We start from the raw sequence: 144,179 nt of genomic DNA, 5'->3' as shown, positions 1-144,179 counted from the left end.
GCGAGACTGTCTCAACAAAACAAAACAAACAAAAAACAAACTACAAACTTTTGAGGTAGATGCTGATGCTTTCTCTGCAGATTTATGTCTTCTGATTTTCATGTGGTCAGTGACATCATTGTGCCCTGTGAGTGGTTGATAAATGTGCACAAATGATTTATGCATGTTATACATTTATCATCAACTTTCTTGAGAAAGAGATTCAGTATTTACTTTTTCATTAATTATGCACTTTAGTTTTCGAACTTATATGCTGGAAAAGTTGCTTGCAAAATTTAAAAAAGCATTACCAAACAATAAAATAGGCCAGGCACAGTGGCTCACACCTGTAATCCCAGCGATGGGAGGCCAATGCAGTAGGATCACTTGAGGCCAGGAGTTCGAGACCAGCCTGGGCAACAATGCGAGACTCTGTTTCTAGAAAAAATAATTATTATAAACATGAGTTGGGCCAGGCATGGTGGCTCACGCCTATAATCCCAGCACTTTGGGAGGCCAAGGTGGGCGGATCACCTGAGGTCAGGAGTTTGAGACCAGCCTGGCCAACATGGTGAAACCCCATCTCTACTAAAAATATGAAAATTAGCTCGGTGTGGTGGCGGACACCTGTAATCTCAGCTACTCGGGAGGCTGAGACAGGAGAATAACTTAACCCAGGAGGCAGAGGTTGCAGTTGAGTCGAGATGATACCACTGCACTCCAGCCTGGGTGGAGAGTGAAACCCCGTCTCAGAAAAAAAATAAAAACAAAAAAAATAAAAACATGAATTGTAGATACACACTGTATAATGAATAACCGTTATACCAAAAGTATTCAGACTACTCGATATATGTTCTATGGCAGGACTCCTCTGCCTTTATTTCCTGAATATATTTTACATACATGTAAATGTATAATTTCCTGCATCCACTGACCTACCAACTGGTGGCCTGGCAGCTTCCTGTATCTTGCAGGCTTTGGCATGGGGACAGCTGGCTGGGACACCACGTATTCAGCAAGGTGCACAATGGTGAATACTCCTCTCACTCCCACCTGGGAATAAAATGAGTTTGTTGTCCCTAACCCTTAGTGCCTGATTGCACTTGCTTTGTTATCAGTGAACGCCCTACATGCTATCCTTGAGCGGGAGGTGTTAGTTATATTGTATTTGGAAAAGATTAGAAAAAGGGAGAAGGGTTATCACTAGTTGCCTTTTAGGTTTACCATGTGTTAAAGTGAGAACTTGGTTCTCTGTATTTGCATCTCACAAACTAGTAGATGAGACCAAGGCAGAAGTTGGAATTAAAAAGTTGTGCTCCTAGGCTGGGCAAGGTGGCTCACCCCTGTAATCCCAACACTTTGGGAGGCCGAGGTGAGAGGATTGTTTGAGGCCAGGAATTCCAGACCAGAGTGGGCAACATGGCGAGACCTTGTCTCTACAAAAAATAAAAAAAAAAAAAGTCATGCATGGTGGTGCACGCCTGTAGTCTTAGCTGCTTGGGAGGTTGAGATGGGAGGATCGCTTGAGCCCAGGAATTCTAGGTTACAGTGATTGCACCACTGCACTCTAGCTTGGGCGATAGAGCGAGACGCTGTCTCTAAAAATAAAAATATGGTGGCCCAATAGACTCATCCTGGCTTATTTAAATGCAACTATTAATACTTAAACTTTGTTAGAAAATGAAGTTTGAGACAAATGCTAAATTAGACAAAACGTTAGAATAACATGTAAACTGGGACTGTCTCAGGGAAACTAGAATGTATGGCCTCCTACAGTGGTATAAGGTATGGGGACGCTTTCCAGTGCTACTCATGGCAGCGCTTAAACTGTAGTATCCTAATCTCTGACTGCGATTTGCTTCCTCTCCGATTCTCTCTAGCCACCCTAATTGTGCTTCAGATTCATGGAGATCTCCAATTCTACGGTCTCCCACCCTGTTCCTGCCTTCCTTTACTTACCAGTTCTGTTTGGATCCCACCTGAATCACTCTCCCTGACTCCTGGAAGCCCGTTGTAACCCTATGATTCAGCTCTGCCAAGATGGCTAAGCCACACCCTGGCTCAAAACACACCCCATTTTCTCTGTCCATATACTCGGCTGCTGAGTACTGCTGGAGAAAACCCCACAACCATGGAGACTGGTACAGATTCATGGGCTCAGATCTCAACTTGGCTCTAAACACCCCTCCACGGTCCTGTATAAATCCTCGGTTAGCTCCCTTTGTTATTCCCACCAGTAATGTTTTGAACAGTCTAAGGCCATACCTCCCTGAAGGAAAAAAAAAAAGGTTAAAAAAGGCAAAAATGTTTTGAGACAGGGTCTTGCTCTGTTACCCAGGCTGGAGTGCAGTGGGCGTAATGATAGCTCACTTCACTGCAGCCTCGACATCCTGGGCTCAAGTGATCCTGCTTAGCCTGGCTAATTTTTTTTTTTTTTAGAGACAGGGTCTTGCTATGTTGCCCAGGCTGGTCTTATACTCCTGGCCTCAAGGGATCCTCCCACCTTGGCCTCCCAATGTGTTGGGATTACCAGGTGTGAATCACCATGCCTGGACCAAACCATGACCTTCCTTCCCTCCCTCCCTCCCTTCTTGCCTTCCTTCCTCCCTCTTTCCTTTCTTCCCTCTCTCCCTCCCTTTTTCCTCTTCCTCCCTCCCTCCCCCTCTTCTCTCTCTCTCTCTCTCTGTCTCCCCTCTCTCTTTCTTTCAAGACGTGGTCTTGCTCTGTCGCCTAGGCTGGAGTACAGTGGCACAATCATAGCTCACTGCAGCCTCGACCTCCTGGGCTCAGGTGCCTCCCACCTCAGCCTCCTGAGTGGCTGAAACTATAGGCGTGTGCCACCATGCCTGGCTATTTTTAAAAAAAATTTTATAGAGGGCCAGGCGCAGTGGCTCATGCCTGTAATCCCAGCACTTTGGGAGGCCGAGCATGGAGAAACCGTGTCTCTACTAAAAATACAAAATTAGCTGGGCGTGATGGCACATGCCTGTAATCCTAGCTACTCGGGAGGCTGAGGCAGGAGAATCACTTGAACCGGGGAGGCAGAGGTTGCAGTGAGCCGAGATTGCACCATTGCACTCCAGCCTGGGCAACAAGAGGGAAACTCTGTCTCAAAAAAAAAAAAAAATTATAGAGTCGGGGTTCTCACTGTGTTGCCCAAGCTGGTCTTGAACTCCTGGACTCAAGTGATCCTCCTGCCTCAGCCTCCCAAAGTGCTGGCATTACAGGTGTGAAGACTTTTTAAAAAGTAATGTAAACATGCACCCCTATTCAACCTCCACCATCCTCACTGTAGAAAAATAGACTCAACCCATTAGTTTATGCAGAGATTGAAGGATTCAAGCGTGAACCACATCCATTTCTTTCCATCCACATCTACACTGCTTCTTCCCTGCTTTCCTCCAGGCCCAGGGGTGAGGTGTCCCTTCTCTGGCCAGCAGATCCATCTGTGCCCTGCATTCCATCACCTTTGGTACTTGCCTCTATCAAATGCTGCTTTTATTCTCCCATAGCTTTTGTTTATCCTTCCTTCTAGTTTTTCCCCTTAGGCTTGTAAACAGACTCAAGTTTTTCCTATCCTAAAAATAAGGTAAGTAAACAAATAATTGAATGAATGAACATGTTTAAAGCCCTCCCTTGACGATGTATCTTCCTCTGGTTACAGCTAGCTTTTTGAGTTGTCCATACTTCCTCTATCCAATTCCTCATTTTCCATTTTCTCCTCAAACTCTTTGTGATCTGTCTTCTGCACCCACCATTGTACAAAAACTGTTGGAAAGACATCATTGACTGCGTGACTGCTTTCTTGCCAAATCCAGTGGACACTTTTTTGGCCTTATATAACTGTCCTTTCTATTGCATTTGATAAAATTTACCACTTTGATCTTGAATCTGTTTCTTTGATTTCTGGAACGCCACCTTCCTGATCCTCCTTCTGTACTTCCCTATTTCTTCTTCATGAGTTCTCACACTCACTCGCTCTCAGACTTTTCAGTTTATCCTTCTTCAGTGTTGTTAACATCCAGTGTAAACGGGCCGGGTGCGGTGGCTCACGCCTGTAATCCCAGCACTTTGGGAGGCTGAGGCAGGAAGATCATCTGAGGTCAGGAGTTCGAGACCAGCCTGGCCAACATGGTAAAGCCCCATCTCTACTAAAAATACAAAAAATTAGCCAGGCATGGTGGCACATGTCTGTAATCCCAGCTACTCGGGAGGCTGGGGCAGGAGGATTGCTTGAACCCAGGAGACGGAGGTTGCAGTGAGCCAAGATTGTGCCACTGCACTCCAGCCTGGGCGACAGAGAGATACTCCGTCTAAAAAACAAAACAAAACAAAAAAAACAACAAAATTTCATGTGTTCCATTTTGGGCCAGAAATACAACAGTAGTAATAGTGTGCCTGTCCTTCACAGTGCTTCATATTAGGAGGCCCAAGATGTCAATTTGTTTCATTAATGATGATGTTAATCTGGATTACTTTGTCAAGACAGCCTCTGCCAGATCTCTTCACTATAAACATACTATATTTCCCTTCGTAATTAATATGAGGAATGATAGTTTGAGACTGTGTAAATATTCTGTTCCTCATCAAACTTTGACCCACTAATTTTAGCATCCAATGATGATTCTTTTTGTGTGTGTACTTTTCAATTTAAGAAGTGAATTATAGGCCGGGCACAGTGGCTCATTCCTGTAATCCTAGCACTTTGGGAAGCCAAGGCAGGCAGATCATCTGAGGTCAGGAGTTCGAGACCAGCCTGGCCAACACAGTAAGGCGCCGTCTCTACTAAAAATACAAAAAATTAGCCAGACATGGTGGCACATGTCTGTAATCCCAGCTACTCGGGAGGCTGAGGCAGGAGAATCGCTTGAACCCGGGAGGCAGAGGTTGCAATGAGCTGATCTGACGCCACTGCACCACTGCACTCCAGGCTGGGCGACACAGTGAGACTCTGTCTAAAAAAAAAAAAGAAGTGAATTATAAGAAAGTTGAATTCTGAAGCTGAGGTCATGCATTGGAGAAGAGAAATTGAGAAACAATGGAATGGACCTTTTTTGTTTTTGTTGTTTTGTTTTTTTTGGAATGCACCCTTAATCATTACATTTAGAATCCTTTGGGATTACACACCTGTAATCCCAATTACATGTAGAATCCTTTCTGCATTTAGAACTCTACTGTGTACCAGGTAGTTTACTAGAAAGTATTTTAAATATTTTATTTTTACTTTTATTTTTTATTTTCCCATAAGTCTTTTGCACTCGTATTTTTAATATTTGAAGCCAGAAGTTATCCCCTAATTTTTATATCTATGCTCACTGTTATTTTCCATGAAAATTCATTTTTTTCTATTTTATTTTGACAAATAATTATATATATATTTATGGGGTGCAATGTGATGTTTTGGTATATGTTGTGGAATGATTAAACCAGTCTAACAAATCCATCAACTCACATACTTATCATTTCCATTGATGATTCTTGCCTGAAATAACTATTACCGAAGTGTTTGTTGAATGTTGATTTTTCCATTATCATCATTCTTTCTTCATTTATTAGATGGAATGTTACTGCAATGAAGCGAATTCCCTTCTCCCCGTGTATTTATTTATTTATTCATTTTTGAGATGGAGTCTCGTTCTTGTTGTCCAGGCTCGAGTGCAGTGGTGCAATCTCAGCTCACTGCAACCTCTGCCTCCTGGGTTCAAACGATTCTCCTGCCTCAGCCTCCTGACTAGCTGCGATTACAGGCATGCACCACCATGCCTGGCTAATTTTTATATTTTTAGCAGAGATAGGGTCTCACCATGTTGGCCAGGCTGGTCTCGAACTCCTGACCTCATGATCTGCCCGCCTCAGCCTCCCAAAGTGCTGGGATTACAGGCCTAATTTTTTTTTTTTTTTGTAGTTTTAGTACAGACGGGGTTTCACCATGTTAGCCAGCATGGTCTCGATCTCCTGACCTCGTGATCCACCCGCCTCGGCCTCCCAAAGTGCTGGGATTACAGGCGTGAGCCACCGCACCCAGCCAACAGGCCTCATTTTTTTAAATGAAATTATTTAACATCATCATGAACTCAGGGATTCTGATTTTATCCTATAGGGAATGATCCATTAGTAGTACTTAGTACTTTGTTGCCCATGTTGTCCAAGATTTGGTTACTGGGAGTCCCTCCATGTTGGCTCCTGTGTCCTTTCAATATGTCCTCATCACTCTTTGAGTACTTACTTAATTTCTGGCACCACAAGATATTCCAGGCTCATCTTTTACTTTTCCTGCCTTAGCCTTGGAGTCAGCCGTTTTTACAAAGAGCTCTGTTTTTTTTTTCTCTGTTTTTTGTTGTTGTTGTTGTTGTTGTTTAAATTATAAACGCTGATGCTATTATAAAAAATGGTGGCACGGCACTTTTTATTTTCTTTAATCAGAAAAATAAGCCCTGTGCTTCTGGGATGGAGGCCCCAGGTGAGCACTGGAGGAAGGGGCCTGGGTGGGCGGGGAGCGAGGGGACCGGGGGCCAGAGCAGATGCTGCACCAGGAGTTCTGGTTTCTTATATTGGAAAATGGTATTATTAGAAACCAAGCTCTGGGCAGTAGTTATAACATTTAAATTATGATGTAAAAAAAAATTTTTTTTGAGACAGAGTCTTGCTCAGTCGCCCAGGCTGGAGTGCAGTGGCGCGATCTCGGCTCACTGCAAGCTCTGCCTCCCGGGTTCACGCCATTCTCCTACTTCAGCCTCCCGAGTAGCTGGGACTACAGGCGCCCGCCAACACGCCCAGCTAATTTTTTGTATTTTTAGTAGAGACAGGGTTTCACCGTGTTAGCCAGGATGGTCTCGATCTCCTGACCTCGTGATCCGCCCGCCTCGGCCTCCCAAACTGCTGGGATTACAGGCGGGAGCCACTGCGCCCGGCTATGATGTAAAAATTAACAGTGTCTTATAATAAGCTTTTTAAGAGTAACTGTATTTTAAAACTAAGGTTTAAAGCTTAAATAATGCACCCTATCATTATTTAGTATATTATGTTGAAATTCGTATATTTAAATATGTATATATTGAGGTATATTAAATAAATTCTTTTAGAAAAAGAGAAACATATGTACAATAAAGAAAACTAGTAGCTCATCAATAAAAATATTGAGACTGTATTGAATATACAGTTTTTTCTCAATGTAAGACAATAAAGAATTTACTTTCTAAGGTAGTGGATATACCAATTACACTGATTTGATCTTTACAAATTATATGAATGGGCTGGGCATGGTGGCTCATGCCTGTAATCCCAGCACTTTGGGAGGCTGAGGAGGGTGGATCACCTGAGGTCAGGAGTTCGAGACCAGCTTGGCCAACATGGTGAAACCCCGTCTCAAAATACAAAAAATTAGCTGGGCGTGGTGGCGGGCACCTGTAATCCCAGCTACTCGGGAAGCTGAGGCATGAGAATCGCTTGAACCTGGGAGGCAGAGGTTGCAGTGAGCCGAGATTGTGCCATTGCACTCCAGCCTGGGCAACAAGAGCGAAAACTCCATCAAAACAAAACAAAACAAAACAAAACAAAAAAACAAAAAAACAACTCCAAAGAAAACAAATTATATGAATGTATTAAATTATCACATGAAGGCCAGGCACAGTGGCTCACACCTGTAATCCCAGCACTTTGGAAGGCTGAGGTGGGAGGATTGCTTGAGCCCAGGAGTTTGAGACCAGCCTGGGAAACACAGCAAGACATCATCTCTGCAGAAAATAACAAATTAGCCAGGCGTGGTGGTGGGCACCTGTGGTCCCAGCTGCTTGGGTGGCTCAGGCAGAAGGATCACTTGAACTCAGGAGGCTGAGGCTGCAGTGAGCTATGATCCCGCAACTGTACTCCAGCCTGGGCAACAGAGTGAGACCCTATCTCAAAAAGAAAAACAAATTATGACATGTATCCTGAAAATATGTACCTCTATTATGTATCAATTTAAAAAATTCCTGGTCAGGTGCAGTGGCTCGCGCTTGTAATCCTAGTACTTTGGGAGGCTGAGGCCAGAAGATTGCTTGAGGCCAGGAGTTCCAGACCAGCCTGGGCAACATAGAGAGACCCTGTCTCTACAAAACAATTTTTTTTTTTAATTAGTGGAGCATGGTGGTGCATGCCTATAGTCCCAGTTACTTGGTAGGGTGAGTCAGGAAAATCGCTTGAGTCCAGGATGTCGAGGCTGCAGTGAGCTATGACTACGCCACTGCACTCCAGCCTCGGTGACAGAGTGAGACTCTGTCAATCAGTCAATCAATTACTGTCTTTTTTTTTTTTTACTTTGGAGGCAGGGCCTTGCTGTGTTGCCCATGCTGGTCTCAAACTCCTTGGCTCAAGCCATCCTCCCACCTCAGTCTTCTAAGTAGCTTGGACTACAGGGGCATACCACCCACCCCCAACAGAATTCACTTTCCACATAGAAAGCAGAGAGGTTTTACTTCCCCTAACTTAAATGTGTACTCTTTAAAAGGTCTGCATTCTGCTGAGAAGTCTAGGGAAAAAGAAAAATCTAAAACCTTAAAAGGTAAAAAAAATATATATATATATCTGCTAGTTTTCATGTTTACGTGCTGCATTTGAGTGCTTCTGCTATAGAAAACTATAGAAAAATCAGCAAACAAAACAATGGTAAGGGTTCCTAACTTCTAGAGGAGCTAAAATCCTTAAGGTTATGTTACCTTCTCTTGTGGTTTTCAGAAAGCATCGTCACTTTGGTTATTAATATAGATAAGGCTGTGGCTACTTGGAGTTCTCGGGTATCTGTATTCTGACCAGACATCTCTTTAGAATGTTGCTCTTTTTCAGGATCAAATTCAGAATAAAACTGACAAGGTATCTGTAGTATGATAAATATATTTGGTCTTTGTCCCTGGTTCCTGACAGAGTACCCAAAACCCTTAGGATTTCCTAGTGATAGGAATGACTTTTGTTGTTCATGAGCCCTGCCCCCTCTCCCCACCTCTTTTTCGAGACAGTCTCGCTCTGTCACCCAGGCTGGAGTGCAGTGGTGCGATCTTGGCTCACTGCAACCTCCGCTTCCTGGACTCATGCGATTCTCCTGCCTCAGCCTCCCAACTATGGGACTACAGGCGTGCGCCAGCATGCTGGGCTAATTTTTGTATTTCTAGTGGAGACAGGGTTTCATCATGTTGTCCAGGCTGGTCTTGAACTCCTGACCTCAGGTGATCTGCCAGCCTCGGCCTCCCAAAGTCCTGAGATTACAGGCTTGAGCCACTGTGCCCGGCCTCATGAGCCCCTTTTGATCATACCTGAGTTTAGGCTAAAAGATGACTTTGGATAGAGCTCCTAGATAATCTCGGGATGAGGCTCGTCACCTGAAAGACCAAGTGATTAGAGGGTTGGAATTTTCAGCCCCACCCCTGGCAGGTGCAGAGGGGTGGGCTAGAGATCAAGCTCTACAAAAACTGAAAGATTTGATAAGCTTCTGGGTTGCTGAACACGTGGAGGTACCGGAGGGTAGCACCGGTTGAAGGCATGGGGCTTCTATACCCTTCCCTGACACCTTGCCCTGACACTCTTCCATCTGGCTGTTCATTTGTACCCTAACACATGGACACAGGAAGGGGAACATCACACACTGGGGACTGTTGTGGGGTGGGGGGAGGGGGGAGGGATAGCATTAGGAGATATACCTAATGCTAAATGATGAGTTGATGGGTGCAGCACACCAACATGGCACATGTATACATATGTAACAAACCTGCACGTTGTGCACATGTACCCTAAAACTTAAAGTATAATAATAATAAAATTTAAAAAAAGAGAAATATCCTGGTAAATGTTAAGTAATGCTTCCCTGAGTTCTGTAAGCTGTCCTAGCAAATTAATTGAATGGGAACCCCCAGTTTACAGCTGGTTGGTCAGAAGTAAAGGTCACAACCTGGGACTTGCAATTGGCGTCTGAAGTGGGGTGGGGACAGTCTTGTGGGACTGAGCCCTCGCCTTGTGGCATCTGATGCTATCTCCAGGTAGTGTTAGAATTGAATTGAACTGAATTATAGGGCATCTAGCTGGTGTTTGCTGGAGAATAGCTTGGTGTGTGGGGAAAACCCCAACACATCTTGTCACAGATGTGTTCTGTGCTAAGAGTAGAGAGTAGGAAAACAGGTTGTTTTTTTTTTTTTTTTCCTATTACAGTATCTTACACCCAAAGCATCTTTTGCATTCTCCTAGACGGCTGCTTGCTTCCTCATCCTGTGACCCACAATGGCATCACAAGCAAAAATGGGGGTAGGACATGTATTAGAAATAATTAGGGGCCAGGCCAGTGGCTCATGCCTGTAATCCCAGCACTTTGGGAGGCCGAGGCGGGCGGATCACTTGAGGGCAGGAGTTTGAGACCAGCCTAGCCAACAGGTGAAACTAAAAATACAAAAATTAGATGGGTGTGGTGGCACGCGCCTGTAATCGCAGCTACTTGGTGGACTAAGGCAGAATAATTGCTTGAACCCAGGAGGTGGAGGTTGCAGTGAACCGAGATTGTGCCATTGCACTCCAGCCCGAGTGACAGAGACTCCATCTCAAAATAAATAAGTAAATAAATAGGTATGATAGGTACGCATATATATATAGATAGAGAGAGACAGAGTCTTGCTCTGTCATCCAGGCTGGGATGCAGTCGCGTGATCATGGCTCACTGCAGCCTCCACCTCCTGGGCTCAGGTGATCCTCCCACCTCAGCCTTCTGAGTAGCTAGGACTAAAGGCATGCCCCACCACACTCAGGTACTTTTTAAAAGATTTTTTTTTGTAGAGACAGGGTCTTGCTTTGTTGCCCAGGCTGGTCTCGAGCTCCTGGACTCAAGCAATCCTCCTGCCCTGGCCTCTCAAATTGTTAGGATTACAGGTGTGAGCCACCTTGCCTGGCCGCTTCATTTTCTTTATGAACTCTATAGTAAACTTTTATATTTCAGGCTCACGATATAGAGAAAGCCATCAAATTAAAAAAAAGGTTCAACTTTCTTTAGGTTAATTTTGTGTAGGTAAAATATTATAATGAAATTATATCTTTTCAAGCAGGGTAGGACAAACTGACGTTCACATGTCAGGGCTAACAAAGTAACTTAACAAATCAACTTGTAAAGATGTGATTGCTAAGTTTAAAATACTTATATTGTTTGCTACTGATTATAGTACACTCTGTACAGGACAGATTCTAACACTCTGAAGATTTCACTAGGCCTTCTCTGTTCCCGTGTTCTTGCCCCCATGGTTATCATAGACTAAATAGTTACAGGTAGGCCCATTCATTGCCTCCATTTGGATACTTTTGGTTACTATAAGCAAGGAGCCAGAACAATCTGGCCTTTCAGCAGGCGGTCTCTGCTTTCCCTTCACAATGGCCTAAATGTCCTTGCTAGAAAATTAGAGCTGTGCTGTCCAATATAGCAGCCACTAGCCACACACATGGCTATTTAAATCTAAATTTAAATTAATTAAAATTAAAATGTTACATTTGGTTCCTCAGTCCTACTGGCCACATTTCAAACGTTCAATAGCCACTTATAGCTAGTGGCTACTGCATCGGACAGTGCAGACATAGAGCATTTTCATCATTGTGGAAAATCCTGTGCAGCAGCCCTGGGCCAGAGAGTCAGTCTTCTGGAAAGAATGACAAAGAATAGTCTCAGAGCCTCAGGAGGAAGGACTATACTAGAAACAGGCTTCTCAGTGTAAGCTGATACTACTACCAGGTGCATAAAACTGACAGACCGCTCCAGTGCACCTAAGACTCAGGATTTCCAGAACTATTTTAGCCTAGAGGCAGATGGCTTCATGAAGGTAGACTGCTACTAAAATTGGAAGACGAAGTAGGGCTGAGTAAATCAGTAACAGAAATCTAGTTGTGGTTGCCTGGGAATTGGTTTTTATGTTCTATTTTCTGACAGGCATAGACAAAGCCCCTTTCTTTCTTGCCCCGCTTCTTTGTTGTTGTTGTTTTGAGAGGGTCTCATTCTGTCACCCAGGCTGGAGTGCAGCTGTATAATCATGGTTCACTGCAGTCTCTACCTCTTGGGCTCAAGCAATCCTCCCACCTCAGTCGCCCAAGTAGGTGGGACGACAGGTGTGCACCACTACGCCCAGCTAATTTTTCTAATTTTTGTAGAGACCAGGTTTCGCCACGTTACCCAGGCTGTTCTTTCTCAATTTCTAACGCTCAGTTTTATAGTCTGTATCGCCATTGGGACGAACACATTCTCTCAAAAGTTCATTACCAGTAGACCTCCAACCTAAACTTCTAAACTAAAAGCACAGTTCCTTCCTTGGTTGGTATGATATTTCGGTTATCTGATTTTTGGAAGGGGTGCACTTAAAGAAAACTTATGAGGGAGGATGCGAAGTGGGATAGGGAACGGTAGAGAACTGAGCAAGGACGTGGTCTTAGATACAGTTTAGCCTTGGCGTCCACAGCGGGAAACATTTGCAGTAGTCCTGCTTGAGGCAGGGGCCAGGGATTTTGTATCCTAGAATCATTCATTGGCTATAAGGGGAGTATAGCTTCCTAGGTTCCCATCAGGCAAGGGCAGATAATCAGAGGTCGCAGGGGTAAGCTGCACTTGAAACAGATGTGGGATGGGGTGCTAGCTGGTGAAGAGAGCCGGGCAGGGCACCAATAGCATCTACTACACCCAGGTCAACAGGCTACATCAAATGGATACTACTGAACATAAGTCACCATGGATATATTTGGAAATACCTTCATAATATAAGAAACCAGTTTAAAGGAATAATATCTACATGAATATAATGCTAATAAAGACCATGTGTACTGTATAATTAAGCTATGCCTATTTTCCACCATTTGTTAGAAATTTATTTATTTATTTATTTATTTTGAGACGGAGTTTCACTCTTGTCGCCCAGGCTGGAGTGCAGTGGTGCAAATTCAGCTTGCTGCAACCTATGTGTCCTGGGTTCAAGCGATTCTCCTGCCGCAGCCTCTCAAGTAGCTGGGATTACAGGTGTGCATCACCATGCCCAGCTAATTTTTGTATTTTTAGTACAGACAGGGTTTCGCCATGTTGGCCAGGCTGGTCTTGAACTCCTGACCTCAGTTGATCTGCCCACCTTGGCCTCCCAAAGTGCTGGGATTACAGGCGTGAGCCACCGCGCCTGGCCCATTGGTTAGAAATTTTAAAAGCCTTGGCTGGGCTCAGTGGCTCACGCCTGTAATCTCAGCACTTTGGAAGGCCGAGGCTGGTGGATCATTTGAGGTCAGGAGTTTGACACCAGCCTGGCCACCATGGTGAAACCCCGTCTCCACTGGAAATACAAAAATTTGCTGGGCATGGTAGTGGGCACCTGTTATCCCAGCTACTTGGGAGGCTGAGGCAGAAGAATCACTTGAATCTGGGAGGCAGAGGTTTCGATGAGCCAAGATCACGTCACTGCACTCTAGCCTGGGCAACAGAGCAAGACTCCATCTAAAAAAAAAAAGGGAATTTAAAAAGCCTTTTAAAATAGTTTATTTTAATAGGTGAATCTAGATAAAACTATAAAAACTACATGATATAGAAATGTTTCTACTTCCACTTTGTGGGTGGACTTTTAAAGACTTAATACCTGACATCTTTTTCTTTTTCTTTTTTGGAGATAGAGTCTCACTCTGTCGCCCAGGCTGGAGTGCAGTAGCACAACCTCAGCTCACTGCAACCTCCGCCTCCTGGGTTCAAGCGATTCTCCTGCCTCAGCCTCCTGAGTAGCTGGGACTACAGGCACGCGCCACCATGCCTGGCTAATTTTTGTATTTTTAGTAGAGATGGAGTCTCACTATGTTGGCCAGGCTGGTCACGAACTCCTGACCTCAAGTGATCCACCTGCCTTGGCCTCCCAAAGTGCTGGGATTACAGCCATGAGCCACTCCACCCGGTCTCCTGACACCTTTTTCTAATAATTATTTAGCAATTGTCTTTTATCTGTTATTTTGATTGCATCTCCTAATATTCCTACGTGTCTTTGGGAAGTTTAAATTAGTATAAAACTAGAATAATGAGCATTTGATTTGATACGGTCTACCAGAATTGCCTGTAGTATATGCCTATATTCATACATATCTTTACATATATAAATTATAATATATATGACAAATAATATGTAGATAGTAAATATAATGTGAATTTTCATCTCGATTTCAAACAAAACTCCAAGAACATGCATTTGCTCCTCCCACCATCTGCAGAGATTTCCATAACAATGGCAAACAATTAATAGCATTCACCATTGGAGAGATTTAAACACTGGATGTTTGAAGACAACCAGAGATGATTGTTAAAAATTGGTGGGGAAGGGGTGTTCAATAATAGTATTGTGATTGCATTTTTTAAAAGTATGCATCTTAGAGACATATAATGAGATATTTGAGGATGAAATGATGTCTTTGGAATTTGCTTCAAAATAAACCATGGTGTGTGGGGACAGGGAATTGGGAGGAATAGATATGAAACCAGATGGGAAGTTAGTTCATAATTGTTGAAGCTGGGTAATGTGTTCATGGTACAAACTTTCTGCAGGGCATTTAGTGATATGAATCAATGGACTTTAAAAAATATGTATAAAACTTTGGTGGCCAGCTGCGGTGGCTCAGGCCTGTAATCCCAGCACTTTGGGAGGCCGAGGCGGCTGGATCATTTGAAGTTAGGAGTTCGAGACCAGCCTGACCAACATGGTGAAACCCCGTCTCTACTAAAAATACAAAAATTAGCCGGGCGTGGTGGTGCATGCCTGTAGTCCCAACTACTCAGGAGGCTGAGGCAGGAGAATCGCTTGAACCCGGGAGGCGGAGGCTGCAGTGAGCCAAGATCCTGACACTGCACTCCAGCCTGGGTGACAGAGTGAGACTCCGTCTCAAAACAACAACAGCAACAACAACAAAAACTCTTTGACTTGGGAATTTCTGTTCTAGAAATTTATCTTAAGGGAAAAATCAGACAAGGGCAGAAAGCTCTATGTACAAGAATGTTCATCTCAGCATTGTTTATTTTTAGATGTTTATTACCCACGTGTCCTATAAGAAAAAAAGAAGTGTTACTTCAGTAAAATGAAAAAGGAGTCTAAGATAGATGAGGACAGGAGATACAAACAAAACAAAACAGTCACAAGTTAAGGGTGAAAACAGTGTAGAAGGTCAATTTCCTCTATTTTGAGTGCACTTCAGTGGAAAAAGTTGAGAATCATTCTGAGTACTGGGGAAGAAGAATGTTCTCTCTAGCTCATCTGAACAAAATAGTTTGTACTCTTTCCTTCAGATGGCTCTTTAGTTAAATATCCTGATGACCTCCCCAAGGCTTATTCCTGTTCCTTGAGTTTGCTGACCCTAGTTTTGAACCTTCTTCAGACTCCCTTGGAAAGAGCTGCTGTTTCTGCTGGTGTGTTTAACTTTTAAGCAAAATTGAAAAATTATAGAAAAGGTGCTGGGCGTGGTGCTTCATGCCGGTAATCTGAGCACTTCTGGAGGCTGAGGGAGGAGGATTGCTTGAGCTCAGGAGTTCGACACCAGCCTTGGCAACATGGTAAAACCCCATCTCTACAAATAATACAAAAATTAGCGGGGTGTGGTGGTGCGTGCCTGTGGTTCCAGCTACTCGGGAGGCTGAGGTGGGAGGATGGCTTGAGCCCAGGTAGTTGAGGCTGCAGTGAGCCACAATCATGCCACTGCACTCCAGGCTGGGTGACAGTGCAAGACACTGTCTCAATCAATCAATCAATACAATAAAATTTTAAAAAGAAAATTATAGAGAAGTTGCAAGAAAAGCACAAATAATTCCTGTATATCCTTCACGAAGGTTCACCAACTTGTGATATTTTGCCCCATTTGCTTTATCTTTTCATATATACACACACATTTTTTTCCTGAACCAGTTAAATTGTAGACATGACACTTCATTACTCCTAAATACTTCAGTATGCATTTTCTAAGAATAAGGATATTCTCTTATATAACTACAGTACAATGATTAGAATCAATAAACTAACATTGACACAATATTATGTAATATTCAATCTATGTTTACATTTAGCCAATAGTCCCCAAAATGTCCTTCAGAGCAAGGGTTCCCCCGACCGCGAATCGGCATCCAATTCAGGATGAAGCATTACTTTTAGTTGTCATGTGTCTTTAGTCACCTTCAGTCTGGAACAGTTCCTTAGCCTTTCTTTGTTTCTCAGGACATTTTTTTTTTTTTTTTTTTTTTTTGAGGAGTACAGGCCAGTCGTTCTGTAGAACATCTTTCAATCTGGGAGTCTCGGCTATTTCTTGGCGATTAGATCGGCACTATTTGCAACAACAAAATGGCAACCATAAAACCTGGAAACAACTGTCCAATGATAGGGAAATGGTTAAGCAAACTATGATACATCCACAAAATGGACTATTATGCAGCCAATAAGAATGACAGAGTATACTGACCTGGGAAGATATTTCCAATTTTTAAGTGAAAAAAGTAGATTATAACTTAATAGGTATGAACCTATTTTTTGTAGAAATGTCTGAAAGATTTTACAAAACATACAATTGTGGCCTGCGGGTACTAGAATTATGGAATATTTAAAATTTTTATTTTTACTTATCTGTATAATTTATGTGTAATAAACATCAATTCACCTGTTAATAGTAAAAAAAAAATACACTTAAAATGAGGCTAGCTTCTTGATTTTATATGTGAAGGATCACGGTGTGGAAAAGGGAACTGGGATGCAAGGCTGGTTCAACATACACAAATCAATAAATGTAATCCAGCATATAAACAGAACCAAAGACAAAAACCACATGATTATCTCAATAGATGCAGAGAAGGCCTTTGACAAAATTCAACAACCCTTCATGCTAAAAACTCTCAATAAATTAGGTATTGATGGGACGTATCTCAAAATAATAAGAGCTATCTATGACAAATCCACAGCCAATATCATACTGAATGGGCAAAAACTGGAAGCATTCCCTTTGAAAACTGGCACAAGACAGGGATGTCCTCTCTCACCACTCCTATTCAACATAGTTCTGGAAGTTCTGGCCAGGGCAATCAGGCAGGAGAAGGAAATAAAGGGTATTCAATTAGGAAAAGAGGAAGTCAAATTGTCCCTGTTTGCAGATGACATGATTGTATATCTAGAAAACCCCATCATCTCAGCCCAAAATCTCCTTAAGCTGATTAGCACCTTCAGCAAAGTCTCAGGATACAAAATCAATGTACAAAAGTCACAAGCATTCTTGTACACCAATCACAGACAAACAGAGAGCCAAATCATTAGTGAACTCCCATTCACAATTGCTTCAAAGAGAACAAAATACCTAGGAATCCAACTTACAAGGGATGTGAAGGACCTCTTCAAGGAGAACTACAAACCGCTGCTCAATGAAATAAAAGAGGATACAAACAAATGGAAGAACATTCCATGCTCATGGGTTGGAAGAATGAATATCGTGAAAATGGCCATACTGCCCAGGGTAATTTATAGATTCAATGCCATCCCCATCAGGCTACCAATGACTTTCTTCACAGAATTGGAAAAAACTACTTTAAAGTTCATATGGAACCAAAAGAGAGCCCACATTGCCAAGTCAATCCTAAGCCAAAAGAACAAAGCTGGAGGCATCACGCTACCTGACTTCAAACTATACTACAAGGCTACAGTAACCAAAACAGCATGGTACTGGTACCACAACAGAGACATAGATCAATGGAACAGAACAGAGCCCTCAGAAATAATGCCACATATCTACAACTATCTGATCTTTGACAAACCTGACAAAAACAAGCAATGGGGAAAGGATTCCCTATTTCATAAATGGTGCTGGGAAAACTGGCTAGCCATATGTAGAAAGCTGAAACTGGATCCCTTCCTTACACCTTATACAAAAATTAATTCAAGATGGATTAAAGACTTACATGTTAGACCTAAAACCATAAAAACCCTAGAAGAAAGCCTAGGCAATACCATTCAGGACATAGGCATGGGCAAGGACTTCATGTCTAAAACACCAAAAGCAATGGCAACAAAAGCCAAAATTGACAAATGGGATCTAATCAAACTAAAGAGCTTCTGCACAGCAAAAGAAATTACCATCAGAGTGAACAGGCAACCTACAGAATGGGAGAAAATTTTTGCAACCTACTCATCTGACAAAGGGCTAATATCCAGAATCTACAATGAACTCAAACAAATTTACAAGAAAAAAACAAACAACACCATCAAAAAGTGGGCAAAGGACATGAACAGACACTTCTCAAAAGAAGACATTTATGCAGCCAAAAAAACACATGAAAAAATGCTCATCATCACTGGCCATCAGAGAAATGCAAATCAAAACCACAATGAGATACCATCTCACACCAGTTAGAATGGCCATCATTAAAAAGTCAGGAAACAACAGGTGCTGGAGAGGATGTGGAGAAATAGGAACACTTTTACACTGTTGGTGGGACTGTAAACTAGTTCAACCATTGTGGAAGTCAGTGTGGTGATTCCTCAGGGATCTAGAACTAGAAATACCATTTGACCCAGCCATCCCATTACTGGGTATATACCCAAAGGACTATAAATCATGCTGCTATAAAGACACATGCACATGTATGTTTATTGTGGCACTATTCACAATAGCAAAGACTTGGAACCAACCCAAATGTCCAACAACGATAGACTGGATTAAGAAAATGTGGCACATATACACCATGGAATACTATGCAGCCATAAAAAATGATGAGTTCATGTCCTTTGTAGGGACATGGATGAAACTGGAAAACATCATTCTCAGTAAACTATCACAAGGACAAAAAACCAAACACCGCATGTTCTCACTCATAGGTGGGAATTGAACAATGAGAACTCATGGACACAGGAAGGGGAACATCACACTCCGGGGACTGTTGTGGGTTGGGGGGAGGGGGGAGGGACAGCATTAGGAGATATACCTAATGCTAAATGACGAGTTAATGGGTGCAGCACACCAACACGGCACATGGATACATATGTAACAAACCTGCACATTGTGCACATGTACCCTAAAACCTAAAGTATAAAAAAAAAAAAGAATAAAAAGGACTTACTATTACAAACCAGCTAATTTCACTTACATCACTTTATCTTCTATACTCCTTAAGACAATGCAGTGGTTTAAGGGATATCACCTCCATTTTGACAGACGGGGTGGTGGCTGAGGCTGAGAGAAGGGGAATGGTACCTTGCTCAGAGTTACCAGTTATGAGTGGCCAATCTAGTTTTCAAACCCAGGTCTTTCAGACCATAAAACCCTTATTTTTCTCCACCTCACATTGCTCCTGTGTAGCCCTCCTGAAAGGCAGGGCTAGGAGAATCAACAGGTGGAAGTTGCAAGAAGTTGATTTTTTTTTTTTTGAGACAGGGTCTTGCTCTGTTGCCCAGGCTGGAGTGCAGTGGCGTGATCATGGCTTACTACAGCCTTGACCTCCCGGGCTTAAGTGATTCTCCCGCCTCAGCCTCCCCAGTAGATGAGACTACAGGCACGTGCTGCCATTCTCGACTAAGTTTTTCTTTTTTTGAGATAGGGTCTCGCTTTGTTTTCCAGGCTGGAATGCAGTGGCATGGTCTCGGCTTACTGCAGCCTCACTCCTAGGCTTAAGCAATCCTCCCACCTCAGCCTCCCGAGTAGCTGGGGCTACAGGTGCATGCCACCACGCCTTGCTAATTTTTGTATTTCTTGTAGAGACATGGTTTTGCCATGTTGCCCAGACTAATTTTTTAATTTTTTGTAGAGATGAGGCCTCACTATGTTGCCCATGTTGGTCTCAAATTCCTGGGCTCGAATGATCCTCCTGCCTCAGCCTCCCAAAGTGCTGGGATTACAGGCATAAGAAGTGATTTTTTGAACAGCAGAATTGAAGAATTGTGAAATGGGCTGAACTCTCTGTACCTAGAAATGCTGCAGTAGAAGGCAGATGTCATTGAGGGATGTGGCAGAAAGAGCTCCTGGAGAAGAAGAGCAGCACCATTTGTCAGCTGTCTGCTGCCTGACTCCATCTGGATATGGGGCTTGGAATCTTGACTAGAATTCTCCATATTTTGGTCTCACAACCTTTCATCTGGTGATTTTCACAGTTTCATAAGAAGGTATGTGTTTCAACTGTTCTTTTCTTGACTAGACAAGAATTATATATGTCTACATATGTACACAAATGCATTTTGGTTTCCCAATGCGCTTCAAGCTTTGAGTTGTCTCTGCCATGTGGCATTTTTCATAAGCAAATTAGTTAATCACCTCCATTACCCCTGGATATTATTGGCCCCAACCTCCCACTTTTCTCAATTCTCTTCTACCCTTTCACCTCCCTGTATAGTTCACCCCACCCTTCATCTGGACATTTTACCTTTGCCAAGGAAATAGCAGAATTTATGTAGATTCCTATTAAATCTCTGCGAGCAGGGAAGGGGGTGGGTAGATAATTCATGGAGGGTCCCAGCCAGTGGACTTTGAAATGTTGGTTTTATTATTAAATGTGTTACTTCTATTCTTGGGTCACCTGCAAGTGCAGATTAGCAGAGGACCAAGCAACAGCACTTGGATTGTCAGCGACATCAAGTAGAGTCAAGATGTAAGATAACTGGCTGGGCGCAGTAGCTCATGCCTGTAAACCCAGCACTTTGGGAGGCTGAGGTGAGAGGATTGCTTGAACTCAAGAGTTTGAGACCAGTCTGGGCAACATAACAGAACCTCATCTCTACAAAAATTAAAAGAAAAAAAAAAAGCAGGCTGGGCGCGGTGGCTCACGCCTGTAATGCCAGCACTTTGGGAGGCTGAGGCAGGAGGATCACAAGGTCAGGGTTTAAGACTAGCCTGGCCAATATAGTGAAACCTCGCCTCTACTAAAAATACAAAAATTAGCCAGGTGTGGTGGCATGCGCCTGTAATCCTAGCTACTCAGGAGGCTGAGGCAGGAGAATCACTTGAACCCAGGACGTAGAGGTTGCAGTGAGCCAAGATCACACTATTAAACTCCAGCCTGGACGACAAGAGCGAGACTTCGTCTCAAAAAAAAAAAAAAATGGCTAGGCATGGTGGTACATGCCTATAGTCCTAGCTACTTGGGAGGCTGAATCAAGAGGATTGCTTGGGCCCAGGAAGTTGAGACTGCAGTGAGCTGTGATTGTACACTGCACTCCAGCCTGGGTGACAAGGTAAAACCCTGTCTCAAAAAAAAAAAAAAAAAAAAAAAAAAAGAACTGGAAAAACACCTATTGGTTTTCGCAACAGTCATTGGTAAACTTTGCTGGGGCAGTTTTTGTGTAGTTGAGAGAAGAAGTGAAGGTAGGGAGACAGAAGCGAGTGCAGTGGGTTGATGAACAAATAATAAAAATACAGAAATGGAAATATCAAGTGGTAACTTGACTTTCAAGAAAATTATATGAGAAGAGCAGAGAAATGGGAATTATATGAGAAGAGGAGAAAAGCTAGACTTGGGAACACAGGTACAAGGGCCAATGTATTGGGGGATGGGAGAGTCTTGGGTCTATGCTCACTCTGTTAATCCTCACAAGTCTATGAGTGAAGTATGATTTCTATCTGCATTTTATTTATTTATTTAGAGTTATTTATTTATTATTTGGAGCTCTGTCACCCAGGTTGGAGTGCAGTGGTGCAGCGTCCGCCTCCCTGGTTCAAGCAATTCTCCTGCCTCTGCCTCCCGAGTAGCTGGGATAACAGGCACTCACCACCACGCCTGGCTAATTTTTGTATTTTTAGTAGAGACAGGGTTTCACCACGTTGCCCCGGCTGGTCTCAAACTCCTGACCTCAAGTGATCCGCCCACCTCAGCCTCCCAAAGTGCTGGGATCACAGGCGTGAGCCACCGTGCCTGGCCCCCTCAATTATTTTCAAGGAAATCTCAGCTATCCCACCACTTTACAGTAAGTATTTCAGTATGTATATCTAAAAGATAGACTCTTATTTCTAGTGTTTTCCTCATGATCTTTAAAATCTCTACTACATCTATAGTAATGTTGTTTTATTTTTAATATTGTTTATGCCTTCTCTTATTTCCTTTTTAAACTTTAAATTTTGATGTCAGGTCAAACTTACAGAAATGTTGCAACAATAGTACAAAGAATTCCTGAATACCCTTTGCTCAGATTCACCAGTTTTAAAAAATCTTGTCCCACTTGCTTTATCATTTGCCTTCTCGCTCTGTCTCTCCATCTGTATGTGTCTGTATATATATTTTTTCAGAACCGTTTTTAAATTGGAGCTATTGTTCTCCTTGACCTGTATTTCAGTGTGTATTTTCTAACAAAGACAGTCTTTTACACACAACAGTACAATCAGAAAATTTAGCCTTGATGTTACTACTCTACTCCAATCTTGAAAACTGTTTCAATACCATCCTTTATAGTTACTTTTTTCACAGTCCAGGATCACACATTAAATTGTCTCCTGAATCAGGAAGAGTTCCCCAGACTTTGCCTTTCGTGACATTGGCATTTTTGACGCATATAGGCCAGTTGTTTTGTTGAATGTCCCTCAATTTGGGTTTGTCTGATGCTTCCCCATGAACAGACTCAGGTTATGCATTTTTGGAGGACTACCACAGAAATTATACTTGTTCTCAGAGCAGCATAGCAGGAGGTAAGTAGCATCATTTTTTTCCCATTATTGTTGATGCTCTTTCATTATCCATTTACAGTGGTGTCTTGCCATTGTAAAATTACTACTTTCCACTTTGTAATTAACAATTTGTGGCTTAGTTTGGGGGTATGTAAGTATCCTATTCCTCATCGAGCCTTCACCCACTACTTTTAGCACCCATTGATGACTCTTGCCCAAATCAGTTATTACTACGATTACATGTGTGAGCCACCGTGCCTTGTCTCTATCTGCATTTTAAAGATGAGATCATGGAAGTGGAGAGAGGCTTAATAAATTAAGCAAGCTTACATGGAATTTGAACCCAGGCCACCAAAATCTAGAGTCTGCAAGCTTATGTTTGTAATAGTTTCTAGGCAACATAATGGGAAAGACAAGTAGGTAAAAAAGACAGAAGACTGATGTGGAGAACCTGAGACCAAATGCCAAATATCTGCGGCAGCATCAGTCTGCATTGTTGTGGTTTTCTTTAGGGGGTCATCTTCCCCAGATATGAGTGGGGTGAATTCTAGGCATGGGGAGGTAAAATGAGAGAAGTGGGGAAGCTGAGGTCAGTGGTATCAAGAGGTAATGGACGGCCGGGCGCGGTGGCTCACGTCTGTAATCCCAGCACTTTGGGAGGCCGAGGTGGGTGGATCACCTGAGGTCAGGAGTTTGAGACCAGCCTGGCCAACACGGTGAAACCCTGCCTCGACTAAAAATACAAAATTAGCCGAGCGTGGTGGCACATGCCTGTAATCTCAGCTACTCGGGAGGCTGAGGGAGGAGAATGGCTTGAACCTGGGAGGTGGAGGTTGCAGTGAGCTGAGATGGCACCATTGCACTGCAGCCTCGGCACCAAGAGTGAGACGCCGTCTCAAAAAAAAAAAAAAAAAAGTAGAAATCACACTAGCTTATCAGCAATAAGAATGGAGAGGATGGATCCAAAAGGCAGAGTGGTAGATTTTGTGGAACTTAGCAAGTGGATGTGGAAATCCAAGTAGACCAATTGTAACCCTACTGACAACTTAGTTTGGGACTCACATTTGGGTAGCCACCAGATTGGGTAGACATGTCCAGAAGAAGTGTTGAGACTTAGCATGAAGCTGCAGTGAGTGGAGGATAATCATGTGGAACACACAGGTGGCACCTGTAAGCAGATCGTGGTGATAGGGAAGAATAATCCAAGATGGCAAAGACCAGAACCAGGTGACACTTACGTTAGGGGTAGGGAGAAGAGTCAGAAAAGGAGTGGTCTTGAAGGGATGGTACAGAAACAGGAACTAAGGAAAGAGGGTTTCCCGGAAGGCATCAAAGGAAAAAAAGAATAAAGTTGTGACTGTTTGAAGTTTTGCATCAATCTTTCTAGGAAGTGGCCTATAAACTGTAGGGTGCATTTCCAAGTTCCATGCAATGGTGTGTCCCCAGTTATTGAATGCTCCAAAGACCACAGTAAAGGCTGCCTGAAGTTTTTCTCTCCTACCCTGCCTCTTTGCTAAGCAACATATGTTTTCTTTAAAGCTTTTTTTCCCCCTGCATCCCCGGCACACTGGCTAGCTGCCCTAAGCTGTTTGGGCACATGGAATAGGTTGAAGCACTTAATAACAATTCTTCTGAGGGACGTCCAGAAAGAATGTTGTATTTAAGGATAATGCCAAAATTCCAGCTCTTTGATCTGGAACTTTCAGAAACTGCTTATCTTTTGTGCTTGCTCTCTAACCAGGAACATATGAGAACAGGGTCCAAAGAATTATTGCTTCCTGGTAATACTAAATCAATACTAAATATAGAACATAAGCCTATTGGGCTTAAGGATCAGGAACGTTTGAAAATAAGCCTTTGTGTTAAATTGTCTGGCTAGCCTCTGAAATAAAAATAACAGCAGTCTCCATGATTGCTACAGTTCTAAGTTACAAACCTTTTTCAATAAAATTGTTGTCTGGCTAATGTTATAAATACTAATTAGTGCCAAATGTGATTTTAAGAATTAGAAAAAACTAATTTTCATGTAGCATTAATTCATCCTTCACTACATTCAATTTATTCTTTATTTTAAAACTTCCATGCTGACTGACCAGCATAATTCAGTACCCATGTTATTTTTACCAATTTATTTTCAGACATGCAGGTAACTGTTGCTTGAAATTGCTAAATGACAAAAGTAATAGCTTATTTTTGGCAAATGAGCTGAAAGCATCTTGACAATTTTCCTGATTAGGCTTAGATTTTATTCACAAAAGGACAAAACAACTACTTGAAGTGAAAACTTCAGATGATTTCATCTTGTTTCATGTAACTGACCACTTGTTAGGCACAGTCATAATTTTGGGAATAAGAACCATCATATGACAGATAAAGGTCATAGGAGTTCTTCAACAAAACAGTACACAGCCCCTTCAGGTGTCCTGAACTGAGCTACATATGACTCTGGACACCGGGCAGGTCCATCAGGAAACAATAGACAGTGATGAGCAATCTGTTACTTTTCAGAAAGCAGGAAGGGAAGTGATTCACCAGCTACTGCTGTTAATACATACGAAATAAACCTTTCAATTTAGCCTTTTCACAAATGAAATGTAGTGCCCCATTTCCCAATGATGATTCATATGTCACTTTCAGATATAGTCTATATGGGGTTTACAATACAATCAAACCCCATACAATTTTCTGGAGTGTGTGTGTTTTTTCTTAAAGGCACCACACTTAAAAGCACTCTTCTGGAATGGAGAAGCGGACAAGCTTAATCCCTGGAATGGATGGGTAATTTTTTTTTTTTTTGAGGTAGAGTCTTGCTCTGTTGCCCAGGCTGGAATGCCGTGGAGCCAACACGGCTCACTGCAACTTTGACTTCCCAGGCTTAAGCGATCCTCCCACCTCAGCCTCCTGAACAGCTGGGACTATAAGCACATGCCGCCATGCATGGCTATTTTTTCTTTCTTTCTTTTTTTTTTTTTGTAGAGATGGGGTTCTCACTATGTTGCCCAGGCTGGTCTTGAACTCCTGGGCAATCCTCTCGCCTCAGCCTCCCAAAGTGCTGGGATTACAGATGTGAGTCAAAAATGGCTGGCTGGCAATTTTTATCAAAACTTTAAATGTATATACCCTTGACTTAGCAGTTCTACTTCTGGAAGTTTATCCTAAGAAATTACTTGCATAAAGGATATATGTAAGGCTGGAGAGAACAATTCCAGTTCATCCATACACTGAAATACCAAGGAGCTACTAAAAAAAAAAAAAAAAATTGAGAAATCTAAATGTACTGACACCTCGTAATGTTGTTCAAGTAAAAAAGACGAGGTGCAGAACTGTATGTATGATTCTATTTATGGTAAAAATGTTCTATTTTTTATGCATGATTCTATTTATGTTATGCATGATTCTGTTTATGTAGAAAAGTGTTTATGTTATATATGTACAGAAGCATTTAGAAGAATATGTATCAAATACTTCTAGGGAGTAGACTTGTACAGAGGGGGGGGTTTCACATTTTGCTTTATATACCTTTGTATTTTAATTTTGTAAAATGGCTACATAGCAATTTAAAAATTGAGATAAAATTCACATAAAATCCACTCTTGCCAGATGTGGTGGCTCACGACTGTAATCCCAGCACTTTGGGAGGCCGAGGCAGGTGGATCACCTGAGGTCGGGAGTTCGAGACCAGCCTGAGCAACATGGAGAAACCCCCGTCTCTACTAAAAAAAACAGAAAATTTGGCGGGCATGTAATCCCAGCTGCCTGTAATCCCAGCTACCTGGGAGGCTGAGGTAGGAGAATCGCTTGAACCTGGGAGGCGGAGGTTGTGGTGAGCGGAGATCGGGCCATTGCACTCCAGCCTGGGCAACAAGAGCGAAACTCCATCTCAAAAAAAAAAATAAATAAATAAATAAAAAATCCACTCTTTTAAAGGGTATAATTTATGGTTTTTAGTATATTCACAAAGTCATGCAACCATCAACCAGTACCTAATTCCAGACATTTCACCACCCCCAAAAAGAAACAGTATACCCAATAAAAGTCATTTCTCATTCCCCCATGTTTGCAGTCCCTGGGAACCACTAATCTGTATTCCATCTCTATAGATTTGCCTCTCTGAACAATTCATATAAATGGAATCATACAATATGTGACCTCTGTGCCTGGCTTCGTAGCATAATGTTTTCAAGGCTCATACACACTGGCATATGTATCAGTAATTCATTCCTTTTTATGACCATATATTACTTTAATACAAAATCTGTAAACAGGTCTGATTTTTAAAATACTCAGAAACAACTTACCCTTCTGTGCCAATTACTTTATAGAAACTCAACAACAACTCTAAATCCAGTCTCCATATAAAAGCGTAGTTTCTGTCTCCCAACTCCTAATACTGTCTTCAATATCTAGTCTCTCAGGTTCCATTTAAAAGGTTACCCCCTCAAACAGTACTCTTGTTTTCATTGGAATATTATCGTTTACACAGTAGAGCTAGCTAGCTCTTTGCCCAGCTACATTTTATTTTCCCTATCTCCCCACCACCAGCATAAAAACCCACTTATAGCCACTGAGAGGCATAGGCAAAGGTATAATTTGGATGTTTACGGATCTGCTGACTTTGACAAGGATGCAGGTCTGGTTGACTGACTTCAGTACACTGACCATATGTAGATCATGTCTGCTATCGTGTAACACTTTCTAAATGCCACCATTAACTTGTAGAGTAATTGGTTATTTTATAGTTTTCATCTTCTGAATAAAAATCACAAATGCATTTTTGCTTTACATCATATTTAATATTCAGTTACCTCATTATCTGAACAAGGCAGTATTATGTAACATTGGTTGATGTATAAAGCAGCATTTTGCCTACACAACTGAGGACTTAGTCTAATATATAAATATAAAAGGGATTGGGTTTTTCTCTTAAAAAGATAAACTAGCTATCTGCTGGCCATAGAATTTTCCTAAGAAATTCTTCTACCAGGTCCATCCTTTGGAGTAACCTTAGCAATTGCTGGTGACTGCAGCTGGAAAAAAAAAAAACACAAAAACCAGCTTAAATAGTTTCAATTAGCTAAAGAACAGCACACAACTCCCCATCTCCATATTTTTAGGGCAATTAAAATGAGACTTTAAAAATTGGTGGCAATTAAAATGAGACTTAATAATGGATTTTAAACACACACAGGCACATATGCGCCAGGCACTACTAGGTAACATTTGCAGTGAAGTACACCATCCTATGTTCCGGAGTTAATTAGAACATGCTATTTGATTTTTTCCCCCACTCTGCAGGTTAGGAATTGTGTGTATGGAATGAGCATATCCTACTAATTACAACTTTGATTTCTGCCCTGGATGTGACAAACCTCAATATATGAGCACTGTACTAGAAGCACACTGTCCATGGTAATGGGAGTACATTTAAAGATATAAGGTAAAATCCCTTTATAGGATATTAATCCTGCACCCATATTACCAATCTGATAAATTGTACTAGGAGTTTTGGTTTATTTTCAAAATAACCTTCTAACTAGGTTTCAGAGGTTCTGATTTAAACCATGGGTATCTGAACCATGTAATAAAAAAACCAAGATGTAATGCAGTTCGATTGTACTTACAAGATTGCAGTTTCTCTCCATGATAAAACTTTTATATTGTGAAACTTTGAACTGAATTCAAATTCACACTTTTTTTCCTCCCATACTTGTTTAATGAAAAGTTATTAAGGCATTTTACTCTGAAATAAAGCAAGACTAAAAGGAACACAATACTATTGCTATTATCAAATAAGCTTCAGTATACGCTTTCACAAAAAAGACAAACAAATATGAAAGTCATAAGTCATTTATTGAATGAATAGTATATGCAAGAATACCAATAAAAGGAAACTAATACTACAAACTACAATTTTGAAAATAAAGCCAATACAACAGGAACAAAATATACATAACATGAGAGGAATGTTTGATTTTTGACCCATAATGCATTCCTTATCTTTACAATTAACCTAAATGTCTGTTAGAACAAAACTGTATACCTTGGTCTAACTTCAGCGCTTTTTTAAAAAAGCAACAACACTCTAGAACACTTTTTCTTTTTCTTTGAGATATTTGAGATTCACACATTTGTTCAAGTACACAGATTCTGATTCAATAGCAGATCTACAGATCTTGTTATCTCTTAATATCTTGAGTAGCATGTACTTCTGAGCAAGTACTATCTGAAATTCTAAAACTGCTGATCCTTGAAATAAAATTTACTTCAGTTGTGGGTTTTTAATAACTTGAGATGAAAGTAAAATTCACCCCCTGCCCCCCTCCCCCCAGGAACAAAGAGCTCTTATTAAAAGTATAGAAACTCAAGTCTATCTTTCTACTCTAAAGAACATTTCCTACTAACATTTCTGGTAAGGCAATAAATGCTCCAGAATAATCTTCAATATACGCTTGCAAAGATTACACTGTTTAATATCAATAACAAAAAAAACAAAACAAAAAAAGAAAGAAAGAAAAAAGACGCTTCAAAATTTCAGGCTAAAATATGCATAAAAGACAGTAACGGCAGTATTTTTTGAAATGATGTAAATGTTATATACTTATCAAATAATGTCATGCTTATTAAAACTACAGTTAAGGACTTAAGAGATGTACAGTAAATACACTGCTGAGGTCCATTTTTCTAAATATTAATACCACAATGTAATTACTACCCAGAAGATGATGATGCTACTTGGGAACATAAGTACTGTACAATTTTTACATTGTAAGGCACTTTTACTCAGCATGTGACGAAAACATGATTAGAGAATCAAAACATTGGAGGTTTACAACCAAACATCATTTTTCATGTGAATTCAATTTACATTTGAATTTTTAATGCAAGATTGTTTAGCCAATCACACCACAGTGAGAAAAACAGGTAGTCAGCCACTTATCTAGCCAACCAAAAGGTAAAGTGCTATTCTGGTTGCTAGTGGCAGAAAAAGGGCTGAAGAAACCCACACAAAGTCATACATTTTACTACATAACAAATTCATCAACTGACAGCTATAGTATTTGAACTCCTTTATATAATTATTGACTGGCCATGATTACCCCTGGCACCTTCCATTTTACCCAAAAAAAAAAAAATGATTACAGTAGTTGTCCAAAAATGAAGGAGCTCTGTTATCCCATGGGTAAGTCTATGGCACACAATGTAAAAAATGATCTAGACACAGTGATTTAAGGATTTTAAAATAATGATTTTCAAGCTGTTGTAAGGAAAGAAAGTACAGATCCTTTGGGAGAAGTCACATAGCTTGGTAAACAAACATCTAGATCTGTCCTTGCACTTCAAGTCATGAATTGTGAAAATCACGTACACACAAAAACCCAATGGCATAGTAAGAGCAAAAAGAGAAAACATATAGGGCAACCCACTACTAAAGCTAGTTTCCTTCTAAAAATAGTAAAAGATGGTTAAAATAAAAGCAAGCATTGAGTCCCTTGATTTAAGTAAATGTGTGAATACACACTTGACAAACGTGACCTTAAGGGACTCGCAGTTTTAAAAAAAAATCAGTCATTAAGCACAGTGTAATTTTCCACCTGTTACATTTTAAAAATGCTGCTCTATCAGCTGCACAATATCTCAATGTACAGTCAAGTTAACATGATTATTTCTTATTTAAAAATCTGCTTTATTGTGGTGGCTTAATAATTCAACTAGTCAAAATCCCTCCCCTTGGTATTGAGGTGCTATGGTAGTATCAGGCAGACCACAACTAAAGTTATTTGGTTTTGCCATAAAGAAATGCATAAATGTGCTTCAGCAGGTAAGTGGAAGAAAATATCACTACCTAGAAATGCCAGTGTGAAAATCCTTTCTAAAAAGCTGGGTTCTTAGGCTTTCAAAAACAATTCTGACAATCGATAAAACACCACCAAGCCCTACAAGAAGAAAAGTAGGGCACAAAAGCCTATTTTATAGATAACCAAAGCAATGACTGAAAACATTAAAATATTAAATAAAGTTTCTAAAATAGTGGTCACAAAAGTAAAAATAAATACTGTTTTATGCAAAGACTTTTTTACTCCTACAGCACATGAGACCTCCTTACGTACTTTGCGCCAATATGTGAAGTGTTCCACACAACAGGGCACTTGAGAGGAACAGGTTTCGGACATGGTGTCTGAAGTCCTTAGCAAGCAGTAACCCTTTCTTTACATCTTAAAAACGTTTAATTTGCTGTTGCCAAATGTTAGTTTAAACTTGAAGGACTCAATCATTTTGCCAGAAGTCCTTTGCATAACATGGAAAGAGAGGAGGTGTGCTGTCAAGAGAATTTTGGCAAAAGCACTGGAGCTCATAGCTTATAATTACCAGTTGCCTGAGTCCATGCTGGTCAGTGAGAACAACTTTAACAGGAACCAAATGAAAAGCTTTAGCGTACTTCTTGGAAGAGATTTTTAGCATGTGCTGTCAAAGTCAAGAGAAAAAGAAGGTTCTCTTCATTTCTAGCCTCCATTGCTTGAGTATGAAAAAAAAATCCACAAATTACCATGTGCTGCCACCAGTGGCATGTTTGCATTGTAAAGGAAAATTTGCTTATGCTTTCCTTTGAGTATGGATCCACTAAACAAACTTAAATGCTCTAAACAGCAGAACTTTGTTCAGTCCAGAAATATAGCTTACTTCGTTTCGTCTGCTTTAACTGTTGACACTATACACAGGGTTAATAGTGTTTCAATTGCTTCCCGGAAACTGCAAACTATAGCTACGTAATATCAACATGTCAAACTCAGCCTTCTAGTGAAGGCTCATAAAACAAACAAGACATTTTTAGGCAGTTCAATGAAGGATCTAAGAGTTGGGCAGTAAAAAGTTACAAACCCTTTTTGATTTTAGAAAACAGTGAAAAAAGAATAGTAGTTATGGATGTCTTATTCATTCCCAGTTTTCTAACTCTGTCCCATGAACCTGTTTAAAAGATGATAAAAAAATGTAAAATACGATGCTTGAGGGGAACACAATCAATATAATGTTATTGAGGAGTGTGAATATCTTATTGATTTGACATTACAACTACACTTATTGATAAAGCAGATAGCTTGTTTTTATGGTTACAAAATCAGCTAGTTAAAAAAAAAACAACTACTATGCAAGCCTACAAAATCCTCAGCATTTTAGTAACATGCTCTTAACTAAACATAATAGGATTAAAAAAATCTTACTGCATACCATTACTTCAACATGTATATATCAGTGTGTATTGTATCCTGACAACAGATCCCATATAATTAACTTTCATACCTAGTTTCCATTAAGTTGCTGCTGAGTTAGTTGTTGCTGATCAATTTCTACTTTTCCTCGGCTTTTACTCTCTCGTTCCTCATCTTCTTCATCTCTCTCATCATTTCCGCTATGATTTTTACAGTATAGTCTACAATGATGAAAGACAAAAATCTCAAAATGCTTTGTCACTGTTGATGAACATTCCTGCCAACATTAGTGGATGAGGCTAGTGCCCATTTAAAACATGGGTTTCCTCATCCACACTTTAAAAAACACTCCCCAATTAGTTACAGACCCATTTTTATCTAACAGATAGGAAAACACACTATTATTGAGATAATAAAAGTTCATCTGAAACAAAATCTCTGGTTTAGGATGACAGTTATCATAAAGCAATTCCTCATTTTGCCCAATGAGATTAAAAGCAAAGTTTTGGCCAACTTAAAAGTACCAACCTTCAGGTATATTGATAAAATAATCAAATTCTATAAATTTGTTTCATATATTTAATTTAAAATCACATTTCAGGAAATATATATTCTATCTATACTGCTGCCTTCTGCTCACATTTGATGAAACAATTTTACTCAAACTCTTCAAATGGTTTTTCATTATTAGCATCCTAGCCTTCACTGGAATACCTACATGAGCCATCCAACGGTTTTCCGGCACTGCATTTGGCTATGTCTCTTTTAATCTAGACTGGTCCCTCCAACTTCTTGTTTTTACACAACACTGACTTTTTAGGATGAGATCAGACCAGACAGTCTGTCAACTGTAGCAAATTCTGGACTTGTCTAATTGTGTTACTGTTTTATTTGGTTCTCTCTCGCCCTGTATTTCCTATACACTGGGAATAAGGTCTAAGGGCTTGGTTAGCTTCAGGTTCAGCTTTTCTTTTTCAGTCCAGACACTCTGTAGGTAATCCTGCATATTTCAGGAGGCATCTAATTTCAAAATATCCTGCTACTGGGTGACACTATGTTTGATCATTTGGTTAAAGTAGTGGTGATGACCAGCTATCTCCATTGTAAAGGTAGGTTTTCCCCTTTAAATCTGGAAAGTTATCTCTGGAGTCCTAATTTGATATCATGCTTGGTTCTAACCTTTTATTTGGGTATACAGACTGTATGTTTAAAATTCATTAGGTTTTTAATAAAAATCGTAATATAGGTGATTTGGACAATCAAACAAGGGCAGGCTGATTTGAGCTCAGTTTTTTTTTTTTTTTATTATACTTTAATTTCTAGGGTACATGTGCACAACGTGCAGGTTTGTTACATATGTATACATGTGCCATGTTGGTGTGCTGCACCCGTTAACTCATCATTTACATTAGGTATATCTCCTAATGCTATCCCTCCCCCCTCCCCCCATCCCATGACAGGCCCCGGTGTGTGATGTTCCCCACCCTGTGTCCAAGTGTTCTCATTGTTCAATTCCCACCTATGAGCGGAAGGCGATTCCTCAGTTTTATGTCTATCATACATAAGATGACAATGGAAGAATGCTTAGAACATGTTCACTGGATGCCCTCTTGTGGTCAGCAATAGATAAAAGAAATCATCTAGGAATTCACAGGTTACAAATAGATTATCTAAACTAGGTCTAATATTCAAGTAGAATAAAAGGCAGGGGTGGGGTTCAGGACACAGTGGACAACAGTAACAACTGACTTTAATCTAGTTTTGTTCATTATTTCTCTTTTTAGTCTTAAAACATTTTCAATAACTTTCAAAAAGCTAGGGAGAATTTGTACACTTCAAATACCACACATTGGGAACTACCTCTTTTTAAATTTTTAAATCATGAGGTTAAACATCAAGAGTGAGATTCCTACACAATGGCACCTACGAAGAATCTTCCCATAAAATATAACCTGAATCTAATTAAACTTCTGAACCAACTTCTAGTTTACAAGAAATAGGAGAGAGGGATAGAGACACAAGTTAAATGGCATCATGAAATGGCAGAGACAAATCTAGAATGTGGGACTTAGGACAATTTATCGAAGCTCTTCAATAAGTAAAGGGACAAGTGTGTCCGTATTTAGACTTAAGAGACATATCAAATGCAATGGATGGACCTTGCGTGTATCCAGATTTGAACAAATTAAGTCTAAAATGAGATTTTTCTATACAACTGGGCAAATGTGAAAATAGATTGGGTATAAGATGATGCTAAGAAATAATTGTTAATTTTACAAAGTGTGATAATGGAATAATAATTATATAATGACAAGAGATCTGGGATTTTGCTTTATATATATACTTCAGGAAAACAAACAATATACTTCAGGAAAATAAACAATAGATAAAGCAACTGTGGCAACGACTTGCTAACTGCTGATATGAGGACTTGTTATACTATTCTGTTTTTGTTTACATTTGAAAATCATCTTTTTAATAGAAAGTTTCCTCTAACAGGACAAGTGCTTTGTTGTTGGAGCAACTTTTAATCATTTTACGGGATTATTTTTTACTTGCAGAATATTTCCCATAGGCCCTTATGTGGCCTTCACTAGTCTAGGTGCTAAGGTCACAGGTGTCAACTGGTCAAACAAGGTCTCTGCTGTTACAGAACTCCATTTTTTATGGTGGCAGGCTGACATTTTAAAAAAATCCATATTGAAATAGTTAAAAATACAATAAAGACAATAAGACAGGATAAACATAAATAAAAATTATTATCTATCCCTCCCTCGTCTTTTGAATAGGAATACAGTCAGGACCTAGAAAGGGCTGGTAAGGAAGAAAAGCCATAGTTAGGAGACAGGGAAGCCACTTCATTCAGAAATATTCCTCCCTGCATTTCCTCTTATTTATCCCTTCTTCTCTCCCCAAACTACCCACCTATGGGCTCTCATTTAAACTCAATGGTCTCTATCTGGAATCCACATTACAAATGGATTGCAGAAACACATCTCAATGGGAGAAAAGAAAAAGAGCAATTCAAATCATTATGGATCCAAGTACAAATATTTTTGTTTTGAGATGGTCACTGAAATATGGTTGTTTAATAGCTAAAAAGCAAAAACAACCTAGATGTCTGAAAAAGGAACCAACAGAATAAACTGATATACCTATATGATGGAATATTATGCAATCATTAAAACAGATGTAGGCTTGGCACAATGGCTCATGCTGTAATCCCAGCATTTTGGGAGGCCGGGGCGGGTGGATCGCTTGAGCCCAGGAGTTTGAGACCAGACTGGGCAACATGGTGAAATCTCGTCTGTACAAAAAAAATTAGCCGGGTATAATGGGGTGCCCCTGAGGTCCCAGCTACTTGGGAGGCTGAGGTGAGAGGATCACACGAGCCTGGGAGGTTGAGGCTGCAATGGGTTGTGATCGCACCATTGCACTCCAGCCTAGGCAACAGAGTGAGACTGTCTCAAAACAAACAAACAAGCAAACAAAAAACAAGATGTAAAATTGTTTAATGTCACACAAAAATGTCTCAGATCTAGTAAGTGGAAAAGAGATTATAAAATGGCCTAGATAAGAAAATCTTTTTTTTTTTTTTTAAAGAAAGCAAACAAATAAAAGAATGGCTACCCCACAGGCAGAGCAGCAGAAAATCTTGTTTTTATAAATACACACACATAATCACATAAATGTCTAAGAGAAAACATTCCAAAAGATTTAAAATTATTACCTCTGCGTGGTAGAATTAAAGTTGACATTAAGTATTTTTTCTCATCTATATTTCCATTTTTCTTCCAAAATGAAAATGGAAATATTTTCCATTTAGAACTATTATAATAAAATCATCTAAAAGTTACATTTTTAAATACAATAATTCTCCATACAATCTGATTTTGGATATTTAAAACCAGCCTGTTATTTTAAAATGTTAACGGCTACTTTAATAATAATATACTTCTCATGAAGATATTCAAACACCACAGAATCCTATCATGGAGAATATAAACTTGCCTCTTCTCCTCCATCCTTATGCAACTAATGAGAAGTAATATAACCATTAAGCTTGTTGAATATGTTTCTAGAGATTTTTCTACATATACAAAAACATACACACACATATGTGGAAGGAGACCTACACACACATATGTGGAAGGAGACCTTAAGGAGGGGTGAGCAGGATGGTGATGTGGGTCTTTGATGACACTGAAAAATTGCCTACCACATCTGTATTGCTTTTCTCTGCATGTCTTTTAGGTGAGAAAGCAACCCTCTATCCTGTTAAGCTCCTATTATTTTTTCTGTTATATAAGGTAAACACAACCATTAAAAGTGAAAATTATATCACATTTAGCCTTCTAAATAAAACTGCCAAAACATTTGGATTTGATCAAAATTATACTAAATTTATACGTTTGGTGAGAATAGGTGTCTTTTGATGCTGAGTTTTCTATCAAGGAACATAATATATTTCACCACTCATTTCAGTCCTTTGTAAAATATAATTTTTGGCCAGGCATGGTGGCTCACAGCTGTAATCCCAGCACTTTGGGAGGCTCAGTGGGTGGATCACTTGTGTCCAGGAGTTTGAGACCAGCCTGGACAACATGGCGAAATCTTGTCTCTACAAAAAATAGCAAAAATTAGCCAGGCATGGTCACGTGTGCCTGTAGTCCCAGCTACTTGGGAGGCTGAGGTGGGAAGATCACCTGAGCCCAGGAGGTCGAGGCTGCAGTGAGACGTGATCATGCCACTGCACTCCAGCCTGGGTGACAGAGTGAGACCCTGTCTCCCCACCCACACTCCAAAACAAAGCTTTGTGTGTGTGTGTTTTTTTTAAACGGAAAAAATTCATCTTTAGTGTATGTGTGTTTGGCGGCGTATGGCAGGCGGTTTTCCTTTATATTTTCTAACTAGTTATTACTGGAATTGTTTTTTAAAAGTCATCTCATATTCAGCAATCTTACTGAGCTCTTACTAATTTTAATAAATTCAAAGTTGATTCCTTTGAATTTTCTTGGTAGACAATGATATAAATAACAAATATTGATCATTTCATTATACACTTTTATTTCTTTTCTTTCTTTTTTTTTTTTGAGACGGAGTTTTGCTTTGTCGCCCAAGCTGGAGTGCAGTGGGGCGATCTCAAAGCTGGTCTCAAACTCCTGACCTCGTGATCTGCCAGCCTCGGCCTCCCAAAGTGTTGGGATTATAGGCGTGAGCCACTGCACCCGGCCTTCTTTTATTTTTTAAATTGAGACAAGTTCTCACTATGTTGCCCAGGCTGGTCTCCACCTCCAGGGCTCAGGCAATCCTCCAGTCTGGGCCTCCTGTATAGCTGGGGCTACAGGCGTGTGCCACTTTGCCTGGCTAATTTTTAAATGTTGTGTTGAGATGGGGTCTCATTATGTTGCCCAGGTTGGTCTTGAATTCCTGGCCTCAAGCAATCCTCTTGCTTTGGCCTGCCAAAGTGTGGGATTATAGACGTGAGCCACTGCACTGGGCCTCTTTCTTTTTGTCTTGCATCAGCTTAACCCTATAGAAGAATGTTAAAAGTCATGCTAGTAGTTGGCATCCTTGTCTTCTTCCTAATCTGAATTAAAGTATAGTCTAATGGTTCTCAATTAGAGATGAACATAAGAATCACCTGGGGAGTCATAAAAGTGCATGGTTTGGGCCCCAACCCAGACCTACTAATTTTAAATCTCTACAGGTAGGGCTCAGGCTTGACCATTTCAGAAGAGGGCCTTATCCACCCCACAGTGATTCTGAGGCTCACTCCTGGTTAAGAACCATTGCTCCTTTACTTTAACGATAAATAAGTTATTTGCTGTTGTTTTTCTCATAAACACCTATTAAGATTCCTAGCTTACCAAGAGCACTCGCTACTTTAAAATTCAGAAATTGATGTTGAATGTTATCAAATGTCTTTTCACCATCTACAAGGAAGGTGATAAGATTATTTACTCTACTAATTCTAATATATTAATATATTTCTTAATTTTTAACAGTCTTTTTTCTATTTTTAAAATTATATAGAGATGAGAGTCTCGCTTTGTTGCCCACACTGATCTGGAACTCCTGGCCTCAAGCAATCCTCCCACCTAAGCCTCCCAAAGTGTTGAGATTCTAAGTGTGAGCCACTGTGCCCAGCCTCAACAGTCTTTCAAGTCTTAGAATACAGAGCTGGATTTGATTTACTAACATTTTATTTAGAATTTTTGTATATTTATAAAAGGGAGATTGTGGCTGGGCATGGCTCATGCCTGTAATCCTAGCACTTTGGGAGACTGAGGCAGGGAGATCGCTTGAGCCCAGAGTTTGAGACCAGTCTGGGCAACATAACAAAACCCCTCCTCCTCAAAAAACAAAACAAAAAAAATTAGCTGGGCATGATGGCATGCACCTATAGTTCCAGCTACTCGGGAGGCTGAGGTGGGAGGATCACGTGAGGGCAGAAGGTCAAGGCTGCAGTGAGTCATGATCACACTACTGCACTCCAGCCTGGACAACAGAGTCAGATCCTGTCTCAAAGCAAAAAAAAGGGAGAATGGCCTACAGTTTTTTTGTTTTTCTTTTAACGTATCTTTGTTAGGTTTGGTACCACAGTTATGTAAGCTTTACAGAATGAACCAATAAGTTTTCCATCTCTTGCTATGTGCTGGATCTCTTAAATAACATTGGGATTATTTGTTCCTTAAAGGCTTTATAGAACTCACTTGAAAACATTTGTGCCTTTATTATTAAACAGAATTTGGCAAATTTTATTATACAGCATAGTGCCTTATGTAGGCACCCAAATGACTTGGTGACTGCTTGTGTACATTGTCTTTTACACAGAATACTAGACCCGGAAGTCATTGGTTTATTGCATTCTAGGCATGTGAGAGTAAGGAAGTGCTTTACAACTCTGCACGGCAAATAAAAACTTCGAGAGTCCCTACCAACTTATACTCCAGTCGATTAAACAAATGGAACCATTATAGATATACATTAACACCACCTAGCCCAAGGCAGCCCAGGTTAAGTGGAAGACCCATAAAAAAGAGGGTGACCCCCAATCCCAAATCTTCAAACTTTACTTTTTCACCATCTTCTCAAGACAATCTTTTGCCTTCTGTCTACCGTATCCTATTCTAAGCTACCAATAATTCTCACCTGGACCACCAGCACTAGCCTCCTAACACATCTCCCCATTTCCACCTCTGCTTCTGTCTCACCCGGGGCTCTTGCATATGCTGTTCTCTCTGCCCAGAATACCTCCCCCCACCAAGGCTCACCTTTGTCCTTAATATCTCAGCTTAAAGCTGAGCACTATTTCCTTCAGAACATTCTTAAATACTCCCCATTACAGACTAGGTTAGCTCTTCCTTCTTATATGCTCTCATAACACTTTGTAACTTCTTTAGAACACTTACGCTGCTATGTTGTAATTGCATATTTGGCCACTTAAATAATAGGTCTCTCCCAATAGACTGTAAGCTTCATGAGGACAGTATATGTAGTGTTTTTTTTTTTTTTTTTGAGACGGAATTTTACTCTTGTTGCTCAAGCTGGAGTGCAATGGCGCAATCTTGGCTCATTGCAACCTCTGCCTCCTGGGTTCAAGCGATTCTCCTGCCTCAGCCTCCCGAGTAGCCAGGATTACAGGTGCCTGCCACCACGCCTGGGTAATTTTTGTATTTTAGTAGAGATGGGGTTTCACCATGTTGGTCAGGCTGGTCTCGAACTTCTGACCTCAGGTGATTCACCCGCCTCGGCCTCCCAAAGTGCTGGCATTACAGATGTGAGCCACCGCACCCGGCCCCGTGTATGTAGTTTTGATCAGTGGCATGTGCCCAGCTTCAAGCACAATGGCTGGCACATAGGAAGCCTAACTAATACTGGATGGATGAATGCTAATCCAGGGATATGCAGTCAGAGGAAAATGCCAACTGTAGTACTCATTCCTTATATAATGTGCTCAGTATTCTATATTTAACTAAACACCACTTAAGAATAGAGATTGAGTAAACTAATGTCATCTATTTAAGGATGGTTACTAACATGTTTAGGGAAATAGACAATTGTTGTTTTCTTACTTGTAAATTCCTCGTGACATATTTTCAATGTATTTAGCTTTGTCTTGTACTCCACAGTGGTAATGGTAAGTCTTAACACAGGCTTTTATTTCACATCCAATAGTAGCACCAGGCTGACTGCAAAGTGTACATTTCTGTATAAGGAAAGAGAAATAATCGTAAGCAGTATTTCAAGAAAACAGTAGCTATTTTCTATTGAAAAAGAGTACACTGAAATTATCACATAGCATATAACTGAAATAATGCTGCAACTTAAACCATACTTTGGTAAGCCCTCTAATATTGTCATCCCCTGATGTTTCCCTTATTTAACATTTATAAACTGCTGGCTTATTAGAAAAACTACTGACCATCTCAGGTCTGACATCTAAATGTAGATAAGATTCTCCTCAATGCTGCCAAATACACAAAAAGAATGATGTTGTATATCTTAGTGGTTGGCTTCTTTTCCTCCCTAAGATCAGATCCTTTCCTATTATGATTAGGGGAAAGAATAAGAAACCAGAAAAGCAATCCCCCCACAGAGGAATCGCTACCAGTAGACAAAAGTACAGAGGGAGACTAAAGGGGCTGAAATCTTTTCAAGACTTCTCAGTGTGGCCTGAAGAGTGTTCAGAGATTAAAAGGTACCTGTTGAAAAAGGGGTTTCAAGTCAAGTAAGTTTGAGAAAGGATAGGTTAAGCAGATCACTTTATTGCAGGACTTCTCACAGCCTTTTCTCCAAGGGAGAGGGCACAGAGTAAACAGTTTTCAAGTTTATTGAAATCTAGATGCCCTTTTATCTCTGGAGGGGTTGGGGGAATATCTTGATGGACTAACTTCCTTTGGAGCACATTTGGGGGAAATGCTAGGTTAGTGTTTACCCCAATCCTCAACGGTACAGAGGTAAACAGTAAGTTGGCAAGATAATTGAATTGTTATCTTAGTCACCTGTTTGGACTTTAGCTGTATTATACAACACCGCTCTGAATAATATGATAAAGTGGTTTTTCCTTTTTTCAGTACTACAGGCTCTGTTACGAAAGTTTCATTTTTAGCCGGGTGCTCACGCCTGTAATCCCAGCACTTTGGGAAGCCGAGGCGGGTGGATCACATGAGGTCAGGAGTTCATCACAAGCCTGGCCAACATAATGAAACCCTGTCTCTACTAAAAATACAAAAATTACCCAGGCATGTTGGTGCATGTCTGTAATCCCAGCTACTTTGGAAACTGAGGCACAGGAATCACTTGAACCCAGGAGGCAGAGGTTACAGTGAGCTGAGATCGTGCCACTGCACCCCAGCCTGGGCGACAGAGTGAGACTCTGTCTCAAAAAAATAAAAAAATAAAAAATAAATAAAAAAATTGTAAGGTATAATGACATTGTGGTTAGGTAAGAAAATGTCCAATTATTAAGAGATACATACTCAACTACGTGGAGGTATAGTGATACGAAGTCTGAGGTCTGCTTTAAAATACTTCAAGCAACAAGAATAAAAGGCCTATATGAAACAAGTGCCACAAACTTAGGTAACTGATGAAGCAAGATGATGGATAGATACGTATTACTAGGCTTTCCAATTGTGGTATGTTTGAAAATTTTCCCAACAAAAAAATTTAAAAATTAACTTCTAGAGACAACCGACATAGCATTCATAAGTGTTAAAGGAGTAAACGATCAATAAAGATGCCAACATTTCTTAGAGCTACTTGTTGGTAATTCAGTATGTTTAACAACATGAGATTATGGCGTATTTTATATTATTTTATTTAAAAAAACTTAAAGCTATGATAAACATTTTAAGAGGCAGCCCTGTGTATGTGTACTTTAAACAGAAAGCCCTGAAAAAAATTTCCTTTAAGCAAGCTTACACAATGTAACATTTTAAACTTAATAAAGTTTGTCACATTCATATCTTCATTTACTTTATTAAACGGCTTGCAAATGCCTTGAAATATATATAAATCTTCTCAGTATAATTCTCTTAAGTAATGAAGTTACATAGAAAGAGAAATAAGTTTCAGTAACATCAGCATCCTTTATTATATTACAAATAAGTCAAATATATACTTTGCTTTAACACATGAACTACTTTAAATTTTCTGATGACTGGATAAATTTGGGATGTACTCTAAATTTAAAGCAGCAAGTCAAGTGTAATGTTGCACAACAAATATAAAAACTACAGACCATTCTTTTTCCTCGTTTAATCTCCTGAAGTACAGTTTTAATATCAAAGTCTCCAAATTCTGCTCTTGATGTTGTTGTGAGCTGGACTGTGCCAGAAGAAAACAACTAGAGAAGAAAAATGCAGGAACATTAACATTCAGAATCCTTATGAGAGAAACATTAAATGTGGTAACAAGTGTGTTATATTTAATTTCTGAAGAAAGATAATCTTTCCTTAATAATCAAGTATCTGCTCAAATATCTTTAATATATTTACATGTCTGATTAAAATATAACCAAAATTATGGACATTGAAATAAAATGAGGACTGCCAGTGTGGAGCCAAGATTAAATAGCCTGCTTTAAGCAATGAAAATTTCAACAATGTCACTCTATTCTCAACTATTTTACATTTCCACAAAGTTTTAAAAAATAGTTTAAATTGGCAAATTTCAACCATAGATGCAGATCACAATCACTCACGGATTTTTCTTTTCAAACTAGACATATATGAGATCTACTCCACAGGGTTCCTAGATGTACATATTTTGGAAAAAGCTCACCAGGTAAATCTGACATGCACTCTGGTTAAGAACCTCTGAAATAAATAATGTAATTTTAAAAATCTTATCAATGGGATGAGTCATTCAATACAATCTAAGTCAAAGATATTTATGTGTACTGTAAGTCAGGCATGGATCTAAGGATGTCAAGATAAAAACTTATTCTTATCTTCAAGGAATTTAAGAGTCTGTTAGGGAAGATAAGTTCATAAATGAATAATTGTAATATAGTGTGTTAAGTACAACAGAGATAATTATTAGGTTATAGTGAAAGTCTAAAATATATTTCATGACATGCTTATAAAGACAAAATTTTTATAGTTATGAAATAATTAATTACAGATTATCCCAACTACAGTAACTATAATTAGAATTACTTCAAATCCTACTAAAACATAAAGGCTACAATTTAACAAAATCTAAACTTTATTAAGATCTGGGATTACAAGATATACTATTTATAACTCTAAAATACTAATGCTGGTGGGGGGAAGTTTTTTGGTTACTAGCTAACTGATTTAAAAAAAAAATCATTTGGGCTTTTAGATCACAGGGGAAACAAAGAAAAACAAACAACAAAAAAACAAAATTGGGCTTAAAAGAACCATGCTTACCATGCACTTATAATGGGCAGCTGCCTTCTTGGCATTAAATATATGCAGTTTTCCTCGTGCTTCATTTTCTTCCTCCCCTACATGGCAAAATCCACATTTAGGCCTGGTGTCACTAGGGCTGCTTCTGTGTGGAGACCTATCTCTCTGCAAATGTAAAAGAAAAAAAGAACTTAAAAAAAATCATGAAAATATGCTATCGGTATTTCAAGCTTATTTAACATTTCAAATGATGAACTTTACCTATAGATAGTTTAAATGAAATATTCATGGTGCAACAAAAAGTAAGAATCCAACAGTTTTTTTTACTTACATAGGAACTACTTTCCATTTCATCTGTTCCATGGGAGGATGTGGACCTGGTATCTTCTGACAGCCCTTTAAAATTCGTTTTTCTTGGCCTTCCTTTGCGACTTTTCTTTTTACTTTTAGGTGATGAGGGCTCCAGTTCATGTTCATTAAAACTTTCTTCTAAATCAGCTGCTTAAAAATGAACAAAAACTTTTTATAGACCAATCTCAAAATAAGTATTAGTTCATGGGTCTTAGGACATGTTTCTCCTTAGAATGAAACTGCCTCCAGAAATGAGGAGAAATGGCCTGTGGTATGCTCAATATAGCCACCCAATGTTTCAGATAAATGCAATAAAAATCAAATACAAATAGTTTAGTAAATTAATTTTTAGAGTTTGCTTTTGCATTATTATTTTTTTTACCATAGGTTTCAAAGAGTTTGTAAAATTAGAACACTTACCTAGAAAATACACTTACTGTAACTTGGAAAACTAAATGAAAATAAAGTAGATATATCTGTGCTATTCAATGTAGTAGCCACTAGCAACATGTGGCTTTAAAAAATTTAAGTCAGTTATAATTAAATAAAATTGAAACTTCAGTTTCTTAGTCACACTGACCGCACTGCAAGAGCTTATTGGCTACATGTGGCTAGTTGCAACTGTATTAGACAGCACATATACAGGACTGTTGCCACTGTCACAGAAAAGTTCTATTGGATAACACTGGTCTAGATTGCTCTTCAAACTATCATGAAAACTAAATGAACAAATTCAACAAGGGAAGTCATTTACAGCTGAACTAATGGATCAAGTAATTAAACAAATATTAAGTACAAAAAGAATTTCTAATACAAGCAGTAAAAAAAGTATGTTGCAAGTTAGTTGCATATGCTTTAATGAATTAAGCAAAACTTATGCAGAAATTTGAGAACTGCATTTCTCAGTAATCTGAAAAGAATTTCTACCATAATGAAAGGTGTTTTGTCAGTAGTTTACTATAAATATTTTATTTATTGAGGTCCTCTGTATAAGATGATGTATTAATATTTAGTGTTTAAAAGGGTAATAAAAACCAAATGTTCACTTGCCATAGGGTCAAACTGTGGAAAGTTTTAGGCACAGCTCTAATATTTTCGCCATTTTTTCCTTTACCATGTTATTGATTATAATTCTAGAGACTAATTTCTCAATGAGAAAGCATATCAACTCCAATGCTCAGATGTTAATATCTTTCCTACTACTTTGAAGGTTGTTTATTAGAAATTAAAGCACATTTATAAGGGCAATTCAGTTGGTATACTTGAATATATATAAACTAAGGGAACTACAAGTATTAGGTTGTTTGCAAAACAGTTAATAACAATTTACATGAGTGCAACTTCACATAGCTCTGGTAGGACTTGAAGGAGTTAAGGGGAAAAGGTAGAAGTTATTGGATAGTGTTTTATAGGCAACAAAATAAATTCATGTGAATAACTTCCTGTGAAGACAGAGAAGTCAATTAAAGATGTTTTCTCTCCTTAACATGATAGCAAATTTCATGTCAGAATATACTACTTAATTTAAATATTCAAACTGACAATTTTTAAGACATGGAATTTCACTAAAAGCTGTTAGAATTACTTGCAGTTGGCTGGGCGCGGTGGCTCATGCCTGTAATCCCAGCACTTTGGGAGGCCGAGGTGGACAGATCACGAGGTCAGGAGTTCGAGACCAGCCTGGCCAATATGGTGAAACCCCATCTCTACTAAAAATACAAAAAATTAGCTGGGCATGGTGGCGCGCACCTGTAGTCCCAGCTAATCGGGAGGCTGAGGCAGAAGAATCGCTTGAACCCAGGAGGCGGAGGTTGCAGAGAGCCGAGATTGTGCCACTGCACTCCAGCATGGGCAACAGAGCAAGATTCCATCTCAAAAAAGAATTACTTGCACTTGCCAAATATTAAAAATTCTCAAAATGAAAAATCATAACTGTTTCAATCATTCTAAGACATCTATGTGTATGTATATATAAAACATTCAGTTTTATACATATGTATACACATATAATATATTCAGTTATCTATTATGAAAATAAGCATCACTAACACCATACGTAACACTATTAAATAACATTTAATAGTTGTTTAATAACAATAAACAAATAAGATGTTTAATAAATAACATTATTAAACATCTATAAAAATTACTTAAGAACTGATTCCATTATCAAGCCAACATGATTAGTTTCCCACATGGCATATTTGTTCTAAATATGAAATCATTCCACAAAAATTTTTAACAACTTTAACATCAATAGTAAAAGTCACGAAAGATTCATATATTTAACTATATTAGACTTTCAAACTTCTGAAAAGTAGAAATTAAAAAGTGGTAAATTTGGGCCGGGTGCGGTGGCTCATGCCTATAATCCCAGTACTTTGGGAGGCCAATGTGGGCGGATCACCTGAGGTCGGGAGTTTGAGACCAGCCTGACTAACATGGAAAAACCCCATCTCTACTAAAAATACAAAACTAGCTGGGCGTGGTGGTGCATGCCTGTAATCCCAGCTACTCAGGAGGCTGAGCAGGAGAATGGTGTGAACCCAGGAGGCGGAGCTTGCAGTAAGCCGAAATCACGCCACTGCACTCCAGCCTGGGCGACAGGGCAAGACTCCATCTCAAAAAAAAAAAAAAAAAAAAAAAAAGTGGTAAGTTCAAAGGCAAACAATAAACTGGAAAAAGGCTGGGCACGGTGGCTGAGGTGGTTGGATCACTTGAGGTCAGGAGTTCAAGACCAGCCTGGCCAACAAGGTGAAAACCTGTCTCTACTAAAACTCCAAAAAAAATTAGCTGGGTATGGTGTCGTGTGCCTGTTAACCCAGCTACTAGTGAGGCTGAGGCAGGAGAATCGCTTGAACTCGGGAGGCAGAGGTTGCAGTGAGCTGAGATCATGCCACTGTACTCCAGCCCGGGTGACACAGCAAGACTCTGTCTCAAAAATAAAATAAAATAAAATGAAATAAACTGGAAAAATATCTGCTTCTGCTGTACCTCTGACAAAGAATTAGTATCATTATGATATGATAAGCTCATATAAGATTAAGACCCAAATGGAAAAATAGATCAAGGATATAATCAGATAATTCTCAGAATATAAGTAGTTAATAAGTATAGTTTAAAAATATTTAACTTCTCCAGAATCAAAGTGCAAATTAAGTGATATATCATTTTCACCTATCAAAACAGCAGACTTTAAATAGTTATTAAAAGCTAAAATAAAAACCACAATGAGATTCCATCTCACATCAGTCAGAATGGCTATTATTAAAGAGTCAAAAAACAATAGATGCTAGTGAGGCTGTGGAGAAAAGGGAACATTTATACACTGTTGGTGGGAATGTAAATTAGCTCAGCCACTGTGGAAAGCAGTTTGGAAATTTCTCAAAGAACATAAAACGGAACTACTATTTGACCCATTACTGGGTATATATTCAAAAGGAAACAAATCGTTCCACCAAAAAGACACATGCACTGGTATGTTCACCGCAGCACTATTCATAATAGCAAAGACAAGGAATTAATCTAGGTGTGCATCAACGGTGGACTGGATAAAGAAAATGTGGTTTGGTGTGGAATACCCTGCTACATGGAATACCCTGTAGCCATAAAAAAGAATGAAATTGTGTCCTTTGTGGCAATAAGGATATGGCAGGAACAGAAAACCAAATACAACATGCTCTCACTTATAAGTGGGAGCTAAACACTGGGTTCTCATGAACATGGAGATGGCAGTAATAGAAACTGGGGACTATTAGAGGGAAGAGAGAGGGAGAAGGGCAAGGGTTGAAAAACTAACTATTGGGTACTATGCCCAGTACCTGGGTAATGGCATCATTCATACTCCAAACCTCAGTATCATATCATATACTCAGGTAACAAACCTGCACGTGCACCCCCCTGAATCTGAAATACAAGTTAAAAAAAAAGGTACAATAAACCCAACAAAATATGTGTTAGAAAGAAAATATAAACAAGTGCCCCTAAACGGAGAGATAGACTATGTTTCTGAATGAACATGATAGACAGAAAATCAGCTCTCACTAATCTGACTTAATGAAATGAAACTTAAAGTTGATTCTGTGGTTTTCTGGAAAACGGACAAGAACACACAAGATGAAAAAAAGAATATACAAGAGTATCCTTTTGAAAAGAAGATATCAAAATATACAAAGCAATAGCAGTTAAACCACTGGCACAAGAATAGACATATATCAGTGGAAGAGAATCTCCAGGTTTGAAAACAGACCCACGTGCACATGAAAATTGAAAATATGATAATGGTGGCATTTCAGATAAGTGGAAAAGACATAATGGCACAACTGGCTATCCATTTTTAAAAAATGGATACCTCATACTATATGAAAAAGTTAAGAGATGGATTAAAAATCTAATTGTAAACTATGAATATAATAGGAGAAAATAGAGGAGAATTTTAAAAAATAATCTTGGATCAGGACATATAAGAAGCCCTAAAGGAAAAGACTGGGAGATTTGACTAAAAATTAGTAAATTTTGTACAGCTAAAGGCACCATAAACTAAGTTAAAAGAAATAAATTGGGCCCGGTGCAGTGGCTCAGGCCTGTAATCCCAGCACTTTGGGAGGCCGAGGCGGGCAGATCACCTGAGGTCAGGAATTCGAGGCCAGCCTGGCCAACATGGCAAAATCCCGTCTCTACTAAAAATACAAAAATTAGCTGGGCATGGTGGCAGGGCGCCTGTAATCCCAGTTACTCAGGAGGCTGAGGCAGGAAAATCGCTTAACTTGGGAGGCGGAGGTTGCAATGAGCCAAGATCGCGCCTCTGCACTCCAACCTGGTGACAAGAGCGAAACTCTGTTTCAAAATAAATAAATAAATAAATTGGAAGATCATTTGCATATAGTGACAGAATATCTATATTATAGAGAACACCTACATATCAATTTCAAAAAGACAAACCCCAAGAGAAAAATGCACAAAGGATAGGAAAAGGCAATTCACAAAAGAAATATAAATGACAAAAAAACATGAACAGAGGCCCAACCTCACCAGTGATAATGGAAATTAAAATTAAATGAAATAACCAGACAAAAATTAAAGACATAATACCTAGCACAGGTATGGGAATTAGACACTGTTGGTGGGAACATAAACTGGGTAAACAGTTTCAGAAGCCACGTGACAGTACTCATTCCCCATGTTAAATGCACAGACCCTTTGACTTGGCAACCCCATTTCTAAGACTTTTATCTTACAGAGTCACTTGTGTAAGTACATAAGTATATTATGTATAAGGGAAATTGTTGCAGTATTATTTGTAACCATGAAAAATTTTATTAATAGATAAATCCTTAGGCCTGGACGCAGTGGCTCACGCCTATAATCCCAGCACTTTGGGAGGCCAAGGCGGGTGGATTGTTTGAAGTCAGGAGTTCAAGACTAGCCTGACCAACATGGTGAAACCCCATCTCTACTAAAAATACAAAAATTAGCCAGGCGTGGTGGTACATGCCTGTAATCCCAGCTACTCGGGAGGCTGAGGCAGGAGAATCACTTGAACCTGGGAGGCGGAGGTTACAGTGAGCCGAGATCATGCCACAGCACTCCAGCCTGGGAGACAGAGCGAGTCTCAAAATAAAAATGAAAAAAAAGGTGAAAATCTTCCTTTCACCTTCTACTTCCACCTGCTCTGTGCTCCTGGTTGGCTCCTCAGTCTCCCTAACCTACCTCCCTCCCTAACCTGCTGACCTCCCACCCAGGAAAGCACTGTTAACTGCTTCTTTTCTCAACCTCAGTATATAAGAGCCTCGGTTTGAATCTTGGATCTTCCACATACTGTGTATCTTTGGACCTGAAACCTACCTCAGGGGGTTCTTAAATGAATTACATGAATTAGTGCATGTAAAGTACTTAAAACAGTGCCTGGCACAGAAGACACTTTCAATAAATGCTATTATTTTCTCTGCATATGCACGTTTTTAAAAATGATATACACACAAATGGCATTCTAAGCTTTTAACAAAAGAATTCAGAAACAGATACAAGGGCACATCTTGCTTTTTCCGCTTCATATAGCTTGACAACTTTCCATGTCAGTATATAGGAATTTACCTCCTTCCATATAAGAGCTAATAGTAATCCATTGTATTTAACCAGCCCCCCCTATGGATATGACTTGAAAGTTTTCAGTGTTTTTGCTGCTACAAATGTGATGAACATCTTTCTCCATTTATCTTTGCTCACTTGTACTGTATCTTAACAGCTTTCATTTGTAAATATGTGTGTATAAGTTGGAAACAGAATAGTAAGAGCTAACATTTGAGCTTTTGAGTTTTCACTATACCAGATACGCTATGTGGTTTATATGCATTATCTCATTTGAGCCTCACAATCACTCCACAAAGTTGTAACGGTCATCTTCCCAACACCCCTTCCACCCACCACCGCCCTGTTTTACAGATAAGGAAGTTTAGAAAGGTTAAGTAATTTTGCCCAAGTTCACAAAGCTAGAGAATGGCAGAGCTGGGACAAATATATATGTCAGTGAATAACTACAAGTATGCTCTTAAAATAGTAATATTCATTGTCGTGGAAATACATATTTCCATATGCTCCTGGATGTTAGAAAAAGAACAGTTATGCTTATGTATGCACATAATTGGTCTGGAAGAATACACAAGAAACTCACAGATAGTAGTGTTTGCTTTTAACAAAAGAATTCAGAAACAGATACAAGGGCACAGATGTCAGGAAAGCCTGATTTTTGTACAATGTTCATGTATCTATTCAAAATAAATACGATAAAAAGTAAAACTTTACACTTACATTCACAGCTGCAATTTCTAAAAATCCAGGCTGATAAGGCAGGCGACAAAATAGGGTTGTCCTCCTTCCCGAGCCACCAAACATTCCCAGCCTCTTATCAGCACAGCTTGCAGATGTCTGTGTCACGTTAGAATGGCCAGGCCCCTCTCTATTACCCTTCTGTTCTCCTCTGGTATGGCCCCTATGGGGAGGGGAATGCCCAACGTACCAGGACACCAACTCTCTTCCTAGTATTGTAAAGCCCTGTCTCTCCCTTTCCTGATTGTCTTCTCTTAGTAACCAATGTTTTCCTCATCTTACAACTTCCTGGTTTACGCTCCACCTTCCTCCTCCTAAGTTCTCAAATCAGTTAACAGTGTGAAGTAGAAAGGATATCTGGACAGAACATCTGAAATTGCCACTTACTAGGTCTTAACTTGGTTAAGTTACTTACCATTCACAAGTGTCTTCATGTGTCAAATCCGACTAATGTTAACACCTTTCTTACAAGGCTGCTTGAAGAAATTACTTGTGAAAAATGCTTTGTAAACTACAAAATTCTATTTAATTGTTAGTTAATACTCTTGGCATATCTTGTGTAGACTGTAAGCTCTCTGTCCACATGGGGACTCTTTCTTAAATTCTCCAAGGTGCTCACACCTTGCTCAATAAATGTTTGTCAGAGTTAAAAAAAAAAAAAAAAAAAAAAAAGAAAGAAAGAAAGAAAAAGGACAGGCATTAAGATTGAGGCAAGCATCACCATCTCTGCTTTGAATCTTCATGGTTGCTGCAAAAGGAAAACTGGAGGACATTTGCCCTGCCTTTTCCAGTGTAAATGTGATGTGCATTTACTCTGTATGTGCGGAGTCATTTGTGAACTCAGCTTCCTGCTTTTTCAGGAAAGGTATCAAGTAAATGATTTTATATATATTATATGTATAATATATATAAAATCATTTACTTGATTTACTTGAGATACATATATATACATACACATACATATATGTATACAATATATATACATACACACGCACAAACACATGCATATATACATACACATGAATATACAAATTTGTAACATACACCCAAAATATATTATTACTAAAGTGTGCTAAAATGAAATCCGATGTCTGGGATTACTTCGAAATAATCCAAATGAAGAAAGTGAGTGGGGGGTAAAGATGAAACGTTATGCTGTTATTTCTACTGTTACCTAAGTTTGAAATTTCCTATAATGAAAGTTTGTACAGTGTGCTAAATCACAGATGAGCGTACACAATGCCTAACACAGTACTCCGCACATGGGTGAATCAGAAAGAATATGGAGTCGGCCGGGCGTGGTGGCTCACGCCTGTGATCCCAGTACTTTGGGAGGCTGAGGCGGGTAGATCACCTGAGGTCAGGAGTTCGAGACCAGCCTGGCCAACGTGGCAAAACCCTGTCTCTACTAAAAATACAAAACTTATCCAGGCATGGTGGCAGGTGCCTGTAATCCCAGCTACTTGGCTGAGGTGGGAGGATCGCTTGAACCCGGGAGGTGGAGGCTGCAGTGAGCTGAGATCGCACCACTGCACTCCAGTGTGGGTGACAGAATGAGACAAACAAACAAAAAAAGAATATGGAGTCAGTTTTACATGGTGTGAAGACCACAATATGAATACACTACTAAATTTTCCAAGTTAAAGTACAAAGAATTTAAATTCCATTGTCACCTAAGGAAGAGCACACGAAAAGACGGTGATAAAAGCAGGTGGAAGTTTAAAGGAATAATAATGATATAGAACACAGTATTTACAGACATCTTCAAGATATCGTGGGTTTGGTTCCAGACTACCACAGTAAAGCAAGTTATCACAATAAAGCAAATCACACAAATCTCTTCATTTCCCAGTGCATTTAAAAGTTATGTTTACACTATATTGTAGTCTACTAAGAGTATAATAGCATTATGTATAAATAAAGGGTTTGTACCTTCATTAAAAATACTTTATTGCTAAAAAATGCTAACAATCATCTGGGCTTTCCAGTAAGCTGTAATCTTTTCGCTGGTGAAGGGTCTTGCCTTGATGCTGTTGGCTGCTAACTGATCAAGGTGGTGGATGGCTGAAGGATGGGGTGGCTGTGACAATTTCTTAAATTAAGACAACACTGAAGTTTGCCGCATTGATGGACTCTTTCTTTTGTGAAAGATTTCTCTATAGAATGAGATGCTGTTTGATAGCATTTTACCCACAGGAAAACTTCTTTCAAAATTAGAGTCAATCCTCTCAAACCCTGCCACTGCTTTATTAACCATGTTTACGGAATATTCTGAATCTTTTGTTGTCTATTCAACAATGTTCACAGCATCTTCACCAGAAGTACACTCTATCTCAAGAAACTACTTTCTTTGTTCATCCATAAGAAGCAACTCCTCATCTGTTAAAGTTTGAACATGAGATTGCAGCAATCCAGTCCCATCTTCAGGCTCCACTTCTAATTCTAGTTCTCTTGCTATTTCTACGACATCTGCAGTGACTTCCTCCACTGAAGTCTTGAACCTCTCAAAGTCATCCGTGAGGGTTGGAATAAACTTCTTCCAAATTCCCATTAACGTCGATATGTTGACCTCTGCCCTTGAATCACAAATGTTCTCAATGGCATCCAGAATTATGAATCCTTTCCAGAAGGTTTTTAATTACCTTGCCCAGATTCATCACAGAAATCACTATGTATGGTAGCTGCAGCCTCATGAAATGTATTTCTTAAATAATAAGACTTGAAAGTCCAAAGTACTCCTTGATCCATGGGCTCTATGGACTGCAGAATGAATGCTGTACTAGCATGCATGAAGACAACATTCATCTCCTTGTAGATCTCCATCAGAGCTCTTGGGTGACCAGATGCATTGTCAATAAGCAGTAATATTTTGAAAGGAATCTTTTTCTCTGAGCAGTAGGTGTCAAGAGTGGGCTTAAAATATTCAGTAAACCATGCTATAAACAGATGTGCTATCATTCATTTATAGAGCATAAACAGAGTAGATTTATTGTAATTCTTAAGGGCCCTAGGATTTTTAAAATGCTAAATGAGGATTGGCTTTAAAGTCACCAGCTGCATTAGCCCCTAACAAGACTCAGTCTGTCTTTTGAAGCTTTGAGGCCAGGCATTGACATCTCTCTAGCTATGAACGTCCTAGATGGCATCTTCTTCCAATACAAGGCTGTTTCATTGATATTAAAAATCTGTTGTTTTGTGTAGGCAACTTCATCAATGATCTTAGCTAGATCCTCTGTGTAACTCACTATAGTTTCTACATCAGCACTTGCTGCTTTCACCTTGCACCTTTATTGTATGGAGACTTCTTTCCTTAAATCTAATGAACCAACCTCTGCTAGCTTCAAATTTTTCTTCTGTAGATTCCTCACCTCTCTCAGCCTTCATAGAATTGAAGAATTAGAGGCTTGCTCTGGATTAGGCTTTGGCTTAAGGGAATGTTGTGGCTGGTTTGATCTTCTATCCAGACCACTAAAACTTTCCCCATATCAGCAATAGGGCTGTTTCACTTTCTTGTCATTTGTGTGTTCCCTGGAATAGCACTTTTAACTTCCTCCAAGAACTTTTCTTTTGCATTCACAACTTGGCTGTTTGGTACAAGAGGCCTAGCTTTGGCCTGTCTCAGCTTTCAACATGCCTTCCTCACTAAGCTTAATAATTTCAGCTTTGGATTTAAAGTGAGAAAAGTACAACTCTTCCTTTTACTTAAACACTTAAGAGGCCATTAGAGGGTTATTAATTGGTCTAATTTCAATACTGTTATGTCTTAGAGAATAGGGAAACCCAAAAAGAGGGAGAGAGATGGAGAACGGCTGGTTGGGGAAGCAGCCAGAACACACACCACATTTATCAATTAAGTTCACTGTCTTACATGGGCACGGTTCATGATGTCCCTAAACAATTTGCAATAGTAATATCAAAGATCATTGATCACAGATCACCATAACGGATAAAAAAATGAAAAGGTTTGAAATATTGTGAGAATTGCCAAAACGTGACAGAAACAAAGTGAGCACATCCTGTCGGAAAAAATGATGCCAAAAGACTTGCTCAGTGCAAGGTTGCCACAAACCTTCAATTTGTAAAAAATGCAGTTATCTGTGAAGCACAATAAACTGAAGTGTAATAAAATAAGGTATGCCTGTACTGAGCCATTGTTTAGAGTTGTACACGCATTATTTTTCATTTAATCCTTAGAATAATCCTATGAGGTAGGTTTTTTAAAAAATCCCCCAAATTTTACAGATGCAATATCTAAGGCTCTCCTGTGAGAGCGATCAAATAATTTGCCCCAGATCATGTGCCTAGGATGTGGCAGAGCTAAGATTTAAATAGACCTTATTTCGAAGCCCATACTCTTAACCAGTGTATAATACTGCCTTCCCAGTACTTCATAAGTCTATTCAATGCTACTCAAAGGTTTTTAAAGAGCTTAATATCAACATCAAAATCTCCCTATATTTCCATTTAATAAAAGTAATGCAAACTGCGGCCAGGTGCGGTGGCTCACGCCTGTAATCCCAGCACTTTGGGAGGCCAAGATGGGCAGATCACGAGGTCAGGAGATCGAGACCATCCTGGCCAACATGGTGAAACACTGTCTCTACTAAAAACACAAAAATTAGCTGGGCGTGGTGGTGGCGCTTGCCTGTAATCCCAGCTACTCGGGAGGCTGAGGCAGGAGAATCACTTGAACCAGGGAGGCAGAGGTTGCAGTGAGCTGAGATCGTGCCACTGCATTCCAGCCCGGGCGACAGAATGAGACTCTGTCTCAACCAAACAAACAAACAAAAAACAACAACCAATAAGTGAATTATTAAAGCAGGTAAAGGCTTCAAATCTACATAAATTATAACATTTTTAAGATACTTTTAATATAACTACGGTGACCCTATTTCCTGAAACATAAACTGAGTTATATCATTTGACAAGCAATTTCTAATATAAAGTTTCAGAACTGTCCATTAGGGAATCCACCAGGTCCTTGAATAAAATACAGACTATAGCCTCCAAGGTTAGGCACAAAAGATTCCTTTACACCATCTCAGAAAGCATGGGATTTTGTGGTCACTGTAATTCTAACACTTATCACCACTTTATCTTTTTAAGTAATTTCAGACTTATAAAAAAAGTTGTCATAAAAATTCCTGCATACCCTTCACCCAGATTCTAAAAATAATATTTTACCACATTTGCTTTATCATTCATTCTCTCTCAATATCCATACACATTTTTTCCTAAAAGGTTTAAGAGTAAGATGAAGCCATGATGTCACCACTGTATTTTAATGTTTGTCACATATCTGTCACTTAATTATGTCCTCCCCCACTCCCCCCAAACTAAAATTACATATGTATTAGTCTCATTTGATACACGAGGACACTTTGCCTTGTGAATAAGTTAACCAAGTTAAGACCTAGTGGATGGCAGTTTCAGACTTTCTGTCCAGATACCCTTTCTACTTCACACTGTTAAATGATGTGAGAACTTAGGAGGAAGAAGATGGAGCATAAACTAGGAAGATGTAAGATGAGGAAAACAGTGGTTAAGAAGAGAAGACAATCAGAAACGGGACAGACAAGGCTTTAGAATACTAGGAGGAGCGTTGGTGTACTGGTAAGTTGGGCATTACTCTCCCCAATTTACCACACTCAAAAACCTTATAATCACATAAAATGGTTCTATTTCTGACATCCCTATGTCACACTCTGGGACCACAAATGCTTGTTTTCCTAAGTACTTTCATTCTCATTGTTCTTCAACCCTATTAGGACCTCTAGTCCATTGATGCCTTCTTGTTTCTTGTTCTGCTGTCACTTCCCTCCCTATCTAGCTCAAACTGCTCTCTTGCAAATATCCTAAACTCCCATATCCCTTTACTTCGTTAAACTCAATTGGCAAGATCCCAATTTTTATTTACCCAACCAGCCACTTTCTCTATGCACATACAGGATCCTGAATTACTGGTGGAAAAGTCACATCACTTAACTGTTGGGAACCACTACATAAACTCATGGGTACTAACCTCAACAGGGCCCTCAACCTATTCTGGAAACCTTACATTTCTCCAGGCAAACTTCCTCTCCCAGTCTTCAGAGCTATTCTTTCAAACGGTTCTCTTTCCTTCAGCTTCCAACCCTCACACCTTTTGCTACATTCTCCTTCACAGAGAAGACAGACCAGATGGGACCCACTTATCCTCTTCGTTCCCTCTTATTACAGTGGAAATGCCCTTCTATCACAGGCCAATTGTTTTGCTTGGGTGCTGAATCCTTTTTCCTTTACCTTCAATCTCTTCCTGCCCATAGCAACCCTTCTCATAAGGGTCTATGTATCAATTAATTCTCCTCCTAAAAAAAAAAAAAAAAAAAAAAAAAAAAAAAAAACCGAAGGCTGGGAGGGTGGCTCAATGCTTATAATTCCAGTACTTTAAAAGGCTAGGGTGGAGGACTACTTGAACCCAGGAGTTCGAGACCAGCCTGGGCAATGTGGCAAGACCCCGTTTCTACAAAAAAAAATGTAAAAAAAATTAGCCGGGTGTGGTGGCACATGCCTGTGGTTCTAGCTACTCAGGAGGCTGAGGTGGGAAGATCGCTTGAGCCTGGGAGGTTGAGGCTGCAGTGAGCCGTGATTGAGCCACTGGATTCCAGCCTGCGTGATAGAGTGAGACCCTGTCTTAAAATAATAAATAAAAATAAAAGGCAATTAAGTGAAAGAGGCCAATCTGAAAAAAGCTATACACTGTATGATTCCAACTACGACATTCTGGAAAAGGCAAAGCTATGGAGACAGTAAAAGTATCAGTGGTTGCCAGAGGTTGGGTAGGGGAAAGGGATGAACAGGTGGAGCACAGGGGATTTTCAGGGCAGTGAAATGAATCTGTATGATACTGTAATGGTAGGTACATGTCATTATACACGTCAAAACCCATAGCATGTACCACACCAAGAGTGCACTAATTTAAACTATGGACTTTGGGTGATAATGATGTGCCAATATTGCTTCATCCGTTGTAACAAGCGTACCACTCTGGTGTGGGATGTTAATAGTGGATAGGCTGTGTGTGTGTGTGTGTGTGTGTGTGTGTGTGTGTGTATGTATGTATGTTAGGGGTTGGGGAAGCGGAGATATACAGGAACTCTGTACTTTGTGCTCAATTTTGCTATGAACCTAAAACTGTTCTAAAAATAAAGTCTATTAATTAAGGGAAAAAAGCCACCCTTTAACTTCCTTCTAACTATTCCCTGCCCCTTTACAAGCAAACATATTAGGAGGCTTACCCGTGTTACTATTAACATCCTACACCAGAGTGGTACATTTGTTACAATGGATGAACCAATATAGGCATATCATTATCACCTGAAGTCCACAGTTTACATTAGGGTACTCTTAGTGTGGTACATTCTATGGATTTTGACATGTATGTAACATGCCATGTCACAAATCTTCAATTTCTCACTTCCCATTTGTCGAGGTGCATGTCAATATGGCTTTTGCCCCTATTACTCTACCCAAACTATTTTCTAAGGTCACCCATAGCTCTGTTGTCACTGAATCCAATGGATACTTTTTCAACAGCCCACCAAGTTGACCATTTGGTTCCTTCAGGAACTATTCTCTTCCTTCCTTTGGTTTCCAGGATGTAACACTAATCTGACTTTCCTCCTACCTCTCTAGCCATTCTTTTTCTCTCCCTTTGCAGGCCCATCCTTCTATAACCAGCCTTTAATTGTTAAAGTTCCTCAAGGCTCAGTCCTAGGCCCTTTCCTCTTCTGAACTCTCTCCTTAGGGGATTTTTCCTCCACTCACAAAGATGCAATTATCTATACTCATACTTGGCAAATTTCTATCTCTAGCCAAGATCTCTATTCTGAGAACAAGAACCATATAATCAATCCATCTGCTTCTCTGATATCCCCACTTAGCTAGCTCATAGGTACCTCAAACTTGATCTTTCAAACTTAACTCATCAACTTTCCCCATAAGCTTACTTCACCTCTCCTGTTATCTAAGCAAGTGGCACCCTCAGTCACCCATTTGCATATGCCAGAAACCTTGGAGTCATCTCCAATATCTCTTTTCCCTTATCCCTATATTGGATGCACCTAAGTCCTATCAATTCTATCTTCAAACACTCTCTCAAATTTGTCTACTTCTGCTCATCCCCGTAGTTACAACTCTAGTCCAAGCCTTCTATCATTACTAACCAGGATTCCTGCAACAAGCCACTCTCTTTGCTTAAAACCCTCAATTACCTCTTGCTGTTCTTAGGATAATATTCAAAATCCCTACCAATCTGGCCCGTGTATTCCTCTCCCAACCTCATGTGCCACTCTACCTATCAGTTTTGTTTGCCTGAATAAGAGACAGGGTCTCATTCTGTTGCCTAGGCTGGAGTGGAGTGGTGTGATCGTAGCTCCCTGCAGCCTTGAGATTCTGGAATCAAGTAATCCTCCTGCCTCAGCCTCCCGAGTAGCTGGGACTACTGGTGCACATCATGCTCAGCTAATTTTTAAATTTTTTGTAGAGAGAGGATCTCGCTATGTTGTCCAGGCTGGTCTTAAACTCCTGGCCTCAAGCCATCTCCTCACTGGAGCCTCCCAAAATGCTAGGATTACAGGCATGAACCACCATGTCTGCCTCTATCTATCTTTTACTTACATAGCTTTCTATCAATTCCTTGGAAGCATCAAGTTCCGCCCTGTCTAAGTCTTCAAAGATCCTGTTCCTTCTGCATAGAATGTGCCTCCAATCCTCTTTAGTCTTTTAAGACTTAATTTAAATGAAATTTCTTCATAGGTCCCCCCAAACATTTGCTCATGGCACTCTAATTTCTCATTCATGGCATTTATTATAATTGTAACCTATTAATTGTGCAACTATTTATTTAATGTACATCTCTCATATTAGACTTCAAGCTCTTTGGGGCAGAGACCCATCTAATTTATGCCTATATCCCCAATTACCTAACAGGCCTGGCAAATAGTAGCTGAACTATATTTACCAGCTTGTATATAATTCCAGAAGGACTCTGTCCTCAGTTAACTGTCACCATTGATAGGGGAGATATTTTTTAACAGAAATACTTTCTTTTTATTTTGGAGACCAAGTCTTGCTCTGTCACCCAGGCTGGAGTGCAAATGGCATAATCTCGGCTCACTGCAACCTCCGCCGCCTGGGTTCAAGCAATTCTCCCACTTCAGCCTCCTGAGTAGCTGGGATTACAGATGTGTGCCACCACACCGAGCTAATTTTTGTATTTTTAGTAGAGACGGGGTTTCACCATGTTGGCCAGGCTGGTCTCGAACTCCTGACCTCAGGTGATCCACCAGCCTTGGCCTCCCAAAGTGCTGGGATTACAGGAGTGAGCCACTGTGCCAGCCCAGAAATGCTTTCTTATATGTTTCGAATCATTTTATAGGCAACTTATCTAAGCCCATCACCACTAACAGGTAAATACATACAGTTCCTGGGACGGGCATTCTAATAACCTAGTGACATAATGATAGCTAAAAACTCCATATAGATTTTTTAAATTGCTTTTCAAATCCACAGTCCATTTTTTCCTGAAGCAAAACTGATGACATAGGTTTTAGGTATTTAATATTCAATAATATTTTATTTGTGATGGAAAAATTGAATTGCTATATTATGCAATTATTCTCAAATTTAATATTTCAAAACAGCTCATTTTATATAAAGCTAACATGGCAGATTGAATTATATATTAATAGCATTTATCATATTAAGTATTAGCAAAGTAAGTATTGAGCCACAGATGGCAAATGACCAAGACATTACCATAGATATTAATTCTTCTTTGTTCTGGAGACTAGTGCAGTACAATTCTTTTTTTTTTTTTAGTGCAATACAATTCTTAAAAGACAGTCCCTGAAATACAATCCTATAACCTCCCATCATAAACCACAATCATAAAGGAGAACATATGTTTCCCATTAGAACAATGGAATAATTGGAAGTTCTGTTTCTGACAAAGCACTCAAAATCAACTAAATTTGAGCTAGATCAATGTGATAAAAGCCAGAAATCAATAAATATAAAGCTTTAATACTTGAAATTATAAAATTATTCTTTCAAGGTCCACAATGTGAGTATAAACATACTATATATAAAAATGACACAAGCCCCCCACCCACTGTTCTGTAGACGTACACATCGAATCCCAAATTCAAATTAATTGTATCACAAATCTGAAGTTATAATAATGCTGCCAGTTACATTAAAAGAAAAGTCTTGAAAAGTATGAATTTAGATCTCTATTAAGTGTCACAGTGCTAAAACATGGCCAAAATTATTCTACTTTATATAGTTTGCAGTGACTTCTCCCTACCACTAGATGGTACTGTCAGCTTCAGAAATCCAGGGAATAAAATGGGAGCTATCTACATAATCAGTATATATTAATCATCCTTCTTAATTATCTCAAATATCCTGTCTCAGTGTGCTCATACTTGTATTCATCAGATCATGAGTCTCAGTCCTCAGCTTAACATACAGCATAACATAGTCTCAATCCTCAGCTTAACTTGAATTGTTTGAAATAGGGATGGATACCCCATTCTCCATGATGTGCTTATTTCACATTGTGGGCCTGTATCAAAATATCTCATGTACTCCATAAATACACACCTACTCTGTACTCACAAAAATTAAAACCATATAGGGCCACTACAATCTTAAAGAGAATGAAATAAATGCACTGTTAAAATCTGAAGTAATGAAAGGTGGAAAAGCATACTCAATCTTTCACAAAGGATTTTCCCATTCAATTCTAGAATTCAGTGAGCAGAAAACAGAAGAAAAGCACTACTAAGGTTTTTTCCGTCATATTTTATCACCTCAAAAAAACATCGTTATTATTTATCCAGCTTGTTTACCTTAAAGACTAGATTTTGCTAACGACTGTATTTTTAACCAACACTTTAAAGTATCTGGACTAATCTCGAGTCCAGAAGTGGAAACAATATTGTTTTGTATTATAAAAGCCAAGATCTAGAGATCAAAAAGGGCCACCAATTTTAACATGAGAATACCAATAATTAGGTAAATCTGCATAAAAGAAACAACTTCCTAAAACAACAGTGCTCAAACCATTATAATTCTAAGCAACATATTCTCAAAAGTGAACAAAAATTTTAAAGATCTCTAATCTAAATGAAGGGCTAGAACAATCGCAGATTACAACTAAGCCATTTTATATTGCTAGTAAAAGTATCAAAACCATCTGTTTGAAAAGGTTTGAAACAAGTCAGAACTCGATATCAGAGTTTTCCCATACTTTTTAAAGATCAAGTGCAACTTGGCTAACTATATATAAATATGACTAACCTGATTTTATATAAATTTAAGTAGAAACAAACTATAAAATAATTTTTTAAGTTTGTATTTTAAATTTGGTTACTTATTAACATATTGGCATTTTTTAAAGTACTACAGATGTGAATAAAAATATAACAGAAAGCCTGGTGATCACAAAATGTACTACTATTACCAAGCTCACATCATTTATAATATGACAGTATCAAGGATCCCAATTATCATCCTTAAAGAAACACGCAGCTGGCCGGGCACAGTGGCTCACACCTGTAATCCCAGCACTTTGGGAGGCCGAGGTGAGTGGATCACCTGAGGTGAGGAGTTCGAGACCAGCCTGGCCAACATGGCAAAATCCCGTCTCTACTAAAAATACAAAAATTAGCCAAGCGTAGTGGCGGGTATCTGTAATCCCAGCTACTCAGGAGGCTGAGGCAGGAGAATTACTTGAACCCAGGAGGCAGAGGTTGCAGTGAGCTGAGATTGCGCCACTGCACTCTGGGCAACAGAGCGAGATTCCGTCTCAAAAAAAAAAAGAAAAAAGATAAAAGAAACGAGGCTGGGCGCGGTGGCTCATGCCTGTAATCTCAGCACTTTGGGAGGCCAAGGCGGGCAGATCACGAGGTCAGGAGATCAAGACTATCCTGGCTAACATGGTGAAACCCCATCTCCACTAAAAATACAAAAAATTAGCCGGGCGTGGTGGCAGGCACCTGAAGTCCCAGCTACTCGGGAGGCTGAGGCAGAGAATGGTGTGAACCTGGGAGGCGGAGCTTGCAGTGAGCCGAGATTGTGCCACTGCACTCCAGCCTGGGCCACACAGCGAGACTCCATCTCAAAAAAAAAAAAAAGAAATGAAACACGCAGCCACCAGCATAATTTCTTACTAAAAATAGATTTTCAGCATATACTTTACAAGGACTTTGGGGTAAAAGTTTTCTTAAAAGTTCAGATCTTGGCCAGATGCAATGGCTCACGCCTGTAATCCCAGCACTTTGGGAGGCTGAGACAGGTGGATCACGATGTCAGGAGTTCAAGACCAGCCTGGCCAACACGGTGAAACCCCGTCTCTACTAAAAATACAAAAATTAGCTGGGCATTGTGGCGCACGTCTGTAATCCCAGCTACTCGGGAGGCTGAGGCAGGAGAATCGCTCGAACCTGGAAGGCAGAGGTTGCAGTAAGCTGTGATCACACCACTGCACTCCAGCCTGGGCGACAGAGCAAGACTTCGTTTCAGGAAAAAAAAAAAAAAAGTTCAGATCTTTTTCACTATGCACATTAGTTTATCCTAACACTTTTCTCAATTCTTCTAAATGTACTGAATGTTGAGATATGTCTTATGGGTAAAATTAATATCGTATAATTCACTAATCTATACTCAAATTTCTTCTTGAAACTGAAAAGTGGCTGAAACGTTGCTAAATGATGTACCTTCGGAGTTATGTGCAGTTTTCTTGTGTTTTCGGCAATAGACCCTATAAAAAATGAAGAAATCAAAAATTAGTAAGCAAACTAAATTAAACTCACTTTTCAAATTAAGAAAACGAGCAGTACACTTCACCCCATTCACTAGCTGGGTTCAAAAGATATTATTAAACTTCCTGTACTATTTCTCTAAGTATTAAATTTCTTATCAAAAACACCCTTTATGATGCTGATGAAATGCTTTGAAATGGGAAAAATTTTTACAAAAGCCCAAAGAAAGTATGATTGTTAAAAAAAAAAAACTTAAAGAGAAGTTAAATAATTACATGTAAATTCCTTGTGAAGGTTTCTCTCGTATTTGAGCTTTATCATGCAATGCACAGTGGTAGTGGTATGTCCTGTGACATGTTTTCACATCACAACCAATTGTTGCTCCAGGACAATGGCACAAAGAACACATCTACAGCAAAACGACAAAATAATATTATTAGTATGTGACTTTCTAAGGCTATATATCAGATTAGAGGCATATCAATTTCAGTCAAGGAAAACAAATTGGTTATTGAAAACTTTTGTAATTAATACTACCTTTCTTGTTTTCCTCCTTAGAATAACTGGAATAAAATTCTTCTGGGGTATTTTTTTCCCATGTTAAACACTGACAAAATTAACAGAATGTTATTAATGTCTATTGTTTCATTATGGTCAAGAGAAAATTTGAAATACTGTAATTCAGGAATGTGAGCTGTATATAACATTATAAAAGAGATCTTTTAATGCAATCCAGATCTTCCTGGGTACAAGTAACTGGAGAAAATGTCTCATACCAGAAAAAAATGTTTTCCTTAAAATTTCCACGTAATTGCTAGGCGCAGTGGCTCATGGCTGTAATCCCAGCACTTTGGGAGGCAGAGGCAGGCGGATCACAAGGTCAGGAGTTCGAGACCAGCCTGGCCAACATGGTGAAACCCCATCTCTACTAAAAATACAAAAAAATTAGCTGGGTGTGGTAGCACATGCCTGTAATCCCAGCTACTTGAGAGGCTGAAGCATAACTGCTTGAACCCGGGAGGTGGAGGTTGCAGTGAGCCAAGATCGCGCCACTGCACTCCAGCCTGGGCAACAGAGCGAGACTTCATCTAAAAAAAAAAAAAAATCCACTTAATTAATGAGACTCTGGGAAAAAAATCTCACATAACTTACTATTTGAGAACCTGGTAAAATCCATTTAAAGTGAGGGAAGGAGAGAGGATAGAAGAATTAGGTAGTTTTTTTAATATCTTGAGCTCTGAGACTATTTTGTGATGTCAAGTTGATTATATTGTGAAAATATGCACGGTACTTCAATTTAATCTATGTCACTTACCTCTTGCATTATGAATTCAGGCACAGATACAAGAACAGATTCTTTCAATGTATTTTATTATACCTTACCTTTTGAATTTAATGGATAATTCATATTGATTAACTAGCTCATGCTCTACATTTAGGAAAAAAGTTATCTTTAAAAAGTTACATAACGATGACTTTCAGTGGTTTTGATTAACATATCATAATGTACTGTACCAAGAGAACTTTTATAATGAGGCCATTTAACTATACATGACACGCCAAAATAGATTCACAACAAGCTAAATCTAAAAAACTGTTCATTTGTTTCTTGGTTGCTGAATACCTTGTTCTAAAGTGTTCTCATCCCTCTTTTTATTAATTTGAACATAAAGAACACTTAGCATTCCTAACTTTTGGATAACTCGGCCTCTAAGCAATATTGGTGTACCAAGAGACTAATATAAATTCCAATAAAATTTCTTACATTTCTCTAAGCAAGTCAAACACTCAAACTCTAATTCAAGCTAGCATTTAAAAAATATTCATATATGTCAGAAACAGAAACAGTCTCACTACAGCTGTTTCCCAGAAAACATGAGGGCCAGTGCCCATTATTGATACAAGAAATACCCCTTTCTTCCTTAAATAAATACAGAAACTTCAAAGTATTACTGTAAAAAGAAATACTATGCCAAATTATCAAGAAGGCAAAGCTTTTCGATGGCTTATAAATTCTTGAGGTACAGCATTTGAATTGCAGCTTAATTACAAAGTTCTATTACATTAAAGAAATTTTGGAAAACATAAAAAAGCACAAAGAAAATTTTTACATCACTCATACTCACCAAGCAGAGATGCCTTGCAGTGTTACAATGCTTATGTGAAACGTAATTCTACACGTACTATTTTGCAATCTATGTTTTTAACGCATCAAACACTATCCCACTTCACTAGGAACTTTAGGGAAAGTAGTTTATCTTGAAACTTACATCTAAAACAGGTTTAGATGGGTACATTTTGAAAAAAAATATATTAAATTCAATTAGCGAGCAAAACTGAAGAGAGGTGTCATTTAAAATACTATATTGAGCTCAACATTTGACAAGATACAGTTAAGATGGGCACTCTTGTATACAGCTGGAAATTGGTACATACTCTCTAGAATGCAATTTGCCTTATTCAACAAGGTTTTTTAAAAATTTGTATTCTCTAAGCCAGTAATTTTACTCTATAAACCTAGTCTAAAAAATAATCACACTCAAGCAATTAATGCACAAGCACATTCATTGTAGAATTATTTAGAACAGTCTAAAATGTAAAACCACCTACCAACAATTGAAAAATGTTTAGGGCTGGGTATGGCAGCTCACGCCTGTAATCCCAGCACTTTGGGAGGCTGAGGTGGGCGCATCACCTGAGGTCGGGAGTTCAAGACCAGCTTGACCAACATGGAGAAACCCCATCTCAACTAAAAATACAAAACTAGCCTGGTGTGGTGGCGCATGCCTGTAATCCCAGCTACTCGGGAGGCTGAGGCAGGAGAATCACTTGAACCTGGGAGGTGAAGGTTGCGGTGAGCCGAGATTGCACCATTGCACTCCAGCCTGGGCAAAAAGAGTGAAACTCCATCTCAAAAAAAAAAAAAAAAAAAAAAAAAAAAAAAAAAAAAGAAAAAAAGAGAAGAAAAAGAAAAAATGTTTAAATAAATTATAGTATATACATACGAGAGAATGTTCTACAGCCACTCTTTTCAAAGAAATTGGAATGGCTCAGGAAGATCTATGTGTAATGTTAAGTAAAAAAAAATGAGGCAGGATACAAAACTATGTGAATTATGAACCCAACTATGTTTATAACATAGATTCTTTAAAACAGGTAGAAGTAAAAACAGCAAAATGCTAAGTGGCTATCTCTGGGTGGCTGGTTTTCTTCATAATGCCCTGTATTTTTATTTTTCTACAATGGGCAAAAGTACTTTTATATGCAAAAATATTATTTAAAAAACAAATTAGAAAAACTCTAGTAAATGGTTTCAATACCCATCTCTCAGTCTGGTGAAAATAAGATGGGAACCAAAAACCCAAAATATACCAAAATAGTTTTTGGCTGGTTATAAATTTAAATCTGCCCAAAGTAACTGGTTTTAAGCTGCTATGGTGAAATATATGCATTTTGCAAATAACCAGTTAACTACAGCAACTCAGGACAGATAACTTTTTTAAAGCTTACTTTATTTTTATAGTCAGTTTCACTCAAGAAAGACAAGAAAGAGGAAGACATACCAATAAAAAATATTTTCAGAGTGGAAACTTCTTTACAAGGTTAGGAGTTGGAATTTTGCTAAATTAGAATTCCTAGGACCTATTTTACGCAGCATTCACATACAAGCAGTCAAATTTCTGGCAAGGTACTAACAAAATAGCAAAAATTATCCATAATAAAGCCAAAATACAATGTTTACATTTGCTTGCTTACCTATGAATACAAAAAGGGAAAATTATCTTAGTCTACCATGCTATATTCCAACCTCTAAAATGATCCTTTTTCTCTAAACTCCTATGGGACTTAAGATATATACTGTCCATTTTGGCTCTTATCATTTTACTCCATTATATGGCTGATTATCTTTATAAATACATAAATTTTATCAATCAATTCATTCTAGACATAATTTTTTTTGAAGACTAACACTGTGCCTTACAAAGTAGTGCTCAGTAAGTATGTCATTGCAAACATACTCTATTATTGAAGATCTTAATCTTATGGCATATTTTTTCTCATTCATGTTTCTAATACCTGCAGATTTAACATAATTATCTTCAGCTACTTCTAAAAATATTTAAACATTCTGATCTAGGACTGGGAATGGTGAAATTGGGGAGATCAATCCAGTTGGAGGAGCACAGAATGAACTGTGGCGAGAATGTTTCAGGGAAAAGATCGGCCCCGCTAGAAACAAGGTTGAGAACTAAGATGAGATAAAAAGAAAAATTATAGAAGCTGAGAAACCAGATAGGTGGCTAGTCCAGCTTAAAAAATGTTATAGGAAATAAAAATAAAACAAAGAGGCCTTCCCTAGAAAAAGGTGAAATAACTGGAAAATGGGGACCCCTCTACCACAAGGCACCTGGTTGGTTATACCCTAATAATGGCTCTAGTATCTCCCTTTACACAAAACATTTGCTCTCCAATTTACCACAGTCCCTACTGGGCCTTCAGAAGAATGACTGTCAGCTGCCATGTACCATCATGCTTGCACAGTATCCATGGCTCCCTCAAACGTGGGAAAATGAAAGTTAACCTGACAAAAACATGTTTTTCAACAACAATGGAAGACCTCTCCCCCACTCCCCCCCAAAAAAGGCCTGCCCTGTATATCAAATATTCTGTTGAGGGCTAATTTCCTGCCTCCAACATAGGCATACATGTTAATTCTCAGCTTATCCTGCTTGTATCCTGATTTTAAGTTCTTGATTTAGATAGAGGTGAAAACTTCTTCATTAATAATAATTTTTCTCTTACTCCCCTATTCAGTTTGCTACCTAGTCGACCTAGTAAACCTTAATCATTAATTACCAGCTTCAAATTAGGGATACTGGAAAAAGAGGTCCTGTCTTATCACAGATATTTGCATGGCGTCTCTATCATATTGTTAGAAGCTACACTAACTTAAGGTTCAATTGTGCAACATAAGCAGAGTCTCAAAGAGCTGATCCACTGATGAAAGAGGAACTAAGTCATGCATGAGAGGAGACACAAGGAACTAAATGGACTGAGACTTAGCTAATGTCGGGTAGGAGCCAGAAGCTGGGACATACCTGCTCCTCAGTCAACTTAACTAGGACAGGACTGAAATTCAGTTTGCAAAAAGAAGTCTTAAAGAGCAAAAGGAAAAATATTGCTTTCTCAGTAACTATAGGGGAGTAAAATGAAAATGAGATTGCCAACTTCTATGACAAGGCTCTTGGGGAAAAGCTGGAACCTAATGGTCAGATAGAGCCATAGGGAACTCACGGAGGAAAGGCTGTCTGCAACTCAGCTTTGTCCAGCTTCATCGTCCTATATCTAGTATGTCTGTCAGTAACTGACTACCAGTATATAGATACACATTCTCACAGCGAAGCAGTTAACTGTTCTCAAGAAACCTGCTCCCAGAAAACTGCTACAAATGCACAGACAAAGCAAAGGAGGGTACAAAAAAAGGTCACGTTCTTGAGCCTGTAGGCAAAGGAAAAAAATGCCAAAGGCTCTTGGAGTAGGGAACGCTGTACTGAGGATATTTGCACAGGAGATACGAGCCAAAAACAAAGTGAGAGCAGCTTACCTTACACAGGTGCTTGGCTTTTTGTTTTGTTTTTAGTAACACATAATACTACCTCCAATAAAAACTAGGAAGTGACAGTACAGTTGGGTGCAAGTTTTCAGAGATGCCCCAAAAATGCTCCTTAACTCCAGCTTCATTGCTTTATTTATAGTAATACCTCACATATCCAAATAACTAGACAACAGAGTGGCTCTGAATTATCTGGTTAACTGCTGTTTTAGTTTTTATTTGTTAAATTTACGTGTTAAAAATTCCTAAAAAAGTGCCACTTCATGGGATGGTGGAATATGAACTCATAACTGTTTCTGTTTGATCCTTTAGTTACTATTTTTTTTAAATACAGCATTTTGAAGGAGGTCTCATAAAAACACAAATTTAACACTACTTTTAAGGTTTAAATGGAAAGCCAGAAAACAACAGTGAAATCTGAAAGCTGTCAGTCACTGAAAAGTGGCAAGTTGCTTGAAAAACAGATTAGGACCTTAAATTCCAGGTGCTTCTAAAAAATAGGGCCACTGAAAAGTACTCATTAAATTTTTACTAGATTTAACAGACTAAATCTAAGTAGTTACTGAATAGATCATTTCAGATGTCTTAGAAATTGGAGGGAAATGAACTAAGCCTTAACCTCATCTCCTGACCTTGCTCAGAATATCACACACTCCAACTCTATCCAACTTTCTGCATCATGATTGATGAGGAATATAAATTATCTTATTGGAGTTTCCGAAGTTTCTTTTTGTGTATCTGAAAGATTCAGACAGACATTTTCTGAGCTCAGATTTTTATGTCCAACCTTTTCTCGGGTATGGGTTTTTCCAGCTGAGGGTACTCTAAACTGCTATGCCGCTTGCTATATTTAGTTTGTGAAGAACACCTCGTCCACACCTATGCTCAAATAAGTACCAAGACAGCCCCCAACACCAAGAATACATTTTGTTTATTTTATTGGTTTTGGATCTCCTCCATTAGCAAAAATAAATGAGGATTTTATAATGAAATTAATTGACAGTATTCCCAATTGCCAAAAAGTATTAAATGGAGGCAAATAAAAAAATTATGCATTAAAAAAATGTATTCAGTAATAGCCAAAGACCCAATTTTCTCCATCATTACACTTCCAAGTTTCTCTTTGACCTTACATTCATTCTCCTTTATCACCTCAAAAGTAAGTTCATTTTAATATAAATAACTGGTAAAATATCTGCATACATTAAAATTAATCTGCATGCCATAACTGGAGCTTTTAAAAAAATTCACATTTATATGAATACATTCACAATGCATGTACACTTAGCTACACAGATGACAATGAGGCCACTGAATAAATCTTCAGGAAGAAAATTTACCTCTTTTCCTCCCTACAGAAGGCATCCTGTGGGCCTAATCCACAGGATTTACAAACTTTGTTTTATTTACAAAAAAACTTTGTTTTTGTAAATAAAAAGTTTAATTAAAACACAGCCATGCTCATTTCTTTGTGTATTGTCTGTGATTTCAACTGAGACCACATAGCTTACAAAACCTTAAATATTGTCTGGTCCTTTACAGAAAGTTTGCCAACCCCGACCCAAGGCAATGGTCCATAATCAGGGTTGTTCATCAAAAATCACCTGGGAGGCCAGGCACGGTGGCTCACGCCTGTAATCCCAGCACTTTGGGAGGCTGAGGCAGGCAGATCATGAGGTCAGGAGATCGAGACCATCCTGGCCAACATGGTGAAACCCCCAACCCCATCTCTACTAAAAATACAAAAATTAGCTGGGCGTGGTGGCGTGTGCCTGTAATCCCAGCTACTCGGGAGACTGAGGCAGGAGAATCGCTTGAACCAGGGAGACGGAGGTTGCAGTGACCCAAGATCACACAACTGCACTCCAGCCTGGCAACAGAGTGAGACTCCGTCTAAAAAAAAAAAAAAAAAAATCATCTGGGAACCTTTTTCAAACGATTATGTCTGCAACACAACCCCCACCCCTGCCCCTTTTCTGATTTAGTAGAGTTGGTTAGGTACCACTGCTCTAACAATTTAGTAGCACCAATAGTCATCTAGAATCTTCAGCTTCTGTGATTGCAGAAAGCAAAGTGGCAGCATTCTATACAATGTGGGTATTCCATTTTGCCCCTACTGAATGCTAAGTAAGTCACACAATCTACTATAAATAGCACTGGCATTTAATACTTATTTAATATTTTTTGACCACTTCTTCCTCCTTGAAACTGTTTGTCTTTGACTTCCATAGCATCACTCTCCTGGTGGAACACATTTCAACTCTCGTTTTCTATGGAGCCTTCTGACTTCTCATAATTAACTGCGATCCTCTTTCCCAGCTCTCCTGTGCCATTCTTTACATACTTCTAAGGCTAAACCATATTTATTCATGTTTACGTTCAAAGTACCTAGCATTGTGCTGGTAGAAAGTGGGCACTCAAGTATTTGATAAACAGATAGGTGGATTCTAAACTCTATACTATATGGGGCCTTGACAAATATAATACCTAAGGAAACAACAAACACAAAACCATACTGAGGGAGTGAAGGCTGGAGAAACATGAAAACTCTCATGTTTGAGGCATACACAGCTCTCCATTCTCTGGAAAAAAATAACCAACCTCATTTTTCCCTCTAAATTACTCTCCTCCCTTTTCAAACTGCTCAAGTTGTGAACAACACTAAAATACTAATTAACCAAAAGAGAGGAATTTTGTGCTACGCCATGACTTCCCTGGTCAATTTATACCTAGCCTGTTATTAAGGCTTCACGCTATTACCCAGCTGAAGCCCTTTCCATCTTCAAAGTCCACCAACAATGAGCGCCCACTTATTTATTAGAACACTTGAGCACAAAGAAGACATCAAGCACCATATTAAGAGTTTTCTATGCATTATCCCCACGTCATGCTAGGCTGGGCAAAGAGAATACAGTCTTACTCTCCCAGAGTCAACAATACAGTGGAGAAGAAAGGCTTGCACATGTGTATCAAATACAGTACATATTGTGTTATGCTATATGACAGAAATGAAGTGTGAAGTTTGAGCTGGAGCTCAAAAACAGACAGAACTTTTGAGAGGCAGCTAGGAGGAAAAAAGAGCCGCAAGCAGAGGTGAACATCAGAACATGCACCGCAGTGGGGACGGAGACAGGATGCTTGGAAAACCTAGAGGAGAGAGAATGAGATAAGGATGGAAAAAGTGGGTTAAGACAAGACTTCTGAATGGCAGGCTGAGGCCTCTGGACATTATATTGTATGCAGTAAGAAATCATGAAAGATTTCCAGTTAGGGAGTAGCATTAGCTTTTAAAAGCAGAGATCAAGTTAACTACCAGTAGTATGTTGGAAGGGTGGGAGGAGCAAGACTGGACATAGGGTAGCATTAAGAAAGAAAAGGCAGGCTGGGCGCAGCGGCTCACGCCTGTAATCCCAGCACTTTGGGAGGCCGAGGTGGGCAAATCACGAGGTCAGGAGATCAAGACCATCCTGGCTAACACGGTGAAACCCTGTCTCTACTAAAAATACAAAAAATTAGCCGGGCGTGGTGGTAGGCGCCTGTAGTCCCAGCTACTCGGGAGGCTGAGGCAGGAGAATGGTATGAACCCAGGAGGCAGAGCTTGCAGTGAGCCGAGATCGCGCCACTGCACTCCAGCCTGGGCGACAGAGTGAGGCTCCATCTCAAAAAAAAAAAAAAAGAAAGAAAGGGAAGGAAAAAAAAGAAAGAAAGAAAGAAAAGGCAGAGACATCCCACAAATAGAACTGATGTGACTGATATGGAAGAAGGAAGTGTTGATGGTAAAGGATTCAGAAGGAGAATCAGGTTTCAGGGAGTGGGCATGGTGGGGGGTGGTGGTGACGGATACTGGTTCAGACACGTTGAGTTTAAGATGCCTGCAGGACATCTATGTAGAGTAGACAAATATGCTGCCATTATTATACTTCATTCTGCAGTGACTACTGTATATCACCTGTCTCCTGAAAAATCCTGCTTTTACCCTTCCCCATCCCTTCCTATCTGAGTTGAAATTCTTCTCTAATGTTGGAAGACCCTGCAATCATCCCACATTACTCAACTGGAATGGGTCTCAAAGACCCATTCTGGTATGGCTAACCTATTAATATTTCCTAGACTCATTCCATTTTTTTAACCTTACCAGCTCTAGGAAGCAGTCTGAACTATCTCAATAGGTAAGACTCCTCCCAGACAGAAGACACCCTGTTTCTTTAAAATGCTAAGTACTCCACTGGTACTGAGTAAATAACAAAGTGAAGACTATGTGGAAACGGTCTTTTTATTTTCAGAGGCCACAAAAATATCTGGCGGGTAATAATCACAATATTCTTACATAGGATGTATATAGGGTTTTTGTCCTAAAAATTAACAAGATATTACTATTTAACAGAACATATTACTAGGAGTCTGATTATGTCCTAAATTCAGTACTATTTCCATCTTTATTAGAAAACTGCTAAGCTGTAATCCTTATGTTTCTTTAAATGTGATTTTGGAGTGGGTAGCTTAAAAGATAGTCTAGCGTAACCTGGTGATTAGGAGTTCTGGCTTGGGAGTCAACTGACCCTGGATTCAACTCACCTGAGCCTCAATTTCCTCACATGTAAGATGAGAATACTTCCCTATATCACAACATGATTATCAGCATTAAAAAGGATCATGTAATTAAAAAACTTAGCATAGTCCCTAGCACATGTTAAGTGTCTAACAAATATTAGCTATTTCTACTACTAGAAAAAGCAGGAAAACTGTTCAGAGGATTTCATAAGACACGAGTAAAATTTAGTTGGAAAAAAGGGAACGTTTAGGAGTGACCTGAGGACAGTCATCAAGTATATGAAGAGTTTTTTTAATAAGAAAAAAAAAACTCAAATATTTATTTAATGGAAGGAGACAGATCTAAAATGGCTTTAAATTAAGAGAAATACTTAATTTATACAGAAGGATGAATTTCTCAACTCTGAAGAGTGTTATATATTACTGGTCTTGTTTCAGGTTACTTAGGTAGAATCACAATTTCTTGATATATTTAAGAACGGCAAAATTTTTTTTTTTTTTTTGAGACGGGACCTCACTCTATCACCCAGGCTAGATGGATACAGTGGCACAATCATAGCTCACCACAGCCTCGAACTCCTGAGCTTACGCAATCCTCCCACCTCAGCCTCTTGAGTAGCTAGGTCTACAGGAACAAGCCACATTTCAAAATTTTTAAACTTTTGTAGAGATAGGGGTCTCACTTTGTTGTCCAGGCTGGTCTTCAACTCCTGGCCTCAAGCAATCCTCCCAGTCGGCCTCCCAAAGCACTGGGATTACATGTGTCAGCCAATCCTCAGGCCAAAAATCTTATCTTGAGTGGCTTGTAGGAAATCTTGCCTAGGGGTAAGACAGGTGAACTAAATGGCCTTCTGAACTCTTTCTCTTCTTGTAATCTGTGATATAATCTGACACCGGTACCAATTAGAATAATAGCTATCTGCAGAGGCAGGCGGATCACCTGAGGTCAGGAGTTTGAGACCAGCCTGGCCAACATGGTGAAACCCTGTCTCTACTAAAAATACAAAAAATTAGCTAGGCGTGGTGGTGGGCACCTATAATCGCAGCCACTGGGGAGGCTGAGGCAGGGGAATTGCTTGAACCTGGGAGGCGGAGTTGCAGTGAGCCGAGATCATGTCACTGCATTCCAGCCTGGGCAACAAGAGCGAAACTCCATCTGAAAAAAAAAAAAAAAAAAAAAAAAAAAAAAAGAATAATAGCTATCCAATGTAGATAGTAGATACCCTTAGTAATCTCACCAGCTAGCTTCATCCAGAAACAGTAAATTCTTCAAATATCCTTCTCTCAAGTATCTCCTTAAACAAATTCAAAAAAGCAGTGATAACTCATAATTTTACTTGGAAATTTGCATTTCTTGGCTAGATGACTGGAGTTAAGTAAGAATAGATGGTACAGATGTGGTATCTCCATATGGCTTCAGTAGAAACTGGAAATCATACTGGAAAAATATATATCTGTCTAAACTGCAAAAACAGGGCATCAAATCATAAAAGCCTCAGTACTCTGGCAAATTTTTCCTGGTCCATCTTGGTGCTATATAATTAAAGACCGTGTAAAGGAGATGAAAATGTTCATGCAGAGTGGCTTTCCTCCTTTGATCCTTGTGGCTGACATGAACCTTGGAAAATTGCCTGTGGCAGCAAGAACATAAAAACCACTCACACCTCCTGCTCTACTGAGCCCTCTCATCCTCAACTCTGACCCACCTGGCTGTTGATACATACACTTTCACCTCAAGCCCTAGCCTCCTTATCTCTCTGTTCTTTTCTTTGGGGCAAGCGAGCAACTTTGGAGTCAACACCAGGTACAGATTGAAATTTGACTTGAAAGCACTCAGGGTTTAGTACTCCAGTTTTCGATGATTTTGAATGAGTGTTCATGACCTACTTTTCACCTAGAAATCCAGATGAACAGGAGCCAGAGCAAACAGGTTCACGGGATAAAATGCCTTAAAAAGTCAATTAGGGGCCAGGCATGGTGGCACACGCCTGTAATCCCAGCACTTTGGGAGGCCGAGGCGGGTAGATCACCTGAGGTCAGGAGTTCGCGACCAGCCTGACTAACATGGTGAAACCCCGTACTAAATACAAAAAAATTAGCTGGGCATGGTGGCGCATGCCTGTAATCCGAGCTACTTAGGAGGCTGAGACAGGAGAATCGCTTGTACCTAGGAAGCAGAGGCTGCAGTGAGCCGAGATCGTGCCATTGCACTCCAGCCTGGGCAACAAGAGCGAAACTCCATCTCAAAAAAAAAAAAAAAAAAAGTCAATTAGGGAAGCTGATTACCTAGTTTATATGCAGTTTATCTAGTTACATAAAGCTCTTCACTCTTTCTTCCCCCCTCCTATTTGATTCATAGCCCTTTTATTGCTTAGACAAATTGACACAGGGAATAGTAGAAAATCAAACTTAAATATAGAATTTTGGTTACCTGATAGCACATCATGTAAAAATGATTTAATGAAAGAAGCAAAACTGAAAGCTAAAAGGAGTTTCAAAAATTATTTCAAACCTAAACGTATAAATGTTACACTCCTATCCCCTATATAAGTTGTTTAAACTGTGACATTCTAAGGGAAGGAAACGGAGCAAAAGTTCTTCCCTTCTGCCACTATTCCTCAGTGCTCACGCCTGGAATCCCAGCACTTTGGGAGGCCGAGGCGGACAGATGGTCTGAAGTGAGGAGTTCAAGACCAGCTTGGCCAACGTGGCAAAACCCTGTCTCTACTAAAAATAAAAAATAAAAATAAAAATTAGCCAGGCATGGTGGCACACACCTGTAGTCCCAGCTACTCGGGAAGCTGAGGCAGAATTGCTTGAACCCAGTGGAGGCTGCAGTGAGCCGAGATCGCACCAATGCATTCCAGCCTGGGCAACAGAGCAAGACTCCATCTCAAAAACAAAAACAAACAAAAACAATAAGTGGTGGCTACTATTTGTCAAGTCCTAACCATGTGCCCAGCACCACCTTAAATCCTATATACTTCCTCTTTTAATTCTGGCAATAATTCTGGGAGGCAAGTACTGTCATTATCTATCCCCTTTTGCAGGTGAGGAAAACATGGCCTGGAGAAGTAAATAACTTACTCAGGATCACCTAGCTAGTAAATGACAGAGCTGGGATTCAAACTCAAGTCTGTTACTAAAGCTTGTGTTCTCATTTCCCAGTATTGTTCCATTCCCTAGATCAAGGAACAAGTTTCGTTATTTATAACACACTACACTTGGGGAAAAAATTATCTCCCTACACTATAACACTAAAAATTAATCAAAACAATTTATAATAGTAAAACTCATACAAAGTTCTGATGCTTTAACAAATAGGTTCAAGGCCGGACGTGGTGGCTCACGCCTGTAATCCCAGCACTTTGGGAGGCCGAGGCGGGTGGATCACGAGGTCAGGAGATCAAGACCATCCTGGCTAACATGGTGAAACCCCATCTCTACTAAAAATGCAAAAAATTAGCCAGATGCAGTGGCGGGCACCTGTAGTCCCAGCTACTTGGGAGGCTGAGGCAGGAGAATGGTGTGAACCCGGGAGGTGGAGCTTGCAGTGAGCCAAGATCGTGCCACTGCACTCCAGCCTGGGCGACAGAGCGAGACTCTGTCAAAAAAAAAAAAAAAAAAAGCCCCAAATAAATTAAATCTCCACTGAACTTGGCAACACTGACAGATGTATGCTGTTGCTTCACATAGTGTAACACTAGGCATTGCATTTGTTAATAATGTTTCAACATTAGGGACCAAAACTGCTTTTGTTCTGACTATACGAGCTGTGTCAAGTGACAAAATGCTAACAAGTCAGGATACAGAAATATTTTCCAGGGATATTCATAATGTCAAGCAATAAATAAAGGGGTAATAAGGTTTACAGCACAATCACTTTCAAGTAAGTATCATTCTTTTTTATATCTGCATTTATTTTAAGGACTAGGAAATAAAAACATAGTGCTATGGTTCTCAGAAATCAGCACAGTAACGTGAAGAAACCTAAAACCACCAAATAAAATTCACATTTAAAAAACAGGACTTTCTAGGCTGAGCGTGGTGGCTCACACCTATAATCCTAGTACTTTGGGAGGCCAAAGTGGACAAATCACCTGAGGTCTGGAGTTCAAGACCAGCCTGACCAACATGGTGAAACACCGTCTCTACTAAAAACACAAAATTCGCCAGACATGGTGGTGCATGACTGTAATCCCAGCTACTTGGGAAGCTGAGGCAGGAGAATCACTTGAACCCAGGAGACAGGTTACTGTGAGCCGAGACCGTGCCACTGCACTCCAGCCTAGGCAACGAGAGTGAAACTCTGTCTCAAAAAAAAAAAAAAGAAAAAAAAGAAAAAAGAAAAGAAAAGAAAAAGGAAAAGGAAAAAAAAAACCCCAGAGATTTCTATTACTATCTATAGTTTTTGGGATGGGGAAGATAAACATTTTCACACTTAAGGTCTCACTACAACAGAAATGGTTTGACCTCTGAATTCTCATTTGTACTAATACTGATATTAGGATTTGAGACTATCCTAAAGCAAATCCCAAATGTCATTTTTGAACCCATATTTCTTCATATTGCTTTTTATGTAAAACGATTAATAGAAGACTACTTTTCAAAACATATTATTCCTGCTCATCAAAATGATAGCGCCCCCCTTCCCATTACCATTTCATCCAAAAACTACCATCTCAGAGTCTTTGTGAAATAAGAGGTTATTTAGTAACCACAAACACAGTTATATGTTTGGCAAAACCCATATTTTAAAAAGTGAAACTGGATAGCAAAGCTATTAAAGGTGCATTTATGGATGTAATTTTAATAAAGTGTTCAAATGAGAAAAATAAAAATAAATCTTCCCATTAATTGTTTCAAAGTACCCGGGCACGGTGGCTCACGCCTGTAATCCCAGCTCTCAGGGAGGCAGAGGCGGGAGGACAGCTTGTGCCCAGGAGTTCAAGACCTGCCTGGGCAATATAGCGAGAGCCCGTTCTCCACAAAAAGGAAGGAAACAAAAAAGACAAAAAAAAATTGTCTCAAAGTAAACCATAATGTGTCATAAGTACCAACTGAGATGACACTACTATTCCAGCAGAGCAACGTAATATCTTACTAATATGGTTATTGGTAGTGAAGACAACTACAGGAACATTACTGTAATGCAGCTTCAGAAAAGCTCCTGTGAAATTCACTGAAAGTTATCTAAAGTCATAAATGTTGTGTTATACAGCTGAACTACAGTAAAATACTTTGTTCAGCAAGTACTAACATTTTCCTGTTGAGAGGCTACTGTCACGTTCATTTGTAATGACCATAACTTTATGATGGAGATGAAAACATACAGAATTATGAAAAATAAACTTGAATGAAGCCTTTAACACAATATATACTCAAATTAACCAAACTGTTTTCTAAGTTAACAGCCTCCAAAAAGATTTTAATTCTCTTTGAAAAGCAAAAAAAATTGAATAGTATAAATATTGACTCATTCCTTTTTTGTTGAGTGGTAAATAAGATAAACCCGGCCTTGGATTTTGCTGGCTCAGACCAAAAAAAAAAAAAAAAAAAAAAAAGCCTGCAATTTAAAATTATACTCAGTTAATAATGCAATACACTCTAAAATAAGCAATTTCCTCTTTAATGAGTTTAAATAATTTTTATTCTCAAGAGGCAGAAATACCAACTTACCAGCTTCGTGCCTCTTTTAATTTCCTTTTGGACATCTTCAATAGAAAATCCACCAAGACTTTCATTATCAGAGTGTGATGATACCAAAGCAGATGAAAAGAGCTATAAATTACATTTAAAAAAAATTAAGGTTCATATATAAATTAATTACAGTAAAACAGTAAATAAGAGGTTAAATTTAAATGGTAATTTTCTACTAAAAATGGCATAGCATTAGTGATAAACCATTTCTTAAAATTTAACTGAGTTTTTTTTGGTTTTTGGTTTTTTTAGTATTCAGGAACATTCATGTGTTATTAAGAGTCTCATGAATCGTTTCAAGGTCTCTGTTGCTGCCGGTATACTTACCATGCACTTATGGTGCGCTGCCACCTTCTGGTTTTCAGATATTAGTAACTGTCCACATTCCTTGTCTCTATTTGACTTACAAAAGCCACATTTGCGCTGTCTTGTAGGCCCTTTTTTCTGTTCAACTGAGCTTGACATGATTTTTAAATTGTCTTTAGAATGCCACTTTAAGCCTCAAGAAATGCTACAGAGAATAAGAAGGGTGACAATGTTAATTTTATTTTAAAATCAGTTTATACATATTCATGAAAGTTGTTAAAAATTTGACCTAGGTTTTAATATACACATTTTTAAATGTTTATTTAGTATAGACAAATTAAGCCACTCTAAGCCCCAAGAAATGCTACAGAGAATAAGAAAGGTAACAAAGTTCATTTTGTTTTAAAATCAGTTTATACATATTCATGTAAGTTGTTTAATGTTTGACATAAGTTTTAATATATACATTTTTAAATGGTTATTTAGTACACATAAATTAACATTAAAACCTAAGATGCCTCTGTAATAAATACAGATAGACAGATAGACAGATAACAGACAGCTAAATGAAGTTTAGAGTAATTGAGAAAAATCAAACTGCTCCCAAATTGGAGGATATGTGAATTAACTGACACTATTTCTGTGTGGATAAAAATGTACAATGTATAATATTAAATTATCCCCTGCTGGCATAATTAATGTAAAATATTTTCATGTGTAGCTAGGTGCCCTTTCAAGGCGATAAAGAATTATACCTCTTAAGAACAGGGTAAAAGCTACTAAGGAAACTTTAGAATACTCCGTGGGAACAGAATTCTGTAATTGAACAATTTCTTAAAGTTCACATATTGATAAAACAATAAAAGTAAAATGAATTTACCTAACTATGACTTTGGTGCACTTTAAAAATTATTTCTGAGTTTAAAAAAATCAGGAATATGTCTTTAATAAATTAATTTTTGCTATTCTATTCCATTTTCAAGTAAATAAAAAGGCTTCTGACAGTCTATTTAAAAATGCAGACTTTAAGACCCAATTATTTATAAAACCACCATATCATATGACTAAGATTTACTCCAAGCCTGCTTATCAATTAAAGTCACAGACTGATAGTGGTCTTCTAAATGTAGTAACTTCCATACTTAAATTAGTAATATTGTGTAAAGGAAGAAATTTTTTTCTGAATGAGCCTTAAATTTGGTCACATTTTCATTATAGGTAGTACGGTATAGTCAAAAAAAAGGGAAGGAAAACTCTAACATGAAAGGTTTCAGATTTAGATAATCAATCTTAATATGGATTCTTCAGAAGAAATTTAAAACCAGTTACTTGATTTGTATAGTTTTCCCAAATCAACAGGACTAAGCAGTTCAAGATCCAGGTTGCCACAACACATGTCACAATCAAGAAAAATCTCAAACTTTTGTCTTAAAATTAATTTACTAAATTCTTTCAATTTGTCTATACATTTGAACAGCTTCATAATACTATGTTGAAAAAAAATTGTCTAACACTATATTGCAGCTGAGAAGCACTCGTTCACCAACAAGAACAGTAGCAGCTGTATGCTAGGAAGGTAATATCTACAAACTATTCAGTGCTTTTCAATATAAAATTCAGATACTTAATCAAAATTTAACCTGAAGCCACAAAGAAAACATGTCTTCTCATCCATTTATGTCTAGAATTTTCTTTTTAACACAACTTCAAAGGCCCTGACAGTCTCTGCTTTGATAGGTTTAATAAACTCTTAATGCTATCTATAATTTTAAATATCTCGGTCTTCCAAGTAGCAACGGATACTTTACCATAGTATTGTATTCACAGCACTGGCTATAAACCGTGAAACTGATTGAAAACAGGCAGCAAATACTTTTAGGATTAAAGAAAAAAAAAAGGACATAACAGAGAAACAAAAGAAACAAAAGGGAAGTGTGTTTGCATTTGCTCAGGCAAGTATGTGTTCGGTTGCTTTATCAAGAGTATACCTGCCCAAATTCTTAGAATTAACTATGCAAAATACCAAAATCCATAAATAGCATCAGAATTTGCTATTATATTTGAATTCTAAATTAGTTTCTTTACTACTATGCAATGAATAGTAGGCACTCTGAAATCACCATAATAATTTATTCAGCATTACTCCCGGTCATCCTGACCAGTTGAAAGGATGGCACAGTATAAATCAAATCCCGTACAGACATCTTTAATGTGTAATTTCCATACAATCCTAGCACTGGCTATAAAGCTGGCTTAAGATAAAGAAAATTTCTAGAATGGAAAAAATCACTTCATATTCTTAAAATTAATTCCGAAATGGCATCCCCAAAATTCTATCTATATTTAATTCTGCCTCTTCCAATTTATAAACAGGCTAATTTCTCATCCTAATTTTGAGAACCTGCTTTTCTAGATATCAAAGACCCCAAAATCTAAAAGAGAAAAAAGGTACACTTTATTTTGCATTCAAAAATATTCTAGTATTTTTTCTGTAATCAGCTTAAATTTAATTTGTAAAGTAAGAAGAGCCACAAAAAAAGTGCACCAAACCAATTAAAAACTTTCCCCAATGTGCAATGACTAAATGGATTTTTCCACTAAAATTCAAATAATACATCTGCGCATATCTTGGTAATTTTTTTAGTCTCCTTGTAAAACATGAAGTGGAGAACATCATGGAAACAATGACTCCTAGCAAAAATGTCTTTATCATAAAAGTACAGATTTTTATCTAATGTTGTCACATTTGTGGTCTCTACTTAAGTAGAATAAGGGCATTCCAAGGACCAATACTAAGGGGTTCATAATGATCCACAGCCATATGGCATTTTAATTTTAGTCTAAAAGGTTTTTCAGGCCATGCGGAGATCAAAGTTTGATGCTTTCACGCAACAATGAAGCCTTTTCTTTAAAAGAAACATCGCATTACGGAAAATACTACAAAGCAGAAATAAAGAGGCAACAATAACAGCGTGAAATACATAATTTAAATGCCTGGAAAAAAAATAAAAGCTAGATTAGTTAAGCTGAAGCAATCAATGCATTTCTGATTTTCCAAGATGCTGCGAAGCACCAAGGTAGAAATAACCTGAAACATCAGAGAGAGCATTCAAGAACCAACTCCAGAGCTCATCAATGCCTGGTATCTGAAAAAGCATTTTCACAGAAAAACAAACAAAACAACAAAAACTGCAGTTCCGGAAGATTAAAACATTCCACGCGAAAGCAAGCTGAAATATACAAATCAAAATAGATAACAAACGTGATTCCCCAAAGAAGCAGTATTTCTAACAGGAAAGTTACAGTGGACAGAAATAAACGAGTAAGATGTACCGGAAGGGCACCTGAATTTGGTTGCACGATATTATTACATGCTTCGCACTGCTTTTTGCGGTTATTCAAAAGGAAACTAAAGGAATTTTCCAGTTGTTTCAAACCCAAGGGTAGAGAAAGAATTTGAACAGTATAAATAAGACATGACATTACGTAGTAAGGCGATGAAAATAAAAGATTTTCTAAAAACAAACGATTTTTTAACTTCCACGCAGAATATCAAAACGAATGGAAATTGGAAAAGAATACCGTGGTGTTCATCCATATAATGAAAGACGGTACACATAAAGTACCGGATCCTCTCCGTTATTTATTCCCCCAATACACACTAGACTCCAAGATCTCCCTCTAATCAAGCGCTAAAGTCACAAAACTATCTTCCTCTAAAACACTTCAGCAGGTTCCTTTCCGTCGTAAAGTCAGGGTCCCCTAATCGTCCTTTTCCAATCCTCCCGAATCCAGGAAAATATCATCCTACCACTTTCTTTATGCCCCCCTCCCCCAAGAGTTAGCCCTCTCACAGTCTTCGTTGTAAGCTTCCCCTTATACCTCAGTTTCACCCCTAATTCCCCCCACCCCGGAGTTTTTCCTCATTCCGTAAGGCTCTCTCTCGCCATCCTAACAATTCTTCCTCTTACTCTTCCCAAACTGGGAGTCTCCCTCCTTCCCAAATATGTTCTAAGCAATGGCAAAAACTAAAAATTCCCAGTTTTTTCCCTCCTCAAATGTTGCGCCCCCTCCCCCGAAGTCTAGGCGTAAGCCTAACCTCTCCTTCTGCACCTCCAAAGCACTTTCTCAGCAGCCTCTCCGCCAAGCGCCTACAGTGAGCGGCGCTTCTGGGGTCCCTGACAATAAAGCGAGACCACCAAGAGTCCCCTTTAACAACGGGCAGGGGCGGCGGCCTGGCCACCGCCATCCTCCTTGTCTTCTCCCGCCGGGCAGAGAATGGGGGGCCCCAGGGTTCCGTGGGGACTCACCAGCAGGGCCCAGAGGCGGACTGCAGGAGAGAAGCGCCAATGAGGGTAAAGAGAAAGAAGTCGGTCTCGGTTCTCCAGCAGTGCCTGAGAGCGGGGCTCTGTCGCCGGAGGTTGTTTCCTTTCATTCGAGGAGAGACGGGCTCGCGGAGCGCCCTTACGTCGCCCCCCTCGCACGCACGCGACCCACAGAGCGTTTATACGTCCCGAGCGCGCCGCGGGCCCTGATTGGCCACAGAGAGGGGGCAGTTGAAGCCGCAGAGCCACAGCGCATGTGCAGAAACCACCCCCTGTACGGCTGAAGGCGGCAGGCCCCGCCTCCTGTTCGCGCGCGGACCTTCTATTCTCCGCTCCGCCGCTCCGCCGCTCCGCCGAGCGTTTGGGGGCAGGATCCGAGGAGACAGAGAAAGAGATTCAAAGATATAGCTGTGGGCTGGGCGGAGAAGGGGCAGGATTGGGACGGAAACCGTTGGACAGGGGCCCTGGGTAACCAGTTCACAACAGTGATTCACGTAGACAGGCCTTATCCCTTGCACTTGTTCGCCGAGGCCTTTTCACATCCATTATTTCATTGTACTCTCATGGCATCTCTTTGAGGTCCTCCGTTCGTTTTATTGCCAGGAATGACTGAGAAGCTTGTAGTGGAGTCAGCCTGCCTGCATTTCAATCCTTGGGCAAATCGTTTTAACCTCTATACCTTTTTTTTTTTTTTTTTTGGTCTTTGGGGATAAAAATAGTGCCTCACGGGTTTGTGGTAAGGAAGAAATGAAATAATGCAAGTAAAGCGTGTTATTAGCGTCCCTGGCGTAAAACAGACTCTCCATAAATGCTGGGATTATCACAATCAGAAAAGATAAGGTGATTTTCTTTATAATCTACACATGTAAACCAGACACCTAGACGAGTGCTTTCCTCTTTGGTGTATTGGAGCCATGCTTGGGTTTGAACTCCAGCTCCGCCACTTCTAGCTGTATGACCTTGATCGCTTTGTATTACCTCTCAGTCCCTCAGTTTCATCCTGTCCAAAATGGAGATCATAATAGTATTCATCTCAAAAGGTAGTTGTGAGAAATGAGATAATATATGTAAATCACACAGAATAATGCCTAGGCACATAGTATGCCCTATGTAAGTGTTAGCTTTTGTTATTTTCTATGGGCTTCACAGACTTTAACAACAACAACAAAAAGCCTTAACCAGTGAAAATTTAAAGATGCTCTTCAAGAGCCATTTTTCCTGTAGTGGCGGTGGATTTCCACTGTCTTGATCCAATGCTGTTTCTATACTGTTTCGTCAATCTTTTTACTTTTCTCTGCAATGTCAACTTTAAAGTGTAATTTCCCAAGCAGTGACCATGGTGGTGTGACGTTGAACTCTTCAAATAGGTACCTAATAAGGGTGGACAAATCAGCCATTTAGCTGCAAGGAACCCTTAGCCCTTTAACCCAAGGCCCTATGCTGTGAAAGGGAGTGGCTAAAGATTTGCATAAGAAGATCCAGAATGTGTATTCCAAACATTTATGGTGTATATGAAGATAGGTTCCCCAGCATCATTTTTTACCAGCTTTACACACTTACTGATGCCAGGATGAGACAGATGATCGTGTAACTGACAAAATGCAATGCCTATGCAGTATGCCATCTTTTTAAGTTTCCCTCTAAATCCCCACATTTTGCTATCTTTTATTCATTATTTCATCTATGCATTCATTTCAACAAACTTTGATTCAATAAACACTTGCAAAACTACTAAGTTCCAAACACAATGGAGACCTAGATCAATACAACTCAATCCCTGCCCTTGAGCTCATGGTCAAAAAGAAGAGACAGCAAGCAAACATATACAGTATGATGTGATAAATGCTGTATTACAGACTGTGGCTGGTACAGACATCTTCTGCCTACTATGTACAAAGCACTATGCTGAGGTACAGCACAACAGTAACTAAGACACAGCCCTTGCCTTCAGTTGTTTACAGTCTACCAAGAAAAAGATAAATAGTTACAATAGGAGATAAACTGCACTGAGTGCCTTAAAAGTTGGAAAGGAAGTGCAGAGAGAGTTCAGGAGAGGGAGATATCAGTGGCTCCAGTTACTTCCAGGCCCCAAGTCTGGTAGCCAGTCCCAATTAGCATGGCTGATAGATGCAGCCTGTTATTTCAAGGCCTACAGAAAGGAATCGGATTGTGATAACATGCCCTTAATGCCTGGGGATATAGCATGAGATCTACTCATCTCTTACTGATTCACCAATACACTCTCGCCAACACTCTTCCAGTTTTTTTCTTCAGGCTCCAGATCTCACTTTTTCCACCTCATTCTCAACAAAGGCATTAACTTTATGACTTATTTAGCAAAGGGCCATCTGAGCTAAGCTACTTTATCTTATACACCTACCCTCTCATGCTGCCTTCAAGACTCACTAAGAGCTGTCCCTCTTGCTTTCTAAAGCTTTTCAAAGCTGTGCTTTTAATTACATCTTTTCCATGCTCTGGAGGATCTGATTCCCTGCTTATTACCTGCTCCAGCAGCATCTACTTCCCTGCTCTCATTTGCCTTCAAACTATGGGATTCATTTACTTTCACTGCCAGACTGCAGTTGCTCCTTTGCCTCCAATTGCTCTCCAATCATTCATTCAGCAGGCATTTACAGACATCTTCTGTATGCCAGTTATTATGCCAGACCCTGGAGATTTGAAAAGGAACAAGATATGGCTTCTTATCAAAACACCAAATTGTATACATTAAATATGTAAAATTCTTATTTGTCCATTAGATCTCAATAAAGCTGGTCGGAGATGGAGAAAGAGATGAAAAAAAAGGCACAGCTTCTGCCTTCAATAAATTCTCAGTCTAATCAGGAAGAAAAACAGGTGAGCAGAATTTTAGTATAATAGGTGAACTGCTATAATAGAGTTATCTACCACAGGGATTGGTGGACTCAGTCCAAGAAATATATCACTGGGAGGCAATGTTTTTAGTTGAGTCTTGAAGGACAGGTCAGGGCCCAGAAAAATCTGTATTTTATCATTTACAGAAAATATACTCCAAGGCCACAGTTGATCTTTTTGCCAAATTCAACAGCTTTTCTCTATCTTCACTTTTTTTTTTAATTGAGACAAGGTCTCGCTCTGTAGGTTGGAATGCAGTGGCATAATCACAGCTCACTGAAGCTTTGACCTCCTGAGCTCAGGTGATCCTCCCACCTGAGCCTCCTGAATAGCTGGGACTAAGGGGTGCAACACCACGCCCAGCTAAGTTTTGTACTTTTTTTTTTGTAGAGATGGGGTTTCGCCATGTTGCCTAGGCTGGTCTGTCTTCATTCTTGAAATCTCTGTTACCTTTGACATTTTTGGCCATCTACTTGTTCTTAAACTTTCACCTCCCTTGACTCATAACAACAATGCCCTGACTCTGGCTCTCTGGCTGCTCTTTTTTTCTTTCATAGGTTTCTCTTCTTCTTACTTTATAATATTAATATAAGGCTGACTCTTCCCCCAGATACAGTCTTAGACCTTCCAGGCCCAGTAGTTCTTAAACTTTGGAAGTGAGAATTACCTGGAGAGCTTGTTATACGTGCAGAATTTTTGGCACTGCCCCCGCCCTTTTTTTTTTTTTTTTTTTTTTTTGGAATTCAGACAGCCCCTTGACTTTCACTACCCTGTAAACCAATGCTCAGCAACTGCATCTGCTCTGCTTAGATCAGCCCTGCTCTTGACTTCAAATCACCAACTCCAGTACATGCAAATCATTCTCTTCAGCAACTAGGAAGTGACTCCTTTGCCCCTTTTCAGTGTTTCCGTATAAGATACCGCTAGCATTTCTGCTCCTGCTTAAACCAACAACTAAATTCACCTACATGTGGCCTCCTGGCTATAATCAACACCAGTAGATCACTCATGTATTCATTAAACAAATATCGATCACCTACTATGTGTTAGATAAAAATTGATATGATTCATTTTGGTGTAGTAGGGGAGATGGGCCTGAATCATATAATAACATAAACAAATGTAAACTTGCAAACATGACAAATACAAAAAGAAAATGAAGTATTATGTATTTGCATTTTGTATATGGAATACATTTTGTATTTTTTATTCTTTATTTTTCAAGTGGATGGATTAAGCATTTTAAATGTTTCTGTGGGGGAAAAAAAGCTATTTATTTGTATGAAATGCTGCATAAGATTCAGATGTCCTGAGTGTTAATCACTGGCCTGCCACTAACTAGCAGAGGTTACTTGGGCGATTCATTTGCTGCACTTAGCTTTAATTTACACATCAATTAAATGAGAATTGCAAGGTTGTTATGAGACACAAGAGAGATAATGATGATTGTGAATGTTCTTGTCCCAACAAATACGAAGGATGGTTTTTTAAAATATATCCCTTAACTGTCATATCATCTGATTGATCTACCTACTAGTGTGTTGGTTCCCAGCGTCTACTTAGTTTTTGTTTATTTTTTAATTTTCACTTACTGTATTGGTGAGGCTTTATAACATTCTTTTTTTTTTTTTTCTTTTTTGAGACGGAGTTTTGCTCTTGTTGCCCAGGCTGGAGTGCAATGGCACGATCTCGGCTCACTGCAACTTCTGCCTCCCAGGTTCAAGCCATTCTCCTCTCTCAGCCTCCTGAGTAGCTGAGATTACAGGTGCCCGCCACCATGCCTGGCTAATTTTTGTATTTTTAGTAGAGACGGGGTTTCACCACGTTGGCCAGGGTGGTCTCGAACTCCTGACCTTAGGTGATCCACCCGCCTCGGGCTCCCAAAGTGCTGGTATTACAGGCATGAGCCACTGTGCCCGGTCAACATTCTTAATTCTATCCAGCCTATGGAACTACTCAGCTACCTAATTGAGGAGCTGAGGACTCTGATGGACTTTGTTGTTGATACCTCTTCCTTGTTTAGCAATTTGAGGCTGGGTATGGTATAGACACAGCTCAGGAAACTAGCAACCGTGGCAGGGGAAATGCTTTAGAGACACAGGAACATCTCTGAAACATTGTTTATTGAGTGCTGAATAAACACAGAAGCTGAACTTAATTTAATATGTTGATGACAATATTGCAGAAGTAACTAAACTTCACAGTACTAGTGCAATCATGAGTCATTTCAAAAGGAGTTAACCCTGACTGCAGACAATGTATCAGGCACTGCACTCAGTACTTTATGTATATGATCTTATTAGATCCTTACAACAGCACTGAGAAGCAGAGAATATTATTAGTCCCATTTCACAGAGGAAGAAAGTGTTGAGCAATTAAGTAACTTGCTCAAAGTCAAACAACCAGGAAGAGGAAGGACCATGTTTCAGGGCTACATTTGTTTTAGCTCCAGAGCACAAGCTCTTAATCACTGTGTCCTACTGCCTTTTATTTACTTGTTCATGTGTTTATTATCTGTCTCTTGACTAGAATGAAGCTCTATCGGAGCAGGAGCTTTGTTTTGTCGTGTCCACTGCTCTATCCTCAGCCCATAGAACTCTGTGCCTGGTTCATAGTAGGCACTTAGTAAATATCTACTGAAGTGAGGCCCTGGAGAGAGAAGGAGAATCTAATGAAGAATGGGGAGAAGGGGAACTGAAATGGAATGAAATCATTTCACGAATTTGTTTATAATTTAGCAGCCCAATTCCTACCCCAGCAACTCTGGCATATGTGTGAAATGGGGCCCAGCAACTATATATTTAAAACAAGCTCCCCAGGTGAGATCGTGATATACACAAATATATGAGAACCGCTGACCTGCAGCCATCAAAGTGAAAACAGAAAAAAAAATAACATGGCTGTCTCATCAGTTACATTGGAATGTCCAAGAGACTTCATTCTGATTAGTATCATTTTTAGGCAAATATTTTAGTGAGGACACACAGGAATAACTAGCTTTGCCACTGGGTCTCCAGTGACCTTGAGAACCTTTGTTCCTTTAACCAACAGCCCTATTTTGGTTGTTGAATAACATGATCAGACAGATCTACACTACTCCCAAATATTATAATAATAAGTGTAAAAGGTAGAGTAATTCCATATGGATAAGATTTGTGGGAAGCTAATATTCACAATAGGACATAATCCTGACAGGGAGGCAAAGAACCAAATGGCCTGGACACAAATCCTGGTTTCGGGTTAATTTCTCAGTGTCTTCATTGTCTCATATGTAAACTAAGGATGCTAGGAGTACCTTTCTCAAGGATTTCTATGAGGATTGTGTGAAAAACTTAGCACAATTTCTGGCTCATAGAGCTCAATAAAAGTCAGCTGCAAGAGCTAGTTTATAATTAGTGATACCGAGTGGTTTTTATCTTATTTCACTTAGGAATAGCTGAGTTAATTGTTTCCAGTTTTCCTGATAAGGGGAATAGGAGACAAAAGGTCTTTGTTTCTTTTCGGGGTTTTTTTTTTTGTTGTTGTTGTTTGTTTGTTTTGAGATGGAGTCTCGCCCTGATGTCCAGGCTGGAGTGCAATGGCTCAATCTCGGCTCACTGCAACCTCTGCCTCCCAGGTTCAAGTGATTCTCCTGCCTCAGCCTCCCGAGTAGCTGGGATTACAGGCGCCTGCCACCACGCCCAGATAATTTTTGTATTTTTTAGTAAAGACAGGGTTTCACCATGTTGGTCAGGCTGGTCTCGAACTCCTGACCTCGTAATCCACCCACCTCAGCCTCCCAAAGTTCTGGGATTACAGGCTTGAGCCACCGCGCCCGGCCTAGGTCTTTGTTTTTTATTCATGTTGTTCTTGCTTCCTAGAACTGCTCTTGGCAACTTTCTTGGATTAGCTGAGACCTAGTGGCCTTGAAGATTCAGTTCACATGTCAGTGTCCAAAAAGCCTTGACCTTATCTTTTGATTAGGTGAAGCTACCCTCCTCTTTGCTTCCATAGCACTCTGGCCAGACCTCTATTTCATCATTTACTGTATTATATTTAAATTAAAAGTATTTCATCTGTCTCTCCCACTAGATCTTTGGGAGAAGGGACCATGTCTTATTCTTTTTATATCCCTAGGCACCTAGCACAGTGCCTGCCCAATAAATATTTGCTGAGCTTTCTCAGATGAACATGTGAGAGATCCGATGGTTACTACTGTTGGAAGATTTTGTCCTATCTAAGATAGTTGTCCATACTCTGAGCCTTGGCTCCTGTTCCTCCCTGTTGCACTTACAGTCATGCCATGCAATTTAGCACTTAATTATATATTGTATAACATATATTATTCTCTAATTGCTTCATATGTTAATCCACCACTTATTTCCTCTTCCTTCAGGCACTAAGAAGTGATTATAAATTGAAAGTGGATGATCCAGCTGTAAGCCACACCCAGCTGTCACTCAACTCTGCTTACTGAATGCCCCAGCACTATGAATACAACTATTAGTCACCAGAGGTGAATGCAGATGAAAAAGTAGCATGATTTAAAACTACTGCCTGCAGCAGTACATTCACACAGTAGGCACTCAAGAAATATTTGTTGAATGAATAAATGATTTCATAAAAAGAGCAGTGCACTTAGTTAGGCTAGAGATCGGGAGCCCTGGCTTCTAATCAGATTTCTATCACTTCATTTTGAACTTGGAAAGTCACTTCTTGTTTCTGGGACATGCTTTTATATTCTGTAAAATATGAAGGAAGACCAGAAGATCTTTAAAGTCTCTTTCAAGTATATTTTCTATTTTTATTTTTATTTTATTTTATTTTTTGAGACAGAGTTTCACTCTTGTTGCCCAGGCTAGAGTGCAATGGCGCGATCTCATCTCACTGCAACCTCCGTCTCCCAGATTCAAGCAATTCTCCTGCCTCAGCCTCCCAAGTAGCTGGGATTACAGGCACCCGCCACCACACCCAGCTAATTTTTTGTATTTTTAGTAGAGATGGGGTTTCACCTTGTTGGCCAGGCTGGTCTTGAACTCCTGACTTTAGGTGATCCACCAGCCTTGGCCTCCCAAAGTGCTGAGATTCCAGGCATGAGCAACCGTGCCCGGCACTCTTTCAAGTTTAATATACAATTCTTCCTCCAAATAGTAAGCACAGATATATGTCTTATGTACATCTTCATAGCACCTAGCATGGTGCTGTGCACACAAGAGGATTTGATAAATACCTAAAAAGGTAGAACTATCACGCTCAATAGTCACCTATAACCAACATAAAAATGAAACAAAATAACCAACGGACACTAAACTGTACCGTGAAACATACCTTATCTCTAAAAATGAGCCCTAAGAGAAAAATAGGAGAAAACCTGAAAATCTCTTCTAATTGTTGCATTTCAAAATCTTTAAGATATTTGTGATTTAAAATCCTAACTTAGGTGTCAGTTTACAATCAAGTTATTTCATTAATCCAAGTAAAAATTGGGTGCATACAGAGTAACAATTGCAGCTTAATCTTAGGCCCTCTCTTCTCTCTTCTTGGTAATCATTCACACTCATCACATTTTTTTTTTTTTTTTTGATACGGAGTCTTTCTCTGTCTCCCAGGCTGGAGTGCAGTGGCACCATCTTGGCTCACTGCAAGCTCCGCCTCCTGGGTTCACGCCATTATCCTGCCTCAGCCTCCCGAGTAGCTGGGACTACAGGCGCCCGCCAACACGCCCGGCTAATTTTTTGTATTTTTAGTAGAGACGGGGTTTCACCGTGTTAGCCAGGATGGTCTCGATCTCCTGACCTCGTGATCCGCCCGCCTCGGCCTCCCAAAGTGCTGGGATTACAGGCTTGAGCCACCGCGCCCGGCCTACCCATCACATTATTTACCATGTTCATTATCACTGGGACTGATGACACACTCATTTATCTCTCCAGCCAATATCTCTCTAGCCAACATTTCTCCCCTAAATGCTGGCATCATATATCCAACTGCTTATTTGAAATTGCTTAGTTATCTCAAAGGCATATCAAACTCAATATGTCTAAAAGAGAACTCATGATCTTCTCCCTGGTACTGGCCCACTGTTTCCTAACTCAGTGAGTACACCTCTATCCACCCAGTTCTGCAGGCCAAAGACCAAGGAGTTATTCTTGACACTGCCCTCTACTTCACTCCCCACATTCATCTCCACTTCATCATTAATCATGGCAATTTTGCTTTTTTTTTTTTTTTTTTTTTTGTGATGGAGTTTCGCTCTTGTCTCCCAGGCTGGAGTGCAACGGTGCTATCTCAGCTTACTGCAGCCTCTGCCTCCGGAGTTCAAGCGATTCTCCTGCCTCAGCCTCCCGAGTAGCTGGAGTTACAGGCGCCTGCTACCACGCCTAGCTAATTTTTTTGTGTGTGTATTTTTAGTAGAGGGGTTTCGTCATGCTGGCCAGGTTGGTCTCAAACTCCTGGCCTCAGGTGATCTGCCCGCCTTGGCCTCCCAAAGTGCTGGGATTACAGGCTGAGCCACCGCGCCCAGCCTGCAATTTTGCTTCTTAACTACCTCTTGAGTCAGTGTATTTTTCATTATCTCCAGCATCTCTACCATCTCTAATCTGGACCATTCTATTAGCTTACTAACTAGTTTATCCTAGTTTGATTATTCTCTCCTCCAATCTATTCTCCACATTCCTTCAAATGTCATTAATTCATTTAGTCATCAAAAAATATTTATTTAGTGCCTACTGTGTATCAAGTACATGGAATACAGCAGTGAACAAAACAGACAAAAATCTCTATTTTCATCAGGTTTACATTTTAATGAGTCAGACACACACTAAAAATAATATGTAAAATACGTAATAGTGTCAGAGATTCACTTCCAGCATGATGAATTAAGGAAGTTAACAGAGCTCCAAAAGCAACTATTATAAAGCTGGACAAAAATGTCAAAAACAATTCTTTCGGTGCTCTGGAAAGCTACCAAAGGCATAATAGGGTGACCAGTCATCCTGATTTCCTTGGTACTATCCCAGTTTTAGTGCTAAAAACCCTGTATTCCAGGAAAGCCCTCCGCAGGATGCAAAAAAGTCTCATTTTTCAGCAATGGTTGCTCAAGTTTTAGGGCAAAGGTACCAAACCCATACCCTGTCTCCCAAAATAAGGGTTGAAAGCAACACTGTTTTTAGTGTCAAGTGGATATGGCATAGATACCCATAGTCACAGTCACTGTTTTTGTTTTGTTTTGTTGTTTTCAGATGGAGTCTCACTCTGTTGCCCAGGCTGGAGTGCAGTGGTGTGATCTCGGCTCACTGCAACCTCCGGCACCCCGGTTCAAGCGATTCTCCTGCCTCAGCCTCCTGAGTAGCTGAGATGACAGGTGTGCACCACCATGCCCGGCCAATTTTTGTATTTTTACTAGACATGGGGTTTCACCATGTTGACTAGGCTGGTCTCGACCTCCTGACCTCAGATGATCCGCCTGCCTCAGCCTCCCAAATTGCTGGGATTACAGGCATAAGCCACTGTGCCAGGCCCTGTTACTGTTTTTAACCCTGACCACTCATGATGGCAACCATGATTTGCAGTTCACAATAATGGATTATCCATTGTTGCATTGCTCCAAGGGATGCAACTTAAGTGTGCAATTTCTGGGCATTGCAGTCGTGAACAGTTAACATTGTATCTTTGACTTTGGATTACCTGGTGTGATTTGTATGGAGATAGGGCTACTTTGATTTTTAACATTATAAATATGCTAAACATGTGTTCTAAGTGTTCAGATAAAAAGAGAATTATTACAATACTAACCCCAGCTTGACCCAGACATTACCAAAAAATAAGGCTAAGTGACCATGTTGTTTTAATAATAGATAGAAGGACACATACAACTTGCATTAGGGAGTTAAACAACCAAAACAGAGCATACTGGGCAATAAGCAGAAAACAAGTTGGGACTAGGCATGACAGAGACAGGGATATGAAAGCACATACGGATACTGAATCTCACAGTCCAGGGTGAGACAGATAAGTACTATAAACCAATGAAAAGCTTTTGATCTTCCCCAAAGACACTAATGTTAACTCGAAATTGATGGCCACTGATTTAGCCTAAATATGCCACATGCAGAAACATGTATCATTGTATCATTCATACATGAAACTGAATAAAATTACATTTCCTGTTTAAGAGGTTGCAACTTAAATGTCCTGTGGGTGAACAAAAGAGTTAATTTAGGTACGAGATGTGTTTGCCTCATACAGTGTAGCTCTGATTTTGTCAGATTTTACCAGAAATCATGCTTCGTACAGTAGTATATCAAGCGACTTGTCAAATCACTGTTTCTCCTACCTTTTATGTACTTTGATTTGAAAAATAGAATTTCAAATCACCTTCTTGATTTCTATGATGATCAAAATGAAACTGCAGAAAATATAAAACAAAAAAGATTGTTGATATCTTGTCTAAAAACAAACTAAACTTTGCTCATCTATTTGCATATTCAGCAGACAGTACAAATGTAAATTTTGGAAATCAGACAGCTTTAGAACACCAAATAAAATGTCACCAGAAAAGGACAGTCAAATTAAATAGAACTTTCTCAGTTTCCTTACTAAACCACTAACTTATTTGGAATTCAATTTTGATTTCACAATTACAAGTTATTTCTGTACTTTAAAGCCATTTTCTCTAAGAAAGAAAGAAAGGATTAACTTATGATGGCATCCAATGTGGTTTGCAGTGTTTAAAAATGACGGACATTCCAGACATGAATAAACCTATATGATTAATTTATAGATGCTGAGAACCTGATTGACAAACAGCTGGTCTACCAAAAGCAGCCTGACACTATAAAGCGAATGAATATTTTTCAAGAGCTGGGAACTAATTCCTAAAAGTCTAAAAACCTGATGTTTTTGCTTAATAAAATACATATATTCCATGCTCAAAAACTTTTGAGAGGATATTTTAGCTTTTACATTTAAGCGTTTGATAAATTTGTGTTAATTTTTGTATATACTGGGAGGTAGGGGTTCAATTTTATTCTTTTGCATGTGGATACCTAGTTGTCCTTGCACCATTTGTTGAAAACACCATTCTTTCCCCTGTTGAATTGTCTTGGCACCCTTGTTGAAATCAGTTGATCATAAATGTGAGAGTTTATTTCTGGACTCTCAATACTATTCTATTGATTGATATCTTTAGCCTCATGCCAGTACCACACTATCTTCATTACTATAGTTGTGTAGCTAGTTTTGAAATAAGAAAGTGTGAATCCTCCAACTTTGTTCTTTTTCAAGATTGTTTTGGCTATTCTGGGTCCTTTGAATTTACAGATAAATTTTAGGATCAGCATATCAAAATCTGCAACAAAGCAAGCTGGGATTTTTATAATAGATGGCATTGAATCTGTAGATCAATTTGGGGAGTATTGCCATCTTAACAATAATAAGTCTTCTGATCCATGATGGTATGCTTTTCCATTTTTTAGGCCTTTGATTTCTTTTTTGTTTTTTTGAGACAGAGTCTCACTCTGTCACCCAGTCTGGAATGTAGTAAAAGAGGTATGTGCCACTACACTCAGCTAATTAATTTTTTTTTTTTTTGAGACAGTGTTGCTCTGTCACCCAGGCTAGAGTGCAGTGGTATGATCTTGGCTCACAGCAACCTCCACCTCTGGGGTCCAAGCGATTCTCATGCCTCAGCCTCCTGAGTAGCTGGGATTACAGGCATGTGCCACCATGTCCAGCTAGTTTTTGTATTTTTAGTAGAGATGGGGTTTCACCATGTTGGCCAGGCTGATCTCAAACGCCTGACCTCAAGTGATCCACCCATTTCGGCCTCCCAAAGGATTGCAGGCATGAGCCACCACGCCTGGCTTAAAATTTTTTATAAAGACAAGGTCTCACTATGTTGCCCAGGCTGGTCTCAAACTTCTGAGCTCAAGTGATCCTCCCACTTGGGCCTTTCAAAGTGCTAGGATTACAGGTGTGAACCGCTGCATCTGGCCTTAATTTCTTTCGATACTTTTTTGTAGTTTTCAGTGTACAAGTCTGCTCTTCTTTTGTTAAATTTACTCCTATGTATTTTATTCTTCTTGATGCTATTGTAAATTGAATAATTTTAAAATTTTTATTTTCAATTTGTTCATGACTAGTATGTAGAAATCCTATTGAGTTTTGTATGTTGGTCTTGTATCCCCAACCTCACTGAACTCACTTAAAAGTTCTAGCATTTGTAGTATATTCCTCAAGATTTTCTGTATACTAGATTATGTTATCTGCAAATAGAGGCAGGTTTACTTCTTCATTTCCAATCCGGATGCCTTTTTCTCCTTTGCCAAAGCTCTCATTAAAACCTCTAATATAATGTTGAATAAAAGTGTTGAGATGAGACAAGCATGTTTTGTTCCTCATCTTAGGTGGAAAGTTTTCGATCTTTCACCATTAAGAGTCATATTACAATAGCTATGGGTTTTTCACAGTTGTCCTTTATGAGGTTGAGAAAGTTTCTTTAATTCTTAGTTTGTTTAGTTCTTTTATCATTGAGGTGGTGAGTTTTGTCAAATACTTTGTCTACATCTATTGAGATGATCATGTGGTTTTTGTCCTTTATTCTGTTGATATGGTGTATTACATTAATTGATTTTGGGTATTAAAACAGTCTTGTAATCCTGGGATGAATCCCACTTGGTCATGGTGTATAATCCTTTTTAAATGTTGCTGGATTACTTTCCTAGTATTTTGTTGAGGATTTTTGTTTCTATTTTCATAAGGAATTTTTGGTCTTTAGTTTCCTTTACTTGCTATGACTTTGTCTGGCTTTGGTGTCAGAGTAATATTGCCTTATAAAATCAGTTAGGAAGTATTCCCTCCCCTTTTATTTTTTGGAAGAATTTGTGAAGGACTGCTGTTCATTCTTTAAGTATTTGGTAGAATTTACCAGTGCAGCCTTTTTTTTTTTTTTTTTTTGAGACGAGTTTCACTCTTGTTGCCCAGGCTGGAGTGCAATGGTACAATCTCGGCTCACTGCAACTCCTCCTTCCAGGTTCAAGCGATTCTCCTGCCTCAGCCTCCTGAGTAGCTGGAATTACAGGTGTGCACCACCATGCCTGGCTAATTTTGTATTTTTAGTAGAGATGGGGTTTCTCCATGTTGGTCAGGCTGGTCTCAAACTCCCGACCTCAGGTGATCTGCCTGCCTCGGCCTCCCAAAGTGCTGGGATTACAGGCGTGAGCCACTGCACTTGACCCAGTGCAGCCTTTTTTTGTGAATACTTTTAAAATTGCTAATTTAATCTGTTTACTAATTATAGGTCTATTCAGATTTTCTCTTACATCAGTTACAGTTTGTGTCTTCTTAGTAATTTGTCCATTTCATCTAAGTTGTCTAATTTGTTGTCATACAGTTGTTCATAGTACTCCCTTATAATCCTTTTTATATTGGAAAGTTGGTAGTAATGTCCTCTCTTTCATTCTTGTTTTTAGTGAATTGACTTTTCTTTCTTTTTCCCCCTCCTTGGCCAGTCTAGCTAAATGTTTTCAATATTCTTACTCTTTCAAAGAACTGATTTTTTTGCTTCATTGACTTTCTCTATTCTTTTTCTATTCTCTATTTCGTTCATTTCTATCCTAATCTTTATTATTTTCTTCTACTTGCTTTGAGTTTAGTTTACTCTTCTTTTCTAGTTTCTTACAGTGGAAGATTAGGCTATTGATCTGAATCTTCTTTTTTAATGTAGGTGGTTATAGCTACAAATAATATGTTAGCTGCATTCCATAAATTTCAGTATGTTGTATCTACATTTTTATTTACCTCAAAGTATTTTGTAATTTTCTTTGTGATTTCTTCTTTGGCTCATTATTTAGGAATGTGTGGTTTAATTCCCACAAATTTGTGAATTTCCCAATTTCTTTATGTTGTTAAAGTCTACTAATTTTACTCCATATTGATCAGAAAACATACTTTGTGTGGTTTCAATATTTTAAAATGTATTAAGGCTTGTTTTATTGCCTAACATCCTGGAAAATGTTCCATGTGCACTTGAAAAAAATGCATGTGCTTTTGTTGTTTGGTGTGTTCTCTCCATATACATCTGTTAGTTCTAGTTGGTTTATAGCATTTTCCAAGACTTTTATTTTCTTTTGATCTTTTGCCAAATTTTTCTATCCATTATTATCATTATTATTTTTTGAGATGGAGTCTTGCTCTGTCACCCAGGCTGGAGTGCAGTGGCACGATCTCAGCTCACTGCAACCTCCGCCTCCTGCGTTCAGGCGATTCTCATGCCTCAACCTCCTGAGTATCTGGGACTACAGGTGTGTGCCACAACACCTTTATTTTGTAAAAATACAAGAAAAATACTTTTTGTATTTTTAATAGAGACAGAGTTTCACCACGTTGGCGAGGCTGGTCTCGAAATCCTGATCTCAAGTGATCTGCCCACTTCGGCCTCCCGAAGTGCTGGGATTACCAGCAGTGAGCCACCTCGCCAGGCCGACTATCTATTATTGAAAGTGGGGTACCGAAGTCTCCAATTATTATTGTTGATTTATTTAATTTCTCCCTTTACTTCTTGTTTTTGCTTCTTGTATTATTTTGGGGCTCTGTTGTAAGTGCATATAAGTTTATACTTGGTGTATGTTTTTGGTGGGTCAACTCTTTTATTTATATAAATATTCTTCTTTGTCAATAGTAATGATTTTTGTCTGACATTAGTATACCCCCTCTAGCTTTCTTACCGTTGCTGTTTGCATGATATATCTCTGTTCATCCTTTGACTTTTAACCTATTTGTATCTTTGAATCTAAAGTGTGTCTCCTCCAGTAGACAGCATATAGTTGGATCTTGTTTTATTTTGTCCAGTCTGACATTCTCTGCCTTTAGATTAGATTGTTTAGTTCATCTATTTTAAATTTTATTATTGATATAGTTGAATTTACATCGCAATTTCACATTTTGTTTTCTATATATCCCATGTCCTTTATATCCCTGTATTCCTTCTTTACTGCTTTCTTTTGCACAACATGAATATTTTCTAGCTTAACGATTTCATTCCTTTGATGATCTTTTTCACTGTATTTTTTGAGTTTTTTATTTTTATTTTTTTTTTTAGTGGTTGCTCTAGGGCTTCTTGTGTACATCTCAACTTAATCAGAATTTACTTCACATTTATACTGGCTTAATTCCAGTGACATATATAATAAGCATTACTCCTATGTAGCTCTATTCTCTCTTCCCCCTTTTTGCTGTTGTTATACATATTACATGTATGTGTGTTCCAAACACAAACATACATTGTTATAGTTGTTAGAATATGTAATTTTGGCCGAGAGTGGTGGCTCACGCCTGTAATCCCAGCACTTTGGGAGGCAGAGGCGGGTGGATCACCTGAGGTCAGGAGTTTGAGACCAGCCTGGCCAACATGGCGAAACCTGTTTTTACTAAAAATACAAAAATTAGCTGGGTGTGGTGGCAGGGCGCCTGTAATCCCAGTTACTCAGGAGGCTGAGGTAGGAGAATGGCTTGAACCCAGGAGATGGAGGTTGTAGTGAGTCAAGATCGTGCCACTGCATTGCAGCCTGGGAGACAGAGCGAGATTCCATCTCAAAAAAAAAAAAAAAATATATATATATATATATACAATTTTATGTCTACTAATGAAGCTGAGAAAAGAAAACAGGTATAGGCCGGGCGCGGTGGCTCACGCTTGTAATCCCAGCACTTTGGGAGGCCGAGGCGGGCGGATCGCGAGGTCAGGAGATCGAGACCACGGTGAAACCCCATCTCTACTATGTTTGTGTTTGGAACACACATACATGTAATATGTATAACAACAGCAAAAAGGGGGAAGAGAGAATAGAGCTACATAGGAGTAATGCTTATTATATATGTCACTGGAATTAAGCCAGTATAAATGTGAAGTAAATTCTGATTAAGTTGAGATGTACACAAGAAGCCCTAGAGCAACCACTAAAAAAAAATTAGCCGGGCGTGGTGGCGGGCGCCTGTAGTCCCAGCTACTCGGAGAGGCTGAGGCAGGAGAATGGCGTGAACCCGGGAGGCGGAGCTTGCAGTGAGCCGAGATCGCGCCACTACACTCCAGCCTGGGCGACAGAGCGAGACTCCGTCTCAAAAAAAAAAAAAGAAAACAGATATATATTTATGGAGTTTACTTTCTTATTTACCATTTCTGGTTCTCTCCATTGGATTCTGTGGATTTGAGTTACCACTTAGCATCATTTTTTTACTCCAATACAACTTGCTCCCACCCATCTGTGTTGTGCGCTTATTGTCAAATATATGCCATTTTTTGTTATAGGTACAACAATATAATTATACACATATTGTTTAATAAAATGATTTTTAAATTAATTAAGAGAAGAAACGAGATGAAATATACATTGATACTGTCTCTTATAATTACATATTTATAAAATTACCTTTATTGGTGCTCTTTGTTTTTTCAGGTAGATTCAAATTACCATCTGGGGTCACTTACATTCAGCCTGAAGAACTTCCTTTAGTATTTCTTGTAAAGTAAGCCTGCTAGACCATATCTTGAGTCAAAAAACAAAACACATTTGGTAGAATTGAGATTTTCTTTGACTGTAATAAAGAACTAAAGTAGAAATCAATTCCAGAAAGATACAAACAAACCCAAAAGACTCTCCAAGCTCTTAAAAATTCAGCAGCAGATTTCTATACAATCAATGAACCAAAGTGGAAATTTGAAAGTAAATTTGAAATTATTTTGAATGAATTAAAAGGAAAAGACAATATATCAAACTCTGTGGGATGTAGCTAAAAGGGAAATGCCTGTTTAGGTTGTTTGCCCATTTTTCTACACGATTGCCCTATTCTTAATTATCTGCTGGAATTCTTTTTTTAAAATTTTATTTATTTATTTATTTATTTATTTATTTATTTTAGAGACAGGGTCTTACTCTGTCACCAAGGCTGGAGTGCAGTAGTGTGATCGGAATTCACTGCAGCCTCAAACTGGGCTCAGGGGATCCTCCTGCCTTTCAAGTAGCTGGGACTATAGGTGCACGCCACCATGCCAAGTTAATTTTTCAAATTTTTTTTGTAGAGATAGGATCTCAGTATGTTGCCCAGGCTGGTCTCGAACTTCTGGCCTCAAACAATCTTCCTGCCCCAGGCTGCCAAAGTGCTGGAATTACAGGCATGAGCCACCGCGCCCAGCCAATTTACAGAAATTCCATATATATTTTGAATAGAAGTAAGCCCTTTGTCAGCTAATTTACAAATATAGTTTCCCACTCTGTGCCTTGCTTTTTATTATCTTAATAGTATCCTGTAATAAAAATAATGTATTAAATTTAATTTAGTCCAGTTTATCAGCTCTTCTTTTATGGTTAGTGCCTTGTTTTGGTTTGGTTTGTGTTTTTTTGTTTTTTTTTTTTTTTTTGAGACGGAATCTCCCTCTGTCACCCAGGCTGGAGTGCAGTGGTGCAATCTTGGCTCACTGCAACCTCCGCTTCCCAGGTTCAAGCAATTCTCCTGCCTCAGCCTTGCAAGTAGCTGGGATTACAGGCGTCCACCACTACGCCCAGCTAATTTTTGTATTTTTAGTAGAGACAGGGTTTCACCATGTTGGCCATGCTGGTCTCCAACTACTGACCTCAGGTGATCCGCCCACCTTGGCTTTCCAAAGTGCTGGGATTACAGGCCTGAGCCACCATGACCAGCTGGTTAGTGCCTTTTGATCCTTTTATTTATTTATTTATTTTTTCTTTTGGTCCATTTAAATAAATTATTGCTTTTGCTAAGGTCATAAAGACATTCTCCTTTGCTTTCTTGTAGAAGTTTTATTGATTTACCATTTTCATTTAGATCCACAATACATCTGAAATTTATATGTATTACATATATATGTGTATATATATATGGTGTGAAGTAAAAGATCAAGATTAGTTAATGTATATAGGAATACCCAATATATTTAACGCCATTTACTAAAAAGATCATTTTGCCCCATTTTATTTATTATCACCTTTATCATAAATCAGACGGCTATATATATGTGAATGTGTTTCTGGCCATTTTCTGTTCCATTAATCTATTTGTCTTTTTATGTGCAAATACCGCACTGTTTTAATTACTACAGGTTTACAATAGGTCTTGATGTGTTACAGTATAAGTCCTTCAGCATTGTTCTTCAAGATCATCCTGGCTATTTGGCTGTTTGCATTTCCACATAAATATTAGAATCAATGTGTCAATTCTTAATGGAATCAAAACAACCTGTTGAGATTCCGATTGCCATTGCACTGAGTTTATAGATCCATTTGAGAAGAATTGACATCTTCATCTTATTGATTCTTATACTCCATCAACATGGTATATCCCTCTGTTTTTAAAGTCATTATTTGAAAAAGATACTTGCATATATATGATGGATATATATATATCCATATATATATGATGGAATACTATGCAGCCATAAAAAGGAATGAATTAACAGCATTTGGAATGACCTGGATGAGATTAGAGACTATTATTCTAAGTGAAGTAACTCAATAATGGAAAACCAAACATTGCATGTTCTTACTGATATGTGGGAGCTAAACTGTGAGGACACAAAGGCAAAGGCATAAGAATGATACAATGGACTTTGGGGACTTGGGGGGAAGAGGGGGAGGGGGGTGAGGGATAAAAGACAACAAATATGGTGCAGTGTATACTGCTTGGGTGATGGGTGCACCAGGTTCTCACAAATCTCCACCAAAGAACTTACTCATGTAACCAAATACCACCCATACCCCAATAACTTGTGGAAAAATAAAATTAAAAAATAAAATACTTTTTAAATGAAATTTTAATGAATTTTCTCAATATTTTGTTTTTAGTATAAAGCTCTTGGATATCCTTTGTTATATTTTTTCCCCTAATTATTTGATTTTTTGATACTATTGTAAATGATATCTTAAAAATTTCGGCTGGGTGCGGTGGCTCACGCCTGTAATTCCAGCACTTTGGGAGGCTGAGGTGGATGGATTATCTGAGGTCAGGAGTTCAAGACCAGCCTAGCCAACATGGCGAAACCCTGTCTCTACTAAAAATACAAAAATTAGCTGGGCGTGGTGGCAGGTGCCTGTAATCTCAGCTACTTGGGAGGCTGAGGCAGGGAGAATTGCTTGAACCCGGGAGGCGGAGGTTGCAATGAGCCAAGATTGTGCCACTGTACTCCAGCCTGGGTGACAGAGTGAGACTCCATCTCAAAAAAATTTTTTTCATTTTATATTTATTTAATGCTGACATATGGAAGTATACTTGATCCTTTTAAAAAAGATAAACCTATCTAGCAGCCTTGCTAAATTTGCTCATTAATTTTAATAGATTTTCTGTAGATTCTTCTGGATTTTCTTTGTGTACAATCATGTCATCTACAAATACTAGTTTTATTTCTTTCCTATCATGTACTCTTTATTTATTGCTTTTTCCTGTCTTATTGCACTGGTTAGGACACCAAGTTTAATGTTGATCAGAAGTGGTAATAACACTTTCCCATTCCAGATCTCAGGAAACAATGTTTGAATAATTCATTGTTAAAGAAGATGTGGTACATCCAAACCATGGAATACTATGCAGCCATAAGAAAGAATGAGATCATGTATTTTGCAGGAACATGGATGGAGCTGGAGGCCATTATCCTTAGCAAACTAATACAGAAACAGAAAATCAAATACTGCATGTTCTCACTTAAAGTGGGAGCTAAATGATAAGAACTTATGAACACAAAGAAGGAAACAACAGACACTGGGTTCTACTTGAGGAGGGAGGGTGGGAGGAGGGAGATGAACAGTAAAGATAACTATTGGGTACTGGGCTTAATACCTGGGTGATTAAATAATATGTACAATAAACCTCCATGACACACATTTACCTGTGTAACAAACCTTCACATGTACCCCCAAACCTAAAATATAAGTTAAAAAAATTAAAAAAAAAATAAAAATTCGTCCTTAAGTGATGTTTAATGTTGATTATTTGTAGATATACTTTATAAGATTAAAAGCATTCCTATTACTAATTTGCTATGAGTATTTTTTCTAATCATGAATGAATGTTGTATTTAAAATTTGTTTGGCATCTATCAAGATGGTCATAAGATTTATTCCTCTTTCTGTTTGTATTGTAAATATATTTGTTAATTTTAAAATGTTAACTTTTACCTTCCCAGAATAAATTCATCTTGTTTCTGATGTATTATTCTTTGTATGTAGCTCTTGGTTTCTTTGATAATATTGTATTTAGGAATTTTGAATCTATGCTCATGAGATAATTTTCTGTAATTTCCTTTTCTTATAATCCTTGTCAGGTTTTGAGGAAAATGTCATTTTGGCCTCATAAAAATAATTTAGATGTGTTCATTTTTTCTATTTTCTGAAAGTGTTTGTGAAGGTTAACTTTCTTTTTTTTCCTTAGATTTCTAGAAGCATTCACTTGTACAGCCATCTAGGTTCTGGGGTTTTCTTTGGGAAGATGCTTAATAAGGTGGTTCAATTTCTGTAATGGATAACTAGATTTCCTATTTTTTTCTTGTGTCAGTATCTTAGTTCATTCCTGCTGCTATAACAAAATACCTTAGACTGGATAATTTATAAACAACAGAAACTTATTTTTCACAGTTCTGGAAGATGGGAAGTCCAAGATCAAGGCACCAGCAGATTTTTTTATTCTTTTTTGTTTTTTCATTTTTATATATTTATTTTCACAGACATCACCCGTTAGAGCAGATTTGACGTCTGGTGAAGGCTTGCTCTCTGCTTCCTAGATGGCAAGATCTTGTTGCTGTGTCCTCACATGGTGGAAGAGATGAAAGGGCTAGACAGCTCACTGAAGCCTCTTTTATATAATCATTAATCTCATTAATGTGAGCTCTGCCCTCGTGTGTTAATCATATCCTAAAGGCCCCATCTCTTAATACTATCACATTGGCAATTGTTTCAACATATGAATTTTGGGGGACACATTCCGATTATAGCAGTCACTTGTGGTAAGTTGTGTCACTTTTTATTTTTTATATGAGGTCTTGCTATGTTGCCCAGGTTGAACTTAAACTCTTGTACTCAGCAATCCTCCCTCCTCAACCTCCTAAGTAGCTGGGACTACAGGTGTGCACCACCATGCCCAGCTTTAAGTTGTGTTTCTTGAGCAATTCATTATGTCATACAAATTGTCAAGTTTATTGGCCTTAAATTTTGTTCATTATATTCTGATATTATTTTTTCATGTTTATAGGACCTATAGTGATGCAAGCTTTTTTATTCTCATATTGGTGATTGGTGTTTTTTCTCTTTTTTTCTTTGATTAATCTTTTTTTTTTTTGAGGCGGAGTCTTGCTCTGTCGCCCAGTCTGGAGTGCAGTGGTTTGATCTCGGCTCACTGCAAGCTCCGCCTCCCAGGTTCACGCCATTCTCCTACCTCAGCCTCCCGAGTAGCTGGGACTGCAGGTGCCCGCCACCACGCCTGGCTAATTTTTTGTATTTTTAGTAGAGATGGGGTTTCACTGTGTTAGCCAGGATGGTCTCGATCTCCTGACCTTGTGATCTGCCCGCCTCGGCCTCCCAAAGTCCTGGGATTACAGGCGTGAGCCACTGCGCCTGGCCCTTTGATTAATCTTTCTAGAGGGATATAAAATTTATTATCATTTTCAGAAAACCAATTTTGTCTTTATTGACTTTTTTCGATTGTATGTTCATTTTTTAGTTAATTATTTTTCTTATTTTTATCATTTCATTCTTTCTTCTTTTTTGGTATCTGATTGCCATTCTTTTTCTAGCTTCTTGAGATGGAAGACTAGATTACTGGTTTTCAGCTTTTCTTCTTTTCTAATGTATGCATTTGAGGCTATAAATATCCTTTTAAGCATTGCTTGATTCTGGAAGTTTTGAAATGTTGTATGCTCATAATCATTCAGTTAAAATGGTCTCAAATTTCCATTGTGATTTACTGTCTGACCCATTCGTTATTTAGACATATGTTGCTTACTTTCCACATAGTTGAGAATCTTCCTTCCTTCATTCTTTCCTTCCTTCCTTCTTTTCTTTTCTTTTCTTTTTTTTTTTTTTTTTTTGAGACAGGATCTCACACTGTCTCTCAGGCTGGAGTGCAGTGGCGTGATTTCTGCTCACTGCAACCTCTCCCTCCTGGGCTCAAGTGACCCTCCCACCTCAGCCTCCCGAGTAGCTGGCACTACAGATGTGCACCACCACACCCAGCTGATTTTTGTATTTTGGGTAGAGGTGGGGTTTTGCCATGTTGCCCAGGCTGGTCTTGAACTCCTGAGCTCAAGCGATCTGCCTGCCTTGGCCTCCCAAAGTGCTGGGATTACAGGTGTGAGCCAATGTGCCCGGTCAATAATTTCCTAGTCACCTTTGTATTATGGATTTCTGGCTTACTTTTATTGTGGTGAGAGAACATACTCTGAATAATTTGAATCCTTTGAAATGTGTTGATACTCACTTTAGGACCTAGTGTATGGTCAACTTTGGTAAATGTTACATTTGCATTTGAAAATAATGCATATTCTGTTGTTGGGTAGACTGTGTGTGTGTGTGTGTGTGTGTGTGTTGTGTGTGTGTATAACAAAATTAACAAACCTTCCTCTCTGTCTCTCATTCCATATACAGTCGTGCTATTAGGTGATTTTGTCATTGTGTGAAAATTATAGAGTATACTTACACAAACCTAGATGGTATAGCCTACTATATACCTAGGCTACAGGATATAAACTATTGCTCCTAGGCTACAAATCTGTACAGCATTTTACTGTACTGAATACTGCAGGCAATTGTAACACAGTGGTGAGTATCTGTACATCTGAACATAGAAAAGGTACAGAAAAAAAAAACAGTTTAGGCCAGGCGCAGAGGCTTACGCCTGTAATCCCAGCACCCCGGGAGGCCGAGGTAGGCAGATCACCTGAGGTCGGCAGTTTGAGGCCAGGCTGACCAACATGGAGAAACCCCGTCTCTACTAAAAATACAAAATTAGCTGGGCATGGTGGCACATGCCTATAATCCCAGCTACTCAGGAGGCTGAGGCAGGAGAATCGCTTAAACCCAGGAGGCGGAGGTCGCGGTGAGCCTAGATTGCACCATTGCACTCCAGCCTGGGCGACAAGAGCAAAACTCCGTCTCAAAAAAAAAAGTTTAAAAGATAAAAAACGATACAACATCCATGGCACTTATCATGGATGGAGTCTGCAGGATTGGAAGTTGCTCTGGGTGATTCAGTGAGTGAGTGGTGGGCAAATGTGAAGGTCAAGGACATTACTGTACACTACTGTAGGCTTTATAAACACTATACATTGAGGCTACACTAAATTTATTTTATTTTATTTTATTTATTGAGATGGAGTTTGCCCAGGCTGGAGTGCAATGGCGCGATCTCGGCTAACTGCAACTTCCGGCTCCTGGGTTCAAGCATTTCTCCAGCCTCAGCCTCCCGGGTAGCTGGGATTATAGGCGTGTGCCACCACGTCCAGCTAATCTTGTATTTTTAGTAGAGATGGTTTAATCATATTGATCAGGCTGGTCTTGAACTCCTGACTTCAGGTGATCCGCCCACCTCAGCCTTCCAAAGTGTTGGACTTACAGGCGTGAGCCACCATGCCTGGCCTCACTAAATTTATTTTTAAAAAGTAATTGTGCTGTGATGTTATGATGACTATGCTGTCACTAGACAACAGGAATTTTTCAGCTAGTTCCGTGATAACCTCATGGGATCACCATCATATATGTGGTTCATTGTTGACCAAAATGTTGTCACGTGGCACATGGCTGTCTCTATATATACTTATAATAGATATAAAATGAGGGAGAAAGAGAGAGAGAAGATGGTTAATTTTGTTATTTAAATCTTTTATCTTTTTTTTTTTTTTTTGAGATGGAGTCTGGCTCTGTCGCCCAGACTGGAGTGCAGTGGCACAATCGTGGCTCACTGCAAGCTCCGCCTCCCGGGTTCACGCCATTCTCCTGCCTCAGCCTCCAGAGCAGCTGGGACTACAGGCGCCCACGACCACGCCTGGCTAATTTTTGGTATATTTGGTAGAGACAGGGTTTCACCGTGTTAGCCAAGATGGTCTCAATCTCCTGACCTCGTGATCTGCCCACCTCGGCCTCCCAAAGTGCTGGGATTACAGGTGTGAGCCACCGCGCCCGGCCTTATCTTCTTAATAATTTTTTGTTTCCTTGTTCTGTCATCTACTAGAAAGCATCTGTTGAAACTTTCTGTGATGGTTGTGGATTTGTCTATTTCTCCTTTTAGTTCCATTAATTTTTGCTTTATGTCTGTTATGGGTGCATGTAGCTTTAAAATGTGTTGTATTTCCCTGGCGGATTGATTCTTTTATCATCATAAAATATTATTCTTTATTTCTAGTCATGTTTTGTCTTTTATTATAAATAGTACAGCAGTATCAGCTTTCTTGTGGTTAGTACTTGCAGGATATATCTTTCTCCATTCTTTTACTTTCAACCTTATGTTTAAGGTGTATCTTCTGTAAGCTGTATGTAGTTGGGTTTTATCTTTATTCAGTCTAATAATTTTGATTGTTTGGTATATTTAATCCATTCACTTAAAATTAGTTTTATTTTTTATTTTTATTTTTTTTGAGACAGATTCTCTTTCTGTCACCCATGTTGGGTGACACAGTGGTGCGAACACAGCTCACTGCAGCTTCGACCTCCTATGCTCAAGCAATCCTCTCACCTCAGCCTTCTGAGTAGCTGAGGCCACAGGCACATGTCACCATGCCTGGTTACACTTTTGTTTTTTTGTAGAGACATGGTCTCACCGTGTTGCCCAGGCTGTTCTTGAACCGCTAGGCTTAAGTGATCCTCCCGCTTCAGCCTCCCAAAGTGCTGAGATTACAGGCATGAGCCTCCACATCTGGCCTTTTGTTTTTCATTTTTTAGAAACGGTCTTACTCTGTTGCCCATGCTGGAGTGCAATGGTGCTATCACTGGTCACTGTAACCTCGAACTCCTAGGATCAAGTGATCCTCTTGCCTCAGTCTCCCAAGTAGCTGGGACTATAGGTGTGCACCACCACCCCTGGCTAATTTTTTAGTTGTTGTTGTTGCTGTTGTTGTGTGTGTGTATGTGTGTGTGTGTGTGTGTGTGTGTGTGTGTGTGTGTGTGTAGAAACAGGGTCTCACTATGTTGCCCAGGCTGGTCTTGAACTCCTGACTTCAAGTGATCCTCCCACCTCAACCTCCCAAAGCCCTGGGTTTATAGGTGTGAGCCACCACACCTGGCCCTCATTAACTTTTAAAACAGCTTTATTGAGATACAATTCATATGCCACTCAACTCACCCATTTAAAGTGTATAATTCAATGGCTTTTAGTATAGTCACCGAGTTATGCAAGCATCACCACAATCAATTTTAGAACATTTTCATCACCAGTCCATTTACTTTTAATTAGCAATATATTTGGGGGTTTTAACTCCCACGTATTTTTCTTTTTTCTTTTCTTTTTTTTTTTTTTTTTTTTTTTTTTTTGAGACGGAGTCTCGCTCTGTCGCCCAGGCTGGAGTGCAGTGGCGTGATCTCGGCTCACTGCAACCTCCGCCTCCCGAGTTCACACCATTCTCCAGCCTCAGCCTCCCGAGTAGCTGGGACTACAGGCAGCCGCCACCAAGCCTGGTTAATTTTTTTGTATTTTTAGTAGAGACGGGGTTTCACCATGTTAGCCAGGATGGTCTCGATCCCCTGACCTCGTGATCCACCTGCCTCGGCCTCCCAGAGTGCTGGGATTACAGGCGTGAGCCACCTCGCCCAGCCAACTCCCACATATTTTTCTATTTCATCATACTGTTTTATGTTTCCTTCACTTTTCTTTTTCATTTTCTTTTAGATTAATCTTTTATTGTTGTTATTCAAGTTTTCTCTTCTATTAGCTTGGTTGGTTGTACATTTTTTTTTGACTCTTTAGTGGTTACCTTAGAGATTACACATGCATCTTTGACTTATTAGGGCCTAATACAAATTATTTTTTCCCACTTTCCCAATAATGTCATATTTTCCCACTTTCCCAATAATGTTATGATCCAAAAGCTCTTTAACTTCATTTACACCCTCATTTTCCATTATTGTGTTCACTGTTAAAAAAGAAAGAAGTTGACACATACACACAGATTTCAGAGGTAGGACTAGGTTCAGATATGGCTGGATCAAGGAGCTTAAATCCAATATCAATCTCTCTCCAGCTATCATCTCTGCTTTCTTCTGTTCTGGATTCATTTCAGATAAGCCATCTCACTGTTACATTCAGATGGCCCTTGGAATCTCAAGGCTTACATCCTGCTGTTTAGCAACCTCAATGAAAAAAGAATGCTTACATCACGATACTTTTGATTAGTTTTAGGGCTGGTACTTGCTGGTTCTTATGGCTTCATCTTTGGTCATATACTCCTCACTTAACCAGTCATCATGGTGTTTTATTGGCCAGATCAGTACTGTATGCCCAACCCTGAAATGAGGGATTGGGATGAACCTGGTCCAAACTCCATGGTGTTGTCATGCATTTTAACTCTATGAAAGTTTACTATTATTGCTTTCTACAATCAAATTGATTTCTTTTTACCCACATATTTATCTGTCCGTTGCTCCTCATTCTTTCCTGCATTTTTTATTGTCTACCTGGGATTAGTTCCCTTTTGCTTGAAGAACTCCATTCAGTTCAGGCCAGCTAACTATAAATTCATTCAGATTTTGTTTGCCTGAAATGTCTTTATGGTACCTTTATTTTTTAAGAGTAGTTTCTCTGGTTATGGACTTGTGATTTTGCAGTCATTTTTTCACACTATAACAATGCCATTACTTTGTGTTTCCTCTACCATTGTTTCTGTTGAGAAATCATGTTTTAAAACTAATGTTTTGGCCAGGCACGGTGGGTCACGCCTGTAATCCCAGCACTTTGGGAGGCTGAGGTGGGCGAATCACCTGAGGTCAGGAATTCGAGACCAGCCTGGCCAACATGGTGAAACCCCGACTCTACTAGAAATACAAAAATTAGCTGGGCATGGTGGTGGGCGCCTGTAATCCCAGCTACTCAGGAGGCTGAGGTGGGAGAATTGCTTGAACCTGGAAGGCAGAGGTTGCAGTGAGCCGAGATTGCACCATTGCACTCTAGCCTGGGCAACAAGAGTGAAACTCCATCTCAAAAACAATAAAATAAATAAATAAAAATAAAAAGTTTTATTTGCAAAACATGTGATTAAAATGGCATGGTGCTTACACTTTTTTATGTACCACCACTTTAGAACTGACACTTTTCACTCCAAATGTGTTATTAGTTACAAATGCACTCAACATTTAATATCCATATTTTTAAAAAAAGTCTTATATAGTACATTGCTTTGGCATTCTGTGGCAATACGCTTCCATTTATAGAAATTTGAATTTATAAATCCACTTTTTCAAGTTCTTCAAAGTGAAACTCTTTAAGTATATATCTCTATGTGCACTATTGTATGTGTGTGTGTTTGTGCGTGTGTGTGTGCATTACTGAGGCTTTTTAGAGACATCTTCTTTTGACCTCGGTCTTAACTTACCCAAAAGCAACACTATCTAGCATTTTGTTCTCAACTTTCTACACCATAACTGTTCCAATCATCCAGGATTAAAACTTTGAAATTATTTTGGAATTCTTCTTTTTCTCCATCTATTTATTTTGATTTTGATTTTGATTTTTTTGAGACAGGGCCTTGCTCTGTCACCCAGGTTGAAGTACAGTGGCGCAATCTCGGCTCACTGCAACCTCCATTTCCCGAGCTCAAGTAATTCTCCCACCTCAGCCTCCCGAGTGACTGGGAATACAGGCATGCACCACCACATTTGGCTAAATTTTAGAAAATATAGTGAGACCGCCAGTTAGAATGGTGATCATTAAAAAGTCAGGAAACAACAGATGCTGGAGAGGGTGTGGATAAATAGGAATGCTTTTACACTGTTGGTGGGAGTGTAAATTAGTTCAACCATTGTGGAAGACAGTGTGGCGATTCCTCCAGGATCTAGAACAAGAAATACCATTTGACCCAGCAACCCCATTACTGGGTATATACCCAAAGGATTATAAATCATTCTACTATAAAGACACATGCACACATATGTTTATTGTGGCACTGTTCACAATAGCAAAGATTTGGAACGAACCCAAATGCCCATCAGTGATAGACTGGATACAGAAAATGTGGCACATATACACCATGGAATACTATGCAGCCATAAAAAGGATGAGTTCATGTCTTTTGCAGGGACATGGATGAGGCTGGAAACCATCATTCTCAGCAAACTAACACAAGAACAGAAAACCAAACACCACATGTTCTCACTCATAAGTGGGAGTTGAAAAATGAGAACACATGGACACAGGGAGGGGAAGATCACACACCGGGGCCTGTTGGGAGGTAGGGGAGTAGGTGAGGGATAGCACTGGGAGAGATACCTAATGTAGATGACGGGCTGATCGGTGCAGCAAACTACCATGGCCCGTGTATACCTATGCAACAAACCTGCACGTTCTGCACATGTACCCTAGAATTTAAAGTATAATAATAATAAAAAAAATATAGTGAGACAAAGTCTCACTATATTGCCAAGTCTGGTGTCAAACTCCTGGGTTCAAACAATTCTCCCACCTCAGCCTCCCAAAGGGCTGGGATTATAGGGGTGAGTCATCATGCCCAGCCCCTCTATCTCTTTATATTGTATCAAAGAATAAAGGGAACAGGAACAGAATTGGATCAGGAGAGATGCTTATGTTTCAACTATTTATATTGAAGTGTATAGAATAAGACTGCATAGTAAAGCAAACTAGACATAAAATGTGAATGTAAATCCATATTTCTAATAGTCTTCTTGATAATTAGACTTTTGCACCAGGCACGGTGGCTCACGCCTGTAATCCCAGGACTTTGGGAGGCTGAGGCAGGAGGATTGCTTGAGGCCGGACCAGCCTGGCCAACATGGCGAAGCCTCGTCTCTACTAAAAATTAAAAAAATTAACCACGCGTGGTGGCGCCTGCCTGTAATCCTAACTACTTGAGAGGCTGAGGCAGGAGAATTACTTGAACCTGGGAGGTGCGGGTTGCAGTGAGCCTATATCATGCTACTGTACTCTAGCCTGGGGAACAGAGCAAGACTCTTGTCTCAAAACAAAACAAAACAAAACAAAACAAAAAAAACCCAAAACTTTTAGCTGACTTTTTCATATCTAAGTACCGTGTTTCAGTCTTCACCATGAAATAGAGATGAAGAAGCTGGGAGAATGAGAAACATTTGCTTTGCCATTTTCTCGTTTGTTTGTGCTTACATTATTGGCATTCATTTCAATTCATGGGCTCTTTGTTTTGAGATGGAGTCTCACCTCTGTTGCCCAGGCTGGAGGGCAGTGGTGCGATCTCAGCTCACTGCAACTTCTTCCTCCCGGGTTCAAGTGATTCTCCTGCCCCAGCCTCCAGAGTAGCTGGGACTACAGGCCCACACCATCATGCCTGGCTTATTTTTGTATTTTTAGTAGAGAAAGGGTTTCGCCATGTTGGCCAGGCTGGTCTCGAACTCCTGACCTTAAGTGATCAGCCCAACTTGGCCTCCCAAAGTGCTGGGATTACAGGCATGAGCCACTGCACCCACCCTCCATGGGTTCTTTTTAAAGGTCTGTTCAAATCATTTTTACACTATATTAGGATTGATTTAGCTAAAATTAGATAATATGCATGAATACATTTAACCCTTGTATTTGTCTGTTCACAATTCTTGAGTCTGGGACTCCTAGATCAACGTATGGGCAGGTTCAGTGTCTGTTAAAGAACTGATCTGCATTTCCAAGGTGGTGCCTTGTTGTTGCATCCTCTGGAGGTGAAGAACTCTGTGTCCTCTCATGGTGGAAGGTGGAAGGGCAAAAGAATGCTCCCTTCAAAGTCAAGCCCTTTCATAAGGGTGCTAATCCCATTCATAAGGTCAGAGCCTCATGACTTAATCACTTCCCAAAGGCCACACCTCTTACTATTGTTGCATTGAGAATTAAGTTTCAACATGAATTTTGGAGGGGAAGCCATCATTCAAACCATAGCAATCCTCCACAGGTAAATTGTAAAAACCAAGGTGTGTGGTAGAGTACTACCGGCAAGCCGTTTGCTTTGTGGAACTCTCCCTCTTATTCAAGAATCCTCTAGGCCTTGTGTGTGATCATCTGATATGTGGAATCGGGGAAGTTTCTGATGTCAATATGCACATTAAACATTAGTAAAGCTGACTTTTATAATTTTATTTGAATTAGAAGAATTGTAGGTAGAAGTTCTAATATTTTCTTACAGCACAAACGGAACATTTTGTATCTCATCTGGGTGTATTATACATTTTGAGGATCATTACTATCCACTCTGCTGTAATGATGACCCATAAATAGGGGAGTGGAATCTCACCACGGATGGTCAGACAAAATGACAGTCTGCTTTCCGCTCACTTTTTCCTATCCCAACTCTAAAGTCCTTGGTGCAGAGAAGAGGGCGGAGAGAGCAAGAGAGAAGGAAACTCCCTACTCTGGTCTAGACTCCTGTTGGAAACTTTTTCCTGCCCTATGACAAGAGTGCTTTCAATGGAATCAAAGAGTGAGGCTTAGAAATCGGCATGATTGAATCTTAATTACTAAACTGAAACAATGCTACTTACTAAAGGAGACTGAAAACTTGTGGGAAAGGACTGAGATGCCATTGAGACAAGTGCAAAGTGGAGAAGAAAGAAAAGTTCAAAATACAGTGGAATGGTAACTACATTAAAAGACAAAATCACAGGGAAATATCATAATTTGGGACACCAGAAGCATTCATATGCAAGTACAAATATCAGAGTGAAGAAACCATGGAGTAAACTGAGTCAAGCTAATGGAAGGAGGCATGGAAGTGGTGCCACTGTGGGGTATAACACAAATCTTTCATGTGGACTGTGTGAACAGACTTGCCAAGGGCCATGGCCAGCCTGGCATAGGCAAGCGGTGGGGGTCATCTAACAACCTAAGCACAAACGTCAAGGTCAGGTACCTATTGGATTGGATCTTGGCTCTGCCACTCTAAGCATGTCGCTTAACTTCTTTAAGCCTCAGTTTCCCCAGTTGTAGAGTGGAAATGATAATAGTTCTTCTTTTATAGGGCTGCTGTTCAGGGTAAATAAAGGTAAATTGGCACATAGTGACTGCTCTAATAAATGGTAGTTAGAGTCATCATGATCACCATCATACTCTTCATCATCAGATGGTGGAAATTGCTTCTCTTTCTGCAGAAAGTGAAGCATCTGGTAAACTGTTTACTTACTCTGCTGAAAATTTTACATCTTAAAAGAAGATATTGGGAGGTGGTGCATGTGTGGGGGCAGGGGATATATGGCAAATCTCTCTACCTTCCCCTCAATTTTGCTGTGAATCTAAAACTGCTCTTAAAAAATAGTCTGGCTGGGCGGAGTGGCTCATGCCTGTAATCCCAGCACTTTGGGAGGCCGAGGTGGGTGGATCACCTAAGGTCAGGAGTTCAAGACCAGCCTGGCCAATATGGTGAAATCCTGTCTGTACTAAAACTACAAAAAAAATATCAGCCGGGCGTGGTGGCTCATGCCTGTAATCCCAGCTACTCGGGAGGCTGAGGCGGGAGAATTGCTTGAACCCTGGAGGCGGAGGTTGCAGTGAGCTGAGACTGCACCATTGCACTCCAGCCTGGGCAACAAGAACCAAACTCCGTCTCAAAAAAAAAAAAGTCCTTAAAAAAGAACAAAAAAGAAGATATTGGCTGCCTTCATAGACCTTTTATATCATAGTGGCTACTGTGCTAAAAGTATTTCTTACATAGTTGCCACGCTAATACTAACAGGTGGATTCTGTCTACATTTTACAGATGACAAGCATCACCGAGGTTTAGAGAAGATAACCAACTTGCTCAAGGTCACACAGCTCATTAGAGGCAGAACCATGCTGTTTCTGTCATACTGCAATGCCTCCCACTGAGTATGCGCCTCACTCTGAAGAACCTGTTGATAATATGGAAGTGTTGATAGCATTGAAAGAAAGCGACTGTGTTGACAGTAAGTTGGAGTTGTAATGAGAAGAACTAAAGGCATAATCATAAATGTATCTCTGATTTTAAGTGAGTCGATTTTAAAATGCTCAAAGGTGGAATGGAGAAGTCAGTTTTAAAACTTATTTTGCTTTTTTGAAGGTAATTTGTTCTTTTTCTTTTGGCCGCTTTTAAGATTTTGTCTTTGCTCTTCAACAGTTTTATGATGACCTGCCTATATATATCTTTTTGTATGTGTGTATTTATTCTGTATGTGATTCACAGAATTTCTTGGACATCTTTACTCAGTTTAGAAAAATGTTCATCATTTTCTCTTCAAAATTACTTCTGCCCCATTTGTTCTTTTTCCTCTCCTTCTGGGCCTTAAATGACATGTATATTAGACATTTACAATGCGTCCCACATGTTTGTTCTTTTCTAAATATTTTATTCTTTTTTCTCTCTGTGCTTTGCTTTGACTTGGGCGCTATGCATTTAACTGTCTTGCAGGTCACCAATTCTGTCTTCTCCCAGGTGTATGCTGTTGTTAAATGCCTATGTTTAGTTCTTAATTTCAAATACTGGTCTTCAGTTCTAAAATTTTATTTTATTTTATTATTATTATTTTTTTGAGACAGAGTTTCACTCTTGTTGCCCAGGCTGGAGTGCAATGGCACGATCTTGGCTCACTGCAACCTCTGCCTCCTGGGTTCAAGCGATTCTCCTGCCTCAGCCTCCCGAGTAGCTGGGATTACAGGCATGCACCACCATGCCCGACTAATTTTTTTCGTATTTTTAGTAGAAACGGGGTTTCTCCATGTTGGTCAGACTGGTCTTGACCTCCTGACCTCAGGTGATCTGCCCACCTTGGCCTCCCAAAGTGCTGGGACTACAGGCGTGAGCCACCGTGCCTGGCTATTTGATTTTTTTTTTATAGATTCCAATTCTGTGGTGAAATTCTCCATCTTACTATCTATTTTATCAATTTTCTCTGTTTTCTTCAACACATCAATCATCTTTATTTTAAAGTTTTTGTTAACTCAAATTTCTGGATTCCCTATGGATCCATTTCTATAGTTTTGTTTCTTGTGGCATACCTAGTAATTTTTAATTAAATGCTGGACGTTGTATCTAAACATTGTAGAGACTCTGACTCTTGATTGTGTTCTTTTTCTTCAGAAAGTGTTCAGCCTTTTCTTAGGGCTTTTCTCTGCTAGCCAGATAGAATGAGTGATCAATCATCTTATCCCAGTCTGATTGAAGAATTGTGGAGAAAAGAAATGTCTTGCAGGAGTGGAAGAAGGCAAAGGAGCCTGGAGGAATATATTAGGTTGGTGCAAAAGTAACTGCGGTTTTTGCCATTTAAAAGTAATGACAAAAACTGCAATAACTTTTTTCACCAATCTAATATAAAGTCATTGGAAGTAGACAACATTGTGATGAATCCTTGCTCTGGTGCTCAATCAGCTTATCCTAGTCAAGGGCTTAGCTAGTTAAGGTTGGTTGCAGTTTGGTAATGCTTGGGTTGGTTTGCTTCTCACTTGTTCCCAGAGCAGACCCCTCCAGGGCCTGCAATAATTACCAGGGCTCTCCCCTTGGAGAGTCCTTAATGCTGCTCTTTGCCTCCTCAGCAACAGGAGACTAGAAAACCTTGCTTTGATTTTCAGAGATTTTTCTCTTAAGTTTTTAGCCTCCTACCCCATATAGCATCTTCTTCGCTGGTCTTGACACTTCCATTCTTCATACCCCCACCCAATTCATTCTCCACTCTGCTTTCAGATTGACTAGAAAATAAGACATTCATCTCATGCTACTTCCCTGCTTCAAATCAGTCAAACACTTCCTGTAACTTTCAGGATAAAGTCCAATCACCTTAGCATAGTTTATGTATAGTTCACGAGGTTTTGCATGATTGTGATCTACATTACTTTTTCCATCTCCAACAAATATACTCCTCTGCTTTCATCCTATATTTCAGCCACACCACATTATTCATATTCCCCAAAGTCATCCGACTCTCTTTTACTTCTTGGCCTTTGAACATTTTGGCCCTTCTAGTGTGAATCGCTTTCCCTGACCTCTCCTCCAAGCCTGATAATAATCCTTTAAAATTTACTTCACATGTCATTTCCTGGAAGATTTCCATGGTCCTGCCTTACCTCCCTTCACTTATCCTACCATGCACCTTTAATAGGGTTAAGATTAGGTTTCCCTCCTCTAAGCTTTCACAGAACTCAGTGGTTTACCCTTATCATAGCACTTTTTCCATTGTAATACAAGTGTCTTCTCAACTGTTTTTCTCACTAGATATAAACTCCATGAGGACAGGAATGGTGTTCATCATGCTAAACACCATACTCTCAGTGCCTAACCCATATGGTACTCGGTTAACATTTGCCGACTGAAAGAAAAATGACTGAATGAAAACAAAAAGGGAAGGACATATAAGCAAAAACAAATACATAAAGGGTGGCATAACTAATTTTGAATAGTTATAAGGAGCTCTAAAAGATCTGAAACTTGCAATAAATGCTGTAAACTTAAAAAGACTCTTAGGAAATTTATATTCAGAGCAGCAGGAGGAGGAATATTAGGAAAGATATATACCTAGTGCTTTGAGCTGATGATGCGGTTTGATAGATGACATAGAGAAGGACCTAACTCTTCAACTCTTATTGTGTTCCTTTCTTCTCTGATTGAAGAATTGTGGAGAAAAGAAATACCTTACAGGAGTAGAAGTAGGCAAAAGAACTTCGAGGAATATATAAAGTCATTGGAAGTAGACAACAATGTGATTAATCCTGGCTCTGACTCTTACTACTATGTGACTTTGGTTAAGTCACATAAATAATTCTCTGAGACTCAGTTTTTCCCACGTGTAAAATGAGGATATACCTAACATGCAAGATAATGATTTGAATGTTGAATGCTAGGTGCTTGATACTTAATATACTACAGAGTATTTTCACCCAAAGACATGTTTGATGTTGACACAAGTAAGATTCTAGCAAGCATTATTTAAAATGTTTTTGAGTACTTGGATAGAGAAGGGACCAATTTGAATTTTATATATATATAATTTCATTTCTTCCTTTGGCAGGGTAATTTAGGCAGATTTGACTGGATTACCAAACTGCTTGATCATATAATATAGGTATAGTGCTCTGGACTTCAGCAAGGCATTTAACAAGGGCTGTTTGACAAGTGAACAAATATGGATTGACTGGCTTTTAAAAAATGCTAAAATACACGAAACATGAAATTTTCCATTTTAACACATACAATTCAGTGGCATTAAGTACAGCCACAATTTTGTGAAACCATCACCAGTCTTCATTTCCAGAACTTTTTCATCAATCCAAACAGAAAATCTGTACCCATTACACAATAACTTATTATTTCCTCCTTCCCCGGCTCCCGGTAACCTCTATTCTACATTCTGTCTCTATGAATTTGACTAACCTAGGTATGTCATATAAGTGGAATCATACAATATGTGTCTTTTTGTGATTGGCTTATTTCATGTGGCATGTTTTCAAGGTTCATTCATATTATAGCATGTATCAGAATTTCATACATTTTCTAAGACCGAATTTTTTGTATGCATATATCACATTTTGCTTATCCATTCATCTGTTGATGGATACTTGGGTGGCTTCTACTTTTCAGCTATTGTGAATAATGCTGCTATGAATGGGCTGACTGTTTAACCAATCTTGTGAATTGGCAACTGGCTGAATGATCGTGCTCAAAGGGTGCTGATGAAAGTGAAAGTGAAATGACGGCACCCTTGAAGGAAGTTTCCAGTGGTTTGCCACAGGGGTTTTCCTGTAGACTTTTTCTGCCCATCAATTTTCTCAAGAAGATATAGAAAGTATGATTAGCTAATTTGTTTTGCAGTCAACACAAACATGGAGGAATGATAACTATATTAATTAGCAAGATTCAAACTCAAAGAGATTGATGAGTTAGAGAGACTGACTGAATATCAAGAAACAAGAATTTCACAGGGGAAAAATACAAGTTCATATACTTGAGTTCAAAAAACCAATGGCATGAGTATAGTTTGAGAATGCTGCCCCTTTAAAAGAGTAAGCTGAATGTGTGCCAATAGTGTTTAAGTGTCCCTTCAAACATTAAACTGATGTTAGGTTATGTTAGTGGAAATGTAATATTGAAAATGGAGGTGCTGGTCATACTTTACTCTGTTCCACACTTGAGGTGTTGGTGTTCATTTTCGAGTTACACCTTTAAAAACAGAGAATAGTGTAATATGAGCTTTATTGTCATTACACTGCCATACGTCAAATTCCAGTTTCATTATCTTTTTTTTTTTTTTTTGAGACGGAATCTTGCTCTGTCCCCCAGGCTAGAATGCAGTGGCGCAATCTTGGCTCACTGCAACCTCCACCTCCCGGGTTCAAGCAATTCTCCTGCCTCAGCCTCCCGAGTAGCTGGGATTATAGGTGCCTGCCACCGTGCCTGGCTAATTTTTGTATTTTTAGTAGAGACAGGGTTTCACCATCTTGGCCAGGCTGGTCTCAAACTCCTGACCTCGTGATCCACCTGCCTCAGACTCTCAAAGTACCGAGATTACAGGTGTGAGCCACCATGCCTGGCCCAGTTTCATTATTTCTAAATCTATGAGTTTAGGCATGTGACTTAACCTCTTGATGTCTCAGTTTCCTCTTGTAAAATAAAGATAATAATAGGGTTGCTGTGAAGATTAAACGAAGTAACACATAGTAAGTACTTCATAAATATTAGTTTTTGAAATTATGTAGACAAGCTGAAATATATTCAAAGAAGAGTAACCACTTATTTATTCATTCTGCAAATATTTATTAAGCACCACCACTGTCGTAGGAGGAACACGTGAAGAAACTAAGGGTGTTCAGCCTAGTGATGCCATGTTGTGGAGGATATGAAAGCTGTCTTCAAATATTTGAGGAAGAGGCATTAATCTCTTTCTGGATGAGCTCATAAAATAGAACTAGAATTAGTTGGTGGAAGCCACAAGATTTGAATCAATGTAAGAAAACTGGAATTGGCTTTATTAACTGTTGTTGCAGGTGTCTAAGCAGAGGCTAGACAAATAGTTTGTGATGGTGTTATAAAGGATATTTTAGCATCAGATGGGTGATTTGAGTAGATAATCTTTAAGGTTCCTTAATTATTCCAGACCTGAAAAGTCTATAATGATATGAAAATGCTTTCCCTCTTTCCTACCCTAGAGACTGTATAAGGTCTATTCACCTTCTACCTTCCAATTTCTTCACCAAACCTCATTTGGACCTAAACGAATGCAGGTTGACCTAGGAAACTTTAGTTTCTTTTTCAGCTATTTAGTTTACAAGTGACTCTTTTGTAATCACATCAGAGACCCCAGCCTCTACTCTAATTCCTTTGTATTGTTACAGGGAAAAATAGTGGGCTGGATTTCCTGGATACAGAAGGCTGAGGAAAGTCTGATGAATAATACAACAAAATTTTGAAATGTTCCTAAGTGCTTCTTAAAGCAAATATCATTTCAGGGAGAAAAGTAAACTCAAAATTTTAATCTTAGATTCAGGAGTGACATCTGAGAACAAAATGTAAAGTTTGGTTGAATTTTTAATGGAGTTCATAATGAATAATAAAGCTTTGTACTTTCATAGACTTTTATTGACTAGTGCTTAGGAATTCACAGACTGTAACTGCTATAATGAGAAAGCTTGAGTCAGGGAAGTTTGACTCAGGAAATGTCCTAAACATCCTCATTTTTTTGATCATTTTAAATAAAATGTGAAACAGAATGAACCAGAAAAGAAAGTTTCATAGAAAAATGTATCATACTTTATTTTTTATTACTTCCTTAAAAAGTAAGGCTACCTGCTATTGTTTAAATATGGCTTGTTCCCACCAAAATTCATATTAAGGCTTGGTCCCAGTGTGGCAATGTTGGCAAGTGGGACCTTTAAGAGGTGGGGTCTAACGGGAGGTATTTAGCTCATGGGGACTCCACCCTTATGGGTGAATTGGTGCCCTTCTAGTGAATGAGTTCTCATTCTCATGGGACAGAATCAGTTCTTGTGGGACTGGGTTAGTTTTTGTGAGAGTAGATTGTTATAAAGCAGGTCAGCTTCTTTTGTTCCCTCTCCCTTTTGCATGCCCTCTTCTCCTTCAGCTTCTCTGACATGTTATAATACAGAACAAGGGTCTCATAGAAGCCACCAGATACAGCCTCCCAATCTTGGACTTCCTAGCCTGCAGAACCACGAGCTAAATAAACCTTTTTTCTTTATAAATTACCCAGGCTCAGATATTCTGTTATAGCAATGGAAAATAGACCAAGACAATGCTCTAGATAACAAAGGCACTATGCAAACTACTATGTAAATGAATAAATTGTGACTTGACTACATCCTTTAAATGGGGCAGCTAGGCTGCAGTCATATACTGTATAATAACATTTTGGTCAATGATGGACCACATATACAATGGTGGTCCCATAAGATTATAACGAAGCTAAAAATTTCCTATCACTTAGTGATGTTGTAGTTGTCATAACTTCACAGCTCATTACATTATTTACGTGTTTGTGGTGATGCTAGTGTAAATAAACCTACTGTGCTGCCAGTTGTATAAAAGCCCAGCACGTAACAATTATGTACGGTACATAATACTTGATCATGATAATAAATGACTATTTACTGGCTTATATATTTACTATACTTTTATGGCTAATCAATTAATCTATGTTCTTTTATTGGAGCAAGATTCCTGGTCGGTATACAGTGATATAGTTGCTAAACAGAGACATGTGCAGAAATTATATACTATCCATCTAGACAGGTTTTTGTTACACTTTGTGTATTGATGGAATAGTTCCATTTATCAAGTTTTATTCATCAAAAGCTTTGAATTTGACCAGACTGTCCATTAATTCACCTCTGAAAAAGTAGCACTTAATTTCAGCAATTATGTTATATAGCAACAAAAAGCTTATACATTAGGGTGCTTCTCTGCACAATGGCATTGAGCAGATAGAACTGAGTTCATCATCCCATCCAGATTCACACAGTCACATTTGAGAGAGCCTTATACCAGAGTTCTAGGGCAAAGTTAATCCGAACCAACATGGACTTCTTACTCTGAGAACCTACCTTTGTAGCCACATTTTATAGTGCCAATGAAGACATGCCAGCAAGTTTCTCATGTACGACTGGCATTAGAGCACCAGGTCAATTTGATGGTGGTGGCAGGCACTATTGTTTTATATCCAGGTAAAAGGCCAATTAGAAAAACTGCCACTGGGGATAAAAATCAAAGACACAACATATCAGAACTGAGTTTTGAGCAACCTGGTATTCCAAAATATGTGAATGTTTTCAGAAACCGATGTTAAATTTTTCCCATGTTTCCTAGCTATGGAGATATTTAATACATTTATTCAAATCCCACTACTCAATCCACATAGTGCTTGAGTGCATATCAAAAATATGAAGTTATTTTGGCACGGTAATTTAGGCAGATTGGCCATCCTGCAAAGTGCATATCAAAAAATATGAAGTTAGGGTGATATAGATGAGTATAGATGACAACGATGTTACGCAAGTCAAACTTGGAAGGTCATAGTAAGCATATCTATTCTGAGATAACTTATTGTTATTTTAGAGTGTATTCATTCTACTTATAGAAAAAGTTGACTGAAAAACAGCTTCAGGCAAGTCCTTCTGGAGATATTCCAGAAAAAGGCATTGTTATCCTAGGAGATGACAGCTTCTTGCACGTTATTGCCCCTGAAGACCTCCCAGTGAGACAAAATATGGAGGCAGAAGACCGTGATATTAATACTGACTCTGTATCGGCCTAGGCTAATATATGTGTTTGTGTCTTAGTTTTTAACGAACAGTTTAAAAAGTGAAAAAAAAAAAATTAAAATGTAAAAAAGCTTATAGAGCAAGAATATAAAGAAAGAAAATATTTTGTACACTTGTACAATGAGCTTGTGTTTTAAGCTGTGTTAATATAAAAGAGTTCAAAAGTTAAAAAATGTAAAGTTTATAAAGTAAGCTTTATAAACATTCACAGTAAGCTAAGGTTAATTTATTATAAAAGCAAGAACATTTAAAAAATAACTGTAGGGTAGTCTAAGTGTATAGTGTTTATAAAGTCTACAGTAGTGTACAGCAATGTTCTAGGCCTTCACATTCACTCATCACTTACTGACTCACTCAGAACAACTTCTAGTCCTATAAGCTTCATTTATGGTAAGTGCTCTATATAGATGCACCATTTTTTATTTTTTATACCATATATAAATATATTTTGAGACAGGGTCTCATTCTGTTGCCCAGGTTGGAGTGCAGTGGCATGATCTTGGCTCACTGCAATCTTGAACTCCTGGGCTCAAGCTATCCTCCCACCTCAGCCTCCTGAGTAGCTGGGACTACAGGTGCATGACACCATGCCTGGCTAATTTCTGTATTTTTTTTGTAGAGAGAGGTTTTCATCATGTTGCCCAGGCTGGTCTTGAACTCCTGAACTCTAATGATCCGCCCACCTCAGCCTTCCAAAGTGCTGCGATTACAAGTGTGCACCACCTGCCCCCAGCCATATTCTTACTGTTTAGAAATGTTTTTCTATGTTTAGATATGCTTAGATATATACATACTTACTATTGTGTTACAATTTTCTATAGTATTCAGTACAGTAACATGCTGTACAGGTTTGTAGCCTAGGAGCAATAGGCTATACCATACAGCCTAGATGTGTAGTGGGCTATACTATTTAGGCTTGTGTAAGTATACTATGATGTTCTCACAATGACAAAATTGCCTAATGACACATTTTTCAGAATGTATCCCATTGTTAAGTAATGCATGATTGTATAGGCACAAAATATATAAATAACTAGGTTATTTAAATGAATCTATGACATAGATTAATCTTACACACATGAAAAAGAGGTTGAGTGGTAATGAACTTGCTTAGCTTTTGTTTGGTATTTATCTCTTCATTTTTGAAGGACAGTTTTTCTTAATCCTTCCAAAAAATCGAAGAGGAGGGAGCAGTTTCGAACTCAATTTATAAGGCCAGACTTACCCTGATATCAAAGCCAGAAAAAGATACTGCAAGAATGGAAAATTACATGCCAATATCTCAGATGAACATAAATGCAAAAATCTTCAACAAAATGCTAGCAAATTGTGAGGCCAAGGTGGGCAGATTGCTTGAGCTCAGAAATTCGAGACCAGCCTGGGTAACACTGTGAAACCCTGTCTTTGCAAAAAATACAAAAAATTAGCCTGGCATGGTGGCATGCACCTGTAGTTCCAGCTACTTGGGGGCTGAGGTGGGAGGATTGCTTGAGTCAGGAGGTCGAAGCTGCAGTGAGGGGAGATCTCATTGCTGCACTCCAGCCTAGGTGACAAAGTGACACTCTGTCTCAAAAAACAAACAAAACACAAAAAAACCCTAGCTAATTGAATTAAACAGCACATTAAAGGATTATACACCATGGCCAGGTGAGATTTATCCCTGGAAAGCAAGGCTAGATCAACATATGAAAATCAATAAATAAATGTGATGTCACATTAACAAAATGAAAGACAAAAACCATATGATCATCTCAATAGATGCAGAAAAAGCGTTTGACAAAATTCAACATCCTTTCATGATAAAAATTCTCAACAAATTAGATATAGAAAGAATGTACCTGAACACAATAAAGGTCACATATGATAAACCCACCAGTAACACTACATTCAATGTTAAAAAACTGGAAGCTTTTCCTCTAAAATCAGGAGCAAGACAAGGATGTCTCCTTTTACTACTCTATTCTCTCTCTCTCTTTTTTTTTTTTTAAGATGGAGTTTCACTCTTGCTGTCCAGGCTGGATTGCAATGGCGCGATCTCAGCTCACTGCAACCTCCGCCTCCCAGGTTCAAGCGATTCTCTGGCCTCAGCCTCCCAAGTAGCTGGGATTACAGGCATGCATCACCACAGGCATGCATCACCACACCCAGCTAACTTTTTTGTATTTTAGTAGAGACAGGGTTTCTCCATATTGGTCAGGCTGGTCTCGAACTCCTGACCTCAGGTGATCCGCCTGCCTTGGCCTCCCAAAGTGCTGGGATTACAGGCATGAACCACCACGCCCGGCTTACTACTCTATTCTCTATAGTACTGGAAGTCCTAGCAAGAGCAATTAGGCCAGAAAAAAACACATCTGAATTGGAAAGAAAGAGATTAAATTGTTTCTGCTTATAGACAACAGAGTGATATATACAGAAAACCATAAAGACTCCACCAAAAAAACATTTGAACTAATAAACAAATTCAGTAAAGTTGCAGCATACAAAATCAGCATACAAAAATCAGTATGATTTTGTATGATTTTGACTAATGAGGAACTATCCAAAAAAGAAATCAAGAAAACAATTCCATTTACAATAGCTACCAAAAAATAAAATACTTAGGAATAAATTTAATTATAGAGAAGAAAGACCTGTATTCTGAATACTATGAAACATTGATGAAAATGTTGAAGAAGACCCAAAAAACAATATGAAAAGGTGTTTGTGGATTGGAAGAATTAATATTGTTAAAATGTTCATTCTAGCCAACATGATCTATAGATTCAATGCAATCCCTATCAAAATTCCAATGACATTTTTCACAGAAATAGAAAAACAATCCTAAAATTCATATGAAACCACAAAAAACCCAGAGTAGCCAAAGCAATCTTGAGCAAAAAGACTAAAACTGGTGACATCACATTACCTGACTTCAGAATACGCTACAAAGTGATAGTAATCAAAACAGCATGGTACTGACATAAAACAGACACATTGACCAGTGGAACAGAATAGAGAGCCCAAAAATAAACCCACACATTTACAGTCAATTGATTTTTTTTTTTTTTTTGAGACAGAGTCTCGCTGTCGCCCAGGCTGGAGTGCAGTGGTGCGATCTCGGCTCACTGCAGGCTCTGCCCCCCGGGGTTCACGCCATTCTCCTGCCTCAGCCTCCCGAGTAGCTGGGACTACAGGTGCCCGCCATCTCGCCTGGCTAATTTTTTGTATTTTTAGTAGAGACGGGGTTTCACTGTGTTAGCCAGGATGGTCTCGATTTCCTGACCTCGTGATCCGCCCGCCTCGGCCTCCCAAAGTGCTGGGATTATAGGCGTGAGCCACCGCACCCGGCCTTGATTTTTTTTTATTACATTTTAAGTTCTAGGGTACATGTGCACAACGTGCAGGTTTGTTACATATGTATACATGTGCCATGTTGGTGTGCTGCACCCATTAACTCATCATTTACATTAGGTATGTCTCCTAATACTATCCCTCCCCTCTCTCCCCACCCCATGACAGGCCCCAGTGTGTGATGTTCCCCTTCCTGTGTCCATGTGTTCTCATTGTTCAATTCCCACCTATGAGTGAGAACATGCGGAGTTTGGTTTTGTGTCCTTGTGATAGTTTGCTCAGAATGACGGTTTCCAGCTTCATCCATGTCCCTACAAAAGACGTGAACTCATCCTTTTTTATGGCTACATAGTATTCCATGGTGTATGTATGCCACATTTCCTTAATCCAGTCTATCATTGATGGACATTTGGGTTGGTTCCAAGTCTTTGCTATTGTGAATAGTGCCACAATAAACATGTGTGCATGTGTCTTTATAGCAGCGTGATTTATAATCCTTTGAGTATATACCCAGTAATGGGATGGCTGGGTCAAATGGTATTTCTAGTTCTAGATCCTTGAGGAATCGCCACACTGTCTTCCACAATGGTTGAACTAGTTGACAGTCCCACCAACAGTGTAAAAGTGTTCCTATTTCTCTTCCGCGGGACGGGTGAGGGCGCTGGGCCCCTGGGCAGCACGGGCTAGATGTGTGTCAGCTAATTAGCTGGTCGCACTGGAGTGGTGAGGTCGCCACTGGATAGTGTCCCTGCCCCATTACTAGCGATCTGTGACCTTGGGCCAGTGACTTTACTGAGTCTTGGTTCCCTCATCTGTAAAATGTGGCTAATGCCTGCCTTAGGGAACCGTTGTGAGGATTAAGTGAGACATGAGGTCTCTTTGGAAGCAATAATGATGACTATAACAAGAACTTATCTTGCTTTGCAAGATTCTTCCGCCATCAGAGTTTCTGATTTATTTTCTGGGGTTCCATGTATGCCAGGGAGAAAGAGAGAGTGTGAAAGAGAGAGGATGTCTCTCTCAGACTGGCACCTGTGGTGAAGCTGGCTGACCAGCCACTTGCTCCAAAGTCTATTCTTCAGTTGCCAGAGACAGAACTGGGAGAATACTCGCTAGGGGGCTATAGTATTTCATTTCTGAAGCAGCTTATTGCTGGCAAACTGCAGGAGTCTGTTCCAGACCTTGAGCTGATTGATCTTATCTACTGTGGTCGGAAGCTAAAAGATGACCAGACACTTGACTTCTATGGCATTCAACCGGGGTCCACCGTCCATGTTCTGCGAAAGTCCTGGCCCGAACCTGATCAGAAACCGGAACCTGTGGACAAAGTGGCTGCCATGAGAGAGTTCCGGTTGTTGCACACTGCGCTGCACAGCAGCTCCTCTTACAGGGAGGCGGTCTTTAAGACGCCCAGCAATAAGGAATCTCTGGATCAGCTCACTGTGGCCACCCCAGGCCTCAGCAGTGACCCTATTGCTTTTGGGGTTCTCCAGGACAAGGCCCTCTTCTCTGTCTTCGCTGATCCCAATATGCTTGATACATTGGTGCCTGCTCACCCAGCCCTCGTCAGTGCCATTGTCCTGGTTCTGCACTCCGTAGCAGGCAGTGCCCCGATGCCTGGGACTGACTTCTCTTCCCGGAGCATGCCCTCCAGCTCATACTGGGATATGCCAGGTGGCTTCCTGTTTGAAGGGCTCTCAGATGATGAGGACGACTTTCACCCAAACACGAGGTCCACACCCTCTAGCAGTACCCCCAGCTCCCGCCCAGCCTTCCTGGGGTACAGTGGAGCTGCTGGGCCCTGGCCCATCACCCAGAGTGAGCTGGCCACCGCCTTGGCCCTGGCCAGCACTCCGGAGAGCAGCTCTCACACACCGACTCCTGGTACCCAGGGCCATTCCTCAGGGACCTCACCAATGTCCTCTGGTGTCAAGTCAGGGACGCCCATCACCAGTGATCTCTTCAGCCAAGCCCTACAGCATGCCCTTCAGGCCTCTGGGCAGCCCAGCCTTCAGAGCCAGTGGCAGCCCCAGCTGCAGCAGCTATGTGACATGGGCATCCAGGACGATGAGCTGAGCCTGTGGGCCCTGCAGGCCACTGGTGGGGACATGCAAGTGGCCCTGGAGCTCATCTTTGCTGGAGGAGCCCCATGAACTCCCTGCTTCTCCTGAACCCCCAGCAAGTTGCAGAGGCTGCTGCCTTTGGGAGGCACTCATGAAGGTGCCTCCATCTCTCCCTTCCCCAATATACCTGATGGTCAACTCTCAAAAAAAAAAGTGTTCCTATTTCTCCACATCCTCTCCAGCATCTGTTGTTTCCTTACTTTTTCATGATCACCATTCTAACTGGTGTGAGATGGTATCACATTGTGGTTTTGATTTGCATTTCTCTGATGGCCAGTGATGATGAGCATTTTCTCATGTGTCTGTTAGCCGCATAAATGTCTTCTTTTGAAAAGTGTCTGTTCATATCATTTGCCCACTTTTTAATGGGATTGTTTGATTTTTTTCTTGTAAATTTGTTTAAGTTCTTTGTAGAATCTGGATATTAGCCTTTTGTCAGATGGGTAGATAGCAAAAATTTTCACCCATTCTATAGATTGCCTGTTCACTCTGATGGTAGTTTCGTTTGCTGTGCAGAAGCTCTTTAGTTTAATTAGATCTCATTTGTCAATTTTGGCTTTTGTTGCCATTGCTTTTGGTGTTTTAGTCATGAAGTCCTTGCCCATGCCTATGGCCTGAATTGTATTGCCTAGGTTTCCTTCTAGGGTTTTTATGGTTTTAGGTCTAACATTTAAGTCTTTAATCCATCTTGAATTAATTTTTGTATAAGGTGTAAGGAAGGGATCCAGTTTCAGTTTTCTACATATGGCTAGCCAGTTTTCCCAGCACCATTTATTAAATAGGGAATCCTTTCCCTACTTTTTGTTTTTATCAGCTTTGTCAAAGATCAGATAGTTGTAGATATGTGGTATTATTTCTGAGGCCTCTGTTCTGTTCCATTGGTCTATATCTCTGTTTTGGTACCAGTACCATGCTGTTTTGGTTACTGTAGCCTTGTAGTATAGTTTGAAGTCAGGTATCGTGCTGCCTCCAGCTTTGTTCTTTTTGCTTAGGATTGTCTTGGAAATGTGGGCTCCTTTTTTGGTTCCATATGAACTTTAAAGTAGTTTTTTCCAATTCTGTGAAGAAAGTCATTGGTAGCTTGATGGGGATGGCATTGAATCTATAAATTACCTTGGGCAGCATGGCCATTTTCACGATATTGATTCTTCCTATCCATGAGCATGGAATATTCTTCCATTTGTTTGTGTCCTCTTTTATTTTGTTGAGCAGCGGTTTGTAGTTCTTCTTGAAGAGGTCCTTCACATCCCTTGTAAGTTGGATTCCTAGGAATTTTATTCTTTTGAAGCAATTGTGAATGGGAGTTCACTCATGATTTGGCTCTCTGTTTGTCTGTTATTGGTGTATAGGAATGCTTGTGATTTTTGCACATTGGTTTTGTGTCCTGAGACTTTGCTGAAGTTGCTTATCAGCTTAAGGAGATTTTGGGCCGAGATGATGGGGTTTTCTAAATATACAATCATGTCATCTGCAAACAGGGACAATTTGACTTCCTCTTTTCCTAATTGAACACCCTTTATTTCTTTCTCTTACCTGATTGCCCTGGCCAGAACTTCCAACACTATGTTGAACAGGAGTGGTGAGAGAGGGCATCCCTGTCTTGTGCCAGTTTTCAAAGGGAATGCTTCCAGTTTTTGCCCATTCAGTATGATATTGGCTGTGGGTTTGTCATAAATAGCTCTTATTATTTTGAGATACTTCCCCTCAATACCTAGTTTATTGAGAGTTTTTAGCATGAAGTGCTGTTGAATTATGTCAAAGGCCTTCTCTGCATCTATTGAGATAATCATGTGTTTTTTGTCTTTGGTTCTGTTTATATGATGGATTATGTTTACGGATCTGCATATGTTGAACCAGCCTTGCATCCCAGGGATGAAGCCCACTTGATCATGGTGGATAAGCTTTTTGATGTGCTGCTGGATTCAGTTTGCCAGTATTTTATTGAGGGTTTTTGCATTGATGTTCATCAGGGCTATTGGTCTAAAATTCTCTTTTTTTGTTGTGTCTCTGCCAGGCCTCGGTATCAGGATGATGCTGGCCTCATAAAATGAGTTAGGGAGGATTCCCTCTTTTTCTATTGATTGGAATAGTTTCAGAAGGAATGGTACCAGTTCCTCCTTGTACCTCTGGTAGAATTTGGCTGTGAATCCATCTGGTCCTAGACTTTTTTTGGTTGGTAAGCTATTGATTATTGCCTCAATTTCAGAACCTGTTATTGGTATATTCAGGGATTCAACTTCTTCCTGGTTTAGTCTTGGGAGGGTGTGTGTGTCCAGGAATTTATCCATTTCTTCTAGATTGTCTAGTTTATTTGCATAGAGGTGTTTATAATATTCTCTGATGGTAGTTTGTATTTCTGTGGGATCAGTGGTGGTATCCCCTTTATCATTTTTTATTGTATCTGTTTGATTCTTCTCTGTTTTCTTCTTTATTAGTCTTACTAGTGGTCTATCAATTTTGTTGATCTTTTCAAAAAACCAGCTCCTGGATTCACGGACTTTTTGAAGGTTTTTTTGTGTCTGTATCTCCTTCAGTTCTGCTCTGATCTTAGTTATTTCTTGCCTTCTGCTAGCTTCTGAATGTGTTTGCTCTTGCTTCTCTAGTTCTTTTAATTGTGATGTTAGGGTGTCAATTTTAGATCTCTCCTGCTTTCTTTTGTGGGAATTTAGTGCTATAAATTTCCCTCTATACACTGCTTTAAATGTGTCCCAGAGATTCTGGTATGTTGTGTCTTTGTTCTCATTGATTTCAAAGAACATCTTTATTTCTGCCTTCATTTCGTTATGTACCCAGTAGTCATTCAGGAGCAGGTTGTTCAGTTTCCATGTAGTTGAGCGGTTTTGAGTGAGTTTCTTAATACTGAGTTCTAGTTTGATTGCACTGTGGTCTGAGAGACAGTTTGTTATAATTTCTGTTCTTTTACATTTGCTGAAGAGTGCTTTACTTCCAACTATGTGGTCAATTTTGGAATAAGTGCAGTGTGGTGCTGAGAAGAATGTATAATCTGTTGTTTTGGGGTGGAGAGTTCTGTAGATGTCTATTAGGTCCACTTGGTGCAGAGCTGAGTTCAATTATTGGATATCCTTGTTAACTTTCTGTCTCGTTGATCTGTCTAATGTTGACAGTGGGGTGGTAAAGACTCCCATTATTATTGTGTGGGAGTCTCAATCTCTTTGTGGGTCACTCAGGACTTGCTTTATGAATCTAGATGCTCCTGTATTGGGTGCATATATATTTAGGATAGTTAGCTCTTCTTGTTGAATTGATCCCTTTACCATTATGTGATGGCCTTCTTTGTCTCTTTTGATCTTTGTTGGTTTAAAGTCTGTTGTATCAGAGACTGGGATTGCAACCCCTGCTTTTTTTTTTCCATTTTCTTGGTAGATCTTCCTCCATCCCTTTATTTTGAGCCTATGTGTGTCTCTGCACGTGAGATGGGTCTCCTGAATACAGCACACTGATGGGTCTTGACTCTTTATCCAATTTGCCAGTCTGTGTCTTTTAATTGGTGCATTTAGCCCATTTACATTTAAGGTTAATATTGTTATGTGTGAATTTGATCCTGTCACTATGATGTTAGCTGGTTATTTTGCTCATTAGTTGGTGCAGTTTCTTCCTAGCCTCGATGGTCTTTACAATTTGGCATGTTTTTGCAGTGGCTGGTACTGGTTGTTCCTTTCCATGTTTAGTGCTTCCTTCAGGAGCTCTTGTAAGGCAGGCCTGGTGGTTACAAAATCTCTCAGCATTTGCCTGTCTGTAAAGGATTTTATTTCCCCTTCACTTATGAAGCTTAGTTTGGCTGGATATGAAATTCTGGGCTGAAAATTCTTTTCTTTAAGAATGTTGAATATTGGCCCCCACTCTCTTCTGGCTTGTAGAGTTTCTGCCGAGAGATCCGCTGTTAGTCTGATGGGCTTCCCTTTGTGGGTAACCCGACCTTTCTCTCTGGCTGCCCTTCACATTTTTTCCTTCATTTCAACTTTGGTGAATCTGACAATTATGTGTCTTGGAGTTGCTCTTCTCGAGGAGTATCTTTGTGGCATTCTCTGTATTTCCTGAATTTGAATGTTGGCCTGCCTTGCTAGGTTGGGGAAATTCTCCTGGATAATATCCTGAAGAGTGTTTTCCAACTTGGTTCCATTCTCCCCGTCACTTTTAGGTACAGCAATCAGACGTAGATTTGGTCTTTTCACATAATCCCATATTTCTGGGAGGCTTTGTTCATTTCTTTTTACTATTTTTTCTCTAAACTTCTCTTCCTGCTTCATTTCATTCATTAGATCTTCAATCACTGATACCCTTTCTTCCACTTGATCAAATCAGCTACTGAAGCTTGTGTATGCATCACGTAGTTCTCGTGCCATGGTTTTCAGCTCCATCAGGTTATTTAAGGTCTTCTCTATGCTGTTTATTCTAGTTAGCCATTCGTTTTAATCTTTTTTCAAGGTTTTTAGCTTCTTTGCGATGGGTTCAAACATCCTCCTTTAGCTTGGAGAAGTTTGGTATTACTCATCGTCTAAAGCCTTCTTCTCTCAACTCGTCAAAGTCATTCTCTGTCCAGCTTTGTTCCATTGCTGGTGAGGAGCTGCATTCCTTTGGAGGAGAAGACACTCTGATTTTTAGAATTTCTGCTTTTCTGCTCTGGTTTCTCCCCATCTTTGTGGTTTTATCTACCTTTGGTCTTTGATGATGGTGACGTACAGACGGGGTTTTGGTGTGGATGTCCTTTCTGCTTGTTAGTTTTCCTTCTAACAGTCAGGATCCTCAGCTGCAGGTCTGTTGGAGTTTGCTGGAGGTCCACTCTGGACACTGTTTGCCTGGGTATCACCAGCAGAGGCTGCAGAACAGCAAATATTGCAGAATGGCAAATGTTGCTGCCTGATCCTTCCTCTGGAAGCTTCATCTCAGAGGGGCAACTGGCTGTATGAGGTGTCAGTCAGCGCCTACTAGGAGGTGTCTCCCAGTTAGGCTACTTAGGGGTCAGGGACCCACTTCAGGAGGCAGTCTGTCTGTTCTCAGATCTCAAACTCCATGCTGGGAGAACCACTACTCTCTTCAAAGCTGTTAGACAGGGACGTTTAAGTCTGCAGAAGTTTCTGCTGCCTTTTGTTCAGCTATATCCTGCCCCCAGAGGTGGAGTCTACAGAGGCAGGCAGGCCTCCTTGAGCTGTGGTGGGCTCCACCTAGTTCGAGGTTCCAGGCTGCTTTGTTTACCTACTCAAGCCTCAGCAATGGTGGGCGCCCCTCCCCCAGCCTCACTGCCACCTTGCAGTTTGATCTCAGACTGCTGTGCTAGTAGTGAGTGAGGCTCTGTGAGCGTGGGACCCTCCGAGCCAGGTGTGGGATATAATCTCCTGGTGTGCCATTTGCTAAGACCATTGGAAAAGCACAGTATTAGGGTGGGAGTCTCCTGATTTTCCAGGTACCATCTGTCACGGCTTCCCTTGGCTAGGAAATGGAATTCCCCGACCCCTTGTGCTTCCTGGGTGAGGCAATGCCCCACCCTGCTTCAGCTCACACTCAGTGGGTTGCACCCACTGTCTGACAAGCCCCAGTGAGATGAATCCAGTACCTCAGTTGGGAAGTCAGAAATCACCCATTTTCTGTGTCACTCATGCTGGGACCTGTAGACTGGAGCTGTTCCTATTCGGCCATCTGGTAACCTGTCCCTCACCAATTGATCTTTTACAAAGATGCCAAGAACCCACAATGAAAAAAATGTCTCTTTAATAAATGGTGTTAGGGAAACTGGATATCCACATGCCAAAGAATGAACTTGGACACTTATCTCACACCATACACAAAATCAACTTAAAATGGATTAAAGACTTAAACATAAGACTTGAAACTATAAAACTCATAAGAGAAAACTTAGGGGAAAAGCTACGACACTGGTCTAGACAATGACTTTTGGATATGACCCCAAAAGCACAGGAAACAAAAGCAAAACTGGACAAATGGAATTACATCAAACTAAAAAGCTTCTTCACAGCAAATAAAATAATCAACAGCGTGAACAGACAACTTATGAAAATATTTTGCAACTACATAGAGGCATGATTGCACAACACTGTGAATGTAATAAATGCCACTAAATCATACACTTTAAAATGGCTAATTTTAGATTGTATGAATTTTACCTCATTGAAAAAGAATGAACAAGAAGAAAAAATAATAATAAAATGGAAGACAGAAGCCCTAACACATTAGTCTTTATTAAATGTAAATATAAGTACATCTATTGAAAGTCAGAGATTGGCAGAGTGGATAAATTGACAGGGTTCAATTGTATGCTCTCTATAAAAACTCACTTCAAATGTACTGATATAAGGAGATTCAAAGTAAAAGAATAGAAAAGATATATCATGCAAACATCAATAAAAATAAAACAGGAGTGGCTATATTAAATCAGATAAGGTAGACAGACCTCAGAACCAATGTTACCAGATATAAAAGGGACATTGCATAATGACAAAAGGTTCAATACACTAAGAAGACACCATGCTCCTAAATGTGTAACTCAAAGAGCAGAGCTTTAAAATACATGAAGCAAAAACTGATAGACCTGAAAGAAAAAACAGATAAATCCATAATTATAGTTGGGGATGTTAATAACCCCTCTCTCAGCAATAGATAGAACTATTAGATAGTAAATCAGCATGTATACAGAAGAATAGAAGGACACCATTGTGATAGGCAGAATAATATCTCCCCTAAAGTTATCCATGTTTTAATCCCCAGAACCTGTATGTATCTTACATTACATGGCAAAGGAAAATTAATGTAGCTGATGAAATTAAGGTTGCTTGTCAATTGGCTTTAAAATAGGGAGTTAGTTCTTGATTACCTAAGCAGTCTAAATGTAATCACAGTGATCCTTAAATGTGGAGGAGGGAGGCAGAAGTGGAAGTCGGAGTGATATAAAGTGGAAAAACTCAACCCACAACAGGCTTTGAAGATGGAATACAAGAATCATGAGCCGAGAAATGTGGGTAGCCTCTCAAATCTGGAAAGGACAGGGTAATGGACTGTCCCCTAGAGTCTCCAGAAAGGAAAGCAGCCCTGTTGACAAACTGTTGTTTTGCCCAGTGAGACCCATTTTAGACTTCTGAATGACAGAACTGTAAAATAATGAATTTGTGTTGTTTTCAGCTATTAAGCCAGTAATAATTAGTTACAGCAGCCATAGAAAACTAATACAACCATTAATCAACTGAATCTAACACTCTGCCTAACAATAGCAAAACGTACATACTTTCCAAAAGTACATGGCATGTTGACCAAAATAGACCATATCCTGGGCCATAAAACACACCTCTAAAAATTTAAATGAATGGAAATCATGTGTAGATTGTTTTCTGACCATAATGTTTTCACACTAGAAATTGGTAACAGAGAAATAAAAGGAAAATCTCCAAACACTGGCAATTAGACAGCATACATGCAAATAATCTAATAGCTCAAATAAGTCTCAAAGAACATCAAAACTACATTGAACTGAATGAAAATGAAAATCCAATATATTAACATTTGTGGGATGCAGCTAAGGCAGTTCTGAGAGAGAAATTTGTAGCATTACATGCTTAGGAAAAAAAAGAAAGCTCTAGAAGCAACAACCTAAGCTGTTGCCTCAAGAACCTGGAAAAGTAGAGCAAAATAAACCCAAAGCAAGCAGAAAGCAGAACATAGTAAAGATAAGAGCAGGCCAGGCATGGTGGCTCACGCCTGTAATCCCAGCACTTTGGGAGGCTGAAGCGGGCAGATCACGAGGTCAGAAGATCGAGACCATCATGGCCAACATGGTGAAACCCCATCTCTACTAAAAATACAAAAATTAGCTGGGTGTGGTGGCACGCGCCTGTAATCGCAGCTATTCGGTAGGCTGAGGCAGGAGGTTGCAGCGAGCTGAGATGGCACCACTGCACTCCAGCCTGGCAATAGAGCAAGACTCCTTCTCAAAGAAAAAAAAAATAAGAGCAGAAATCCTCAACTAAATATTAGCAAATCGAATCCAGCAACATGTAAAAAGAATTATATACTACGACCAAGTGCGGTTCATTCCAGAAATGGAAATACAATACTTGTTCAATATTCAAAAATCAGTGTAATCTACCATATTAACAGGCTAGAGAAAAAAAAACACGATTATATTAACTAATTCAGAAAAAGCATTTGACAAAATTCAGTACTCATTCCTGATAAAAACTCTCGTCTAACTAAGAATAGAGGAGAATATATCCTCAACTTGATAAAAAAACATTTATAGAAAACCTACAGCTAACATCTTACTTAATGGTGAAATATTGAATGCTATTCCCCTAGAACAAGAACACGGCAAGGATGTCCACTCTCACCACTTATTCATCATATACCAGAAGTCCTAGACAGTACAAGAAGGCAAGAAAAAGAAATAAAATACATACAAATTAGAAAAGAGGAAATAGGCCGGGCGCGGTGGCTCACCCTTGTAATCCCAGCACTTTGAGAGGCTGAGGCAGGCAGATCACGGAGTCAGGAGATCAACACCATCCTGGCTAAGCGGTGAAATCCTGTCTCTACTAAAAATACAAAAAATTAGCCTGGCATGGTGGCACGCAACTGTAGTCCCAGCTACTTGGGAGGCTGAGGCAGGAGAATTGCTTGAACCTGGGAGGTGGAGGTTGCAGTGAGCCGAGATCGTGCCACTGCATTCCAGCCTGGGCAACAGAGTGAGACTGTCAAAAAAAAAAAAAAAAAAAAGGAAATTTTCCCTTATTTGCAAATGTTTTATTGTCTAAATATAAAATCCTAATGAATTTACCACAAAGCACTGAGATCTTACATGCAAAGCACTTCACATGTACAAGATCACTAGACACACGATAAACACATAAATATCAATTGAATTTTTGTATTCTAGCAATGAACAAGTGGAAGCAGAATTGAAAATACAATACCATTTGCAATCATCAAATAAAATAAAATACTTAGGTATTATTCTAACAAAACACATACAAGATCTGTGTGCTGAAAACGATGAATAAGCAAATAAGCACATGAAAAGATGTTCAACATCATTATCCACTAGAGAAATGCAAATTAAAACCACAATTAAATATTATCACATATATATCAGAATGGCTAAAATAAAAAATACTGACATTAGCAAATGCTGGTGAAGATGTAGAGAAACTGGATCTCTCATATATTGCTGCTGAGAATCTAAAATGGTGCAGTCACTTTGGAAAATAGTTGGAAAGTTTCTTATAAAATTAAACATACACTTGACATACAACTTAGCAATTACATTCCTGGGCATTTACCCCAGAGAAGTGAAAATTTATGTTCACGTAAGTGAACATGAGAGAGGTTTTTGGTTCAAGATGCTTGACTAGAGACATCAGACACTTGCCCTCTCCAGAAAGAAGAACCAAAATTACAAATAATCACACCTTGAATAGAACATCTTGGAGAGAACAGTAGAATCCAATAGAAAAGTCATGAGAAATACCTGAGGCACAGAAGGAAGCTTTGTTCTCTTTGCTTAGAATTGCCTTGGATATTCAGGCTCTTTTTTCGTTACATATGAATTTTTAAGTAGTTTTTTTCTGGCTCTTTGAAGAATGTCAATGGTAGTTCAATAGGAATAACACTGAATCTATAAGTTGCTTTGGGCAGTATGGTCATTTAAATGATACTGATTTTTCCTATACATGAGCGTGGAATGTTTTTCCATTTGTTTGTGTCATCTCTGATTTCTTAAGCAGTGTTTTATAGTTTTCCTTGTAGAGATCTTTCACTCCCTGTTTAGCTGTATTCCTAGGTAATTTATTCTTTTTTTGTGGTTATAGGGAATTGGATTGCATCGTTGATTTGGCTCTCAGCTTGCATGTTGTTGGTGTGTAGGAATGCTTCAGATTTTTGTACATTGATTTTGTATCCTGAAACTTTGCTGAAGTTGTTTATCAAATCAAGGAGCTTTTGAGCTGAGCATATGGAGTTTTCTAGATATAGGATCATGTCGTCTGCAAACAGGGATAGTTTGACTTCCTCTCTTCCTATTTGGATGCGCTTTATTTTTTTCTCTTGCCTGATTGCCCTGGCCAGGACATCCAATACTACATTGAATAGGAGTGGTGAGAGAGAGCATCCTTGTCTTGTGCCTGTTTTCAAGTGGAATGCTTCCAGCTTTTGCTGAGGATGAATGGGTTTTTTAAATGATCCAACTATGTGCTGCCTACAAGAAATGCACTTTACCTGTAAATACATACATATAGATGGAAGGTAAAGGGATGGGAAAAGATATTCCATGGAAACAGAAACCAAAAGCAATCAGGAGCAGCTATACTTATATCAGATAAAACAGACTTTAAGTAAAAAACAGTAAAACAAAAGATACAAAGAAGGTCATTCTATAATAATAAAGTGATCAATCCAGCAAGAGAATATAACAATTCTAAAATATATTCACCCAACACTGAGCACTGAGATTCCTAAGGCAAATATTACTGGATCTAAAGAAAGGAATAAACTTCAACACAAGAATAGTGGGGGACTTCAACACCCCACTCTTAGCATTAGACAGATGATCTAGACAGAAAATCAAAAGAGAAACATTGGATTTAAACTGGACTTTAGACCAAATGGACATAACAGACATTTATAGAACATTTTATCAAACAGCTATAGAATACATATTCTTCTCATCAGCATATGGAACGTTCTCCAGGACTGATCATGTGTTTGATCACAAAAGAAGTCTCAAAAATTTTAAAAAAGTTGAAATCATATCAAGTGTCTTTTCAGACCACAGGGGAATCAAACTAGAAATCAATACCAAGAGGAACCTTGAAACTATACAAACACATGGAAATTAAACAACATGCTTCTGAGTAATTATTCAGTCAATAAAGAAATTAAGAGATAAATCAGAAAATTTCTTAAAACAAATGAAAATGGAAATATAACATACCCAAATTTATAGAACACAGGGAAAGCAGTGCTAAAAGGGAAGTTTATAGCAATACATGCCTACATTAAAAAAAGATTTGAAATAAACAATCTAACAACGCACCTCAAGGAATTAGAAAAGAACAAACCAAGCCCAAAGGTAGCAAAAGAAGAGAAATAATAAAGATAAGAGCAGAACTAAATGAAATAGAGAATTAAAGAAAAACAATACAAAGCTTCGATGAAATGAAAGTTGGTTCTTCAAAAAGATAAAATTGATAAACTATTAGCTAAATTAACCAGGAAAAGAAGAGAGAAGACCCAAATAAACAAAATCAGAAATAAAAAAGGGGATATTACAATTGACACCATAAAAAACACAAAAGATCGTCAGAGACTATTGTGAACAACTTCACGCTAATAAACTGGAAAATCTAGAGGAAATGGATAAATTCCTGGAAACATACAACACAACCTACCAAGATTGAGTCAGGAAGAAATAGAAAACCTGAACAGACCAATAATGAGTTGTGAGATTGAATCCATAATAAAAAGTCTCCTAACAATAAAAAGCCAAGGAACACATGGATTCACTGCTGAACTTGTATAAAGAACTAATACCAATCCTTCTCAAACTATTCAAAAAAAAAACTGAAGAGACGGGAATTCTCCCTAATTCTATGAGGCCAGCATAACCCTTATAACAAAACCAGACAAGGGTACAACATAAAACTACAGACAATATCCCTGATGAACATAGATGCAAAATCCTCAACAAAATACTAACTGGTCCAACAGCATATGAAAAAGATAATACACCTTAATCAAGTAAATTTTTTTTAAATTATACTTTAAGTTGTGAGATACATGTGCAGAATGTGCAGGTTTGTTACATAGGTATACACGTGCCATGGTGGTTTGCTGCACCCATCAACCCGTCATCTACATTAGGTATTTCTCCTAATGCTATCCCTCCCCTTCCCCCTACCCCTTGACAGGCCCCGGTGTGTGATGTTCCCCTCCCTGTGTCCATGTGTTCTCATTGTTGAACTTCCACTTATGAGTGAGAAGATGTGGTATTTGGTTTTTTGTTCCTGTGTTAGTTTGTTGAGAATGATGGTTTCTAGCTTCATCCATGTCCCGTTAAAGGCCATGAACTCATCCTTTTTTATGGCTGCATAGTATTCCGTGGTGTACATGTGCCACATTTTCTTTATTCAGTCTATCATTGATGGGCATTTGGGGTGGTTCCAAGTCTTTGCTATTGTGATAGAACTGCAATAAACAGACGTGTGCATGTGTCTTTATAGTAGAATGATTTATAATCCTTTGGGTATATACCCAGCAATGGGATTGATCAAGTAAGATTTTTACCAGGGAAGCAAGGATGCTTCAATATATACAAATCAAAAAACATGATACATCACATCAACAGAATGAAGGAAAAAAGCCATATGATAATCTCAATAAACATACAAAAAGCATTTGACAAAATTCAACACCCCTTCATGATGAAAAAATCTCTGGACAAACTAGGCATACAAATATCATACCTCAAAATAATTAAGGCCATATATGACATATCTATAGCTAATATCATCATACTGATTGGAGAAAAGGTGAAAACCTTTTCTCTAAGAACTGGAACAAGACAAGGGTGCCCACTTCCACCACTCCTATTCAACATTGTAGTGGAAGTCTTAGCCAGAGCAATCAGGCAAGAAAAAGGCACCCAAATTGGGAAAGAGGAAGTCAGATTGCTCCACTTTGCAGATGACCTGATCTTATACCTAGAAAACCAAAAGACTCCACCAAAAAACTCTTAGAACTGATCAACAAATTCAGTAAAACTGCAGGATACACAATCAGCATACAATAATCAGTAGTATTTCTATACACTAGTAATGAAATAGACAACAAAGAAATAAAGAAGGCAATCCCATTTACAATAGCTGCAAAAAATAAAATACCAGAAATTTAACCAAAGAGATAAAAGATTCCCAAAAGGAAAACGACAAGACACTGATGAAAGAAACTGAAGATGACATAAACTAATGGGAAGACATCCCATGCTCGTGGATCAGAAGAATTAGTTTTGTTAAAATGACCATACTGCCCAAAGCAGTGACAGATTCAATGTAATTCTTACCAACATACCAATGTCATTTTTCATGAAAATAGAAAAAATAATCCTAAAATTCATATGGAATCAAAAAAGAGCCCAAATAGCCAAAGCAATCCTAAGCAAAAGCAAAACAAACAAACAAAACCCCCAAACCCAAAAAACCCACAAAAAACAAAGCTGGATGTATCACACTACCTGACTTCAAAATATATTACAAGACTATGGTAATCAAGACAACGTGGTATTAGTATAAAAATAGACAAATAGACCACTGGAACAGAATAGAGAACCCATAAGTAAATCCACATATTTACAGCCAACTGATTTTTGACAGGGGCGTCAAGAACATACACTGGGGAAAGGATGCCCTCTTCAATAAGTGATGCTGGGAAAATTGGATATTCATGTGCAGAAGAATGAAAGTGGACCCCTATCTCTCACCATATACAAAAATTAAATCAAGATGGATTAAAGACTTAAACATAAGACTCCAAACTGAAACCACTAGGAAAAAATGTATGGAAAATACTTCAGGATATTGGTCTAGACAAAGATTTTATGGCTAGGGCCTTAAAAGCACAGACAATTTTTAAAAATGGACAAATGGGAGTATATTAAACTGATAACTTCTGCATAGCAAAAGAAACAATCAATAGAGTGAAGAGATAACCTGTCGAGTGGGTGAAAATATTTGCAAACTATTCGTCTGACAAGGGAATAATATCCAGAACAAGGAAATCAAACAAGTGAACAATAAAAAAAAACAAAAAATCCTATTGAAAAGTGGGCAAAGAACATGAATGCATAATTCTATAAAGGAGACATACAGGCCAGGCAGAGTGGCTCACACCTATAATCCCAACACTTTGGGAGGTAGAGGATTGTTTGAGGCCTGGAGTTTGAGGCTGCAGCGAGCTATGATCACACAACTGCACTCCAGCCTTGGTGACATAGCAAGACCCTGTCAAAAAAGAAGAAGAAGAAAGAAGAAGACGAAGAAGAAGAGGAAGAGGAAGAGGAAGGAAGACATACAACTGGCCAACAGGCATATTAAAAAATGTTCATCACTAATCATCAGGGAAATGCAAATCAAAAACCACAATGAACTATCGTCTTCCTCCAGTTAGAATGGCTATTATTATAAAGAAAAAATAACAGATGCTGGCAAGGATGTGGAGAAAACGGAACTCTTGTACACTGTTGGTGGGAATGTAAATTAGTTCAATCACTGTGGAAAACAGTAT

The 144,179-nt window shown here is 39.2% G+C and overlaps 1 protein-coding gene and 1 pseudogene across 4 annotated transcripts; one reads left to right on the top strand and one right to left on the bottom strand.

Moving 5' to 3' along the window:
* Positions 1-28,415: 28,415 nt before the first annotated feature.
* PHF6 (PHD finger protein 6) lies at positions 28,416-83,825 on the bottom strand. Of its 3 annotated transcripts, none has more exons than XM_030807098.1 (11): positions 83,641-83,825; positions 79,352-79,535; positions 79,004-79,105; positions 63,435-63,568; positions 63,115-63,158; positions 43,506-43,672; positions 43,196-43,339; positions 42,040-42,144; positions 39,869-40,002; positions 31,882-32,011; positions 28,416-31,548 (listed from the first exon to the last, which is right to left on the bottom strand). In XM_030807098.1, the coding sequence occupies exons 2-10, from the start codon at positions 79,487-79,489 to the stop codon at positions 31,882-31,884; spliced, it is 1,098 nt and encodes a 365-aa protein (XP_030662958.1). In that variant the 5' UTR covers positions 79,490-79,535; positions 83,641-83,825; the 3' UTR covers positions 28,416-31,548. The 3 variants fall into 3 exon arrangements, with proteins under 3 accessions (XP_030662958.1, XP_004092572.2, XP_003272685.1); XM_004092524.3 differs by having other exon boundaries at positions 43,506-43,675; positions 83,641-83,815; XM_003272637.2 differs by lacking the exons at positions 28,416-31,548; positions 31,882-32,011; positions 39,869-40,002 and having other exon boundaries at positions 41,868-42,144; positions 43,506-43,675; positions 83,641-83,815.
* Positions 83,826-128,649: 44,824 nt separating this feature from the next.
* LOC100599816 lies at positions 128,650-130,034 on the top strand (annotated as a pseudogene). The gene has a single exon (XR_004028770.1). The product of XR_004028770.1 is annotated as a ubiquitin-like protein 7 pseudogene (transcript).
* Positions 130,035-144,179: the final 14,145 nt, after the last annotated feature.

This window comes from Nomascus leucogenys, chromosome X, assembly GCF_006542625.1.
Source record: "Nomascus leucogenys isolate Asia chromosome X, Asia_NLE_v1, whole genome shotgun sequence".
In the NCBI taxonomy this organism is placed as follows: Eukaryota; Metazoa; Chordata; class Mammalia; order Primates; family Hylobatidae; genus Nomascus; species Nomascus leucogenys.
This window is presented reverse-complemented; position numbering and strand designations above follow the sequence as displayed.

What these genes read in the sequence shown, in the direction of transcription:
- PHF6 (XM_004092524.3), bottom strand. Translation starts at nt 79,489, where the DNA reads ATGTCAAGCTCAGTTGAACAGAAAAAAGGGCCTACAAGACAGCGCAAA. An exon ending in CAGCGCACCATAAGTGCATG is followed by an intron (nt 79,106 to 79,351) that starts GTAAGTATACCG and finishes TGTAATTTATAG; the next exon opens with CTCTTTTCATCTGCTTTGGT. An exon ending in TTAAACGAGGAAAAAGAATG is followed by an intron (nt 40,003 to 42,039) that starts GTCTGTAGTTTT and finishes TTCCTTATACAG; the next exon opens with AAATGTACACTTTGCAGTCA.